Below are 144,179 nucleotides of genomic sequence, written 5' to 3'. Positions count from 1 at the left end.
GGTCACTGCCAAACCCAGCATCATCCCCATTGTCACAGGGGACAACCATCGATATTTGGAATCATGACATGATTGTGACATGCATTTGGCCAAACATACAGACAATTGATTCCAATGTTATCTGAATTGGACTACATAGAAACCCCAGAATGAGATTCCAGTCTCATTTGTTCATCTGGAGCGCCATCCTCACAATACTATGGTAAAAAGAATGATTTGCAAATGTGGCTTTTGTCCTCAAAAGCTATGGGAATATCAGTGTGATCGAACTTGTCTCAACAAAGGATTTGATGATAAGATGTGCTTCCATTGTATATGCCTGATTCTCCACACCCATTTGTCCACACACAAAATATTGAAGTAAATTATGCAATTGTAACCAATGAATTATATTTTATCTCTTAAGTAACATGGAGACAATAACCTCTCGCTCAATGTCAGCAAGACGAAGGAGCTAGTTATTGACTTCAGGAAGCATGGTGGAGAACATGCCCCAATCAGCAACGGTGCTAAAGTGGATCAACCACTTTAATGCGACAGCCGAGATAGCACACCAAGGCCGTTTCTTCTTGAGGAAATTCAGTATGTTTCCAACGTCTTTTACAAATTTCAGCAAATGCACCATAGAACGCAAACCGCTGGGTTGCATCACTGCATGGTTTCAAAACAGCTGTCCCCAAGTTCACAAGAAATTGCAGAAAGTTGGAGATGTAGCCCAGCACATCAGACAGACCGGACGGACTCCCCACCACTGACTCAATTTACAACCCGATGTCTTGGAAAAGCAGCCAATATAATCAAAGTTTTGTCCCATCCTAATCATTCCTCCTTGCCCCTGCTCCCATCCCCAGTGGAAGGTAAAGAAGCTTGACAGCGCGCACCACCAGACCCAGGAACAGCTTCTTTTCTCTGTTTAGTTTAGTTTAGAGATGCAGCGCGGAAACAGGCCCTTTGATCCACCATGTCCACGCTGACCTGCGATCCCAGCACATTTACACTATCCTACACACACTAGGGACAATTTACAATGATACCAAGCCAATTAGTCTACAAAACTGAACGTCTTGGGAGTGTGGAAAAAAACCGGAGATCCTGAAGAAAACCCACACAGGTCACAAGGAGCACGTGCAGTCTCCGTACTGAGAGCACCCATAGGCAGCAACTCTATCGCTGTGCCACCATGCCTCCCTGACATGTTACCCTTTGCTCTATCTGTTCCACTTGAGATTAACTGCCTTATGTTTATGTATAATATTATCTGATCTGTTTGGAGAGCATGCAAAACAAAGCTTTTGATTTTACCTTGGTACACGCGACAACAATAAACCTAAAGCTTGCTGTTACTTAAAAGGTATAAAAGCTCGATGTAACGAGTTCAGGAAGATTACATCTGGCGGGTCCAAATGGGTGACAATGCCCATGTCCACTAAGGATGCAAAAATATACCTTACATCGCCCTCATCCTGATGGCCATCTTTATGTTCGGGTGCAGCAGGCTGCCTGTGGAGCCAAAACGCACGAACGCTGAGTGTCATTACCTGTTAAGTTTCTACCTGTCCCCGGTATTGCAATGGATGGGCCTGGCACTGATGCCACCTAACGTGTAGTCAGCTGGACATTGCCACACCTGTTCTCTTCCAAACCAACACCTTGGACTTGTGGGCAATAGGGCAGTGGTCAGAATGGAACATCCTGCAGGCACTGCAGGACAATAACTATGGATCTGTGGGGTAGTTCCCTCTCTATGGATCCTGTGGGGTAGTTCCTTGAGCAGACAGCCCAGTATATCTAGCGAAATGCCTCACTGCCAGAACTCACCAACAAGCACCAAAACCTTGCATGTCTGGCAGCAAGAAGAGTGCTCCCAGTCAGATCCTTCATGTACTATCAGAGTCTTACTACTGATGCATGCTGCCCTCGGTATGGCTGTCTTGGAGAAGAGACGGTTGCCCTCTTTGCAGGGTGTGGGTTTGCGAATAAAGTTTAAAAAAAGGATGCAAGGCTTTTTGCCATGGTTCTTCCCAAACAGCTCCATAACTGAGGACTCTCTAATTTATGGGCTAGTCCCAGGGACACATTTGGAAATAGACAACAAATGCTGCTGGAAGACCATCAACTCAGTGAAAGACGCTCTTTGGTCTGCTGGAAACATGTTGGTCATCCAGCACAGCGAGATGTCCGCCTGGGAATGCTACCAACAGGCTCACTGCAAACTTCAGGAGTACGTATAGCGGCAACTTGGTCCCTCCCAATAAAGTCCTTAAGCTTACTGTATGATGAAGGAGTGGAGTGATATTTCTTGATGCAAAACAACGAGAGATCTTCATGACGTTTTGCGCTCGGTCCGCATTGACCAAGCTGATCTCCCGGTGGCCGAGCACTTCAACTCCCCCTCCCATTCCCAGTCTGACCTTTCTGTCATGGGCCTCCTCCAGTGCCATAGTGAGGCCCACCGGAAATTGGAGGAACAGCACCTCATATTTCGCCTGGGCAGCTTGCAGCCCAGTGGTATGAACATCGACTTCTCCAACTTTAGGTAGTTCCTCTGTCCCTATCTTCCCCTCCTCCTTCCCAGATCTCCCTCTATCTTCCTGTCTCCACCTATGTCCTTCCTTTGTCCCGCCCCCTGACATCAGTCTGAAGAAGGGTCTCGACCCGAAACGTCACCCATTCCTTCTCTCCCGAGATGCTGCCTGACCTGCTGAGTTACTCCAGCATTTTGTGAATAAATACCTTCGATTTGTACCAGCATCTGTAGTTATTTTCTTATACTTCATGACGTTTCCGTTTCAGTCGTTTATTGAAGTAGTAATACAAACAGATTAGTATATCTCCCGTCGTATAACTTTTGGTAAGAACTTATATCTTACCGTCGTTCCTTCATGTCTGATGCTTACGTCAGTGAATTCTCAATTATACTCATAATTCTGGCTCCTCCCAGTCCATATACGTAAGCCTAGTATTCATCTCACGACAACCCGCAAGTGTCCAAAAATAATACAACAGGATACAAAATAATATATGTTAAAATAACTAAGAAACACAAATGGCTCCTACTGTGCATGTTGAGGATACACTGAAGCTTGGTGCAGCCAATGTGAAGGCTCTGTTGGGGAGGACCTTGGTCAAGGGTCCTTTCACTGCAGGATAATAAGGGGAAGAATCCGATGGGTAGAGCCCTCAAAACAAGGGAAGGGATAATCACCCCAGCAGGGCCACGAGTGGTTAGGTCATTTTGTTTAGTTTATACTTTAGAGATACAGTATTGAAACAGTGTGGCCCACCGAGTCCTTGCCGACCAGAGATCATCCCATGCACTTAGTACTATCATACACACTTGGGACAATTTATACTTTGCAGAAGCCAATTAACCTACAAACCTGTACATCTTTGGAATATGGGAAGAAACCGGAGCAATCGGAAAAACCCCACACGGTCACAGGGAGAACTTACAAACTCCGTACAGACAACACCAGCAGAGAGGATTGAACCCAGGTCTCTGGCGCTGTAAGGCAGCAACTCTACCACTGCACCATTGTGCTGCCCTTAGGTGCGAACATTATCGAGTATGACACTATTGAATGTATAAACACTAAAAATGTATGAAGAGCTTTTGCGGTTTGTGTTTAGTATATATTTTATACAAAGAAAAAAAAATCCCCCACCTGTATCCCCTCTGCATGTCTGTTTGTGCTGAATGCAGACCTGTTACATATCCATCTCTGGTTACCATGTGGCCCAATCATGGTCATAACAGACAATGCTGGATCAGTAGTGTATTTTAAACCACTGAAAAAAAATTGTGTTTCGAACAGGAAAAAGGCCTGTTAAAGTATTCTTTGTAGAATATGTAATCAGTGAACAAAGAGATCATAATTTTTAAAAAAATGGACAGCCTAATTTCTAATCTGATTAGCATTTCAAGTGGCATGAAAAAGACACAAAGAATGGTAAGGACTGAGTGAAAGCAATCAAAAGGGATATAAAACTGCAAATCTGAAATAAAAGTAGACTGAGGGCGGCACGGTGGCGCAGTAGTAGTTACTGCCTTACAGCGCTTGCAGACCAGGGTTCAATCACGACTACGGGTGCTGTCTGTATGGTGTTTGTACGTTCTCCCTGTGACCTGCGTGGGTTTTATCCAAGATCTTCGCTTTCCAAAGACGTAGAGGTATGTAGGTAAATTGGCTTGGTAACTGTAAAAATTGTTCCTAGTGTGTGTAGGATAGTGTTAATATGCGGGGATCGCTGGTCGGTGTGGACCCGATGGGCCGAAGGGCCTGTTTCCGCGCTGTATCTCTACACTAAACTATACTAGAAATGCTCAGCAGGTCAAGCAATATCTAATAACAGAGTTAATGTTTCAGGTCAACCACCTTTTCTCAATGTAAAACTTCAACTCCTTTCTCCACAGAAGTTGCCTACAAGCTGACAGTTTCCATCATTTTCTGCCTCCATTTTAAAAATAAAATAAATTTTGAAACAAAACAGACATTGAATGTACAGCATATACAGTTTACTGCATTAAAAAAAAACTTTGAATGGTGGAAAATTTTAGCCATCGACTGGATAACTAACAGTTTTAAAACATGGCATTACAAGATCTGCATTCAAGGGGAAACATTAAACAAGGCAAGTGAGTTGTTCAGTTTCAATGAAAGAAAATTTGCAACCAGAAAAGATTTACAATACAAATGAGATCACACTTTATTGAAAATTATCAACAAATGCTTTAAACATTTAAGACCAGGTAGCATGTTCTTGGTCACAAGTAAAAAGAGCCTGATATTCACATTCTGTCTGTGTAATTGGCTCACACACGTTCAAACACTGTTTAGAAAACCTAAAAGAAAAGCTTTCATTTACAAGAGAGGAAACCATGCATGCACCATTGGATTATTTCTGTCAGAACCATGCAAGAATGGTCCACAGCACTTTGTAAAAGCCCGGTGTGACAAAAAAGTGTATTCTTCATGTCCGGGAGCATCTGCAATCAAAGGGCTTATCAGAAAAGCTCGACCTGCTCTTTGTCATCAGACTGAAAGACTTTTCACATCAGAAAATAGTAATGATATTTTTGTCAATTTTTTAAACACCAAATGTTACTTCCGAAACCTAACCTGTGCACCAAGGAGGTGTAACTGCTTGCATTAAAAAATATTAATCTGGACTTGCTTGTGTTAAAAAGGAATTACCTATCTGGACTATAACAAACCTGTATTGGTGAGGGAATGGAATTCAAATGGCTTTTGAAGAAGCAGTCCATCCTCAATGCAACTTACCCAGTCAAGAGTGTTTAATTATATTATGTACTGGGAACAGGACAATGAAATTCTTACTTGCTGTAGGTTATAGGCCCATCGATGTAATCTCACAAATAAATATATAATAATCAGCAATATAAAATCAGACCTAGTGCAAAACCAAAGTATTTATTGCAACCAAACCAAAGTCCATTATAGTTTATCGCTGCTGAGGTTGGATTATGGCTAGTGTTGTGCAGTGTTCTAAAGTCTGATGATTGCAGGAAGAAGCTGTTCTTGAACTTGGAGGTCATGGTTTAAGCCCCTGTACCTTCTTCCCAATGGCAGTTACAAGATGAGAGCGTGGCCAGGGTTTTGTGTCCTTGATGATATTAGCTGCATTTTTGAGGCAGCACCTTATGTACATCCCTTTGATGAATATAGAGCACAATGAAACCAATCTTTCAGATCACATCACAGAGCAAAAATTGTCAAGTGGTATGCAGTCATAGCAATTCAGGAAGGGAAGAAATTTCAGCATCAGGCCTTGCAGATAATGTGCAGCAACTTAAATAAAAAGTCAAATTGAAAAATAATTAGTGTGAAAATTGATTGCCACAAACCAAAATATAAGCTATATTCTGACAGTAATATTGTAGAGTATAACAGTCAGGTAATTTAGAGCAAGAGAAGAAAAATACCTAATTCTTAGCATATGGCTTCTTACAGTGCAATCTTCAACTTTGTTGATTCTTGTTCTTATGAACAGAGATGGCACAATGGAATGGAGATTGGTTTGTGTGATGGTCTGGGCTGTATCCACAATTCTCTGCAATTTCTTGTGGCCTTGGATGGAGTTGTTCCCAAACCATGCTGTGACGCATCCCAATAAAATGCTTTCTTTGGCGCATCTGTTGAAGGGAGGGAGGATAAGGGTGGTTGAGGGGAATGGAGTGGGGGGAGGGGTGGAGGTGGGAGTGGGGGAGGGAAGGGGAGGAGGGGGGAGGGGACGGGAGAGGGGGGATGAGGGGGGAGAAGAGGGTGCTGCACCAATGCAGGAGAGGTTTGGGCCCAACGGGTCCAGTTGGTCTAGTCTTCTTTAAACTTTGCTCCTCTCACCTTAAAGCTATGCCCTCTAGTTTTCCATTCTGGGAACAAAAATCTGAACATGCTCCTGAATTTTATATACTTCTATACCTTATTCGTTTAAAAACAACTGAATATTCTTGAATGATTACATTGAAAAATATTCAAAACATTGAAAGACTATTAAATAGATTTAAAAATAAATAAAAGCATCAAAGTCTTAAAAACTTAAACCCCACAAAATCTAAATGAACAAGTCTTTAAAGATATATTTTTTAAACAAGTCTTGTAAGGGTTTTAAATATTTTGTTCAATCAATAAGCCAAGCGTGTTTTTTTAAGTTAATTATATTTTTCAGCTGTTCTCTTCATTAAAATCAATGGAAAAATAATTTCTTCTCCCTCTTCAGACCTGGTGCAAGATTTTTTTGGAAAGTAAACAGTGGGAATTATTCCAAGTTTTCACATTATTGTTGAACTCCGTGTTGAATTTAGCATCAGAACACAACCTAACACAACCTCATGATAAATTACAAACAGTATCTTTTGAATTTCCATGTCAAAAGGAATCTTGCAGTGGCTGTCAGTTTCATGGAATAATGAGGTAAATGCCAGTGGTTTTGACAACACCATTCTCAAACTAATCAGCATGCTCTTCTCTAACAATGAACTAATTTAATGTGTTGGCACTACTATAATGTAGGGAAACTGAGCATTCAATTTCCACATAGAAATTTCACAAGTAATTATGAGACAATATGTTTCACCCTCCCCCCTCCCATATTCCTCCATTAATATTTAGTTATTAACCTGTTCCGCAGTTCGCAACAATGCATCTCTCTTGGGATCCCACTATCCCAAGCCAACAGGGAACCACCCTGGCCTATCAGGGAACCACCCTGTTTGAGGTTATCTGTTGTTGGCTCCAATTAGTCCTGGTCTTGTCTTGCTTCTAGTCTCCCACCCTATCCTTCCCTCCCCTAAAGAAGGGTCCCAACCCAAAACATCACCGATCCATTTTCTCCAGAAATCCTGCCTGAAATGAGTACCCCGAGTACTCCAGCATTTTGTGTCTGTCAGTATTTCTTTTTGATATTGATTGAGAATTTGGACAAAGCACCCATTTTCAGCTCCATGGATACATTTATATTACCATTTTTCGCTCCCACTGCAATGTAAATTTAATATCAAATTAGATTAATAATTACTGAAATTATGTAGTGTGAGATAAAGTTCAAGAAATTGTCTAATTATGTTAAACGTCTCTTCCCACACACAGCATTTTTTCAACTAAATCATTTCTATATTTAAATTAAAGATATAATTGAGAGATCAGTATTCAGACAAAGGTGATAGTCTCTGTGTATTAAATATTTACAAATGTGTTCTGGTTTAATTTCACACAGAGACTAATCAAATTGAACTAAAGTTTGTCATCATATGTTTATAGTGTTCTTTTTGATATTTGCTATTAAAATCTAAGAAGTAAAGCAACAAGAGAAACATTGCAAAAGAATAACTAATTAGTTTAATTTTGCTATGTCAATTAGTTTAATAGAAAGGCAATATTCCATTTTGGACTTTGTCGCTAAGATAGAAACTATCTTAGTGAAACAAGCAACAACAATAAAACTAGTAAAGATATTCATTGTACAATAGGCGTCATTGCTCAGAAGAGCTATCGTGCGACACTCCTAGATGGTTAGAGAAGAAAGGGACATAATGCCCCAACAGGATGTGCATGGACTTACTTTCCTCTGTCGTGGTCATATATAACATGGATAATAATGGAGTAGCTTTTCTACATGTCATCAGCTGCTTATTGGTCTTGTAGTTTGTTAATGCATATAAGATCAACCAATGAAACCCTAGACATAAGGAATATCGTCACACAGTTAAAAAATCTTGGAGCTCTTTAAATCTGAACACTGGCATCTATTGCCAACATTATGTACTAGTTTGCTCAGGCATTGGCATTGGCAAATTGTTCAATTCATTTGTGCAAAGAGAACTGAGAGATGTGTTACGTCTCTTACAAAACTCTAAAAGTGACCTTGGCAATCAATGATAAAGCATAATGTCTAGTCTAATAGGCATCTCCAGTAATTCAGCAAAGGACTATATACTTTTATGCAGCTTTCTCCTGCATGGCTTTTCAGAAATCTTCAATAATATATAAATCTACAGAATAATAGGGCTAGTTGGGACTTCCTATGAGCAGCGCTTCAACAGGTCTATCTGCAAGTTTAGTTTAGTTTAGAGCTATAGCGTGGAAACAGCCCCTTCGGCTCACCAAATCTGCACTGACCATCGATCACCCATACACTAGTTCTATCCTATACACTAGGTGCAATTTACAGAAGACAATTAACCTACAAACCTGCACGTCTTTAGAGTGTGGGAATAAACCAGAGCACCCGGAGAAAACACACGCAGTCCCAGTGAAAACATACAAACTCCATACAGACAGCACCCATAGTCAGGATCGAACCCGGTCTCTGGCACTGTGAGGCAGCGGCTCTACTGCTGCGCCACTGTGTTGCCCAAATTGGTAGCCTAAAATCAATTTGCTATGGGTTTTAGGCTACTCCTACTTCTCTTCCTTCAACTGCTCATTGGATAAACAGAATCAATGATATGAAACAAGCTGTTGGAAGAATTCAGCGGGTCAGACAGTGACTGTGGAGGGAAATAGACAGTCTACATTTCAGGATAAAACCCTTCCTCAGTGTGTAAGAAAAAGTGAAAGGGGGATAGCCAGTATAAAAAGGTGACGGTGGTGGGGCAATAGCTGGCATGCAATATGTGGATCCATGTGATGGGTGGATGATAAAGCTGCATAATGATGACACATGAGAAGATCATACAACAGCAAAAAGTTCAGAAATGCAGTGCATTCATATTGATATATAGAATGCAATGACTCAATTGCCTACTTATCTTCTCATTTCAGCTTTCAATCATATTGGTCAGATTGTAAAACCAATCTTATCAGCTTTTGATTAGCAATTTGATTCTGTGTAGAGTCAAATAAAATAATATTATTTTTCAAATGATGTCATTAGACCTCTCCTTGAACTTTCTATTGGAATATAACCTGAGATGATCTAATTTAAATATGCTTAGTTCTGAAGGGACTAGATAATGTTGAAGCTTGTTTTCCCTCGTAAGGGAGTCTAAAGGGCACGATTTCACGATAATGTGTTAGGATGTCTCCAATGAGATGAGTAAGTACTATATCTTTCAAAGAACTGTAAATCTTCAGAATTCTCTTCCTGAGAGTGGCAATTGCAGAATCATTAGGTGTATTTAAAGCGGAGATTTTTACAGTAATCAAAGATTAGGGGAACTAGACAGGAAAGTGAAATTGACATCAAAAATCATGTCCGTCAGAGTCATAGAGTGATACAGTGTGGAAACAGACCCTTCGGCCCAACTTGCCCACACCGACTAAGATGTCCCAACTACACTAGTCCCACCTGCCTGCGCTTGGTCCATATCCTTCCAAACCTGTCCTATCCATGTACCTGTCTAACTGTTTCTTAAACATTGGGATAGTTCCAGCCTCAATTACCTCCATAGACTTGTTCCATACACCCACCACCCTTTGTGTGAAAAAGTTACCTCTCATATCATCATCATCATATCATATATATACAGCCGGAAACAGGCCTTTTCGGCCCACCAAGTCCGTGCCGCCCAGTGATCCCCGTACATTAACACTATCCTACACCCACTAGGGACAATTTTGACATTTACCCAGCCAATTAACCTACATACCTGTACGTCTTTGGAGTGTGGGAGGAAACCGAAGATCTCGGAGAAAACCCACGCAGGTCACGGGGAGAACGTACAAACTCCTTACAGTGCAGCACCCATAGTCAGGATCGAACCTGAGTCTCCGGCGCTGCATTCGCTGTAAAGCAGCAACTCTACCGCTGCGCTACCGTGCCACCCTCAGATTCCTATTAAATCTTTTCCCCTTCACCTTGAACCTATGTCCTCTGGTCCTCGAATGCCCTCTGGGCAAGAGACTCTGTGCATCTACTCGATCTATTCCTCTCATGATTTTATACACCTATATATGATCACCCCCTCATCCTCCTGTGCTCCAAGGAATAGAGACCCAGCCTACACAACCTCTCCCTATAGCTCAGACCCTCTAGGCCTGGCAACAACCTCGTAAATCTTCTCTGAACCCTTTCAAGCTTGACAATATCTTTCCTCTTACATGGTGCCAAGAACTGAACACAATATTCTAAATGCCAACGTCTTATACAACTGCAAAATGACATCCCAACTTCTATACTCAATACTCTGACTGATGAAGTCCAATGTGCCAAAAGCCTTTTTGACCAGCTTATTTACCTGCAACTCGACCTTCAAGGAACCATGCACCTGCACTCCGAGATCCCTTTGCTCTACAACACTCCCCAGAGGCCTACCATTCACTGTGTAAGTCCTGCCCTTTTTAGAGGCCTCAAAATGCAACACGTCACATTTCTCTGTATTAAATTCCATCAACCATTCCTCAGCTTACCTGGCCAATCGATCAAGATCCTGCTGCAATCTTTCACAACCATCTTAACTATCTGAAAAACCACCCACTTTTGTATCATCAGCAAACTTGCTAATCTTGCCCTGTATGTTCTGATCCAAATCATTGATGTAGGTGACAAACAGTAACAGGCCCAGCACCAAACCCTGAGGCACACCACTAGTCACAGGCCTCCAGTCCGAGAAGCAACCTTCCACCAACACCCTCTGCTTCCTTCCATAAGGCCAATTTGCTATCCATTTAGCTATCTCTCCTTGGACCCCATGCGATCTAACCTTCCAGAGCAGCCTACCATGCGGGACCTTGTCGAACGCCTTACTGGAATCCATGTATACAACATCTGCCCTCATCAACCTTTTTGGTAATTTCTTCAAAAAACTCAATCAGATTTGTGAGACATGACCTCCCACGTACAAAACCATGCTGACTATCCCTAATCAGCCCTTGCTCATCCAAATGCCTGTATAACCTATCCCTCAGAATACTCTCTGGTAACTTCCCAACTGCAGATGTTAAGTCATAATCTTATTTTGCAATAAAGCAGGCTCAAAGAGTCATATGGTCCACTTTTACTCCTGTTTCATGCATCAGTTTCTGTTGGGTTAATTTAAAGTCTAAGTCAGAGCAATTGATGGATTCGTAGTTGATAAACTTCTGATTGGTTGAATATGTGTACTTTTAACCTTTTTTAATCCATTATTACATGAATGTGGTCTGGAAGTCTGTGGGTAATATCATCCAGGACAACACAGCCGATCCCCCTATTATAGAGGGGGGGGGGAGAGGAAGGTGGAAGTTGAATAGCTAGAAATCAGTGCGTATCAAGACTTTTCTTAACACAAAATGATGTCATCTCTGCATGTATCAAGAAATGAGTGTCGGGGGGGAAATTTTATATTTATTCGCCTTTTATCCCCCCACATAAATTCCTTGAGAAGAAATTTCAATTTTTTGATTTGTGATTTGTGAATTCCATCAGGGTGAATTTCCATTATCTGAACGATCATAACGTAAGAGTTGACATTCTACAGATTAAAAGGAAATAAGATTTCCCAGATCATTTTGTGCAGTCAACAGTTTTGGATCTACCATGGATCAGTATGTTTTTCTAGCTATCAGTTTTCAAACTGCCAACAAAATCCCCTTAATTTACTTGACAGATTCTATAGATGTTCAATCCATGTAGATCTGCAATCCCAAATATAACAAGAGCAAAGGATAGTACTGCTATTCAGGGATGAATGTGGAGACAATGTGGATAAATATATAGCCTTCATGAATCAACCATGTGTAACCATTAGATAAGTCTGTTCTCTCTCCTGATTAACGGGGCATGTTCAAGTAAGGCATGTGTAAAAAATGGAAGAGGGCACCCATTATTTGAAAAAAGAAGCAATAAATATGATTAACAGAAAGATTGCAAATTAGCCACCATATTCAGACACTATAATCAGCTAGCATACTAGCACTTGAAGATTTCATTCTCAAGTTATAGGTCTTAAAATGAAGGAGAGCATTTATGGTCCATACCAAGTTACACTGAGAAGTTTACAGTGATCCTTCTTCAATCCTGGCAAAGTGTCTTCTTGGAACTCAATGGCTTCTTAAGCAACTTCAGTGAGCAGTTAAGAATCAGCCACAACAGTGTGGAATAAATAAATAAACAAACAAAATAAATTATAGACAGTGAAGAAAACAAGTTTGCTTCTTTCACTGAATTAGTCTTTTATAAATATTGAAAACCCACACACGTTATGGTTAATTTGACTGTAGGCACCCATTTTATTTATAATTGCATTTTCACACATTTTAATTCTCCAACTGTCCTGTTCTCTTGTCTGGATTCCACAACCAAACAACAGAAATGAAGAGGATGTCCAACCTGTCTTGGACTATCACCAGGTCGTACATGTACTGCCTTGGCAGCCACATACATAATGTGCAAATGCAAATATAGCCTATGATTCAATCAATGTTTTGGTCATTCATAACACTCAGCTTGAAAATCTTGTGCTCAAATGCAATCAGTCCAATAGTCTTTAAAATTATCCAAAAAATTGGGTTTTAAATATTGATTTGAACAATATAGAATGAAATATATGGCTCACAACAGCCAAATAGTAGATAATCATGCTACAACTAATATTTATTTAAAATAATTTCAATACATAACACTGATTTTTGATTTAAATAACTGGATGTATATGGAATCAAATAGTATATTTTGATAATATTTGATGACAGTCATCAAATTTCAAACATAACTCTTTCCAATTTAAACTGCTGTTATCCATCTTTCCAAATGGCTTTCCTTTCACTCTTAACACTACCTATGTTAACCTCTTAATAGGATAAAACATTACTGAATCAGTTCCTTTTTCAAATATACTCAGGTATCTCAAAACAAGACAATTGCAAGCTGGAAATCTTTTTTTTAATCATTCAACATGCAAACACTAATTTCAATTTTGAATACGTTTTGGATGTCTGCCTATATATCATATTCAGATTTCAAGAATTTAGTTACCACAATAATAAAGAACACAATATCTCAGGAAAAACAGCAAAAATACACAGGTGATATGGTCCAGATGCATATTACTTTTCCAGAATATTATCACGATACATGTTACCACGAAACAACTTACAAAGATTGGTATACCATTGAAACTCAATATTTACTAGTTTCTCGTCAAAATTTGAAAACTTTAGTCTTTGTTTAATTTAACATTTTCAACAATACAACAGTTATGTATTGTTGTTTTTAAATAATGAATTTAGAGTCATGCATTATCCAATGTGTATCTTACACAATCTATAAGCCATTTTCTTGTGGACATTAATCTAGTAAATATTGGATTAGTATATATTGATAAAATATCAAATATGGGTAGTTCTGCTATAATGCGAGTTTCTTTAAATCAAATTAGATATAACGCTATTGATGAATCAGGGAACACTATTTGTATGATGTGAGCCAAATTGGTTCTAATGTGATTTTGATAAGGGACCACAGAACAACTTCAAAGTTACTTTGGAAATTGACAAGCAGAGAGAAAGCTGTCTTGGACAAATAAAATGTCTGGAGTAAAGAATTGTTTCACAAAACTCCCTGCAGTAAGGTTTCTTAAGAACACAGCGTGTCAGTTTCACTGCAGGCGGACATTGAAATTGCCGGCAATCATTGTTGACACTTATGCAGTGATACTCTATTAAACAATATAACATTAAGCCATTAGCATATTAAACTTGCAGTAACAAAAATAAACTTATTTCTATATCAAAACAAAACTATTTTTGAAAGTCCTTCAGGAGAAAACAAAACTTTGTTATTTCAAGTCTGAAACTCCCTAGCCCCAACCCAATTTTACCCATTGGCACAGCTATTTCTATAACACAAAGTTTCTTATGAACACAACTATTGAGTTATAGCAGAAATACCCGAACTACAAGAAACAACTGCAGTACATAGTGTTACAAACTACATTTCATAATCCTAACAAACCTGCAATGATGCTTACTAGTTTGATTATTTACCATTCACCAAGACAATAGTAAAAGTGAAATCAACAGGTATGGAAGGGAAAGTCTCTGCTGGCTGTAGTGAAACTGCAAGCGAAGGACCATTGATGTGGTTGTTAGATATTCATCATATCGAGCCAAGTTCTGTGCTGCAGGAATTCCTCAGACCCAACCATATTCATTTGCTTCATCAGCAACATTCTTTGTGGAGATGTTTGTCGATGATTGCACAATGTTTCATTCCATTCACAACTCCTCAAAAAACAAAATAACCTATGCAATATTCAGGCTGAGATTAAAAAAATATCATTTGAAACACACAAGTAGCAGACACTGACATTCTCCCATGAAATACTAATTCAATAGCATTATCATTGATGAGGCTTTACATCCACATTCTAGAAGTTAAAAACAAACTTCTCGAAGAACTCAGTGGGTTGGGCAGCATCTGTGGAGGGAAACAGAGTGTTGATGTTTTGGGTCAGGATCCATCTTCAGATTGTCCATTTTCCTCCACTGGTGCTACATGGCCCATTGAGTTTGTCCAGCAGTTTGTTTTTTTTGCTTTAGATTCCAACGTCTACAATCTCTTACCTATCATGAAAGTGAACACTGACCAGGAACTGCAGCTAAAAGAACAGGTCAGAAGATGGTATCTTACAAGAATAACTCACCTCCAGACTCCCAAAGACTTTCCACCATCTGCAAATCTCAAGTCAGAAGCACGTTGGAATGCTCTCCATTTGCCTGAATAAGTGCTGCTCTAACAATGCTCAAGAAGCCAAACGGGCAACCTCATTATCGAGAGACATCATTACTCGGAAGTTCTCCAAATCACACCATCCTGCCTCAGAAATATATATAATCACTGTTCCCTCGTTGGTGCAGTGCCCGAATCCTCAAACTCTACACTCAACTCCAATGTGGAAGTATCTTCACTACAAATAGATTTAGAAGGCAGCTCCTGGTGAGTTAAAGGGTAACGAATGCCAGAGTTATTACACATGTTTTATTTATTTTTTAATCTTTAAACCATTGCATTGGTAACGAAGGTGCGATCTACCTGACAAACTAAGATATTGACGGATTAAATGAACCATGAGAAGCAGAAAGACGATGGTTAAACTCATGGGGGGAGGAAACCCTTTTTTTTTAAAGAGAAGTGGGAAGATGTTTCCACAGTTGCAGGAGAGCACATTGCAAATCTTAGCCTTACTCTGAGAAGCCGGGTGCTCCTACCTGGGGCAATGCAGAGTTGAGCTGGCGCTGCAGAGAGTCCCTATCGTAGATGACATCCTGGAGTTTGCCCTGTGCCAGCGCTAGGCTCTCCTGGGTCTCCCGGAGGGTGTCGAGCAGCCGGTCGCGTTCGTCCAACATGTTGACCATCAGCTGCTCGAAATTGGAGTCCTCCGAGCTGCTCTGGGAGCCCCTCTGGCTGAGGGTGTCCTCGCTGATGGTGGGCATCACCTCGCACATCATCTTCCATCCAGCAGTGTCTCAGCTCAGGCCAGCGGCGGAGCAGGAGACAGGGAGGGGGTGGGGGGGGGGAGATGGAAAAAAAATCCACCTTCTAGCGGAAAATAAACCGAATGGTGCAAAGAAAAAGTCGGGGGGGAAAAAACCCCGTTTGACAGTTCAGGGGGAAACGCCGGCCATTGCTGCTGCTGCTGCTGCTGCTGCTGCTGCTGCTGCTGACATTTACCGCCCTGACACCTCCTCTCACTGATATTTTTACATGTATATAACAGTCAGAGAACGAGCGCTGACAGCCCCCCCTGGTATTCTTCCGTTCACATCCTCAAGTAACGAAACGGGCTGAGATTGTGAAGGAGAGGGGAATGAAAACCGGAGTGAGCCTTCATCGTCGCCGCCGTCGTCGTCGTCGTCGTCGCCATCGCCGCCGGTTTGATGTGGATGGAGCCGGCGCCTTCCCTTCCCTTCCCGCCCGTCACCGCCGCTCCGGAGACAGACCACGACTGAGAGCGAGGTTGGGAAGTGTTAACATTCACAAACGGCAGTAATTGTTTTAAATAAGGGAGGGGATGAGGAGGAGGATGAGGAGGAGGCGGAGGCGGGGGGTAGAGACATTTGTGCGAACGGCGAGCGGCAAACGGCGAGCCGGGCTCGAGCGCGGGGGGGGGGAGGGGGAGGAGGGGGGAGGGCGCGCGAGCCCGGCCCGGGGCACCTGGCGGCGCCGCGCAGCCTCTGCATCCACTCCCCACCCACCCCACCGCTCCCACTCTGTGTGAGTGTGCACTGGACTGGACAGGACACACGCTGCCCGGCTCCGAGCAACGGTGGAGCTCATTGCATGCTGTTTTACTCATTCACTCGGCTGGCAGCATCGCGATCTGTTGCATTTGCCGAGCATCTTATATATATAATGCAACGAGCTACATGCAATACATGTGTGTATCTATATACACACACATATATATATATATATATATTGCATATAGCTCACTACATTCTATTTTACTCACCCATTCAACTGGTAGCATCGCAATCGGTTGCATTTGCCGAGCATCATATATATATATATATATATATATATATATGTGTGTGTGTGTGTATATGCACATATATCTATATATATGTACACACACAACACACATAAGATTATCGGCATTTGCAACGAATTGTAATGCTACCAGTCGAGTGAGTGAGTAAAACAGAATGCAATGGGCAACCTGCAATAGATATGTGTGTGTATTAGAAATACACTGCTGGCTCGCCCGGTTCCTGATAACGATGGAGTTTATTGCATTCTGTTTTACTCACTCACTCGGCTGGTAGCATCGCAATCCGTTGCATATGCCGAGCATCTTATATGTGTGTATATATATATATTATATGTGTGTGTGTGCATGTGTGTGTACACACACACACACACATACACAAGTAAGATTCTCGGCATATGCAACGGACTGTAATGCTACCAGCCGAGTGAGTGAGTATAACAGAATGCCATGAGCCATATGCAATGTGTGTAAAGCAGGTGATGGTGAATTTCATGCACAGTATATATCCTGATCGATATGGGCGTATCCGGAGTTTATTTGGCATTACCTCATACCTTAGTTCGGAGCTGTTAAATGCAGCACCTATGGTATGGAACCCAGCTGTTCAGCAGAGAAGGAGGGTTTGCTGTGTGTGCAATTGGCGTGCAGATGCTTTTCGGAGGCATGATTTACAATATTTTCTATGATTTTTTTCTTGCATTAAAAAGATCGCTGGGGTCGACGCGCTGTTGTAGAGCATGCTGTGTAGTGTCTAGTGTAGGTAGTAGCAAAAGGCAGATGTAGGTTGCGTGCCGCTCCCAGGATCAGTGCTGGAGAGATAGCTGTAACATTTGCAAATGTCACCGCTTTGTGCGCCCTCTAAAGCAGCTGCATACTTTCTCAGCAATGATGTCATTGTAAAGATGTCATTGTTTTGGACCCAACACATCGACACCATGCACATGGATTGATTTGACATGCATGACCTCTTGCGTTTCCTTTTCTCTCATTTTCAATCGGCCGAGGCACACTTTTAAAAATCGTTAGCGCGCATTTATGGTTGTAATAACGTGCCCGTCAAAACACTGTCGCGATCCAAATGAAATACAAACATACAAAACGTAAAACCACTGTTTGCTGTTCTGAAGAGATTTTCGGTGAGGTGAGAAGTCAGAACGACCAACCTTCTCGCTAATTTAACATGCGTGAAATAAATCATTGGTCCGCATAAATTATTGTATTCGTTCAATTACACAAATCTGTGCCGAACAAACTTCACCATCAAAAGTAAGGAATTTAAAGCGAAATATTTCAAATGCTAAAAAAAGATGGTTTCATAAAATATATACGTATTAGTTCTGTTAAAGTTAATTGAGTAAAGGATTTATTTTTTCAATCGCCTACAAAACTCACTATTCCATTCTATAGGTTGCCCACCTTTGGTTAACAATGACGCAATGTTAAATATGGATGAAAAAAGCGAACTAATATGGAAATACAGAGGAATACAGAGCTTTATTTGTCATTCGGTACCGAGGTACCGAACGAAATTACATTGCAGTCACACACAAAAAAAAAAGAACACAAGACACATGACCCCAACACAAACATCCAGGATCTGAACTTGGGTAATCAATGTATTGCATCCGCTGCTCTACATGTCAACTTATTTATATCGGCGAAACCAAGCGCAGGCTCGGCGATCGCTTCGCTGAACACCTGCGCTCGGTCCGCATTAACGCAACTGATCTCCCGGTGGCCCAGCACTTTAACTCCCCCTCCCATTCCCAGTCTGACCTCTCTGTCATGGGCCTCCTCCAGTGCCATAGTGAGGCCCGCCGGAAATTGGAGGAGCAGCACCTCATATTTCGCCTGGGCAGTTTGCGGCCCGGTGGTATGAACGTCGACTTCTCCAACTTCAGATAGCTCCTCTGTCCCTCCCTTCCCCTCCTCCTTCCCAGATCTCCCTCTATCTTCCTGTCTCCACCTATATCCTTCCTTTGTCCCACCCCCGACATCAGTCTGAAGAAGGGTCTCGACCCGAAACGTCACCCATTCCTTCTCTCCCGAGATGCTGCCTGACCTGCTGAGTTACTCCAGCATTTTGTGAATTAATCAATGTTCATGCAGGTTTACAATATTTATGATCTCAGATTCCTCAGCTTTGAAATGGGCAATAACCAATACAAATAAATTATAAGAAAGTATAATATTTTTAATCACAATGTTTTGTGGAAATGGAATTCTTAAGTCAATTATGGTGCACCTGGAATATTGATCTTTTTCTAGTTGTGAACAACTCGACCTTTTAGATCTTCTACCTTTGGTGAAACTGTGTTCGGTTCATTATACAACATGTAAATTCTGTGGATATTAGAATTCCGAAACTAAAGTAGATATGCTAAACACGCCCAGAATTCAGCATATATAAAGAGACCCCTTGCATCAAAACTGGTAAAATGAAAGTATTTTGCGATGCAGGGAAAGACTGAAGGGATGGCAAGATCAAACTTAGGTTGATTGCAGGGGAAGTAAAATGACAAAAGGTATGAGTGAACTTGAAAGTAGAGTGATGCTGACTAAAGTAATCATTCTACCCAATAATCTAAAGTAACCAGGAGAAGCAGAATGATTATATTAACTTGAAAAGGTATAATGTGATATAAACTGTTATGCAGATGGGAGCTTTCTAAAACTACCTTGGAATAATGTGTCGTTCAACAAGCAAAAATTGCTTGCTGCAGCTCCACAAATTAGCTGAAATGTGAAAAGAAACTAGAAGTAACGAAAAATGGTGACGTTAAAAATTTGGACTCAATATAAGAATAGCTAAAAATAAAGAAGAGCATTACGCTGATAACGAATGGTGAAAATCAGCAAGATAAAATGAGTATGGCCAAATTGACTAAGGAGAACACATAAAACAGTTTGAATGGGGAATTTTAAATATGAGGTCATAGGATAACAAATATATTCCATGGTCGATCAAATTTGTTATTGACACCTGTCCCAAGTTTGCAAAATCATTTTTAAAATGTGCTGATTATTTTCTGATGACTCCATATTCAGTGGTCCATATTCCAGCCTTAAATACCATCTGGTCAGCTGTTCAATGTGTTATTACACCTTTCAAAAAATAGTAAAATTAGTTTTAAAACATGGTTTTTCTTCCACTAAAATGCACTTCAGCGACAATTTGCATTCTCCACTCACAACAAAAGCAGATGAATCTTGCTCGGTAGTAGACAATAGACAATAGACAATAGACAATAGGTGCAGGAGTAGGCCATTCAGCCCTTCGAGCCAGCACCGCCATTCAATGCGATCATGGCTGATCACTCTCAATCACTACCCCGTTCCTGCCTTCTCCCCATACCCCCTCACTCCGCTATCCTTAAGAGCTCTATCCAGCTCTCTCTTGAAAGCATCAAACGAACTGGCCTCCACTGCCTTCTGAGGCAGAGAATTCCACACCTTCACCACTCTCTGACTGAAAAAGTTCTTCCTCATCTCCGTTCTAAATGGCCTACCCCTTATTCTTAAACTGTGGCCCCTTGTTCTGGACTCCCCCAACATTGGGAACATGTTTCCTGCCTCTAATGTGTCCAATCCCCTAATTATCTTATATGTTTCAATAAGATCCCCCCTCATCCTTCTAAATTCCAGTGTATACAAGCCTAATTGCTCCAGCCTTTCAACATACGACAGTCCCGCCATTCCGGGAATTAACCTAGTGAACCTACGCTGCACGCCCTCAATAGCAAGAATATCCTTCCTCAAATTTGGAGACCAAAACTGTACACAGTACTCCAGGTGCGGTCTTACCAGGGCCCGGTACAACTGTAGAAGGACCTCTTTGCTCCTATACTCAACTCCTCTTGTTATGAAGGCCAACATTCCATTGGCTTTCTTCACTGCCTGCTGTACCTGCATGCTTCCTTTCAGTGACTGATGCACTAGGACACCCAGATCTCGTTGAACATCCCCTCTTCCTAACTTGACACCATTCAGATAATAATCTGCCTTTCTATTTTTACTTCCAAAGTGAATAACCTCACACTTATCTACATTAAACTGCATCTGCCATGTATCCGCCCACTCACACATGTCCAAGTCACCCTGCAGCCTTATTGCATCTTCCACACAATTCACATTTGCATCTACCCCCCAGCTTAGTACCATCTGCAAATTTGCTAATGGTACTTTTAATCCCTTCATCTAAGTCATTAATGTATATCGCATATAGCTGGGGTCCCAGCACCGAACCTTGCGGTACCCCACTGGTCACTGCCTGCCATTCCGAAAGGGACCCATTTATCCCCACTCTTTGCTTTCTGTCTGTCAACCAATTTTCTATCCATGTCAGTACCCTACCCCCAATACCATGTGCTCTAATTTTGCCCACTAATCTCCTATGTGGGACCTTGTCGAAGGCTTTCTGAAAGTCGAGGTATACCACATCCACTGACTCTCCCCTGTCAATTTTCCTAGTTACATCCTCAAAAAATTCCAGTAGATTTGTCAAGCATGATTTCCCCTTCGTAAATCCATGCTGACTCGGAATGATCCTGTTACTGCTATCCAAATGCTCAGCAATTTCGTCTTTTATAATTGACTCCAGCATCTTCCCCACCACTGATGTCAGACTAACTGGTCTATAATTACCCGTTTTCTCTCTCCCTCCTTTCTTAAAAAGTGGGATAACATTTGCTATCCTCCAATCCACAGGAACTGATCCTGAATCTATGGAACATTGAAAAATGATCTCCAATGCTTCCACTATTTCTAGAGCCACCTCCTTAAGTACCCTGGGATGCAGACCATCAGGCCCTGGGGATTTATCAGCCTTCAGTCCCATCAGTCTACCCAAAACCATTTCCTGCCTAATGTGGATTTCCTTCAGTTCCTCCATCACCCTAGGTTCTCCGGCCCCTAGAACATTTGGGAGATTGTGTGTATCTTCCTCAGTAATGACAGATCCAAAGTAACGGTTTAACTCGTCTGCCATTTCTTTGTTCCCCATAATAAATTCCCCTGCTTCTGTCTTCAAGGGACCCACATTTGCCTTGACTATTTTTTTCCTCTTCACGTACCTAAAAAAACTTTTGCTATCCTCCTTTATATTATTGGCTAGTTTACCCTCGTACCTCATCTTTTCTCCCCGTATTGCCTGTTTAGTTAACTTTTGTTGCTCTTTAAAAGAGTCCCAATCCTCTGTCTTCCCACTTCTCTTTGCTATGTTATACTTCCTCTCCTTAATTTTTATGCTGTCCTTGACTTCCCTTGTCAGCCACAGGTGTCTCTTACTCCCCTTAGAGTCTTTCCCCCTCTTTGGGATAAATTGATCCAGCAACCTCTGCATTATTCCCAGGAATACCTGCCATTGCTGTTCTACCGTCTTCCCTGCTAGGGCCTCCTTCCAGTCAATTTTGGCCAGCTCCTGCCTCATGCCTCTGTAATCCCCTTTGCTATACTGTAATACTGACACTTCCGATTTTCCCTTCTGCCTTTCCATTTGCAGAGTAAAACTTATCATGTTGTGATCACTGCCTCCTAATGGCTCTTTTACCTCTAGTCCCCTTATCAGATCAGGATCATTACACAATGCAGAAGTGTATAACAAATACAGTGCAAATATTTAAACTGAATTTATCTTATACCACATGGATTCCCCATATGTCCTCATTAAGAGAGCAACTGAAATGCTCTCACAGATGTTCTTCAGTCTGGCAACTCGGTGATCATCAGACAAATTTCTCTATTAAAAGACCAAAGAAGGAAATGAACTTTGGTCAAATTGTGCCTTTATTCACACAGATACACTTTACGCATAAAGGATAAATAATTCAAATTATCAACCTAAAATGTTTTTGAAGTTTGGAGGAAGACATAGAAAATTGAATATCATTAAAGAATACCATTGGAAGCAAAGCCTTTAACATAGGAGGTACAAATAGTTTAACGCAATTTTAATTGATTTAATGTTACCTGTGTGGCAACAAACATAAAATGCCTTGTAAGAACTGGAATTCTGGTCTCACCCATTGTGCTCTTGCTGACTCGACAAAAGTGCCAGCATAAGCCCATTCTGTTCTTTAGCTTTCTCACCACCATTTCCACCCACCGGGACTTTGACACAATCTTTTGGCGTCAGAGTTCGGCGAAACTTTGAGGACAGAAAATGGCGAGTCCATAGCTAGTAATTCGTTCCAAATTACCAGGCTTTGAAATTACTCCAGTCTCTTTTATCCCTGAATGTATAGATAACTAACATGCCACTAATTGACTCTACATAAGTAAAAACCAGAGGGGAAATTTTGAATTGAATAGCTGACTATTTCCGACAAGAATTGTAAAAGATGAAAACCAAGGGAGCAGCTTAAAGACCATAGTATGGGTACTGCAAGAATTTTCCCTGGAGCTGTTGGCAAAATAATATTTATTAATGATATAGAGAAAGGGATGCTATTAATGTTTACAACACAACCAACACTCAGAATTGCTTGAGGTCATAAGCACTAGGATAAGTCCAGACTAGTTGTAATATTATACAAATTGGGCGAGTGAGATAAATGTATTGCATTGTTTTTAATATAAAGAAGTCTGAATGTATGTAAATGCAAAGAGGCTGCAAAGAAAGATATATAAATGGAGATATTCTACAGCAAGCAATAATTAGTGAGAGCTCCAGAAGCTTAAGTGGAAGTACCAGTCACCTCCAATTATAGTCAATCGTGAAAAAAACAAAATATTCCATACTAACATTTCCAAGGACAATGAATTCAAACTCACCTGAGAAAAGGCGAGTGTATAATTAATATATATCTTTTGCATGCCGAGGTTGAAATGTGTGGTACCACCTACGCAGAGGTGTTGTGAATGCAAGGTATGCTATACATTTAAAGAGGATGACTGGTTAATTTTTAATGGACAGGATGTAAAAATGGATGAAATAGTGTTTATTGATCCTACTTGGTTCTCAGAGCAAAACAATAGACAATAGACAATAGACAATAGGTGCAGGAGTAGGCCATTCAGCCCTTCGAGCCAGCACCGCCATTCAATGCGATCATGGCTGATCACTATCAATCAGTACCCCGTTCCTGCCTTCTCCCCATACCCCCTCACTCCGCTATCCTTAAGAGCTCTATCCAGCTCTCTCTTGAAAGCATCCAACGAACTGGCCTCCACTGCCTTCTGAGGCAGAGAATTCCACACCTTCACCACCCTCTGACTGAAAAAGTTCTTCCTCATCTCCGTTCTAAATGGCCTACCCCTTATTCTCAAACTGTGGCCCCTTGTTCTGGACTCCCCCAACATTGGGAACATGTTATCTGCCTCTAATGTGTCCAATCCCCTAATTATCTTATATGTTTCAATAAGATCCCCCCTCATCCTTCTAAATTCCAGTGTATACAAGCCCAATCGCTCCAGCCTTTCAACATACGACAGTCCCGCCATTCCGGGAATTAATCTAGTGAACCTACGCTGCACGCCCTCCATAGCAAGAATATCCTTCCTCAAATTTGGAAACCTTACGATTTTTTGCATCCTGGTTGAAGTGGTTAGAAATCAACTGCACCAAACATCTCCCATGAATAAGGTCAATAGACAATAGACAATAGATGCAGGAGGAGGCCATTCGGCCCTTCGAGCCAGCACCGCCCTTCAATGTGATCATGGCTGATCATTCTCAATCAGTACCCCGTTCCTGCCTTCTCCCCATACCCCCTGACTCCGCTATCCTTAAGAGCTCTATCTAGCTCTCTCTTGAATGCATTCAGAGAATTGGCCTCCACTGCCTTCTGAGGCAGAGAATTCCACAGATTCACAACTCTCTGACTGAAAAAGTTTTTCCTCATCTCAGTTCTAAATGGCCTACCCCTTATTCTTAAACTGTGGCCCCTTGTTCTGGACTCCCCCAACATTGGGAACATGTTTCCTGCCTCTAACGTGTCCAACCCCTTAATAATCTTATACGTTTCGATAAGATCTCCTCTTATCCTTCTAAATTCCAGTGTATACAAGCCTAGTCGCTCCAGTCTTTCAACATATGACAGTACCGCCATTCCGGGAATTAACCTAGTAAACCTACGCTGCACGCCCTCAATAGCAAGAATATCCTTCCTCAAATGTGGAGACCAAAACTGCACACAGTACTCCAGGTGCGGTCACACTAGGGCCCTGTACAATATATATATAGGTCATAAGGTCATAGGTGACAGGGGCAGAAATAGGCCATTCGGCCCATCAAGCCTACTCCGCCATTCAATCATGGCCAATCTATCTCTCCCTCCTTACCCCATTCTTCTGCCTTCTCCCCATAACCCCTGACACCCGTACTAATCATGAATCTATCTATCTCTGCCTTAAAAATATCCATTGACTTGGCCTTCACAACCTTATGTGGCAAAGAATTCCACACATTCACCACCCTCTGACAAAATAAATTCCTTCTCATCTCCGTCCTTAAGGAACATCCTTTAATTTTGAGGTCATGACCTCTATTCCTAGACTCTCCCACTGGTGGAAACATCCTCTCCACATCTGCTCTATCCAAGTCTTTCATTATTTCAATGAGGTCCCCCCTCATTCTTCTAAACTCCAGTGAGTACAGGCCCAACGCTGTGAAACGCTCACGGGCATGTGAGTGAAGTAAAAAAAGAGGAAAAGAGCTGAGCGCTTGCGTGAGGCGTACAACGGGGGTCAGAAAATTGGAACATTTTTGAAAATTTACACACAAAATTGCCAGTTTCAAGCCTCTTTTAGTGCGTTTCAAAGTAAAAACAGACATTACAAAATAATGTGAATATGTCACTGTACACTAATACATTTTGAAGTAAATTCGCACATTAATTGATAATCAGCCCAAAAAGGTGGTAATTGGCTTTTCTGCTGTGTTTTATATTTTAACCCCGTCTTAATTAATTTAGTTATATAATCATGCACTTAAATTTAATATTTACTCATTACAGTTCCACCACTGATTTTCTTGGTTCCAGAGTTTTGCTGGTTTATCCAGCAGGCCAAGGAAGTCGGTTATGGGGATAGATTTGCTGACTCCAGCTGGGCTGGAGTTCCAGAGCCCCGGCCGCAGGTTGCATATTCAACCCACCGATCGGCCGTGGAAGTCCCAATGAGGACGAGATTGGCTGCCTTGCCCAGCCTAGGTGCCACATTTTCGGGGAGACTTCCAGAGCGCGGGGGATTTCTCGCGGAACTCCTAGCGACCTCTAGCATAACCCTAGTGTTCATTACAAGTCTATACAACTTTTTTTTTGTCTTTCTTTTTTTAAATTTGATTTCTCCGTTTATTTGGCAAAGTGAAAAACGCGGAAACCATGCAAAAAGCATGGAAAATGGATTTTAAAAACGTGGAAATCCGTGGAAATGCGGAAAATTCACATGCCTGCGCTCATCATATGTTAACCCACTCATTCCTGGGATCATTCTTGTTGATGAGCTAATATTACTTGTTTTAACCATAAGGTGACAAGTTTCATGTTCTCAACACTTTATGCAAATACGTTCCTTTTATATTATGTGATCTGTCAATGTGTATCTTACAGTTATGTAGCCTTCATGTAGATTTTACTCAGAAATCTCTCCACATCTATTCTGTCAATGTCCTTCACAATTAGGGCAACTAGATGAACATATTTTGATAGTCATGAAGAGACAGTTTATCTTCAATTGATGTAGTGCATTTGGTGAATTAACAAGGGAGATAAATTAGTGTTGTGCCAGCAGTTAGTATAACCTGTAAAGTGGGGGTAGTTTATGGCTCTTCATTCATGGTAGCCAATGTATGGAAATGTATGATTTACACAACAAATTGGAATTGACTAAAATGTAAAAGATTAATAAAACACACATTTTTAAAAATGAAATTAAAATTAAGTTTTGCAAACATTCAGGAAGCGTTGAGAAAAATTATGTAATGCAAATAATTTTAGTGAGAAATTTGTTAAATTCAAAAGAATATGATTCTTTTCTTGTACTTGGATCTTCTCTTTTCTTCTTTCAAGTCTACTATATATTAATTACTCATTTCATAACAAAAATAACTATTAAATTTTGTGTTGATTCTCAGAAATTTGAGTAGAGTTTTCACCCTTGCGAGTGGGAATATGTGCATGTGGGCGGAGAGTTAATAGTGTTAAAACTGACTGAATTAGAAACAGTATCAACCCGTTGGCTTCTATATTTACCTCCAACGTGGCAGGATGTGTGTGGGAAATTCCTCAACAGAAATAGGTTGGTAATTGCAGCATGCAACATCATTATTTAAGCCAATATTAACTGAAATTTGGAATTTCAGTTCAGTATATGAATTTCTCGAACTTCTTGGAACTTGCCAGAGAGAACAAGGTGCGAACACAACATTGGACAAAGGTTGTGTGTCGGAAGGAACTGCAGATGCTAGTTTACACTGAAGACCATTGCAGCTGGAAGTACCTGAGGAGGTTTGGCCCAAACCACCCCCTCCCCAGGTACTTCCCCTGCAACCACAAGAGATGCAACACCTGTCCCTATACCTCCTCCCTCGACTCCGTCCAAGGACCCCAAAGGTCTGTTCAGGTGAGGCAGAAGTTCACTTGCATCTCCTCCAACCTTATCTACTGTATCTGCTGTTCCAGATGTGGACTCCTATACATCGGTGAGACCACGCACAGGCTCCTCCGCTCGAACACCTCCGCATTGCAGGCAGAGGAGATTAGTTTAACTTGGCATCATGTTTGGCATGGAAAATTGTGAGCCGGTAGGGCCTGTTCCTTGTGCTGTACTTTTCTATGTTCTTTGTTCTATAAATAGAAGGACTGCAGTGTTAGTGCTGCAGAAAAATTGATCTGTTTTATTGACTGAGTTGCTTTTCTCTATTCCATGCTATTCTTGCTTTTAGCGTAAAGTGAATTGGATTGCTCTCTAAAGTTGTTGAACCCAAAGAATCTCATAAGATGCAATGTGGATTTTTCGTCATGGAACAGAAATATGTCTTGTCCACACTGGAAAGTAATAAACAGAAGTGATAGCAGTAAATCGAGACAGGATAATGAAGATTTTGATTCAATGCAAGCAATAACTTTAAGCATGCATCTCACAAATCAATATGTAGATATCTTCAATGCAACAAGCAAAATTATTCATCCAGTCCGAGATGAGAAGCAGCAGCCATCGTGAGTCTGACCAAGGCATGTTCCACTGTCACTCACCAAAAAAACATAAGCAAGTTGGAGAAAATGACATGCAGAGAGAGTAGCCCCAAGAGACAATCTTGTCCTCTAGATACCCAATTTGGATGTGTTGAGAATTTCCCAAGACCCATGGAATCGTAATGGGGCTCTGAAGTAAGCTTCTCCCCAACAAAGATGATAGATATTTTTCCTTCAATATATTGGATGAAGAGAATGTGTTCTTGTATATGAACCTTCTTGAGAAAAGTTCACATTCAACCTGTTTCAATAACTCCTTTAGAAGATTCATGCGGAGAATACCAATTGGAGTCAACACGTCGGTAGATGATTTTCAACAAATTTTCATGTGGGCGTGAAGTACTAAAATGTAACCCGCTGGCCTTGGTGCTGCAGTAAACTCAGTGGGGAAGGCCCAAAATGTAACCCTCTGGCCTTGGTGCTGCAGTAAACTCAGTGGGGAAGGCAGCATCAGTAAACTCAGTGGGGAAGGGAGCATCCATGGAGGGAATGAACCGGCAACATTTTTGGACTGAATCATTTTTCAAACTGATTGTAGTTGGGGCAGGAAAGCTTGGTGATTGATGATTAGCAGATGGGTGGTGTATGTGAAAAAGGCTGGAGAGGAAAAGGAGGCAAAAGGGTGTCCGATAAAGAGAGCATTATAGGTTGAAGGAAAGGGGGGGGAAAGGGTTTGTAAAGAGGGCTGAGATAGTGGACTGAAGTAGGTGTGCCTCCACACCTTGGTTCACACCCATATCTCCCACTATCCTGCCCCTCTTAGCCTCCCCTTCCACCTGTATTCCTCTTTCTGGCTTAACATTTCACCCCTCGTCTCTCGTTCCCTCACACCCTTTAGTCTCCAATCCATCTCAACCTTTGCCACTTACTCCACCCTTCTGCCAATCAAAACTGCCTCATCTCTATCTACCTATCACTGGCCAGGCTTTGCCCCACCCTCGTCTCTCTTTTCCACCTTTCTCCCACTTACTACAATCAGTCTGATGAAGAATCCTGACCCAAAGCCTTAGCTATCCATTACCTCCCAGCCCTGCTGAGTTCCTCCAGAACTTGGTGTTTTGATCAAGATTCTAGCATCTGCATGCAGCTCCTTGTGTCTACATGCACAATCGTATTCAACTTAGTGCTCCAACATGCTGTATTCCCTGTACTTTCAGCAGGACCTGGTCAAGTATGTGCTCTGACAACTAAAATGCTCTTGGCTGGTATCCTTTGTGTATTAGACTCATCTAGCTGCATAGGTTTGTCCACAGGAGTACAATACAGTACGTGAAGTACCATTTGGGAGTAGTGGAGTGAAGGGCTGATCTGTGCTTTTTTATAAATAAATATAGATACCTACATATACACAAACAAACAATGATAGTGCAAAAAGACAAAACAAATGCCCCCAAGTCTTTGCAGTTCAGAGCTTATTTGGAGGTTTTAGTGTTTAACTAGACCAAGTGGACCCGTTGGGCCCAAACCTCTCCTGCATTGGTGCAGCACCCTCTCCTACCCCCCTCCGCCTCCCCCCTCCCTCCCCTTCCCTCCCTCCACCCCATTCCCCCTCCCCCTCCCCTCCCTCCCCCCTCCCTCCTCCCCTCCCTCCATCCCCTTCAACCCCCCTTATCCTCCCTCCTCCCCCTCCCTCCACCCCCTTCCCCCTCCCCTCCCCTCCCCCTCACGCCCCACTCCATCCCCCTCAACCTCCCTTATCCTCCCTCCTCCTCCATCCTCCCTCCTCCTCCCTCCCTCCCCCCTCCCTCCCAAGGAGATAGATTTAAACTTTAAAATGTGAATAACTTAAAAAATATAACACTGGTTTCAATGAAACTTCTTCCATTAGCACCAAAGGGACGACGGTGAGTAAGGTGGGCCTAAAATTGTCGTGTTATCGTGTACCATTTTGGCTGTAGTTGTGGAACAAACAAGCAAAGGAACAAGAGTTTTAGTATATAGATAACCTGATGGCTGTAAGGACAAAACTGTTCCTGAACCAGGGCGTTACGGTTTTCAGGCTACTCTATCTTCTTCCTGATGGCAGGAGTAAATTGGTTTTGTTTCATGAATTCCATCATATTTTATTACTCTGTGAGCAAAGCTTCAAACTTTGCATTAATATTTCCATAATTAACATTGACTGATTTTATTTGAAGACATGAAGAAGTCCTTTGTTTTTTAATTCTAATTGCTTCCATGATGATTTGGTCAGAATTTCAGCTGTTGTTTGGGAGCAAAGTTTCAATTGTTTTCAGAAGCAGGGAGGGAAAATGTTGATGTATAGTATATAAATACCCAGAATAACCAAAAGATACCTAAAAATGTCCAAGCTTTCTTATTTGCAATTCTGATTGAAATTCACTGATTCTCAATGAATAACACAGTTTTGAACTGACGTTTAGATCAGATAAATTTAAAAAACCATTCTGCATATGGATCAAGGACTGGAAAGAGATAAAATTAGTGACAATGAACAAATATTCAGATGAAGTTTAACACGATGAAAGATAAGAGTGTCAAGGTTCAAATGAACATTAAAATGTATTTGCACTATATTCCTCACTATCCAATTTTAGCACAAGTATCACTCCATCTAAGTTATTCAATAAAATTATTAATCCTCAATTTAAAGTAAGAATTTGAAAGAACTAATTAAGCATTTGTGTAGTTTCAGGGCTAATCATAATCTTTATCCTTCAGTTATTAAACTAATTCTGCAGATTTTGGAAATTAAGATGCAATTAAATTCTGAGGAAAAATTTATATTTGTTAGAAATATCTGCCAATATAGTAAAGATGATGTAATCTTCCATCAAGTTTATCCCCATCCAAGTTCACTGTATCTCTCTCAATACCTTCAAAAGAGAACTGGATCAATTCCTGCCTCGGGCAGAGACTGCTTCATATTTCCCTCCAGATAACATTTGATCCAAGTCTTCTTCTGTTGGAGAGTGGGGTTGTTATGTAGGTGGCTGAGTGGTGGTAGCAGCTGCACAAATAATATTTTGCATTGTTTATAAAGGCTGCTGGGGTAGCCTTAATAATCTAACTCCTAGTCTTCCTGTCTCCGACTACATCCTATCTTTGCCCACCCCCCCCCTGACATCAGTCTGAAGAAGGGTCTCGACCTGAAACGTCACCCATTCCTCTCTCCCGAGATGCTGCCTGACCCACTGAGTTACTCCAGCATTTTGTGTCTACCTTCGATTTAAACCAGTATCTGCAGTTTTTTTCCTACACATCTTGTAACTCGCAAGTTTGTCACTCGTCTCTGTTAGCACGTAATGTTAAAGCTTGAAATAAGTGCATTACAGCAGTTCGCTTGTCATCGGATTTAATATACCATCACATATACTGTTATAAGGTCATCAGTGATAGGAGGAGAATTGGCCATTCGGCCCATCAAGTCTACTCCGCCATTCAATCATGGCCGATCTATCTTTCCCTCTTAACCCCATTATCCTGCATTCTCCACATAACCCCTGACACCTGTACGAATTAAGAGTCTATCACTGCCTTAAAAATATCCATTGATTTGGCCTCCACAGTCTCTTATGGCAAAGAATTCCACAGATTCACCACCCGCTAACTAAAGAAATTCCTCATCTCCTTCCTCAAGGAGATTTAATTCTGAGGCTATGACCTAACTTCTCCCACTAGTGTAAACATCCTCACCACATCCACTCTATCCATCCTTTCACTATTCGGTATATTTTAATGAACCCCCTCCTCATTCATCTAAACACCAGTGAGTAGAGGCCCAGTGCCATCAAACGCTCATCCTGGGATCATTCTTGTAAACCTCCTCTGGACCTTCTCCAGGGCCAGCACATCCTTCCCAAAATTGCTCCCCATACTCCAAACATGGCCTGACCAGCACCTTATAGAGCCTCAGCATTACATCCCTGTTTTTGTATTCTAGCCCTCTTGAAATAAATGCTAGCATTGCGTTTGCCTTCTTTACTACTGTTTCGACTTGCAGATTAACATTTTGGGAATCCTGCACCAGCACTCCCAAATCCCTTTGCACCTCCAATTTCTGGATTCTCTCCCCATTTAGAAAATAGTCTACGCCATTATTCCTTCTACCAAAATCAATGGTTCAAATCTATGACTGTGAATGCTATTGGAGTGAAGTCCTAATTGCTCTTTGAGCAAACAATTTTCCTAATGGTCATAAAATAACTTCTGGAACATAAAGATGAGGTTGCTCACCTTCTTAATCATATATATCTTTCTAATCTCTTGATTTCTCAGAGAAATGTTGTGCCTTCTTAAGAAATGTTTAAAATAAATCAAAGTTTTTGAGATTAGTAATTATAGCTTGAAGTGAGGTAATTTTGAAGTCATAATATATAGGAAAGGAAAAGTGAATGTCATTTAAGTAATATTTTTGTATCTCTCTTGTCACAAAGACATTTGACGTTCATAGAATAACCTGTTAATGTGCAGTCTATGATATAGGGATAAATGTGGTCACTAGCTTTGTATGAAATACAAAATAGAAATTTTGGTTGTGATAAGTATGTTGGTCGATCTATTGTGAAAATTCTTATATTTTGAATAATGATGTGGAATCTATTACCTACCTGAAGAGTGAAATACTGTTTTACAACCTCCCTTACATTCTTGAGGAACTGACAATTAATGTGGATACAAAAAAAAACCTATGGTGCTCTGAGGCTAGATTTGCAGGACATCTTGAATAAGGTTCCATATGAAAGGCTGTTACTCAAACGTGAAGCATGAATATTCTATATAAAACTTGGATCAGAATAAGGGACAAGCTGAAAGATAGTACTGGTTCAGGAAGTGATATTGAAGCAAAAGCACTTCAACTCTGATGGTTGGTTTATTTCTGTATAGATATTTCTCAAATTTGATCTTGATGATCTATTATTTACCATTATTTAATGCACATAAAGGAAAAAAGGGCAACCATAGAGCGAGAGTGGAGCCCCTCAGGAATCAAAGTGGTCAACTCTCCATGGAGCCACAGGAAACGGGCAAGGTCCTCAATGAGATTTTCTCCTCTGTTTTTACCATGGAGAAAGACAAGAGGACTGTGGAACTTGGGGCAGTCAATGGAAGTGTCTTGAGAGCAGTCAGTATTACGGTCGAGGAAGTGCTGAAGGCCCTGACGCGTACAATGGTAGAAACATCTCCCAGGCCTGATCAGATATATCTGAGGACACTGTGGGAAGCTATAGAGGAGCATACAGGAGCCCTGGTTGAGATTTATGAGTCATCATTAAATAGAGATGAGGTGGCAGAAGATTGGATGGTGGCAAATGTTATTCCTCTATTCAAGAAGGGCTGCAGGGAAAAAGCATGGAGCTACAGGCCAGTGAGCTTAAAATCTGTGGTCAGATGTTACTAGAGAGTATTCTGAGAGATAGGATACATATGCACTTAGATGGACAAGGGTTGATCAGGGATGTCAGCATGGTTTTGAACGTGGGAGGTTGTGTCTCATGAATCTGATTGAGTTTTTTTGATGATGTGACCAAAAAGATTGTTGAGAACAGAGCTGTAGATGTTGTGCATATATATGGACCAGCAAAGCATTTGACAAGGTTCCACATGGTAGGCTGCTCTGGAAGGTTAGATCGCATGAGATCAAATTGATTTATGGAAGGCAGCAGGGGGTAAAGGTGGAAGGTTGCTTCTTGAACTGGAGGCCAGTAACTAGTGGTATGCTCTGAGGATTGCTGTAGAGCAGAGGGATCTAAGAGTGAAGGTACATAATTTGTTGAAAGTGGCACCACAGGAAGATAGGGTGGTCAAAATGCTTTTGGGACACTGGCCTTCATCAGTCAGGGTATTGAGTATAGAGGTTGGGAGGTCATGTTGCTGTTATATAAGATGTTGATGAGGCTGTATTTAGATTATTGTGTTCAGTTCTGGGCACCATGTTATTGGAAAGATATTGTTAAACTGGAAAGGTTGCAGAGAAGATTTACGAGGATATTGCCAGGACTGGAGGGCCTGAGCTATAGGGAGAGGACTCGATTCCTTGGAGCTTGTAGGATGAGGGGTGATCTTATAGAGATGTACAAAATCATATGAGGAATAGATCAGGTAGACACAAAGAATCTCTTGACCAGAGTAGGGGAATAGAGAACCAGAGGACACAGGTTTTAGATGAGGGGGGAAAGTTTTAATAGGAACCCGAGGGTTAACTTTTTCACACAAAGGAGAGTGGCTGTGTGGAACGAACTGCCAGAGGAGGTTGTTGAGGCAGGTTGTATCGCAACGTTTAAGAAACATTTGGGCAGGTATATGGATAGGACAGGTTTAGAGGGATATGGGACAAATGCAAGCAGTTGAGATTGGTGTAGAAGAAACATGTTGGTCGGTGTGGGCAACTTGGGCCAAAGGGCCTGTTTCCACACTGTATGACTCTATTGACAGTCGTGCCTCCAGTTACCATGGCGATAAATGCAGGAATTTCCTCACAAGATCCCTCTGCCTCTCTATATGCTCCTCGTGATATTATGCCTAAATATCGCCTTATGTTCGAGGTATCAACATACCTTGAAAACATTGCTACAAAGTATCTTGGGACTTAAATACATGAAAAGTTCCATTCAAATAGAATTTGGTGATGTTTAAATGCTTCCAAAGCTTATTTACATTAATAATCTAAATTCAGAAACAATAATACAACTTGAGTATGGATTGTTAGCCAGGAAAGAGGGGTGTAGAATTGAGGATGAAAACAAAAACTAACAAACTGAAACAAAACTAAAAACTAAAATACTGAATAAAAGAAGCACTTGGGAAAAACTTAACATAGCCAGAGTTACATTGATTATGGGACAGAATTCAATGTAGTACATCTCATCTGCTGTATCTTAATCTGTTCGGCCATTTGTAAACCAATTGGAAATACACATTGATAACCCAATGGCAAAGGAAATGACAAATTAATGACCTGAATGAATGGAGAGATTAACAATGCATTAACTCCATAACCAATGAGATTTAACAACCTTAAGAAAGTCCAGAGAAGAGCTGCCAGGTTTGTAACCGGTGACTATAGAAGGACCGGTAGTGTTTCACAAACTCAAATGGGACACCCTCCAAAGATGCCGTATAATAACCAGGCTTACTGCAGTCTACAAAGAAATCAACTCATAAAGGGCCTGTCCCACTTTAGGCGATTTTAAGGTGACTGCCGGCGACTGTCAGAGTGGTAGCAGATCGCCAAACTTTTCTTTTACCCGACGACAATGACCATGACAATGCCGAGTCAGGTCGAGATTACAGCGTCTTCGGAAACATCGCGAAATTCCCACGCTGTCAATGCTTCTCCGGCGTCCTAATTTTCGCTGAAATCACTGACAAGTCGGTAAGTACTTGAGAGTTTTGAACTATAACATCTTGTATGGGTTACTTAAAATCCAAGCATCACTGTAACAAGGCATAAACTAGATTTACTTCCAGTTTACTAATAGCTGTATTTAAAAAAATAATTTAAAAAGTAGTTAAGTGGATTTATGTGAAAGATGTGTGGGCATTCTTTGAAAATGTACGGGAGATGCATATCTGGTTTCTGGGTTGCATATCTGGGTTGGAAGCCCACTTTAAATGTAATGGCTGATGGCCATAAACATCGCAAAATTCCCACGCTTACCTGACCGTCAAACTGTCGCCTCCAATCTACCTGTCAAATGTCCTGACAGTAAATAAATTGGTTAAACACAAGCATTTTATATTATTTTGAAATTACTTTACTTATTTTAATATAATGTGCTTCTAAATGCATCTAAGAGAACCTAGCAAACCTGGGGACAGCAGGTGACAGCGCCCGCAATAAGCAACGATACCTGGCGACAAGCCAGCTGTCACCAAGAAATTTCACTCCGGATGATTTCTCAGTGACGCGCTGAGATCCACTACGATTCTTGGAAGACTCCTCACGATCATGCCCGCGACACCCCGGCGAACTGTCGGCAACAGCCTAGTCACCGGCAGTCGCCTTAAAATAACCTAAGTGGGACAGGCCCTTTAGCTCCATCCAACATTGCCCATCTTTCATACAATCGGAACAACAGACCAGGAACTCGACTAACCCAATCCTTGAATTATATAACCATCCAGACCAACAAAGACTGTTTCCGCTACTTACTGTACCCCAGGACCATCCCTGTTTGGAATCCTTTGCCACCGCATGTAAAATCTGCTGCTGATAGTAAATCTTTTAAACTATTGCTTGCAAACACTAAATTTTAAATCTGCAACTGCATGCATGAGGGACTGCACGTTTATAGCCCAACAGCGGCAGTTGGTGCAGTATTAACAAGATAAGACAAGACAAGAGATTTAAAGATTGTGAAACAAACAGAAATGGTGAAATGGAAAGTGAATTGGGGTGAGTGAACATTAAATCATGTGCAGAAAAAGAAAAAACAAAACAGGAAGGGAAAAAGTGAAGAAAATATGGAGATATAAGGAACTGGAGATGCTGGCTTCAAAAAAAGATCTCTGCAGTTCATGGTCGTTTTGGGTCAAGAATCTTCTTCAGACTGACTTTTCCTCTGTTCGCAAAAGGGTCCCTACCCAAAACGGTGCCTATCCATGTTCTCCAGATATATTGCTGAGAATATTGAATGGCGATGCTGGCTCGAAGGGCCAAATGGCCTTCTCCTGCACCTATTGTCTATTGTCTATTGCCTGACCCACTTCGCACTTTGTGTTTTTACAGAAAGAAATATAATATTTATACAACTATAATTTAACATTAAAAAAATTATCAATAATAATTTATATTCTGAAAGAATGAGAAGCGAGTTGTTCAGTGCCTCATGCTACTTGATTATCGAAGCATTGATAACAACATGGCATTAAACATTAAACATATATTGACAGGGAAATCTGGTTGTTAATTGTATATTACACTTTGAGAGAAACAAAATGAAAAGTGTTTGACTATTGAGGAAGAAGGATAGAGTAACCCGGGAGTTACATGTTTTCCTCTCATTTTCCTAGCAGAAACCAGTTTCAAAGTTACCTCAAGCTGCTTGTCGGGTTTTTACCCATTACATGGATTAAAATCAGTTAAGGTTTCTGTCACAATTAACTCTGATCTTGAAATAAAAACACCTTTCGACACCAATAACATAGTTTCCATTTGTAGTCCATTTAGATTCATTGTGAGCCTTTTACTTTCAAAGCAATTTCCAGAAGTGAAATCATTTTAAGATTCCCAAGCACCTTTTACAATAGAGATCTGTGTTAAGACTGTACAGACATGTTTTAGTTACCATACCAACAATCACAAGGCTGCATCTTTCAGTACACTGGTCTTCTATATTAGAGCTAGAGCGGTTGCCTCACAGCGCTAGGGATCCGGGTTCCATCCTGACTTCGGGTGCTGTCCATATTCTCCCCGTGACCATGTGGGTTTCCTCCCACATCCCAAAGACGTGCAGGCTAGTAGATTAATTCGCCTCTGTAAGTTGACCCTAGCGTGTAGGATGGAACCAGTGCACAGGTGATCATTGGTCAACGCGGACTCGGTGGGCCGAAGGGCTTGTTTCCATGCTGTATCTCTAAACTAAACTAAGAATTCATATTTAGAAATGAAGGTTGTCATTTAGTTGTGGCATCCATCCATCCAAGGGTAAAAGTTCCCCTCCACTTAATATATGTTCCAGTTTAATACAGGTATTGAAAACTAATTTATATTATTCAGAAGCACACTAAATTATATACTCTTCAACTTCTAAATTCATCGCCTAATTTTGTTAACTGCCTGTGTGTTTTTCAGATCAAAAATGTCTTCTCCTTTGTCTCAGATTGGGCTACACAGTGTACTCTAATGTACATCACTCCAATGAAAGCAGTTTAGGTTTCCATCAGGATTCAAAGTTGATGCCTTGGCATTATTGTCTTTTAGATCTGAGAGCTATTCCACATTTTATTCACCCTTCTGTTTAGAGTTAGGAAATGTAAGACAGCTCTTTATTTCTTTGCATTTTACTATTATTCTATATTTAGATTTTGATTGATGGCAGATGACAGTGTTTGAAGATCTTACAAGAACAATGAAGCTCAGAGGCAAAGGAAAAGATTGCAGCTGATGCTTCTCTGGCATTACAGGTTTCCCTTAGATTTCTAGAAAATGTGAATAAAGTAAGTTATTGATCAAGCCTTTCTGTTCTAGTTCGTTTGATAATCATTCTACAATCAGATGGGGCTAAAGTGAATAGACTCCAAAAACCTGTAGAAGAATCATTATACACAATTAACCCCCACCAGTTAGATTGAATACAGGCAGCACATCATCTTATACTGTCTGTTCATTTAAATGATTTCTACATGCAGCCAGCAGCACCGCCACAGTGCCCTGGCAGCATGCATCAGCAAAGGACCTAAAATCAATACTCCCGAGCACAACCTAAAGCATGCCTGCACGTTTCAAAAGGAAAGCGCATTGTGGCTGATAGAGATGATGACATCATTCAGAACTGTGCCATGCAATGTAAAACAAAGACCCAAGTCTTCCTGAGAAATGCCAGGGTCCAACAGCGAGTAAATAGTTGAACCTTTTCCAACACAGCTAAAAATACCCAACATAAAACATGTATTATGTCAACTGTTTATAATTGTTTAACGTGATGACAAAAATAAAACAAATCACATTCCACTACAATAAAACTCCAAGGAGAATTTTAATGCTAAGCCTTCCGATTTTGTTGTGGTTTTACTGTACAAAAGAGATAAGTAATAACATTATCTTAATCTCACTGAAATAATATATTTAAAGCATAAACAAAATACTTTTGAACAGAGTAAAATTGACAATAATGTGTGAGAGGAAAACAGCTCACCTTACTGATTGAATATCAATGAAACATTCTGCTCCATATCCATGAAAATGTGCTATTACCTGCTTGTACCACTAGCTGGTGGACAGCCATTTCTCACGATTTATACATTCATTGAGTAGCGATATTTTTGATTAGGTTTTGACCCAAAGGAAATGTTGTTTCATTTGGTAGATGAAGAGAGAAAGCTTGCTTCTTCAAAGAAAGCTTGCTTCTTCTGCTTTCAGTTTCCTGTTAATGTTTCGAACAAGACTGCAAGACCGCTCAAGTTCATACACTGGAAGACAAAGAGATACTATTGTTATATTGCTTGGTTTCAACTATCAGAAGCAAATTCTAAACCAGTGTGCTTTTATTATGAGCTTTGTGAACTGTTGTCAGATAAAATGAACAAGCATCTTGAGAGCAGGTGATTATGATATGAACAATGTTATGTTGGCATAATGTTGTAAGTAAATTGAAGCTTATTCTAGGTATAAAATGTACTCCTCAATCTCTCATTTGGCAGTGTTAGATAACATGCTGCTCAAGGACAAGCTCTGGAGTTTTGAAGAAATGCTTAGTAATCCAAATGGTACATTTCTGCATTACAACGAACAATTAAAAGACAATTTATATTGAGTTTGATCATATAGTTTAAAATAGACAAAGAACATACAAATAAATACACATGTGACAGGTTTACAGATAACTAAAACTATAAGTGTAAAATCTATCACTCAAATCTGCCCAAAAAAGTAGGTTGCTACATTTAATGTTGTTTTATATGGGATTAGAGTAATTCATAATGAAGAATTAAAAGTCTAGAAATTCAATCATGTATGAAAATATGAATTAAAATGAAACAATGCAACCTCACAGCGCCAGAGATCCGGGTTTACATCTGACTACTGGAGGTGTCTGTGTGGAGTTTGCACGTTCTTCCCGTGACTGCACGGGGCTTCTCTGGGAACTCCAGTCCCCTCCCACATCTCAGATACATGTGGGTTGGTTGTTTAATTGGCCTCTGTAAATTGCCTCGAGTCTGTCTTTAGTTTAGGTTCATTATTGTCACGTGTACTGAGGTACGCAAGACAGTAATAAACCAACAATGCTTTATTTTGCATGCTACCTAATTAGATCAGATAATACTATACTTGAATACAATCAGGTCTAACTCAAGTACAATAGGTAGAGCAAAGGGGAAGATACAGTGTGCACAATATAACTCTCAGCATTGTAGCGCAGCAGTCCCACAAATAAAGTCTAAAGTCCGCAAGGGTGGTGGTAGATCAGACAGTACCCAAGCTTATGGAAGGATTGTTCAGAAGCCTGATAACACTTATATCTTCTGCCCGACAGGGCGGGGTGAATGACCAGGGTGGGACAAGTCTTTGATTATGTTGACTGCTTTTCCGAGGCATCGTGAAGTATTGATGGAGTCAGTAATGTGAAGTCTGGTCTGTGTGGTGGGCTGAGATACATCCACAACTCTGAAATTTATCGTGGTTTTGGGCAGAGTTCCCAAAGCAAGCTGTGAAGCAACCTGACGGTATGCTTTCCATGGTGCATCTGTAGAGGTGTATACGAGTCATCGGAGAATTTCCTCAGTCTCCTCAGGAAGTAGAGACGTTGGTGTGCCTTCTTGGTTTTAGCTGCGATGTGGTTGGTTCACAAAAGATAATTCATAATATTAACACCAAGAAACTTGAAGCTCTTAACTATTTCCACTTTGTAATATCTAGCAATCATAACTTCTGCCTAAATTCATTTGCTCCTATACAGCTATTTCTAGACATGCAGATGCATCTCAGCTTTCACATGCTTACGATCACTCAAGTAAGCCAAATCACTTAAAGGCTTTGTAATACAATCATTACCATTCTTGCCTCTTTGCTGCAAAAGATGATGTGCAATCTCTTGAGATATCTTTGATATTTATTGGCATTACTACCAAATCCTTTACCATCAGCATCCTGGTACCCAAGATAGACTCAAAGCTCAACAGGAATAGCCATTTAAACGCAGTGCCTACAAAAGCAAGTCCATGGATGGGTATACTGTAGTGAGTGATTCATTTCCCCGCACCCTAAACTCTTTCCATTAACTGCAAGACATCTCAGTAATGTAATGGAATACTCTCCAATTGCCTGGTTAACTTCAACTCCACAAAAATACTCAAGAAGCCCAATATCATGCAAAACAAAGCAGTCTGCTTATTTAGCACCCTATCCACCATCTTGATATCCATCTCTTCCACCACCAGTATGCAGCACTACTTATAAAATTCACTGCAGTTACTCACCTTGGCTATGATCACTGCACCTCACTAACAATAGACAATAGACAATAGACAATAGGTGCAGGAGTAGGCCATTCAGCCCTTCGAGCCAGCACCGCCATTAAATGCGATCATGGCTGATCACTCTCAATCAGTACCCCGTTCCTGCCTTCTCCCCATACCCCCTCACTCCGCTATCCTTAAGAGCTCTATCCAGCTCTCTCTTGAAAGCATCCAACGAACTGGCCTCCACTGCCTTCTGAGGCAGAGAATTCCACACCTTCACCACCCTCTGACTGAAAAAGTTCTTCCTCATCTCCGTTCTAAATGGCCTACCCCTTAATCCTAATCTGTGGCCCCTTGTTCTGGACTCCCCCAACATTGGGAACATGTTATCTGCCTCTAATGTGTCCAATCCCCTAATTATCTTATATGTTTCAATAAGATCCCCCCTCATCCTTCTAAATTCCAGTGTATACAAGCCCAATCGCTCCAGCCTTTCAACATACGACAGCCCCGCCATTCCGGGAATTAACCTAGTGAACCTACGCTGCACGCCCTCCATAGCAAGAATATCCTTCCTCAAATTTGGAGACCAAAACTGCACACAGTACTCCAGGTGCGGTCTCACCAGGGCCCGGTACAACTGTAGAAGGACCTCTTTGCTCCTATACTCAACTCCTCTTGTTATGAAGGCCAACATTCCATTGGCTTTCTTCACTGCCTGCTGTACCTGCATGCTTCCTTTCATTGACTGATGCACTAGGACACCCAGATCTCGTTGAACTCCCCCTCCTCCTAACTTGACACCATTCAGATAATAATCTGCCTTTCTATTCTTACTTCCAAAGTGAATAACCTCACACTTATCTACATTAAACTGCATCTGCCATGTATCCGCCCACTCACACAACCTGTCCAAGTCACCCTGCAGCCTTATTGCATCTTCCTCACAATTCACACTACCCCCCAACTTAGTATCATCTGCAAATTTGCTAATGGTACTTTTAATCCCTTCGTCTAAGTCATTAATGTATATCGTAAATCGCTGGGGTCCCAGCACCGAACCTTGCGGTACCCCACTGGTCATTGCCTGCCATTCCGAAAGGGACCCATTTATCCCCACTCTTTGTTTTCTGTCTGTCAACCAATTTTCTATCCATGTCAGTACCCTACCCCCAATACCATGTGCCCTAATTTTGCCCACTAATCTCCTATGTGGGACCTTGTCGAAGGCTTTCTGAAAGTCGAGGTACACCACATCCACTGACTCTCCCTTGTCAATTTTCCTAGTTACATCCTCAAAAAATTCCAGTAGATTTGTCAAGCATGATTTCCCCTTCGTAAATCCATGCTGACTCGGAATGATCCCGTTACTGCTATCCAAATGCTCAGCAATTTTGTCTTTTATAATTGACTCCAGCATCTTCCCCACCACTGATGTCAGACTAACTGGTCTATAATTACCCGTTTTCTCTCTCCCTCCTTTCTTAAAAAGTGGGATAACATTTGCTATCCTCCAATCCACAGGAACTGATCCTGAATCTATAGAACATTGAAAAATGATCTCCAATGCTTCCACTATTTCTAGAGCCACCTCCTTAAGTACTCTGGGATGCAGACCATCAGGCCCTGGGGATTTATCAGCCTTCAGTCCTATCAGTCTACCCAAAACCATTTCCTGCCTAATGCGGATTTCCTTCAGTTCCTCCATCACCCTAGGTTCTCCGGCCCCTAGAACATTTGGGAGATTGTGTGTATCTTCCTCAGTGAAGACAGATCCAAAGTAACGGTTTAACTCGTCTGCCATTTCTTTGTTCCCCATAATAAATTCCCCTGCTTCTGTCTTCAAGGGACCCACATTTGCCTTGACTATTTTTTTCCTCTTCACGTACCTAAAAAAACTTTTGCTATCCTCCTTTATATTATTGGCTAGTTTCCCCTCGTACCTCATCTTTTCTCCCCGTATTGCCTTTTTAGTTAACTTTTGTTGCTCTTTAAAAGAGTCCCAATCCTCTGTCTTCCCACTCTTCTTTGCTATGTTATACTTCCTCTCCTTAATTTTTATGCTGTCCCTGACTTCCCTTGTCAGCCACAGGTGTCTCTTACTCCCCTTAGAGTCTTTCCACCTCTTTGGAATAAATTGATCCTGCAACCTCTGCATTATTCCCAGGAATACCTGCCATTGCTGTTCTACCGTCTTCCCTGCTAGGGCCTCCTTCCAATCAATTTTGGCCAGCTCCTGCCTCATGCCTCTGTAATCCCCTTTGCTATACTGTAATACCGACACTTCCGATTTTCCCTTCTGCCTTTCCATTTGCAGAGTAAAACTTATCATGTTGTGATCACTGCCTCCTAATGGCTCTTTTACCTCTAGTCCCCTTATCAGATCAGGATCATTACACAACACTAAATCCAGAATTGCCTTCTCCCTGGTAGGCTCCAGTACAAGCTGTTCTAAGAATCCATCTCGAAGGCACTCTACAAACTCTCTTTCCTGGGGTCCATTTCCAACCTGATTTTCCCAGTCTACCTGCATGCTGAAATCTCCCATAACCACCGTAGCATTACATTTTTGACACGCCAATTTTATCTCCTGATTCAACTTGCACCCTATGTCGAGGCTACTGTTTGGGGGCCTATAGATAACTCCCATTAGGGTCTTTTTACCCTTACAATTTCTCATTTCTATCCATACTGACGCATGACTTCTATTGTAAAACGGACAACAGCTTCCGATACTCGTGAGCACTTCCTCCTGCAGGTTTCTCCCCATTCCCAGGTAGTTGGCTGTAAAGACCTCAGCAAGGCCTGTGGTAAGATTTTGCATGATAGGCTGATCTAGAAAGTTAGATCACATGGCTTCCAGGGAGAACTAGTAACAGGATACAGAATTGGCTTAATAGGAGGAAACAGAGGGTGTTGGTGGAGGGTTGTTTTACGTACTGGACACATGTGACATGGTGTGCTTCAGGGATTATTGTTGGGCCAATTGTTGTGTGTCATCTCTGTCAACAATTTGAAATTCAAATAATGTGAGGTGTTATATTTTGGGAAATCAAACCAGGGCAGTATCTTCACAGTGAACATGGACCAGTGCAAGGGCCCTGGGGAGTGTTGTGGAGCAAAGGGACAAGGCCCTAGGGAGTGTTGTAGATCAGAGGGATCTCCGTGTACAAGTATACAGATCAGTAAAAGTGGCGTCACAAGTAGATAGGGTGGTATTTGGCACTGGCACACTGGCCTTCAGCAGTCAGGGAATTGAGTATAGAAATTGGGATGTTACATATGTACAAGATGTTGAAGAGGCCCCACTTGGAGTATTATGTTCAGTTGTCATTACCCTGCTGTCAGAAATATGCCGTTAAACTGGAAAGGGTACAGAGAGGATTTACAAGAAAGTTGCCAGGACTCGAAGGCCTGAGCTGTAGAGAGAGAATGGGCAAGCTAGGACTTTATTCTTTGGCTGAGAGGGAATCTTACAGAGGTATATGAAAGATAGGGTGAATGCACAGTCTTTTTCCTAGGATAGGGAAACCAAGAACCAAGAAGGCATATGTTTATGGTGAGGGGGGGGGGGGAGGTTTAATACGAATCTTAAGGGGGAACCTTTTCACTCAGATGATGGTTTCTATTTAATGAGCAGCCATAAGAAGTAGTTGATGCAGGTGCAATAACAACATTTAAAAGACATTTGGACAGGTGCATGGATAGGAAACGTTTAGAGGGATATGGGCCAAATGCAGGCAAATTGGACACGCTTGGATAGGGCATCTTGTGGTGAGCATGAACGAGTTGGTCTGTCATGCCTGTTTCCATGTTGTATGACTATGATTTTCTGGTCAATTGGGTCAGAATGTACATTTTGTGAATTCTCTGCTGGAGTGGGTGGCTTTGGCTCTTGAAAAATCCGATGGCATTCAGACAACGTGGTATCCTTAGATCTAGTTCCCTGAACTAAACTCCAGCTGGTCTCAAAGCCGGAGGGCATAATCCTAAATAACTTTGTTGGTACAATATTCTTACAGAACACAAAAAGATTGTATTAACTTCTTTTGCAAAGTTTTCAAGAGGATTTCTTTATCACCAGACACTCTTACAATATGTCAAAATGAAATACAAACTGCATTTAAAACTGAATTAGCATTTCCCAAAATAAAATGTAGGCGATGAAAATCTAGATTCGGATACACGGTAGTCATATTTTTGCACATATCCGCCAATGTCTTTCGATTGAATGGTTTAGTGGTGTTATTTTACTTGCTGAATTCTAGTATTAAGATGAATTTCCCATCTTATATGAATTCGTATTGAAGCTGATCTTTTGTGTTGACAAAAACCAACCTGAATTAATGAAATGTTTCCCTGTGTGAATCAGATTGTTTATAATGTGTTATTTTTGCCTTTGTCTGGAAGCGAAAAGAAAAGTGTGATAGGAGGAAGGTTCAACGTTTAGAAATAATGGCACAACAAGCAATTAATAAAAAATGGCTTGTATGAAAACGGAAGGCACCTTTATTGCTCCATTGGCACCGTGCCATAGCTTTGTTGAGCTGCAGTTTCTGAGCCCCGAGGAACCAATTTTGGAGCATTCCCTATTCGGTCAAGGAAAATATTAATGAAATTGAAAGTGTGTTGGTCAATGTACAACTGAAGAGATAAAGGGTGGAATATTTCTTGATATTAATTCTATAATGGAAATGAGTATTTGAAATAACATTGTTTCACATTATAGTTGGAGGCCGCAGAAAATTAAACCGCAGTGTTTCAATATGGGGAGAGTTGTTCTGCTAACCCAATGAATGAGAATCAGATCATTAAATTGAGGACTTTCATGAAAACCATCTCATTCATCATTTTTTTGTTTTACTCTTGCAAATGAATGGAATTATTGGATCGCAAAACTCTATCAGGCTTTACTGTGGTTCTCATCACAGATGCACTCTGATCTGCTGAGAATTTCCTACACTTTCTGATTTTAATAATCTGATAAAGTTTATTTCTACAGTCAATTATTTTTTTAATAAAATAAAGTCCATTCCAATAATTTTACAAAATTAGTTAATAGTAAAATCATATTGTAAATTACTTGAGCATCAACCCTTTGCTTCTTTTACAGTTTTCTAATTGTTAAGAGTATACTATCACCGGGTGGCATCGGCAGCGATGGCAGCCTCACCAACTGTCTGTCTGTCTTTTTTTTGTTATTGTTAGTGTGTTTTAAAAGTATGTGTTAATGATCTCTGGTTTGTTTCATGTGGGGGGTGGGGGAGGGGTTCGGGGGAAACTTTTTTCAATCTCTTACCTTGCCGGAGATGCGATTGTTTTCTGGATCGTATCTCCGGTCGCTCTGCGGCCTAACATCATGGAGCTGGCGGCCTTGCTCGAGACTGACTCTCTTGAGCCCCACCGCGGGGCCGTGGACTTGCCATCGGAGCCTGCAATCCCTTGCGCAGCCTGCGGATTTCAACATCGAGGAGCTCGCAGTCTCGGGTAGAGACTGATGTCGGGAAGCTCCAAAGTCGCAAAAGGTTCGGCTAGCCCCGACCCGAGGTCCGATCGCCCAGCACGGGGGAGCTGAGAACCCCCTGATGCGGGAGCTTGATCGCCCCGACGCGGAGGCCCCGATCGCTGGCTGTGGGAGCTAAGATCGCCCCGACAACGGAAGGTTCGAGTGCCCCGACCGCGGGTGAACAAAGAAGGGAAGAAGCTGGAACTTTTTTTTGCCTTCCATCACGGTGAGGAATGTGGGGGAGTCGCTGTGGTGGATGTTCATGTTCAAAATTTATTTGTGTGTCTTGTTGCTCTTTATTGGCAAATCAAATTCTTTGTACGTTGCAAAACATACTTGGCTAATAAAGTACTATTATGATTATGATTATTATGATTATGATACTGGATGCCACCCCAAGAGCTGTGCATTATATTTACTCAATTTTGCACGCTGAAGTCCAAGAATAAAAATATCCCTGAATTAGATTCAGCAAAGGCTCATGAGAAGAAAAAAATGGATGCTGCCGCAATCTATTTTAACATTAACTTCATAAAATAGAAAGTTAGTCTTTAAGTTTGATGCTAGGTGGTAGAGGTGAAAATAAAAGTGTTGTGATACACTGTACTGATTATATAAGAGTGGATAAGTTGAGAAGAAAGAAAAATAGAAAAATGGAGAACAAACCTAAGCAAAGGATCTATTTCCAGGATAGTGATTAATGTACTCTGCTTTATTTTTTCTCGAGAAATATGTTTTACAAATGAATAACTTTTCACGGCAGTGTAAAAAAAGTGAAATGATAATCTGTAGTAAATGAGACTTACTCTTGAATACAGAAATTATCTCCTCAGTAAATAGTCCAGTATCAATCCATTCATGATAATCTTGTATTAAATCAAATGCAGTAAAACCTTGATTGTTCTTTTCCTTTATATTTACCCCTGGAGAAAAATAAAACATCCATGTAAGCTGAAAGTAGTCAACATTCCTGTCATGACTCTTTAAAATCTACTCCATCTTGTTGATGCAAATGATGCCTCTGTGTGCAGATGCAACCATTATCTCAAACAATTCTAATAAGTTTATCATAATGAGGAGGAAAAAAACATTGACATTTGGCTCGGATATTCAAACATCTTCCAACTCTTTAAACGTAAGAGTAAAGTGAAGAAATGTTTCTCTCTGGGTGAAATAATAGATGCTTGGAATGTCTCTCAATTAACAGTAATTAATATTGTTAGTTTTTAATTTAAGATTTTGTGATTTTTGATAATAAAGAAATCTGGATATGGAGCAAAGGTTATATGTGGATTAAGTCACTAATTACCATCATCTCACTGTCAAAGAATAGACTTAACAAGCTAAATGGCCCACCCCTATCCCTGTCTTGTGGCAGCAATTTGCAAGGAATAAATCTTAATGACTTCCAAAGTCCCTTACCATCATTTTAGCAGCACAGCCTTAATCTTTTAGAAATACAGGCCCTTTGCCCACCGAGTCCACGCCGACCATTGATCACTCGTTCACACTAGTTCTATGTTATCCCACTTTCACTACACATTAAGGGCAATTTACAGAGGCCAATTAACCTACAAACCTGCACGTCTTTGGGATGTGGGAGGAAACTGGAGCTCCAGGAGGAAACCCACGCGGTCACAAGGAGAACGTGCAAACTCCACACAGGCAGCACCTGAGCTCAGGATCAAACCCATGTCTCTGGTGCTGTGAGGCAGCAGCTGTGCTGCTGTGCTGCCCAGTCCATGTATAGTATCTTAACTACAACAATGACTTGGGCAGTTTCTCCTTTCTCTTCCTTCCCAGCACCATGAAAACCCTTTGTCCTCACCCCACACCGCATATATTGAAGGAGCCATCCTCTGCTATTTCTGCTACCAATAGTACAATATCAGCAAGAGCACATCTTCCATTCCGTTCCTCAAGATTCAAAGAGGACCCCTTCCCCATGATAGTCCCCTGAATCATTGCCTGTTCCCACTCCAGCACCCACTTCCCAATACAAATGTGAAATGCATTTACCCTTGCAGTATCTTCTATACCATGGTTGATAGCTTCAAGCATTCTTTTCAAATGAAATATTAACTTGTTTGCTTTCTTCTAACGTATGCTTTACTTGCTCCCCCCCCCATCCAAATGGAATAGATTTGGTGAATACTTTGCCGAGCATCGCAGTTCAATGCACAAGCCGAAGTTTATGTCACTTTGCTACTTTAATTCATCACTCCCCACTTTGATTGCACTGTTTTTGCGCTCCCACACTGTGCTGAAGGCAAGCCTGAGGAACAGTGCCTCATCATTCTACTTGACATTTGGTAGCCTCCTGGTTTGTGAACGTTAGACCTTAACTATCGCAGAAAGGTAGGTTAGTTTTACCCACTGATGATGTGTTGTAAATAGTAATCCTGCTCAGTATGAGAGGAACCGCAGGTTCAGACATTTGGTGAAAATGCTTAGCTGAGGAACCAATGGTGTAAGGTTCCCACCCGTGGGATTATGACTGAACCCTTCTAAGTCAGAATCCCTCCTAAATGTAATGAACCCTCGTGTGGTAGGCCACTGGGTTGGCCTGTGATCGGCAACTGGCACTCCTGGTGGTGGCTGGTGTGAGGTGCTGCTCGCTACTTCCTGGAGTGTGGACAGACGGTCGCCATCTCTCACAAGTTTATATTTGGAGTTGACCTGATAATTGGCTGTCTCTTTCAGGAAACCTGACATGGACAATAGTAGGAGCCAACCAAGAGATACGGGGAAGAAAGTTAGATAAAAAAGACGACAAAAAAAAGTGCGAAAAACAGAGGTAGAGAACTGAATACAAAGAGCAAAATGAAAGAGTTTGATTAGATTTATACATAGCCAGAGAAGATTAACTCCGTTTCCAAAAAAGAAAAAAAATGCCTTCAGTACCGTGTTGTATCAGAAGACTTGCACCATAGTAGTTTGAGGCTTGAACGGCGTAAAATAGAGGCGTGGAGTGGTCACGATTGAGTATATTGACCTTAGCTTTGTTCGATAGCAGTAACATCAGCAGATCATTGCAATTACCTTTAAAGGCAACAAGGTGCAAGGCACTGTGTGGAGGAAGAGAACCACTTAATTTATAACCCAGTGGTAGAAGGCATTAAGTCATAGAATATTCAAACAAACCTTAATAAAATTAGGCTCTAAGTTAATTTACTTTATGCAGTCAATGTGAAGATAACCTTGTTGAAAAAAAAAAGCATGATTTTACGATAAGGGGCTTTTGAAATAGCACAAGGTCAAATCATCCAAAAAAAGTCAAAATCTACTCCTGGAAATTCAGAGAATGTTTGTGGTTGTGGATGATATTGGACTCCCAAAAATAGTCTGAGAAAACCTTGACTCCAAGGATTCATAAAGATAGATCTTTTGGAAGAAAATAAACAATATTTGCCCCAGATTTGTTTTAATTGATAATGTAGCGGCCAGTAGACCTCACATTTCGTCTCTAGTGGAGGCAAGTTCTCTGAACTTTCCGAAGGAGTGGATTCAAGCTGATCGCTTCAGCTAAGAAGGAATTTTACGCGATGTAGCGGCCAGTTTCTCGTCTATCTCAATTAGCTCCCAAGCTGCCACTTGCATAGACCGGGTCAGCGATAAGCGTAATAACTCGAACAACTAATAACAGAGATCCTCCCAGACGTTCAATAGTTAGTCTTCTTTATTTGAAGGTGCAATAAACATATTGGCATATCTCTTGTCATCGACTGGTTATTAATTGCTAGGTAAAATTCCATATCTTACCACAGTCTATGCGATCGTTACGAATTGTCAGATATAACTTCGACACAGTTTGTATTAATCTTCTAGTTAATAAAACTTACAGGCGATTACATCATGGCTGATAAATCTTTTGGCGGAGCTTCTAGCTGACCCTCTGTCAGCACCTCCCAGCTCACCCACTATGCCAGCACGTACCCAACTGCCCGTACTCTGGCTCCGCCCAGCCCCTACGTAAGCATTGCATTAACTCTATAGTGCCCAAACTACAGCAGAATACAAGGTAGTAATATTAATAAGCAAAAATGACTAATAACTGCAAAATGGCTCCTACAGATAATGAGGTGATCAAAGCTGGGGTTGAAGTTGGAACATCAGCTGCTTTAGCGTACGGCGTCACCTTGGTAAATAGGTTGAAACCCGCTCTTTGAATATTAGTCCAGAGCGTAACCATGGGTGGTTTACAATTAAGGTGCCTACTGGCGCATATTAAAGAGGCCACATTGCATTTTCATGAATAAAGTTTCATTTAATCACCCTGTCAAGTAGCAATCAGTTGAACAGAAATAAATAAGTCAACTTAGAATTACAATCAGCGTTCAGTTTGCATTTGAGGTCGTAATCAATGAAAGGGCCCTTTGAGACAGATTGTGGAATATTCTGGGACACTTGCAGGTTTTTAGGAACTGAACATGCAGCTTTGACTTATTCATTTCAACTGAAACTGGTCTGTGAGGGCTGGGAGATAAACTATTGATAATCAAGAGATGGTGTGGCTGGCTTCCCTGGTGAAGGCAGAGAGGAGTTGCAGTTGTCAGTTTCAGGTTTTGCAGGCATGATCAATTCATGATACCCATCAACTAGTCTGAAAATTACGTGCTAAATCCAGCCTTTCAAGAGTTGTATTAACACTTGCGTCATTCCTTGGCTTCACTGCCATAGAAAACAGAGAAGCTCAGCACAGGAACATGCCCTTAGGCCCACCATATCTGTGCAGACCAAGCTGCTAGTCTATCTATTCACATCTGCCTGCACATGATCCATATCCCTCGATTCCCTGCGCATTCATGTGTCTGTCTAAATGTCTTTAAACATTCCTATTGTATCTGTTCCACTACCTCTCCTGGCAGTGCTTAACAGACACCTGCCACTCTCTGTGAAACAAAACTTGCTTTGCTTATCTTTAAACTTTCGGCCCTCGCTTTAAGCCTCTGCTCTCCGGTTTTTGACATTTCTACACTCGGAAAAAGACTGACTATTGACCCAATCTATGCCTCTCATTATTTTGTATACTTCTATCATGTTGCCCCTCAGTCTCTGAAGCTCTGGGAAAAAATGATCCAAGTTTGTCCAACCTCTTCAAAAGCTAATACACTCTACTCTGGGTAAACTTCTTCTGCACCCTATTCAAAACCTCCAAATCCTCACTATGGTGTGGCAATTCGAACTGCACACAATACTCGAAATGTGACCACAGCAAAGTTTTATACAGCTGAAACATGACTTGCCAACATTATATTCAATGCCGCAACTGGTGAAAGCAAACCTGCCGTATGCCTTCTTCACCAAAATAGGACATAAATGTCTTTGAAAATACACTAAATGTACAAAAACTTTTGCCCCTGTTATTTAAATTTTAATGGTGTTATTTCTTACGATATTATGCAAACCAATTTTTCTTCACTTTATAAATGTCCATTTAAAGCCTTAGCATTTTAAATATTAGGCATATTCATATGAGTTCCACACATCTTAGAGTTAATAAAATTATAACCAAATTAATCCTGAACCAAAGTCATGATTAAAAGATGTTCCTTACCTATCACCTTGTTTGTTGACTGCATCAATATCAATTCCATTCCTTAAGAGAAATTCAAAACACTGGGCTTTTCCTTGCCTGTACCAAAACAAGTTTTATTCTGTAAATACCTAATGAAATTCTGCACTATATCAATCATCTTAAGTGCAAGCCAAAGTGATACTTCAATTTATGGTGATGACCTACACTCTCATTTCATCCTGCAGTAATCCAAACACCAGTTCTTTCTGCTCTTCATGTTTAAAAAGGAATCCCTTTGATTTGAGCCTGAAAATTAAATCAAAGCAACTTTAAACAATTAACAGTAAATGGAAAAAATAAATGTGTCAATTTTCAATATCATACCATCTGTGCCTCTACTATTCTTATCCTCCAGCATCTGGTGCATAATTAGGAAGTTAATCGATGTAAAGCCACCCATTATAGTACTTTTTAAATATATGCTTAAGTGAGACTAAGATTTCCCTAGGTAAAAGAAACAAGCATTTTAATGCAATTACAACTGAAATGTCAATCTCAGGGTGGGATTCCAAAGCAAGGTTAGAATTTATCACCTTCACTTCCATCTTAGCGAAAATAGCAGTGGATCTGGAACTATTACAGTTTATTATCACAAGGTTACCATTGCAATGTCTGTATTAAGTTTCAGGAATTTGGCCTAGTTACGGTTAAAGACAATAATATATGGCCAAACTTAGGAAGGAATTCTGATATTGTGGTGTTCTCATGCACCTGCAGCCATTGTGCCTCCAAGTTCAGGAACCTATTTTGAAAACTTACTGCAAATTATCCTGTGGACTGTACGCCTTCTGTCGAAGGCATGTTAGTGATGAATGTTTAGGATAGTTAATCAAGTGCTGATTAAACAGGCTTATGATGAAAACAAACCATTTGTAAAGTATTGCTGTTAAGTCTTATTTGATCAAATTTAAGTGTAACATGCACCTTGGTTGATACTGGATGCCAATCAAACAAAGTCAATGGATTAATGGCACTGTTTAGATTGAGCAAGAAATGAAAAGCTTTCATATTCTGGGCTAATGCAAACCACTAATAATGCTGTAAAAAAATCTAAACCAATCACTTTGTACATGCTTCAATGGAGGGACAGCTAAATTCCTGCTTGAAAAGAAAGTCTTTGTATCAAATTTTTCTCTAATTTTCCAACTTTGACGGGATATCATAGAAACATAGAAACATAGAAAATAGGTGCAGGAGTAGGCCATTCGGCCCTTCGAGCCTGCATCGCCATTCAATATGATCATGGCTGATCATCCAGCTCAGTATCCTGTACCTGCCTTCTCTCCATACCCCCTGATCCCTTTAGCCACAAGGGCCACATCTAACTCCCTCTTAAATATAGCCAATGAACTGGCCTCAACTACCTTCTGTGGCAGAGAATTCCACAGACTCACCACTCTCTGTGTGAAGAAATGTTTTCTCATCTCGGTCCTAAAAGACTTCCCCCTTATCCTTAAGATGTGACCCCTAGTTCTGGACTTCCCCAACATCGGGAACAATCTTCCCGCATCTAGCCTCTCCAACCCCTTAAGAATTGTATATGTTTCTATAAGATCCCCCCTCAGTCTTCTAAATTCCAGCGAGTATCCTACCGATAGCAGTGATGGCTTAAAAAGAATAATGGTGGTTGGGTGTATTTTTACAGGCATGAAATTATGCAGTGAAAGAGACAATGGAAACATTTTCTGAAGAGCAATTATTTTCTCACACTTTCTTAAATTGATCCTCATTAAGAGTGGGTGAATCAGAGAGCCTTTTGCTTAAAGTATGATTTCGTCCATTGACATGTTTTCACTGTAATTTCCAAACTTGCTAGATGGGCTGCGAGAATAAAATAAATAATTATCTTGTCAATGGTATAAGTGGCATAGTGTTAATATTACTCAAGGGATTGGACAAATGTACAACTCGCACCACGAAATATGGAGGCTGTGACCCGAGATCAGCATTTCCAATAGGACCAAAATAACTGGGAATTACCAATTTAATAAAGAAGCATCCAGATTTCAAAAAATTCATTGCAATCATAAGGAAATATTGTACAATCTTACCACTCAGCACATCCAATGTGATCGCTGGCCACAGACAGATAGAGGACACTTGGCGCTTTTGCTGTCATTAACTTTGCTCTCATTTGTTCTTCTGCATCAAACTGCAGAAGAAGCTCAATAACATCTATTCTACCTTGTATCGCAGCACAATGGATTGGCAGCAGGTCCTTTTTGTTCAATATTTCTATTGTTGCCTTATGAGTCAGCTAAGTACATGGAATAATTCATTGGAATTAGTTAGTAATAGTTACAACTAAAGAATTTTAACTCAAGCTATTTTAGTATAATACAATAACTGGTGCAATAGCAAAAAGCTGGAATTTGATCAGTATTAGGCAGATGCAATTACAAAATATATTTGATTTAACTATTCTGCAGTTGGCTTCTCTTGCTAACATCTTAATTGTGTTAACATATGATGTATCAGCTTTAAAATATGTATCTGTAAACATGAATGTGGAATTTTAGAGAAAGATAACATGATTTTCAACATCCATCACTGCAATACTTCTAACCACATATTCCCAACTATTGTAGTTATAATAAAATCATACATTATGGGCTGTACCAAATGCAAATCCCATTTTAACTTATTTTACTTGCAGAGTGAAGGTGTTCACGTAAAAATAAAACCAATGCAATATGAAAAGCTTACATCATAAAGATAACTTATTCATATAAAATTGACTGATGGTGACATTTGTACAATATTTTTAATTAGAATATTTTTATTGTGATCAGGTACTAAATGTTACCTTGGCAACAGCTCTTTAGCCCTTTGAGCCTCTTTCACTCTTTAATGAGCTCCCGATTTCCATGGTCTAACCACATATACTCAAGTTTATCTAATACTCCTATCCATTTTTGATTAAAAATGGATTTTTAATTGATGAGTTTCTGCATTCTGCGTGAATTTCAGCTTTAGATTTTCAATTAACGCAATATCAGTTACATTTGCAAGATTCCAATAACCCAGCTGATATGGGTAGATCTTAAAAAAAGAAGGAAAGGTGCAAGGACTCAAATGAGAATATACTGTCGGCCACCCCACAGCAAGCCGGGGGCAAGAGGAACAGATATGTGGACAGATTACAGAGTTGGCTTAGTGGGTGACTTTAACTTCTGCAACATTGACTGGGTGTTTGTGTCAAAAATTTAGACTGGGCGGAGTTTATTAGGTGTATTCACGAGGGTTTCTTGAAATGGTATGTGGATAGTCCAACCCGAGAAAGGAACATACAGGACCTTGTGTTAGATAATAATGAGCCTGGCCAGGTGACTGGTGTGCAATGGAAGAGCTATTTTGGAGAGTTATTAGAAGTCCATAGGTTTTAAGATTGTTTTGGAAAGGGAGAAGGCTGGACCTTGCAGGAACTTACTAAATTGGAGGAAGGCAAATTACAACATTATTAGTCAAGAGCTCAGGAAGGTACACTGGGAACAGCTGTTATTGGGTCAGTCCACATCTGACATGTGGGAGTTATTTAAAGGCTAGTTGGTCAAATTTCGGGACCGGCATGTTCCAGTGAGGAGGAGGAGGAGGGATAAGGATGGATAAGTAAGTGAACCTTGGATGGTCAAAGAGGTTGTGAATTTGCTCAAAAAGAAAAAGAAGAATGAAGCTCGTGTAGGTTTAAGAGGATGAAATCAGAGCGGCCCCGTGAGAAATATAAGGAAAGGAGGAATGAACTCATGCAGGTGATTAGAAGGGCCAAAAGGGGACCTGAAAAGGGTATGGCAAGTTGGATTTAAGAAAATCCTCAGGCTTTTTGTAAGTACATTAAAAACAAAAGGGTAACCAAGGATAAGGTAGGACCACTCAAGAGTAAAGGAAGGAATTTACACTTGGAATCAGTGGATGTAGATGACTAAATGAGTACTTTGTCTCTGTTTCCACCAAGAAGAACTAACATAGTGTTTGTCTCACCACCCAGTCCCCTATAATACGTTGAAAGCTTCTAAATTCCAGGGAATATACCCCGAGTTTATATAACCTCTCATCACAATTAACCTCTCATCACAATATAAGAAAGGTGCAAGGACTCTAATTAACCCTCAGGTATGGTAACTCTCTCGCGCGTTCACTTTAAGGCCAACATGCCCTTCCTAGTTTGTGGTACAAGAGAACTGCTCACAGCGGGTGTGGTCTAATCAGGGCTTTATATTGTTATAGCTTCTATACCTTTGTTCTCCACTCTGCAATATATAAATATAGAATTCCATGAGACTTTCATATTAACTTATGTACATGTCCATGTGCAGGGACTTCACTGTCCCCTTCAATCTACATAGAATTCCAATTTTCTCCAATTCAGAATGTATTCTGTTTTAAGCTTTTCAGCAGATGACCTGACATCATATTGTCACTGATTTTTTTTTGCAGTTTTTAAGTTACATGTTTTTTTCTGTCTATTAGTTTCTCTTTGTAATTTAGTGTTTCCATCTTCCCCGCTTAATTGCACTGCCTAGTCTGAAAATACAGCTTTCTGTCTGTTTATCTCATGAACTAATGAATACAATCCATAGTCTCAGCAGTGACACTTTGCAGCTGACCCCCCCCCCCCCCCACGCCAATCAATGTAAATACCAGTTCATTATCCTCCGTCTTTGTCTCCTACTGCACAGGCATCTATCCTAGACATGTCAATAAATTGCTTTTAATTCCATGAGTTCCAACTCTAGACTTTTAATGACCTTTAATGGGAGACTGCATCAAACTGCCTCTGGAAGTATACATAACAACTAATATAAACAAGGCAGCTCCTCAAATTCATGCTTTGCTGGGACAACCCTCTTGTTTAGTTTAGTTTAGTTTAGAGATACCTCATGGAAACAGGCCCTTCGGCCCACTAAATCCGCTCCGCCCGGCGATCTCTGTGCACTACTTCTATTCTACAGACTGGGGACGATTTGCATTACAATGAACCAACAAACCTGCACGTCTTTGGAATGTGGGAGGAATTCGGTGCACCCTGAGAAAACCAATGTGGGCACACAGAGAACATACAAACTCTGTACAGACAAGCACCAGTCATCAGGATTGACCTGGGTCTCTGGTGCTTAAGGCAGCAGCTCTATTTCTTTTCAGCAGGGTGCCTATTCCAGTCTAAATAAAAGTTAACTTCGTCCCATCCCAATTCCCCATTCATATTTTCTTGACTTTATTTGCCTAATTTTGCATTTATGCATTTTGTCACTTCACACAGTTACGTCCAGGGTGAGGGTAAGTTTGCTAATGATTTTGGCTTTGAAACACACAATATTCTTACCATAAGTTTCAAACAGTCCAATCTCGCTGGCTTCCCCATTTCTCCATAGCATATCATATGCAATGGTGTATTACCATCTCCGTCTGACCAGTTAACATCAGCACCATGGTCTATCAGCACCTGAAATTTCAAGAGTATTGGGAAAATATAGTCCGCTTCTAATCATGTTAAACCAATAACTGAAAAGAGCGCATTAATATAAAAGTTCCCTTGCCGACTGAGCAGGGTCATGTTGAACCTAGCTCAATGCCAGGGCTCACCGTCTCTGGTCCGAGCTCCCCTGCATTATTCTGAGATGGATATGGATGACCAATTTTGCTGTCTACGTGGCTGTGTGGGTTGGTGAAGGGTGGGAGGGTGGCTTAGTCAGGCAGCGAGATATCATGAGGCTTCAGCGCCAAGTAGACATGAGGTGGCAAAGTCCAGAGGTCTCCTGTCACCAGATCATGAAACCAGTAGCAGAAAGCAAATCTAGAGCTGGACCATTGGGTTGTGTAAAATCCTGCCAGGCTTTATGCTACCAATGTCTGTGATATTCTGAGGTACTTAAGAAGTTCTAAAAGAGATGTAAATAAACTAAATAAGTTAAAATATAAAAAGTTAATTAAAAGCACACTAATGTGGATAAATGTGAGGTTATCCACTTTGGTGGCAAGGACAGGAAGGCAGATTATTATCTGAATGGTGTCAGATTAGGAAAAGGGGAGATGCAATGAGACCTGGGTGCCCTTGTCCATCAGTCACTGAAAGTAAGCATGCAGGTAACAGCAGGCAGTGAAGAAAGCAAATGGCATGTTGGCCTTCATAGCGAGAGGATTTGTGTGGAGGAGCAAGGAGGTCCAACTGCAATTGTACAGAGCCCTGGTGAGACCACAGCTGGAGTATTGTGTGCAGTTTTGGTCTGCTAGTTTAAGGAAGGTCATTCTTGCTATTGAGGGAGTGCAACGTAGGTGAACCAGGTTAAAATCCGGGATGGCGGGACTGTCATACGATGAAAGAATGGATCGACTGGGCTTGTATTCACTAGAATTTAGAAGGATGAGAGGGAATCTTATAGAAATATATAACATTCTTCAGGGATGAACAGGCTGGATGCAGGAAAAATGTTCCCGATGTTGGGGGGAGTCCAGAGCAGGGGTCACAGTTTAGGAATATGGGGTAAGCCATTTAGGACTGAGATGAGGAAAATCATTTTCACCCAGAGAGGTGTGATCTGTGGAATTCTCTGCGACAGAAGGCAGGGGAGGCCAATTCACTGGATGTATTCAGGAGAGAGTTAGATTCAGCTCTTAGGGCTAATGGAATCAAGGGATATGGGGAGAAAGCAGGAACGGGGTACTGATTCTGGATGATCAGCCATGATCATATTGTATAGCGGTGCTGGCCTGAAGGGCCAAATGGCCTACTCCTGCACCTATTTTCTTTGTTTTTATATTTCTAAATGAATATGGACACTGAAGTTAAATAATTTCACTCCTCTCCATGCCACGATTTCTTGTTAATCATAGCTGAGCGGCCTGGAAGCAGTCATGGGCAGGAGTATTGGCTTCATAAATATACCCTTACACTATTGAACTATTTCGAAAAATGGTGACCTTTCTTTTTTTTCTTCTGATTTACTATGTAAACTGCTTTTGACCTATCAACTCTATCACTTTTTCCAACGTAGCTATATCATGAGGATGGGAAATGAATTAGCCTTCAATACAACATTAAGTCCAACTGTAGGCTGAAGAAAAGTACCAACCCGAAACGTCACCTATCCTTTTTCTCCAGAGAAGCTGCCTGACTCGCTGAGTTACTCCAGTACTTTGTGCCTATCTTTGGTCTAGGTAGATTGCTTGATATAATGCTGGGACCTAACCTGGCTGGGTTCTGCAGTTGGATCTTACCTGGAGTGCTGTAATGGAGTGAAGTAACAGATGGGTCAGCCATTGGACATTGCACAATTTGCCCCATTGCTTTGCCAATATCAAAAATACCCCTAAAGCCCAGAAGCTAAAACAGAATAACAAAGTGCATAAAAGAAATTGAAGAAGAAAAATAACACAGACTTATGATACAGTTTAACTTAGGTGAGATTATCTGCCAAGAAGAAACGTCAACTTTCAATGCTTTCCATGTTGAACAAACTAACCTGGATGGTCTCTGTATCTCGAGATCTATGTAATGCAGTTGCTCCCTTGTAATCCTGCAGGTTAACATTAAGCTTCAAATACAGAAGTGTCTATAAGAAAAATAGCCAAAGAACATACATATATAAATGGACGGAGATTTAAAGATTCAATTAGTAATGATGGTTCTGTGTTCAAAATGAAACAATTTATCCAGCGTACTGCAATTCAGTTCCTACAATTTACTTGAACCCGAAACCATGCCTACTTAGATGATTCTCAAAATCTAAATTGTGAATTGATATAAAATAAATATGGCCAAAAACTATTGAAATATTTCCCAAAATTGTGGCTTTTCACATTGTTTTTTATGATTTTATTCTGTAACTGAACCTTCACCTCACAACTCTGTTACAGTGAAGAAGAATTTTAGCAGAAGGTGGAAAGTGGAAGTGGTGGTCTAAAATCCATGATTAAATGTTTCGGAGCTCAAGTAGCCATCTCGACACAACTTTCAGCAGCTCTGCAATTGTTTTCTCCTTCGCCTGTAGACCAGTTTGCGAAACACATATGTGCAGTCTGCAAGTGTAACTCTGAGCTTTCATCCACCTAGCACTTTGATCTGTAATTCTGCTCCCACTCACTCCTTCCTTCTTTCTTTGGGTTCTTTCACTGTTCCAACAAAGCCTGAGGAACAGCATCTCATTTTCCACCCAGGCATCTTTGTAGCCCATGACTCAGTATCGCATTGAACAATTTCAGAAAATCTACCTATTCTGTTTGTGGCAACAATGGCCAGTCCTGATATAAAATAGTCCTCCTGAACCATTAACTCAGTATTTCCACTCTCCACAGGTTCCAACTGATGCTGACCAATTCCAATATGCTGTTTCTTTCTTGACACTCCCCACTTCTTCTACTTCCAAACTGCTCAGCTATGATTCGCAGATATTCATCTCCCATCTTAGATGCCACCAACTCAATTGTATTAAGTGACACAGATGGCGTCCTGGTGCCATCACAACAACCTGGAGCTCAATGCTCTTAAGACAGTGTAACTAATTGTAGATTTTCAAAGAGCTCCCCCTCCCCTCCCCCTCCCCTCCCCCCCCCCCCCCCCCCCCTCACCATCAACAACAGCACTCTCACATCTGTGGAGTCATTTAAGTTCCTTGGAACCATCATCTCCAGGGACCTTAAATGGGGGGCCACCATCGACTTCACAGTCAAAAAGGCCCAACAGAGGATGTACTTCCTGCGGCAACTGAGGAAACACAATCTGCCACAGGCAATGATGGTCCAATTCTATTCCACTACCATTGAGTCCATCCTCACCTTCTCCATCATGGTCTGGTTTGGCTCAGCCACCAAGCACGATATTCAGAGGCTCCAATGGATCGTTCGATCAGCTGAGAAGGTTGTTGGCTGCAACCTTCCCCCCATTGACGAACTGTACACTGCAAGGGCCAGGAAGTGAGCGGGCAAGATCATCTCTGACCCCTCTCACCCTGGCCACAAACTCTTTGAAGCACTTCCCTCTGGAAGGCTACTCCAGACTGTCAAAGCAGCCACGGCCAGACATAAAAACAGCTTTTTTTCCACGAGTAGTAGTTCTACTCAATAACCAAAGTCTGCAGTCTCTTTTTTGCTCTGGTTTATTTTCATCCGCATGTTTAGACCGTAATGTTGTATCCTTATTGTTTCGATGTGTTTATGCTTTATTCTTAATTGTAAACTGTATGTTTGTGTTATCATTTGTGAGCGGAGCACCAAGGCACATTCCTTGTATATGCACATACTTGGTCAATAAACTTATTCATTCATTCATTATCTGAAAGCTTTTCACTGTGTCTTGGTATACGTGACAATAAACTAAACTAAACTAAACAACATTGGTCTCCTCCCGAACACACCTACTTCCTTTATCCGCCCATCCAAAGTATAATCAGCTCGTTTTCCACATTTCCTATTTAGATGGTCATTGACTGAAATATTATCTCTGTTTCTCTCTCCATGGAGCCAAAGTAAGTATATTCAACATTTTCTGTTTTATATTTCAAATTTCCACCATTTATTTGCAGCTTTAACTTTTCAATCGCAGGATTACTATATGGCATTCCACAGAAGCCTTTTCTGCCAATGTATTGCAAATTCAAATGGAATGAAACAAATTTGTATTTAGGTTTGAGGAATTAATCAGTATCAGTGGAACAGCACTTTTGTGGTGCAGCAATCACAATTCAGTAAGACATAGAACGGTTTTGAAAAAGGATTCACAACTCCAGCAACCTTGATTCAATTGTGACCTCCAGTGCTATCTGTGATGAGAATGCATGTCGTCTATTTTTATTGCCCCCCAGGTGCTTTGATTTCTTCCCACATCACAAAGATTTGTTGGTTTCTAGGTTAATTTGCTTCTGTAAATTGCTCATTGTGAATGTGGCTGGTAGGAAAATCAAGAGATGTTTAGTTAAGTTCAGTTTAGAAATACAGAGCGGAAACAGGCTCTTCGGCCCACCAGGTCCACGACAACCAGCAATCCACATACACTAGCCCTATCCTACACACTATGGACAATTTACAATTTTACTGAAGCCAATTAAACTAAAAATCTGTACGTCTTTGGAGTGTGGGTGGAAACCGGAGCATCCAGAGAAAACCCACATGGTCACGGGAAGAACACATAAACTCCATACGGGCAGCACCCATGCTCAACATCAAACCCTGCTGTTAATGGATATGCACGAGAGAATAAATTACAGGAAAATATGTGGGGGAATTAAATTGATGGAATAGCTCCGAGAACTGACAAAAAATGCCCATCTTCTGTGCTGCAGGGAGACAAGAAAATTCACTTGGCCATGCCGACCCTGCAAAACCGCTAGGACAATGAGCCTTTTTTGGCCAAGTTATGAACTCTCCATTTAATAACAACTTGGACTTGAATCATGAAATATGCGGTGAACACATGGCAACTCTTGTATACTGTCATAGAGTACTATTCCTATACACTTGTGCTTATGTATATTAATCCTTTTACTTTTACTGAACAGTATATAAAAGAGAAAATTCACTGTACCTCGGTACATGTGATCATAAAGTGAACATTGAAATGATTACAAATAGGTTCTAAACTGGGTCAGGCCTGACTGAGATGTGAATTAGCAAAGACAACTTAAAACATCAAAATTAATGTAAATTAGTGTCACGACAATGATAATCATTCAAGGAAAGATTCAAGGGTTTTAGGATTCTACTGTGCATAATTCAACAAAGCAAAAAGCAGACAGCTGCCAAATCAAGACACCCTGGTTGACAAGGCCATCCAGACAAGTACATTCAGGAAAGCTTATTTGGACACATACTGCAGAAAGCCAAGAAGAGCATAAAAATGTGGTAGCAAAGAGAAAGCATTGAGAATATTCATAAGTAAAATCAATGATAAGCCAAACATGTGTTTTAAGTACATAAAGAGCAAGAAGATAACAAAGGGAAGAAAAGTCTATGAGGAACAAAAAGGATAACATCTCTAAAGAGGCTGAGATGTAGGCAAGGTTCTTAACAAACACTTAGCAGCTAGGTTCACAAAAAACAGAATAATTTCAACTCAGTAATTAAGGACGAAGACAGCAAAATATTGGATGGGATAGCCATGATAAGAGTGGCGTTTAGCATTTCTGAAAGCCATGGGCACCTGCATGGGCCCCAACAAAATTAAAAGATTTGAAACATTTCTCATTAAAAACTTGGAAAATACATAATCTGTTGGGGTATGGATATGGTAGAGGAAAATGGGATTAGTCTTTTTCACTTCACACAGATACAATGGATGAAATGGCCTTCCATTTCTTTCCATTGAATCCATGAGTTCAGCCAATCATACATTGAGTAAAGAGGAAGCAGGAACAGGCCTTGTGAAGTACCCTGTTTGCCAGACAGTGGCTTGAAATCTACTGAAACTTTTAGACATCAGCTTCCCTCAGATTGGGACTTGTTGATTTCAACTGACTGCAGTAAAGTGCTACAAACAAATTGAATTTTGGAATTCTTTGTGTTCATAACTCCTTCATGTCTCTTACAGGTACAACTCAATGGTTGGTGCCTCCACCCTGGATTATTCATGGGTTGTTTCAAGTTTTGCTGGGATTTGTCCATGGTTGTCAGCTGGTTTGGTTAACAGTTCACTTCTGTTAACGTTCCTGTTTATGATCCTGCAGTTTCACTGTTCTGAATAACACATTGAGATTTCCATTACAGTATTTGCAAAAATTCACTTTTGAAGAAAGATTTTCTTGATGTTTAGAACAATTTTCCATCACGCCAAGGAGGTAGACAAGATCCCAATTTCACATTCAGAGGATGGCACCTTTGACATTGCATCAATCTTGAAAATCTGTGCTGATGGGTCAACCAAGATTTTGTGTTGAATCTTTGCAATGGGAGATTGCCACAATCTGGACCCAGAGACGAGAAGATCTCCACAAAGCAGAGACAGCTCTGGCAATGATTACTGCAGAGAGTAACATAGAGTCAAAGAGTCATAGAGTGATACAGTGTGGAAACAGGCCCTTCGGCCCAACTTGCCCACACCGGCCTAGCTACACTAGTCCCACCTGCCTGCGCTTGGTCCATATCCCTCCAAACCTGTCCTATCCATGTACCTGTCTAACTGTTTCTTAAACGATGGGATAATCCCAGCCTCAACTGCCTCATCTGTCAGTTTGTTCCATACACTCACCACCCCTTTGTGTACAAACAGTACAAACTAAAATGCTAACATCTTGCATCATCTTGTCTCTCAGGGAATGAAGGTTTCCATCTCATCATAAACACTGCACAGCTTTGTCCACCACAACACATGCACCTCTGCTCTTTCACAGTACATCTCGAGCCCAAGCCTCCACCACTCTCCATCCTTTCAGGTTGTGTGATAATTTATGCTACGGGCACACTGGCAGAAAGCAAAGGAACTGACCGCATGGGAAGATTCCCTTGTTGTATCAGAAATGTGGTGTATTAAAACAAAGAGATATGCATTACTGTCTATCTCTAATGCACAGTATTAGAGCATAATACTCTAATACTTTCTAATCCTGGGCCACACAGTAATCCTTAAAGAAAACGGAGATGCATTTTTGCTCTTTCACAGTAAATACTTTTAGTATTAAACTATTATTAATTATTAGTATTTGAGTAATAGTAATGTTAATTACTAATATTAAGTTATTAGTAATTTACTTAAATTACTGTGGAAATATTATTTTATACCAGTAGTTCAAATAGTTAATAGGGGATACAGTTATCCCCAGCAAAAAAAGTGCCGGGGAGGGCATGGACCAATGCCGTTTCAGGTTGGGACTCTTCTTCAGACTGAAGTTCTCTGAGTTCCTCTAGCACTTTAGTTTGCTCAAGATTCCAGTTCCTTGGAAGATCTGCAGTTCCTTGTGTGTCCAGTTTTTCCCAGTTTTTAGTGTTTTAGTTTCTTTCCTTTCCCTTCTCTTGTTCTTCTTCTGGTTCTCATTTTGCAGCAGTAATATAACACGTAGTGGTGAGGGCAATACTTGCCATGGACCTCTAGTGGTGCAATAGATGCAGCCCCTTACTTGTTGTTGCTCCTGAGTATTACTCAGTTTCCTGAAATACTCTTCTTCCAATAACCCACCCACAAATCTTAATTTTCTCTCAATCCTGTCCTCTAACTTAGTGTCCTGTAGTGTCTTTGCTAACCTTCCTTTGTAGGGATTTTTACTTTATTTTTGTTTATAAGCATCAATTATTTACCAATTATATGCCCCAATTATACGCCCCAAGGGCGGCACGGTGGCGCAGCGGTAGAGTTGCTGCCTTACAGCGAATGCAGTGCCAGAGACTCAGGTTCGATCCTGACTAGGGGCGCTGTCTGTACGGAGTTTGTACGTCCTCCCCGTGACCTGCGTGGGTTTTCTCCGAGATCTTCGGTTTCCTCCCACACTCCAAAGATGAACAGATATGTAGGTTAATTGACTGGGTAAATGTAAAAATTGTCCCTAGTGTGTGTAGGATAGTGTTAATGTGCGGGGATCGCTGGGCGGCGCGGACTCGGTGGGCCGAAGGGCCTGTTTCTGCGCTGTATCTCTAAATCTAAAAAAGAAATCTAAAAATTATCATCCAGCCCACTTCTTTGTGCACCCAGCTTTGTACCGCAGCTTGTAGTATCTATGAATGCTGAGGAAGCTGATCCTGTCTCAGTGATGTCAGTTGAGGTATGTACATTTTGACACATCACAGTAGACCACATGCTGAGGAGGGAATTATAATGCCAGTAGCTAACACCTAGTGAAATATTCAGATCAAGAAATCATAACATCAGTCAGTCTGGTGTGCTGAATAGATGTTGCCACTGCCAGCTAAAGCAATCTCTTAACCTTGCCTTTTGCAATGTGCGTTTAGTAGCTGGAATTCCATCCACCAGCACCTTTTACACAATCATCAATCGCTTTCAGGTTGGCTGCTGATTAACGTCCACTGGCTGGTACTATACTTGTACAAGTGTTGATTGGTGTCTAACAACTTTCAGACTCCAGAAGAAGTTATGTTGCATAGGTTGAAGAGTATTGGCTGACTCCAAAGCTTCTGTGAAGCCAGTTGATCACATAAGAAGTGCATTAGAAGTCATTCACTTTGGAAGACAGGATGTGTGGGAATGGGAAGAATGCAAAGTGGTAGGAGGAGGAGAAGGGAAAGGCTATATATGGCCAGTTTGTGCAGGGGAATATTCTATCAGAACCTTAACAAGCAATGGTGTGCAAGATAGTTGCAAATCTGTAAGGGTGTCCACACTTAAATCTACCACCTACGAAGATCAAGACTGCAGAGTTGGGATGGTGACAACATTACCAGTGGCTAGCCTATTGTTGCCATCTCATTATCAACATTGCATAAATAACATCCCCACTGAGGCGCTGAATTTGCCAATTAATCACCCATTGAATAAACCACAGTAGGTCCAATAATTAATGGTAAAAATAACTATTTTAATTATGTGCTAATTGTGATCATCTGGCAATCAGTCTCTCACTCAATGCAAAAAAAAAATTAAATGTGGGGAGTCTCCACATTTAATAGTCCCTCCCTCCACCCAATTTTGGAAAGATGCCTCTTTCTATAAATACATGCACACACCATAACAGCAGGTTTTCTTTGCCATTAAGGTTGGCAGGCCTCCCATTTCACAACATGTCTGCTCATTATCCCAAGAAATTGCTCAAATGAAATCAATAGATTAAGTCATTAGAGGACGATAAATAATGAATGCCAAAAAAATTACCCTGGGTTTAATAAGGTTCTTTCAGAAAGTAATTGCATTGAACATAGTTTTCACACAATTCCTGAATATCCTTGTAAACCACTGCATTGTTGAAAAAACAATCCCCACATTACGTTTTCAAAATTTAGCCTTGCCTATGCTGGGTGAATAACAAATAAAGTAATAATTGTAATGATAATTGACTCCTAGAAAGGTTCTAACAATGGAGAGAGAAGGAATTTGCTATCCTAGGACATCATATTAGGACATCATATAAAGTCATATACAGCACAGAAGCAGGCCCTTTGACCCAACCTATCCATGCCGACAAAAAATGCCTGTTTTATCGTGTTCCATTTAACCACATTCGATCCATATATTTTGAAACCTTTCCTATCCATGTGCCTGTCCAAATGTCTTTTAAATGTTGTTATTGTGCTTGCCTCAACTACTTCGTCTGGCAGCTTACATGCACCTCCCTCTGTGTGTGAAGAAGTTGCCCCTCAGGTCCCTTTTAAATCTTTCCCCTTAAATTTATGCCCTCTAATTCTTGATTCCTCAAACCTGGGATAAAGACTGACAGCTATCACTCAATCTATGCCCCTCAAGATTTTATAGACATCTATAAGGTCATCCACCAGTTTCCTGCACTCCAATTATTACTAAAACCCTAGCCTGCCCATCCTCTCTAGGGCCCATCCTTTCTAGTTCTGGCAATGTTCTGATAAATCTTCTCTGCATTCTCTCTGCACTCAATGCCCTGACTTATGAAGACCAGTATGCCAATACCTTCATTACCACCGTGTTTACCTGTGATGCTATTTTCAGGGAACTATGTGCTTGTCCTCTTATTCCACAACTCTTCTCAGGACCGTGCAATTCACTGTGAAAGTCCTACCTTGGTTTAACTTCCCACATTAAAAACTTGCATTATATATCATTCACAATGTCTAAATGATGGCAACTTATAATATGGGCTAGCTTAATTTGGATACGTCATTGTCTATTCTGATTTTTTTTAAATCTACATTACTTCAATTAAGTCTATTTACATCCATTTTCATTGTTGTTACATAATCTCTCATCTTTCACTCTTTCATAGATCTTCACATTTTTCTTTCCTCACTTACAACTAACTACCTTACCCATATCTATAGCTGTTTAAAAACTTCCATATTACAAATCAGATATATGTCAATATGAAAATATGTCAATTTCTCTCTCCAAAGATGCTGCCCGGTGTGATCATTTTCAACATTGCTTCAATTTTCATCTGGTTGTTTAATGCCTCTTCTGACATCAGTCAAGGGGAATAGCGGAGTATCTGATCCCAGTAATAGGAATCATCAACTTGTAGATATTCACCCTTGAGGTGTGCTAATGAACTATGTCACTTGTCTGTTGAATATCTCAAGCAAGTTGACTCAGAAGGACCGAATGGATGATCCATTTTAGCTTCCTCCTGAGATCTCAACAATCACAAAATCCAATCTCTAGCCATTTCAGTTCACTTCAAGTAATATCAAGAAATGGCTGTGAGAACTTCACTCAGCAAAGGTGGTAGGATCAGACAATATTCCAGCTACTATGCAGAAGACCTGAAGTCCAGAATATGGGCACTGCAAATGTATCTTTTTTTGAACAGATAGGCTTGTGAAACCACTTTCCGGCGAAATTAACAGTTGGCCAGATAGCTGGGAACTGGGATCACGTGTAGGCTGGAACAAGAAGAATGGTAAATTTCTTTCCCTAAAAAGCATCTCGGAAAAACATGGATTTTTACCAAAAAATTGTATTTTGCTGGCCATCCTTACTAATAATTTTTATTTATAGATTCGTTTTTTGAACTAAATTTAAATTCCATTCTTGTTGTAGTGAGATTTAAAATCAGAACCTTGACTAGAATGGCTAGATTACAGTTATGTTGCTATGCTATCTGGTGAAAATCAGGGACAACTGAACTGGCATTTATCTTCAAGCAATTTCACCACGGACAGATTAAATAGCAATTCTCATTGTTGCCAGTGGAAGCTTGAAATGTAGAAATTGGTTGTAACCAATTGGTTGTAACTTATCTACAAATGAGAAACTAAACTTTAAGAGGAAATCATTGAGAGAAAAGTGCTTTAGGAACACAAATAAACATGTTATTTTCCTCTTTCAAAATAAAAACCATTCAGTACAATTTCTGCAAACTTATACAGTCAATTTCCATCTCAATGATATATCATATAATTCACGTTAGCAAATTGCAAATAAACCAGAGATTCAACTTCTAAAGGAAGGATTCTACGGAGCTGCACAGGAGATGTTTCTGTATTTTCTTGTGTTTTTAAATGAATTCTCAACCCACTTTGTAAAGGCACTTATCTGAAAAGCATTTCTTCAGGCACTAAATCTTTGTACATTCCTAGAAGTGAATAATGGAACTATTTGCTCACATTTTCAGGGTTTCTGCTTTGCAGTAATGGCAAGTAAGAAATATATAGAATAATGCAAAAATAGTTCAGGTCTGTGGATTTGTCAGTGCAATGTGCCTGAAATATGAGAACTAGGATTAAAGATTGTCCATGACTGTTTTTATCCACTACAAATAGTTCTCTCAATGAATTATTTGTTACAATGCCACATCTTATTTATTAACAAACTATAAGATTAAAAGGTACAACGTCTATGTTATCTCAACAGGAATGTTTTAATTGATCTCAGTGCTGCCAGGTGCGGAAGGGGGTTGCAATTAACCAGATTATCTGATCCTAACTGCTTTCCAGTGATATATGTTGGAAATTCTGTGTTTTTGAATGCTGCATGGGTATCAGATCAGGGTTGATTGTGATGTGCTAGAGGTTTCAATTGCCTGCTGTTGATCATTAAAAAATATATACCTGAACTGTGGAAAGCTAGCAGAATTAATTAAACCCACCCCACGAAACACCCCCTCATTCAGCAAAGAAATGTGGAAATAAAAACGAAGATTCCAATTAAAAGACATAGGAAACAATATTTTTAAAACTCTCCCATGACATGCCGCATGTCCATACAAAAATTTACATCTTATGTGTATTCTACTCCAACCAGTGCAAGATGCTGGAGATTCTGATCCGTCTTTATACAGGGAAACAAGCCTGTTAATACTGCCTGGTTCTAACATGCGTCACATTTTCCAATCTACAAAGGTCCTAAACCAAATAATTGGATTCTGAGTGAGTTAGAAGGTTATTTATATAACAGTAGCTTGATATTGCAACCCATATCAACATGGTATTCCAATCCGTGACATGGCTCACAGTTTTATTTACAGCAATACAGATGCTCTATTAGCACCATAGAAAGAAATAGAAAAGCCCTGTCCTTGTGGTTGAAACAAACAGCCTAATCTTCAACATGCCAATGTGCAATGAGCCACCATTCCATAGAAAGTAGCTGGATAGAGCTCTTAAGGATAGCGGAGTCAGGGGGTATGGGGAGAAGGCAGGAACGGGGTACTGATTGAGAATGATCAGCCATGATCACATTGAATGGCGGTGCTGGCTCGAGGGGCCGAATGGCTTCCTCCTGCACCTATTGTCTATTGTAGCTGTTGTGTCATCTTTTAAAATGTATTATCCTTTAATTGGTCATAAAGGTCCCTGGTGCAATCATATGAAGCACAAAATCTGCATTCAAGTTAGAAAAATTACAAACATTCTCTTACTTCATATATTGGAAATAATAAATAATAACTCTTACTTTCACAATGTTTATTTTCCCAAAATAAGCGGCTGTATGTAACAAAGTGCTTCCATTAATGCACCTACGCAAAATGGAGAATTTACAATTAGTTTCTAACTACAATTTTTACTAAATTATTTAATACTAAAATTGGAGCCATCAAGGTCACTTACAGCAACTTAAACCAACAGGTAAAGTGCACACAAACTAAATTCTGACATCTATAGATAACAGCCCAAACAGAGAAAAATTTAAAAGCCTCAATCAGCAATTTACTGAAAACATGCTGCAAATACTCAGTGGGTCAGGTAGCCTCAGTAGAGAAAGAAACAGAATAAATATTTTAGGTGGATGTTTGGATTCTGCCGCAAAATGTCACAAAATGCACAAATGAACAAACGTGGAATAAACTCTACCTGCTTGTTGGACTGCTCAGGAAGTTCATGTTGTGTACGAGATTGTGTACCACATTGTGAAGGGCATCTGTGTCCCCTTGCATAATGAGAGGGATTGCTGATAACCAGTATGCATGGTAACCTGAGTAATGATAAAAGCAAGCTCAGAAGAATTTTAAAAGATAGAGGCCAAAATATTCATTTCCAGAGCATGCAATTTTTTGTCAATGCAGAAGCTAAATTGGTTCCAAAATGTTCACACAATTGTACCAGAGTAGGGACGTGAACACTTACAAAGCTAATACCACCTACCAGATGCATACAAAGTTGGCAGGTGGTCAAATTAAACAATGACCATGTTGGTTTGATGCCAGCATTATTACATTCCAACTATTGTTTTTTTCCTTTCCTTTCCTTTCCTACTAGGCTGCAGTAAGGAGGACCCATGGGCAACATTCATTGAAAAGATCTGTAACTACTTTCAGGTTGGTTCACGTGAAGCTCAGGTGTTCACAAGAAGTACGTTTTTATTCCACAATTAAGGCCTCGCTCTGCAGACATATCACTTATGACTCTGCTGCTTATTTGCAAAACCCGTTCACTCATCACCTTATGCTCATGGCCTACATTGGCTTGTGCTTAAGCAATGGCACAATTTATAACTTGTTGTCCAAGCTTTCAATTCTCTCCAACGCTTTGCTCATTCCTATCTCTATAATCATTTCAAGGGACAAACCTTTGAGATATCTGATCTCTTCCAACTTCAGCTTCGAGAGAATCCCAAAGTGCAATTTTTTTACCATTAGAGGCCATGTCTTTAGTTTTAGCAGCTAACAAACTCTCAATCAACTGAAAACACATTTAGTGGCAGTACTGATCTACTTGGGCCATTTTAAAGATCATCAACCACTGTCACGCTAATTGCTGATTTATATCTTCCGGCTGTTTCCAGAAATATTTGGTACTTTATTTTATTCTTTCAAGGTACTGAAGTCCATGGGGTCCAGTGTGCCAGATGCTGAAGTATTTTGGCTTCATTTCAAATCTTCTGCACAAATCACACATCCTGCTGTGGTGTAGCAGTTGGAATTCATTTTGGTTACATGAGAATGTGCCGAGCAGAGCAGAGCAGGACAAACTGCTGGAAAGGGGAAGAGGATGTGGGCAGAAAGGTTCTTGGCAGTTGCCAGATTTGCCCAGGGAATTCAGGAAACAACTCTCCGACATGAAACTTCGGAAAGAGCAGTATTTGAGATTTTTGCTAAATTCTATCACCAGCTGTAACCCCAACTATAACCAAATTTATAACTGTTTTATAAATTTTATTTTTACTTACTATCGTGCCCATTAATTTGTGCAAACTACTAAAATCAAGGACCAAATATTAAATACACACTAACTCAAGCTTGCATGATCAATAATGAGTATTACCTGTGAAGTGGAGTTTTATTTTCTAATAACGTTTCAGGGCGATCAACATATGTTTCATCTTCCATATTTCTACTGAAAGTCAGCCATATTGCAATAAATGTAGCTATATCTCACACTACATGAGACCAGTAGTCAAATAGATAATAATCAATGGGACATATTTTTAAATACTCTTAGAACTCCTGTGAAACTATTAATGGTACACGTGTTTTCTGTTTTTGAAGTTTTGAACCAAGTGAAAGAAGCCAACACAAGCACCAGCGACAAGATTGTTGATGACTGTTTCCATAACTTCTCTGAGGATTGGCAGGTTGGGGTGAGAGAACGGTAATTGACTGGAGTTAGTTTTGTCCCACTTTTGTACCATGGTCTTTCATTGAGCTGCTAAACAATAAAGCTAACAAACATTGACATTGTCTACTTTGGATACATTTTTCAGATGAAAAGAAAGACAGTTCAAAGGTTGCTCTGAATTTACAAGTAATTCATCATCGATAGCTTTTGACTATGTTGGCTATTTTGACTATGCATTTCCTCCCTTTCCATAACATATTTTCTAGACTTACATATCAAGATTAGGCTTACTACGTGCAAGAAAAAGCACCAATATTTTAAGACTATATAGTATGTCATCTTACTCAGCAAGAAGTGTTTGAATTCTTCACTTCGAATGTCATCAAAAGCAGTGCGATTTTTCACGTTCTTTACATGTACATCACAACCCCATTCAATTAAAAGCTGTAATGTGAAGTCACAAAATAATCACATTTGTTCCTGAAATTTAATGGCATGCAATATATTAAATACAACTGGAAAATAAATTGCCTATGCAAGTCACATTTATGCATTTTGTAATGGCTTCATTATATGCATGAGTAACAAATAAGGCTTTGTGATATCTTAGCTGCAATAACATAATAAGCATACTCAGGCATCAGTTAAATTGGTGAATCTGTACCCGAAGCCTTTTAATATACCAAGCAATGCAATCTAAATTAATATTGTTATACAATCTTATTATGGTTCTGCGAATAGCCTTTAGAGCATTTATAAAAGACAATGGCCTAGATTTGTGGACAGGAGTGAGGAGCCTAAGCTTACTGCTGTCCTAAGGCCTGAATCCATGTTCACCTCACAGGTCTGAATGAAGTTGACTGATGTTGGCACCATTCAGCGTTGGGGTACTACATTATTAACAAGTTCATTTAAAAAATCGGAAATGTATGGAAAATTTAAGAAAAAAGAAAACACTTTCAAAGGTTCAAATGAGATTAAATGACTAAAACAGCAGTAGTACCATTATTAATTTAATCCCTGAGGTTTCTGTCCATGTAGTGGAGACTCTATCAGCTGGTTTCACCCAGTGCAGGTTGTTGGAGTGAATTCTCCAAGAGTGAATTCTCCAAGATAAGTGCTCAGAAACCTTGCACTCTGCTGCTGAATTTCAGGAGTCTAATGGCTGAGTGAAGTCTTGAAAAAAGTTGTCAGAAAATTAAGAGCTGCCACAATCACGCATGTATGCAAGCAAATCCATAACTTGTTGTCAATAATGGAGTGAAATGCACAAAGTTGTGCAAAGAAACTATTGGAATTTCCACATAAAATCCGTTCCTAAAATTGATTATTAGTCAAAATCTTCACATTTAAAAGCTCATTACATAGGTCTGCAGTATTGCATTTCTGTCAGTGGATATAGTCAATGACTATGACAAATAAATGGGAGAATTGTGTTATAAACCCAAAACGGCAGTGAAGGAATGTAAATTAATCAAATAAAATGTGTTGCAAGCAGGCCTCTCACCAAGCTGTTACAGGCCACACACTATCCTACAATCTATCTGGGAAGGTAAAGGAAAAAACTGTATTGTAGTGTGGAATTATTCTGCAAACCTCCAAATAACAGCAAAAAAGATAAAATAAGCATGTGATAGGAGCAGAATTGGGCCATTCGGCCCACCAAGTCTACTCCGCCATTCTATCATGGCTGATCTATCTCTCCCTCCTAACCCTGGTCATTACAGCCAAGATAAATGGTTCACTGAGCCGAACAGCTGAGGCCTACATGAAAAAAATAACACCAAATAAACACAGAACACAGGGTTGGTCAGTAAGGAGAACATGGGTTTGGTGGTCAATCAGGAATTGATTACATGGCTATTCACCCACATCAGTGGAGAAAGCGGACAACGAGCAAAAGATGTGAACAATGGAACTGCAAGTGTAGGAGAAGCCAATCTTATAGTCAAATGTAAGAAATTATAGAGAGGTTAAAGGAACAGCAGATGCTCGAATCTTGAGCAAAATAAAAAGTGCTGGAGAAACTCAATGGGTCAGGCAGCATCCGTGGAGGGAACTGACAGGTGACGTTTTGGGTCGGGACACTTTTTCAGAGATTATCATATCATATCATATCATATATATACAGCCGGAAACAGGCCTTTTCGGCCCTCCAAGTCCGTGCCGTCCAGCGATCCCCGTACATTAACACTATCCTACACCCACTAGGGACAATTTTTTTTAAACATTTACCCAGCCAATTAACCTACATACCTGTACGTCTTTGGAGTGTGGGAGGAAACCGAAGATCTCGGAGAAAACCCACGCAGGTCATGGGGAGAACGTACAAACTCCTTACAGTGCAGCACCCGTAGTCAGGATCGAACCTGAAGTCTCCGGCGCTGCATTCACTGTAAAGCAGCAACTCTACCGCTGCGCTACCGTGCCGCCCTGATGGGTTTATGATGGGTTTAGATAAAGGAATATTCTTCCACAGCAACTCTCACGCAAGTGGGGGATCTGTGAGTGGAATATTTTATATGATTTAAAAGTAGAAAGTAGTCAGGGCACCGTTATAGGAAATATGTTGTCAAGCTGGAAAGGTTGAGTAGGCTAGGACATAGGTTTAAGGTGAACTGGAAAAGATTTAATAGGAATCTGAGGGGTAACATTTTCACACAAAGGTTGTGGGTGTATGGAACAAGCTGCCAGAGGGGGTGGTTGAGGCAGGGACTATCCCAACATTTAAGGAACAGTTAGACTGGTACAAGAATAGGATAATTTTGGAGGGATATGGACCAAATGTTGGCAGGTGGGACTAGTGTAGCTGGGACATGTTGTACGGGCATGTTGGGCTGAAGGCCTGTTTACACACTGTATCGCTCTATGACACTATAACTCTAGAATAGTGACTTGTAAGAGGATGAATGGTACTTGTAGAATTAATTCATTCTGAATTAATTCGTTGGTTAAAGGGTCCGAGTCATTTGTTGTAAATCACAAAGTTTAAATTCTTTAAGAGTCAGAAGGGGAGGGGAGGGGGTGGGGGGGATGTTGCTGGAGTATCCACAGAAAGCAAGGCAAATCAAATAGTTATCACAATGAAAACAATTACATCAACAATTCTTTGAAGCAACACTTATTTACCAATACTCTGATGTGTGGTGTAGAGTTTGTGTTCCACCAGCTATAGATTTTATTACAGTCTTGATCCAAAGACAGAGAAATTGACTCTATTCCAGAGTTGAGACGAGACTACTCTTGACATCAGTGTCACAACTGATGAAGTGTGGAAGTAAGGAATTGCACAGTGTAATTGAAGTAAATTGAAATCAGTTTGTAAATGTAATTTAACTGGACCCATACCTATTAGAAAGGAAATTTGCTATGATTGTTGGATGTCAGCATCTCATCCCCAAATCTCTCCTGCCAGAGGAGGTAGTTGAGGCAGGGATGAGTTCCACGTTTAAAAAACAATTAGATAGAATAAGAATAAGACACAATAAGAAACAATCACAATCACAATAATACTTTATCACAATAATACTTTATTAGTCAAGTATGTTTTGCAACATACGAGGAACTTCATTTGCCATCCAGTCATAACAATAAAAAGCAACAGGACACACAAAATACATTTTAACATGAACATCCACCACAGTGACTCCTCCACATTTCTCACTGTGATGGAAGACGAAAAAAAGTTCAATCTCTCCCTTCTTTGTCCTCCAGCGGTCGGGGGCCTCTAACCTTCCGTTGACGAGATGATCTTGATTCCCGTAGCCGGCGGCGTTTGGGCCTTCCTCGTCGGGGTGATCAAGCTCCTGCATCGGGGGGGGTCTCAGCTTCCCCACGCCGGCAATCTAATAACTTCCCAAAAACAACAAAAAAAGTTCGAAAACGACAGACTGCCTCAGGCGAGGCAGCCATCGTGTGACGCTCCCTGGTGGAAACATCGATAGGACAGGTTTTGAGGGATATGGGCTAAACGCAGGCAGGTGGAACTGGTGTAGCTGGGACATTGTTGGCCGGTGTGGGCAAGTTGGGCTGAAGGGCCTGTTTCCACGCTGTATCACTCTATGATGAAGAGTCTGCGATGAGGTGTCCTGGGCCCAACATTTCTCATCAATTACTTCAGATGATTCAGAAAGTGAAAAACACAGATTTTAAGAATGATTCAACAGTGTTCAGTTCCATTCACAGCTCTACAGAATATTAAGTTGTCCATATCAGAGGCGGCATGGTAGTGCAGCGGTAGAGTTGCTGTCTTACAGCGCTTACAGTGCCAGAGACCCGGGTTCGATCCAGACTACGGCTGCTGTCTGTATGGAGTTTGTATGTTCTCCCCATGACCGCGTGGGTTTTCTTCGAGATCTTCGGTTTCCTCCCAGTCCAGTCTCCCAGCGAACAGGTTTGTAGGTTAATTGGCCTGGTAAAAATGTAAATTGTCCTAGTGTGTGTAGGACAGTGTTCATGTGTGGGGATCACTGGTCGGTGATGACTCGGTGGGCCGAAGAGCCTGTTTCCGTGCTGTATCTCTAAACTAAACTAAATATCCACATTCTGTAAGACTTGTGCAGATTTTATCTGTACCACAGAAATAGCTGCCCTCTATCACCCCTAGAAAAAGAGTCCAAACACATGCCCTTGCCATTCAATGGTCTTACAATAACCCAGTCTCACACAGTCAATATCCCAGGCGGGGTCGGCATTGCCTGTAAACTGAACTGACCTCATTGTGTAAAGTCTGTGAATCAGAGAAAAAGTCCAGAGGATGAGTATTGTGAGGAGCATGATTCACTCTCTGATTCTGCAAAAGGCTTTAACCATCTCCATGGTGCAAGTCAGGTGTGGTACATTTCAGCGTAGTTCCAGCAACACTCATGAAGATCAGAGAACACAAAGCAGACTGCATCTTATTGCAGGTCAAAATTGTGGAAGTCCTTCATTAAGAGCACAGTGGGATAGCTTTACCAGATGGACTGCAGCAGTTCAAAAACAGCAGCTTCTCAAGGTTAATGAGGAATAGGTATAAAAAGCTACATCCCATGGAAAAATAAATAAATATGTTCATTCAGATGATGTGTTAGGGATTTGTATACTTTTATCTCATTATGTAATTTCAAGGCATTTGAATAGAAGAGTCATTTTACTCGCGTTAAATCAGACACCCTCAATATTGGCAAAACATGGAGTAAGTGATGAGAATCCTTCTGTCATCAACGTATGATTTTTGTCAATTATATTTAAAAATTACATGATCTCAATAGCTCTCCCTGGGTGTATTTTCAGTCTGCATTTGATAAATGAATAATTAAAGGGTTCTTTGGATTATGTAAACCAAAACCCCATTTTAAGCAAACCACTGTAAGTCTATCTCATTCCGTGCAGATCAATGTCATTTGAGCACGATCCTTGCCTTAGAAATATTTCAAAATCTGCCAGGCCATACTCTTGGGCATTAAGTTCATCTATTTCTCAGAACAATCCAGCAGCAATTCCCATTTTTCCCCCAAAAATAAACCTTATGCACAGGGCAACAAGGGAGATATTTTCAGAGATCATACTTTATGAAGTTTAGAACGGTAAATTTCAATTGATATGACAATACTTTTCTTCAGAGACCTATAAATCTGACACTTGTGACCAAGGGCTGGTCAAATCGATCACTTCCTTAGCATATCGAAATCAATAAAAACAGTTACTACAATTTATAACAGCTCAGAGTGGGAATTATCTTTTTCTCTTTACAAGCAATACTATTTTGTTATAAAAAGAATCCACCTTGCATATTTCACGATGCTGGCCCGCTGCTGCGAAGAAGAATGGGGTTGAGCCCATGGTGTTTTTTGCATCAGGTGACACTCCATTGTCCAATAACTCCTGAACTATGTCCTGTCAACCATCAATGACACAAGAATTAATCTATTGAAGAGACCTTTCAAAGACTGACAATCATTATCCCTCAAAACATCTGAATACAAATTAAATGCTTTTTTTAATAACTGGTTGATGGGTAAACATTTACGTAATGTCAATGCAACTAGATCTTTTAGCAGTTAGTTTGTTCAGGACAATTGCAACAAGGGTGACAAGTAGAACATAAAAAGTCAGAAAATCACAAAAAAAAGAAAATACCAATGTATCCCGCCATATTCCAAGAAACAAGGGCATGATACCACAAATGGCTTGCAACATACAGTAAACCTTCGCAATAACCGACCTCTATATAGGGCATCACAGATAGACATAAAATGCTGGAGTAACTCAGCGGGACTGGCAGCATCTCTGGAGAGAAGGAATGGGTGATGTTTTGGGTAGAGACCCTTCTTCAGACTTCTATATGGGGTATTTCAGTTAGAGCGGACTGAGGCTTTCATTGCACCCACACCCACCCCCCCCCCCCCCCTCACTTTTGCCAATTACCCAATGAGCTGGCACAATGTGGTGTGCTTCTGGTCGCGGGAGCGGAGAGAGCGAGCAGCGTGAGGTCAACATGAGTAACGGACGTGCCCCTGGTGCACCGAGTGTGGGGCCAGGAATCTATTGCTCCCTGCCCCGTGAATTCCCACTTGCTTAACCGTTCGGTACCAAGGTACCGAACGAAACTACATAGCAGTCACACAAAAAAGAAAAAGAACACAAGACACATGACCCCAACACAAACATCCATCACAGACTCCAAACACCCCCTCACTGTGATGGAGGCAACAAAACTTCCACTCTCTTCCCCACGCCCACGGACAGACAGCTCGTCCCCGACCGACCCGCACAGTCCCCGCAAGGGGATGGCCCGCGGCCGAGCCGCACCGGGCGTTGAAACATCTCGCGGCCGAGCAGGGCGATGGAAGGCCCCGCGGCCAAGCCGTGCGCAGCTAAGTCCCGCGGCCGAGCCGCGCCGGGCGATGGAAGGCCCCGCGGCCGAGCCACACCGGGCGATGTTAAGTCCCGCGGCCGAGCCGCACCGGGCACTCCTGGCCTTGGGTTGACCTTTACCCCCCTCACTTGGTTATAGCGGACAATCGGTAATAACAAACCCATACCCTCCCTATGGTCCATTATTGCAAGGGTTTACTGTAATGGCAAAGACAATGTGCCATTGAGTAAAAGTCTTTATGCTGGATAGACACTTACAGCACACACGCAAACATATATTTATGTTTACATACATTTAATGAATAATAGTATTGTTATAGGTGACTAAAAATGAAATCATTAAGTACGAATAGGGCTAAAGTCATCAAATAGAGCCTAAGAAATCTTTTGCTAAAAATATCCGGGTCATTTATTCATTGATCCTGTAAAATAGGGTTTTTCTGCATGACTCGAAGAACTGCCATGAGTCTTTCTTTGCTGACAGACTCATAATTTCTGTTGATGTCTCTGTGGGTGAGCAGAAGAAGGGAAAGGAATGTCAAATCATATTTCAGTGACAGTGAAGTTTGCAGAGCTAACATCAGTGGAGATTGGTTTTGCTAGCATCGTGCATCACAGTTAAATTGCATTAGTTCTGGCATCTCTGCTACAAACAATGGCTACAGTATTAGTTGTGGACGTTGTTAATCAGCGTCTGATGCATCTTCAGTTTTCTAGTAATTAAGTTATACTTTATTCATTCTTCCACTATATGACAGATTGAATTTTGATATAGCACATAGAACATAGAAAGTACAGTACAGGAACAGTCTTTTTAGCTCTTAAAGTCCTTGTCGAATATGAAGTTGTTAATCTCCTCTGCCTGCACGTGATCTATACCCCTCCATTTCCTGCATATCCACGTGCCTATCTAAAAGCCTCTAAACTGCCATTATCGTCTCTGCTTCCACCATCACCACTGACAACGCATTGCAAGCACCCACCACTCTCTGTGCAAAAAAATGCCCCACACATCTCCTTTAAACTACCCCCCCCCCCCACCACCACCAGTCTTTTGCATTTCCATCCTGCGAAAATGTTTCCGACTGTCGACTGTATCTATGCCTCTCGTATGTTTATATACATCTATCAGTCTCACCTCAACCTCCAACGATCCAAAGGAAACAATGCAAGTTTGTCCAAACTCCCCTTGAATCTAGTACCCTGTTATGCACGCAGAATTCTGGGAAACTTAATCTGCACCCTTCCCAAAGCCTCCACATTCTTTCGGTAATGGTGCAACCAGAACTGCACACAATACTGCAAAAGTTTGATAAAGCTGCAACATAACTTTCTGAATCTTATACTCAATACCTCAACTGATGGAGCTAGGCATACCATAAATCTATGCTGCTCTATCTATCATGTTGCCACTTTTAGGGAGCTATGTTAGAGCAAGTAGTGTGTCAGTTTATTTCTTCTTGTGTTGGCCGATTGAACTAAAAGACAAGAGGAATTTGCAGCCAGATTCCTAATAGACTGTATATGTAGGACATTATTTAAAATATTGAAAGATACTTTGAAAGATATTCCTTTGATAATATAAAATGCAGAAGATTTAAAACATGTTATCAATACTTACATACTGACCCCTTCGACATGCCAAGTGCAGACATCCATTGCCAGAGATTGATTCTTTTGAATGGAGAATGTCAAAACATGAATCCTTGAAAAACGGAACCATCTTTCTCACAATCTCGATGTCACCATTTTTCACAGTTTGGAATAAGGTCCTCTGCCAATGAGCAGGATTAGCAGGAAAAACCTCATACAGAAAGCTGTTCATGTAATGATGTATTTTTAGTACTTTTTGTAAGGCCATAACGTTTTTAAAAATTAAGATATTAAATGAGCTCAAATCTCTCACAGTGTGACAACGTGTACAGAAATGATGTATTTCACAGTTCATACATTAACAAGTAACATTTTCATCCATATCTACAGTTTTAGTACTAAATGTTTGTATATTTTTCAGGTGATCTGTTAAAAAAAAATCTAGCTCGGGATTTGCAATATCTTATTGAATAAATATGCTCATTGTATGGCCTATTAGGATCCCAATGCAATATATGGATCTTCAGATATCTTTCGATAAAGACAAGAACCTGATAGATGATCTGCCTGTCCCCAAGGATTTCCAGTAACCCTTGATGATGTTAATTTTTTAATGCAACCTGGATAAAAGCAGAATTCGGTTACACTATCATGTTCCTGCATCAATTTAACTTTTTTTCTCCAGATTAGAATACTTCCTGTTAAATTGACTCCAGTGTGCGGTGCAATCCCTGAGGTCAATCAATGATTTCAGCTCCAAATGGTTAATTTTGATCAATATATTTCCACCTCCTCCTCACCACTCTCCCCCTCAAACCTCCACTCATTCACGTGGCACTGAATGTAAAATGCCACTGAGCAGCGTTCAAAGTAAGTATTATTTTACCTTAACATTGTGATAGGCATTCATGTAAAAAATAAGCTTTGTTAGATACAGTATTAATCCACCACCTGTGAGCAACTCCATTTTACCCAGACTGAAAACGAGTTGTCAAAATAATCTGTGAGTATTTGTTTGTTGAACTAAACACTGTGGTCAGGAAATTAAAAGAACATTTTCTCAGAACTTCTGAAAACATATCTATTAGAGTGTTTATAATAGCCAGTGTAATGTTTGGAGCTTCCTTGAAAGTATGAATGCAAGTGCAATTAACAGACGCTCCCAATAGTACATAAGAAACTTTGGGGACAAGGACAATTTCATTGATAGGACCTGCTCACAGCACACTGATTTTAAGACTAGATTGCAGAAACCTGCTACGCACTGAATGCAACACATATATCATATCATATATATATACAGCCGGAAACACGCCTTTTCGGCCCTCCAAGTCCGTGCCGCCCAGCGATCCCCGCACATTAACACTATCCTACACCCACTAGGGACAATTTTTACATTTACCCAGCCAATTAACCTACATACCTACATATATATGTAAATGCCATGATTATTAAGAACTTGGTGCATGTTGGGATAAAAGTGCCCAAAAATAACAGCTCAGTGGTGTGGAAACATAAGCCCACTCGCTTCAGAAGTGGAGGATATGAGAAGTAGCCCAAAGGGAGTGAAACAAAAACAAAATCAATTAATAATCATTGAACATAGAAAAGATCTGAAATTCCAGTTGACGAAGAAAAGCTGAAAAAACATTAATAAAGTTTCTAGAAAGGTGAGTTATTACAGATAAATTGCGGAGAGTAAAGAAGATTACCAGTAAATAAAATATTATGTAACAAAATAAGAATGTAAGACTAAGATATCCAGACCACCCCAAAATTACCTCGGCTGTTTCTTAGAATTATCCTGTAGCTTGAATGAGAAACAAACAGAGAGATCAACCAGAAGCATTTACACATCTCCATGTATTGAACAAAGCCTCCACCATTTGACCATGGAATGCTGGTGTCCACAAATTTTAGGACTGAATACATAGGCCTCAAAGAACATGGAAATTATTTTAAAGGATAACATAGCACTGGAATTTCCCAGGAAACAATTTGTCTCCAAGAATGGAAGGCATGATGAATTTTATCATGGATGAACAAAATGGACTGAATAACCTTCTGATTGTCTTTCCCTGGTAACCTTGGTGTGGTCTCTCGACGGTGAAGTGAACCTTTAACGACTGAGCGCACCACATAGTATGAATTATAATACATTGTTGTATCAAGCACTATGCTCATTTACAGTTTATTGTCTTCAAGGAAGGATGATAGGTTAACAGCTTTACTCCTGCGGTTTATTTTTGCAAGCAGCAACACCACAGAACCTTTAGACATCAGCATGTCACAGCAGGCATGTGCGTGTCATGTCAAGCCAATAAAATATAAACAGAGTGTGATAAGACAGATTGAAAATTGTCATGGAAGAGTTGAAAGGCCTTGGAGATGATCCCAAAGGGAAAGCCAGAGGAGGTAACGTTGTGAAATCAACAGCTCCAGGAATCTCAGCAGAGGAACACCAGGGACTACCTCTTGCACCACTATGGACATTGTCCTTTGTTTGACAAAATATTGCTAAAATACTTACCGCATGTTCATCTTCAGTTTCTTATTTCTTGTTTTACTCTCAAAAAATAACTATCAACAAAACAATATTAAGTTAAAATCATGATAGTACAACAAAACTATCGCACAACAATAAATTGTGGAGTCCAGCTCAATACCATACTCACGTTATAGTCTGGATAAGCATTTGGGTCAATCTCTATCACTCCACTTAATGGAAGTTTCAAAATCTTCCGCACAGATGCTGAGACCAAAAACATATTGAAAATTAGCCACTGTATTTTTTAATAATTACAGAATTTATGCACAAGTTCAAAAGTTTAAAAATACTTTCTAAATTATTAAAAGATAATAATAAATAGTGTAAAAATAAAAGACGTCATGACAACTTTACCCTATGCCCATGCCTTTTTGCGCTAACTTTTGGACCTCCTCTGTTGTTAAGAATGTAAACTGACAATAAGAGTACAGTACCTGGGTGAATGATAGGAGTACCAAGTGCTTCTCCTCAGCTCAAAGATTTCAAGGATAAGAGATGGGGAAAAGACTGAGAAATGGATGGATCAGACTGTGAATTTAAATGTCAGGAGCAGACGGAAAGCTAAAGAGCAGGAAAGTTTGCATTAGGATTGGCTTGGAAAGGCTGGATGTGGAGATGATGTTTCCACTAGAGGGAGAGTCCGGGACTAAAGGTCATACCCACAGAATTAAGGGAAGTTCCTTTAGGAAGGAGAAGTGAATGCATTTCTGTGGTGAATCTGTGGTGAATCTTGGTGAATCTGTGGAATTATTTGCCACTGAAGGCTACGGAAGCCAAATCAATGGATATTTTTAAAGCAGAGATAGATTGATTCTTGATTCGTATGGGCGTCAGCGGTTATGGGGAGAAGGCAGGAGAATAGGGTTTGGGGGAGAGATAGATTAGTCATGATTGAATGGTGGAGTAGACTTGATGGGCCGAATAGCCTAATTCTGCTCTGATCACTTATGACCTTATAATTTCATGGAAAGAGAGAATCAAAAGGGGCAGATTTTTAAAATATAAATCTCTAACAATTGACTGTCCAAAGGTATGAAATTTCACACTTCTAATTATTTTAATTGATAGGCAGTCATTTACTGTTATGAGGCAAAAGAATCCATGCCAATTAATCACTGTGCAAAAGACAAAAAAATTAATAGACAATAGACAATAGTAGGCCATTCGGCCCTTTGAACCAGCACCACCATTCAATGTGATCATGGCTGATCATTCACAATCAGTACCCCGTTCCTGCCTTCGCCCCATACCCTGACTCCGCTATCATTAAGAGCTCTATCTAGCTCTCTCTTGAAGGCATCCAGAGAATTGGCCTCCACTGCCTTCTGAGGCAGAGAATTCCACAGATTTACAACTCTCTGACTGAAAACGTTTTTCCTCATCTCCGTTCTAAATGTCCTACTCCTTATTCATAAACTGTGGCCCCTGGTTCTGGACTCCCCCAACATTGGGAACATGTTTCCTGCCTCTAGCGTGTCCAATCCCTTAATAATCAAATATGTTTCAATAAGATCCCCTCTCATCCTTCGAAATTCCAGTGTTTACAAGCCCACGGGAATTAACCTAGTGAACCTACGCTGCACGCCCTCAATAGCAAAAATATCCTTCCTCAAATTTGAAGACCAAAACTACAAACAGTACTCCAGGTGTGGTCTCACTAGGGTCCTGGACAACTGCACAAGGACCTCTTTGCTCCCATACTCAACTCCTCTTGTCATAAAGGCCAACATGCCATTAACTTTCTTCACTGTCTGCTGTACCTGCATGCTAACTTTATGTGACTGATGAACAAGGACACCCAGATCTCTTTGTATTTCCCCATTTCCTAACTTGACACGATTCAGATAATAATCTGCCTTCCTGTTCTTACCACCAAAGTGGATAACCTCACATTTCTCCACATTAAACTGCATTTGCCATGCATTTGCCCACTCACACAACCTATCCAAGTCACCCTGCATCCTCATAGCATCTTCCTCACAGTTCACACTGCCACCCAGCTTTGTGTCATCCGCAAATTTGCTAATGTTACTTTTAATCCCTTCATCTAAGTCATTAATGTATGTTGTAAATAGCTGCAGTCCCAGCACCAAGCCTTGCGGTATCCCACTAGTCACTGCCTGCCATTCTGAAATGGACAATTAAATGGTAAATGCATCAACAATGAAAAGCAAGGAGAAATTGAAGACAAAGCACTATTTATGTGAAGCTAACAGTGCAGTTTTTAAAGCTATCCTAGAAAATGCGGCAATTTCCAATCACAGTTTATTTCCTCCTCACCAATGGTTCTTCAATTTGCATTATTTATAATAGTGTCCTTTTCAGAGGTTATTATTTTCCCAATAACCTCAATCAATGACAAAATAGATCTGATACCAGCTAAACCCTTAGCACTCATTTCCCTTCAACCTCTACCAATCGAAGTTAAATATTTTATCGCATCTCCTTCTAGAGTTTTTTGCACACTTTCCTCCTGGAAATGCTCTCGCAATTATATCCTCATAGCCGTGGCAAAGCACAGCACAGAAACACTTCCTTCGACCCATAATGTTCATGTTGACCTTCCTGCCCATCGAAAACTACTGCCATTTGCACACATTAAAACCACATCCTCCAATGCATTGTCTATTTAAATGACCCGTCTAAATGTCTCTTAAATGTAGAACATAGAATTATTTCTGATTTCACCAACAGATCAGGGAGCAAGTTCCAGATATCAACAACTCTCTGCATAAAGAAATATCTTCTCAAATCCCCTTTCAAACCCTTTTTCTCTGCTAAACCGATGCCCTATTGTAGTTGATACCCTTACCATGGGAAAGAAAATTGACTACCCTATTATCATCACTTATCTTACACATCGATCAGCCAAAACATTATGACCTGATGAGCCAAAACATTATGACCACCTGCCTAATATGCTTTTGGTCCTCCGTGTGCAGCCCCTGATGCTGCAGGTTTGGATACATTGTGTATTGTGACACATTCCTCCCGTGACCACTATTAAACTTTTCTGTGACTTGTACCACAGTCGACCTTCTGTCAGTTCGGACTAGACCGGATAGCCTTTGTTGCCCTCGCGCATCGATGAGCCTTAGGCGGACAATATCCTGTCGCCGGTTTGTGGTTTGTCTCTCCTCGGACCACTGTCGGTAGGTACTCACCACTGCTGACCGGGAGCACCCCACAAGCCTTGCCGTTTCAGAGATGCTCTGACCCAGTCGTCTGGCCATAACAATTTGGCTCTTGTCAAAGTCGCTCAGGTCTTTACTCCAGTCCATTTCTCCTGCATCCAACACGTCAACTTCAAGAACTGACTTTTCACTTGCGGTCTAATATGTTCCACCCCTTGACAGGTGCCATTGTAACAAGATAATCATTGTTATTCACTTGGCCTGTCAGTGGTCATGATGTTTTGGCTGAACAGTGTGTATCTTTATCAGTCTCATTGGCTCCAAGAAAAATATTTACTGCCTACCCAATCTCACCTCATTGTTAAAATCGCCCGATCTATGAAGGAAGGAATGCCAAATGCCTTCTGCACTTTCAGACAATATAGACGAACGTAGAGTCTCTCTGTTAATCAACATTCCTTCATGCACTACCATTTACTGTATATTTCCTAGCTGTATCTCATTACCCAAAATGTATCACCTTACACTTGTCAGAATTAAATTCCATCTGCCAATTTTTTAATGAAGTTTCCATCTGATGTATATCCTGCTGTAGCCTAGACACCCCTCCTCCACACCACCACTAATTTTTGTGTCATCTCTAAACTTACGGATCGCATCTCTTACATTCACATCAAAATTGCTATTACATATCATGAACAGCAAAGGTCCTTGGCCCAATATACTGCATGCTGTACATTACTAGTCATAGGTTTCCCATCAGAAAAACATCCTTGAACCACTCTCCTCTGCCTTCTATCACCAAGTGAATTTTGGATCCAGTTGGTTAGCACGCCTTTAGATCCCATGTGCCTTAACTTTCTGGACTAGCCTTCCAGTTAGGATCTTCTCAAATGCCTTGCTGAAGTACGTATAGCCAGCATCTATTGCCCTGCCTTCATTAATCTCCTGTGTTACCTCAAAAAACTCCATCAAATTAGTGAGGCGGGATTTCTCCATCACAAAGTCTTACTGCCTATTCGTAATCAATTCCTTACATTAGGAATTGTACATAAGTCCAGTACCTCCGAACTTTCTCCAATAATTTCCCAACCAATTATATAAAAATCACCAGCCTATAATTACCTTGCTATCCCTGCTGCCCTTCTTGTATAAAGGTGTAGCATTAACTATCCTCTAATCATCCGGAATCTCACCCGTGTCTAACAAAGGTGCAAAAACCGTGATCAGAGCCTCAGCAATCTTCTGCTTTCCCTCCCACAGCATCTTGGGATAGCATCTGGCCCCACACAAGTTGGATTTGAACTCTGTGCAGGATCGGATGGCCAAACATGCACTCACGCCATGCAAAGTGGTGTGAATGGTGAGGCAAAGCCCTGTGTGACTGGTAAAAGTATCAATGGAGAGCTTCTTGACCTTGGAATGCTTCCTAGCTTAGTGTAGGGAATATGAATATTATGTGATTCTGTTGGTGGGATCATGGTCAGCCATATGGGAAAGAAAGAAAGGGTGCAATACTCAATGGAAAAGACATAAGGATAACATTTCTTATTCTGCATTCCTGCTTTGGGACTTTGCTCTAGATTCACTCATTGATACCACATCTGAAGAGAGTGAGCAGATATAAATATTTAATTTTCAAAGTTTAAGATGAAGAAGACTACAACTGAAACTGCCAGAAGATATTTTCCTCAAAGGTATCGTACAATGTGACTGTTTAGGAGTGACTTATGGAGGGCAATAGCTTTGTGGTTACGTTACTAGATGGATAGCTAGAGTTCTGGACCATCGATTCAGAATCATGTTTGAATCCCACAACAAAATATCGAGTTATTTAAATTCAAGTTTGTAAATAACTCTGGAAGTTTAAAAAAATAGTCCCAGTAATAGTAGCCATGAAACCAATGGATGACCATTAATAAAAAGTGTCTGCCTCAAAAATGTCCTGCTGTGACCAGCAAAGGAGATGAGGGCATGTTGGTGTGCTGCAGATGCACCTTCAGAAGGCCTTTCTTAAGTGCCCTACAAAGGTTTATTGCAGGTAACTCGAGCGCACTTTCTTGTGGATGAAATATTGGCATAGAATAAAGATTGTTAAAGGGTAGAGAATAGTGAGCACAAAAATAACAGTAAGCAATTAGGAAAAACAAATGGGATGTTAGCTTTAGTTGCAGGAGGATTTGCGTAGTAGAGTAGCGATGCCTTGCTCCAATAATTGAGTGTTCTGGTATAATCTCATCCTAAGATAGGATTTAGTATCCCTGTGTAAGGAAGAGTATCTTTGCAATTGGGGAAGTGTCACAAATGTCCACCAGATTGATTCCTACATTGGTGCATTTGTCTCTCTCTCTCCCTTCCTGTTTACCATCTACACCTTGGACCAGTTATAACTCCTTCTCCTGCCACCTGCAGAAGTTTTCAGATGACTCTGCAATTGTGGGCTGCATCAGTGCGGGGAGGGAAGCTGAATACAGAGGTGTAGTCAACAACTTTATTGAGTGGTGTGGGCTGAATCACCTGCAGCTCAACACCGACAAGACTAAGGAGTTGGTGGTGGACTTTAGGAGGAAAGGAATACCCCTGTCCCCTGTCTCCATCAATGGTGTGGATGTGCAGTTTACCAGGGAGTACAAATACCTGGGAGTGTACCTGGGCGGTAACAGAACTGGTCTAGGAATGCTGGTGCCCTGCAGAAGAAGTGACAGAGTCGGCTGTACTTTTTCGAAGGCTCTACTCCTTCAACGTCTGCAGTAAGATGCTGCAGATGTTCCACGAATCGGTGGTAACCAGTGCCAAGTTCTTCGCTGTCCTTGTGCTGAGGCAGCAGGGCGATGGTCACAGACGCCAATAGGATTAACAAACTCATCAGGAAGGCTGGCTCTGTCCTGGGGGTGGAGTTGGATTCATGGGAGGTGGGCTTGGAGGAGAGGATGCTCCACAAACTGCAGAGCATCCTGGACAATACAGCTCACCCCCTCCATGACACACTGGTCAACCTGAGGAGTACCTTCAGCAACAGACTGGCTCCACCAAGATGCAGGACAGAACGCAACAGAAGATCCTTCTTCCCTGTGGCTATCAAACTTTAGAACTCCTCCCCTTCTGTCGTGGAGTAGACTGAGTCTGAGAATGACCACCCCCCCTCCCCTCAATCTTTGCGCATCCCTAAAGCATTACCACTCGTCACTTTATGTTCATGTTTCATATGTTTGTTTGTTTTTATGACTGTTGGCAAATTAATTTCCCTCCAGGGATAAATAAAGTTCTATCATATCGTATCGTATCATATTGTATCGTGTCATGTGAGAAGAGATTAAGCAGACTGGGGCTCTAAAGTTTAGAAGAATGAAAGCTGATCTCATTGAAATATAAAGATTCTTATGGAGCTTGACAGGTGGACACAGGTCTGATGCTTCCCCTGCCTGGAGTGTATACAATCAGGTTCAAAACAAGAGGTGACCTGTATTTGCCAAATAGGGATAAACATTATTCAACTGGAAGTTATTGAATCTTAGGAACTCTCTACTCACAAGGACTGCCAAGTATATGAGTAACTGATCAATAGATTTTAGGATATTAAGGGCATCAAGACGCATGGGTTAGTGCAGCAAAGTGATGCTGAGGAAGCAATGATCTTATAGAATGACAGAGCAGGCACGAGTAGCCAAATGAGAGGCCACTGTTCCACTGTTCAGTCTGAAGAAGGGTCTCGGTCCGAAACGTCATCAGTCTGAAGAAGGGTCTCGACCCGAAACGTCACCCATCCCTTCTCTCCAAGATGCTGCCTGACCTGCTGAGTTACTCCAGCATTTTGTGATACCACTGTTCCACCTGTCTAATCAGAAATGATGGAAAGAAGAGGTGAAGTGCATTTCAGGTTGCAACTGAATTATGTACCATCTAGACACTGGTAAAGTGCTTTTGTCTGAATAAGAGTCAGGAAGATAATTACATTTGTATTCCATGTTATCCTGCAGCTCCTTCAGTGTACAAGTTCCATTTGTCTGCAAACAGTCAGATGTTGAGTTATGAGCATTTCTCACCCTTAGGTTGACAGCCTGAAAAATCTTCGGTAAATTTCTTTGTATTTTTATTCTGAAGAACGAGCTTTCTATTTTCAGGGAAGGTCTCCTTCTCAACTGCGAGGTAGAAGCCATTGGTCTCGGTGAAAGTAATTGCTGACGTCAAGCATAGATCGTTCATAGACATATTTCTGGAAGGTAAAGAAAACAAATATTTAAAAAGTCAGAGCCACTTTCTCTTCTCCCCTCAACTTCTATCTGCAATATTTCCAGCCTTCTCCACAAAATATGGCTATCTGTGTGATTGAGTAAAAAAAATAATGCATGTCATTCAAGCATCTAGAGAACGTTTCCAGCATAACAATTACAGGCATGGTTTATGAACAGATGTCTCTGAGGTTCTTTCTCTCCTGAGGTGAGAATTTCTAGTCTCTACTAGACCAAGTGGACCCGATGAGCCCAAACCTCTCCTGCATTGGCGTACCGCCCTCTCCTCCCCCCTCCCCCCCCACTAACCCCCTCGCCATCCCTCCTCCCCCCCACCATCCCCCTCAACCTCCCTTATCCTCCTTCCACCCCCCCCTCCTTCCAACCCTCTCCCTCCCTCCTTCCCTCCCCCCTTCCCTCGGAGATAAATTTAAACTTTAAAAGGTGAATAACTTTAAAAATATAACACCGATTTCAATGAAACTTCTTCCTTTAGCACCAAAGGGACGACGGTGAGTGAGATGGGCCTAAAATTGTCATGCTATCGTGCACGGTTTTGGCTGTAGTTTAGGGACAAACAAACAAACAAACGAGAGGTTTAGATTATGCTCCTTCCTCCAATGATGTGACTGACCACCAAAACCAAAGCCTTCAGAAATTAGCCTCTTTATCAGGTTACCATCAGCCGACATAATTTATACTCTGGAATTAAGCAAGTACAATGAAGAATTCAGAGTTGTCTGATTTTATATGTTCAACAACATTTGTATTTGTATATTTCCTTTACTACAATAAAGATTTTCCATCGTATGTCATGCTATAGAAAGAGAACACAATGTTGAGGCTTTCAGAGGTGAACAAAGGCATGATCCATATTCTGTAGTTGGTTTTGAAAATGCTTTCCTGGGATGGGATGGACAACCAAGGTGAAGAGCTTTGGGAGTTCTTGTTGAAGGCAGGGCTAAGATGTTTGCCACAGAGTGGGAAGTGCACAGTAGCTCAGATTCATGGCACTATGGAGATCATGAGGCCATAAGGAATAGTAGAATTAGGCTTTTCGGCCCATCAAGTCTACTCCACCATTCAATCATGGCTGATCTATCTCTCCCTCCTAATCCCATTCTCCTGCCTTCTCCCCATAACCTCTGACACCTGTACTAATCAAGAATTAGAGAATAAGAGATGGTGACATGGGTCTGTTTTGAGGGTAATGCTATGAAAAGCTTTGTAACTGAGAACAATGATTCAAAACTTGGCCCGGCAAAAAAGAAGGAACTAGTCTGGATGAGTGAGGGTGAGGAGGATGGTTGAATGAGGAATGACTCAAGACCAAGATCTAGTGTGGGTAAAATGCACACTGAAATCTTTGAAATAATTTAGAATTCATGTGGAGAGGAGTGCTGGAGGAATACATTCAAGAGCTCCAGGCATGGAGTAACAAAAGAACAGCAGCAGAGGGATAATATGGAGTGAAGAATGGAGTGAAGAATGCTCCACAAATAAAAATATATTATCTTGGTGGTACTTAAAAAGCTTGGTTCAGAGTCAAATGGAATATAAAGGTTGCATATGACCAGTACACATGAAGAATAGAGTCGGAATAAACACTGGATAAGTGACATGGAAAGCTAACGGCAGAAGTATTGGCTTTAACATCAATTAACTGGTTTAAGTTTTGGCTCATGCAAGATGGTATAAAGACAATGAGCTTAGGAAGAATAGATTGAAGATGTGCATGCATGCTCTTCAACATTGTGGTAACAGACTAGCATTGTCTTGAAAGATTCTGTGTCCAACAATTTGGCCAGGGTTATGGTTAATTCATGATACTTCTTAGCGTGTGAATGAAATGACATTTATATCACATGGTAAAAGTGAAACGTTAACACCTTTGAAGAAATGGGATGTGGTGGAAATGAGAGGATTGGATTGTGTAGAGAAAGACACTAGATCATCTAAATTGGTGAATCTAGGTATCTCCATTCTGTATAACATGATAAGATGCATCATTATTACACTAATAAGGTTACTCTCCACTGCATGGTCAAGAGTCAAGAGAGAGTCAAGAGTGTTTTATTGTTGTATGTCCCAGATAGAACAATTAAATTCTTACTTGCTGCAGCACAACTGAATAAGTAAACATAGTACACTGTAAACAATATAATAAACGAGAGGAAAAAAAGAAAAAAAAGGTTCAGTGTGTATTTCTACAGATACTCACAAGTACACACACATACATATATATCTATAAATATATATATATATATATACATATACACATACACACACACATACGTACACAAAAAAACAATAATAGTGCAATAATAATAATAATAATAATAATAATAAAAGTCTATTGTAGTTCAGAGCTTATTTGAGGTTGTGGTGTTTAATAGCCTGATGACTGTAGGGAAGAAGCTGTTCCTGAACCTGGACGTTAAGAGTTTTCAGGCTCCTGTACCTTCTTCCCAATGGCAGGGGTGAAATGAGTGCGTGGCCAGGATGGTGTGGGTGTCTGATGATGCTGGCTGCCTTTTTGAGGCAGCGACTCCGATAAATCCCTTCGATGGTGGGGAGGGTCAGAGCTGGTGAAGGACTGGGCAGTGGTCACTACTTTTTGCAGTCTTTTTCGCTCCTGGGCGTTCAAGATGCCGAACCAGGCCATGGTGCAACCAGTCAATATGCTCTCTACTGTAGGTGTAGAAGTTCAAGAGAATCCTCTGACATAACGAATCTCCGTAATCGTCTCAGGAAGTAGAGGGGTTAATGTGCTTTATTTATAATTGCATCAGTGTGCTGGGTCCAGGAAAGATCTTCAGAAATATGCACGCCCAGGAATTTGTGGTTTTTGACTCTCATGGTATGATAGATCCCGGTCTAAAAGTGATATCCATGAAACTTTTTGCTTACTCATATCCAACCAACACAACATGATGATATACCAACAAAATTGGTGGCTTTATGGCCATGAGTGAACAATCTTTGTTCAATGAGATGATTATGTGCATATCGGAATGCTGAATTGTCTTGATAGCCCAGCAGTTTCCTGGAGTAGGAACTTAATTTCACAGGCACTGCTGTTGGCACCCTAAGGACATTCTCTGCAGTTGTAATTCATTTCAGCAATTCAGCAAACCAACTTTATCAGAGCTTCTGAGCCCCATCACCTTTAATATCAAGAACACGAGAAGCAATGTCATGAGAATTTGACATCTCCAGGACTCAGTGTCCGTGGTGGACACAACCTAGTCCGTCATGAGCACAGACCTCTTCACCATCGAACACACCAACACCAAGTGCTGCCCCAAGAAAGCGGCATCCATCAACAAAATATCCCAGCATCTGGATCATTCCTTCCTCTTCTTGTTACTGTCAGGCAGGAGGTACAGAAGCCTGACGTTCCACACCACCAGGTTCTGGAACAGCTACTTTCCTACAACGATCAATCACTTGAACAAACTTGCACAAACCTCATCCTACCTTGGCAACAGAACACCATGGACCACTACCATGGACTTGTTTTCTCATTACATTTTGCATTAATGGATTGTTTCTTTTTTGCAGTCTTTTTCTTACTACTGTCATGCAGTATTTATGTGTAATTTATGTATTTGTGTTGCCTATGTGCCCACAATGCTGCTTAATCCTCGTACCTGTGCCTCATCGTACATTGCGTAGGACAATAAACTTGACGTGACCTCTTGCAAGATATATGTTATGTTGCCTTGCACGCCACACACATGTTGCCATAATCTTGAAATTGTCCCACTACTAATACTGATTATCAATGCAGGGAATGCAGCAATCCAAAGTAAAGGTCCAACACCATTTTGTAGGGCATTTTAGGACAGGCATAAATGTAACCTTGGTAACATCACCAGAAATCACCATGGAAAAGAAGTGTCTGCATTTCAATGTGAGATTTATTTTTTGACAATGCATTACAGATGTTTTGGTAACATTTTTTTTCTAAGTTTGATCGTAGATTAACCAAACTTTCTGAGATTTACTTCTCTCGGCCAACGGTATCTTTGATCAGAAAAAAAGCATTATATAAAATAGACATTTGAGGTTATGTTTGACCAGAGAAAAAGCAGTTCTTCTTATATTAATGAGCGAGGTGGGAGATTGCAAACAGATATAGGAGTAGCAGAGTGAGGCTGGATGCAAAGGAATGAGCATAATGAAGTTACACAAAGCATGATAATTACATCGCCTTCCAGTTCACTGCTTGAAAATAGCTCACTCCCAGACTAAATATAGATCAAAATGTTAATTTACAATGTACAGTAATACCAACGCTGCATTTGAACCAAGGATATGTGGATACAATAAACATCTTGTCAGGCAAAAGAGACTTTTTCATAATTGAACTGTGTTCCTAGAGGCAGGCAATATTTTCAGGGAAAACAAACTGTGAATCCCCACATGGACAAAATTATTGAAAGGGTTATTTTGCTTTTATTGTATAAATCCAGATACCCCATGCATGAAAATACATTTCTCCAGACTTAACAAATCTATTTAAATGCCTTCAAGCATCTCCTGTAACAAACAGCATTTGCCTGCAATCAAAGTACACCCTTTTAGCAACATAAGACCCTTTCTGATTTTACAGAAAGCTTTAATTACTGTGAGACTATTATAGTCAGCAAAGTATTTTGTACTAAAAGATGTACTATAGAATCTTTTTTTTAAATTCCAGGCATAAGATTATTTTGACAGCAACTCCTGCTGCTGGGAATGCCCCTAGCATGTCTCTGTGACAACTGTGTGCTGCATGCAATTGACTCAAAATAGGATATGCCTAATGTTAGCATTTAATGTCTTTTGTTTTCTCCAATTTCTTTTCTGATTTTTTTTTTTTTCCCTGTGGAGAATGACTCTCATTCTATTCCCACATTCAAAATATCTCCCTGAGGAAAATGCCAGATGTTGGAACGCCTGACACTACCAATATTCAAGGAGCAGCTTGAAGGGGCGGGAGAGGTCACTTGACTCACTTTTTCTCTCTCTATTCTTTCCGCTATGTGGGAAGCTTTCATTCTTTATTTGTTGCAACCTCCAGTCAGCACGACAGAAAGCACAAAAAAAAATTGCCCTGGAGATGGAAAGCAGCTTATTTAAAAATTGCTTTTGTGCTACGAAAATGCTGCAGCCTCCTAATGCATGGTCTTTACACAACAGCACCAACGCTAACACGTTTTGCTGAAGGGCCCAAGTCCACAAATTTAACTCAACTACTCTCTGTACAAATACTGTTTCATCTGCTCTTTCCAATATTTGGCCCTCCACCGTCCACCTGTTAAGAGGGCGGAGAGGGTTACAATTGAGTGGCCCATATGCAAATTTCAAACCAGATTAATTTGTCCATTTGGGTGCCCCACACTCATTCTTGTATATATTAGGAGTGAATACACAAGATAGACACAAAAAGTAACTCAGCAGGTCAGACAGCATCTCTGGAGAAAAGGAATAGGTGACATTTCGGTTGAGACCCTTCTTCAGACTTGAATGTTTATTGTATTCAGACTCCAGAAGGGTCTCGACTTGAAACATTACCTATTCCATCTCTCTGGAGATGCTGTCTGACCCGCTGAGTTACTCCAGCTTTTTGTGTCTATCTTCGGTTTATACCAGCATCTGCAGTTCCTTCATACACAGAAGTGAATACACAATTGGAGAAGATCATTAGACAATAGACAATAGACAATAGGTGCAGGAGGAGGCCATTCGGCCCTTCGAGCCAGCTTTACAGGCCAAATTCAGGTGGTCACAGTTTTTCAATTCAAAATGTTTGCATTCTTTCTATATGTGATTTGGGCTATGACTATCTTTGATTGCCCAGATTTTCACAAAACTAATGTAATGCATTTACTTATAGCAGAATTTTAAAATACCTTTGAAATTAAATTTCAGAGGCAGAATACATCCACTGGACAATTTGAATTTGCATTATCAACTGGGAATTACATTTCTGCATCCTTATTCTTTGACAACTAATGTTTTCACCATTGCTCAGCTCATCATGTCCAGCCTTTGAAGATATGCTTTCTTCCTCTGCACATCTATTGCTTTTTAAAGCTGACACGTGTTGGCATGAGAATACAGCAGCAGATGAGGGTCTTCAAATTAGTGACATCATATCATTTACACTACTCCCTGTTATCTGGTGCCACCACATGTCCTGAGCAATGCTATTTATTAAATATTGTAAAATAACTACAAGAGTTGTAAAAGAGATGGGGTACCACAAAATGCTGGAGCAACTCAGCAGGTCAGGCAGCATCTTTGGAGAGAAGGAATTGGGTGACGTTTCGGGTTGAGACCCTTCTTCAGACTGATGTCGGGGGGGGAGGGACAAAGAAAGGATGTAGTTGGAGATAGGAAGACAGTGGGAGAACTGGGAAGGGGGAGGGGAAGAGGGGGAAGGGGAGCTATCTAAAGTTAGAGAAGTCAATGACCCAGAAAATTCCCTTTCCTTCTCTTCCCCTCCCCTTCCCAGTTCTCCCACTGTCTTCCTGTCTCCAACTACATCCTTTCTTTGTCCCTCCCCCCCGACATCAGTCTGAAGATGGGTCTCGACCCGAAACGTCACCCATTCCTTCTCTCCAGAGATGCTGCCTGACCCGCTGAGTTACCCAGCATTTTGTGATACCTTCGATTTGTGCCAGCATCTGCAGTTATCTTCCTACATAAAAAAGATGGGGGATCATAAACTGAAGTGTTAAATGGCGCCCTCTTGTGGGGTAAGAAGTGATAACCCACTGCACCAATATTACAAGATTTCAAAGCTTTTAACAGGGACCAGTTCATTTTATTTAGTTTAGTTTAGAGATACAGCTCAGCGATCCTTGCCGACCAGTGATCCCGGTACACTAGCACTAGCCTACATACTAGGGACAATTTATAATCATTACCGAAGTCAATTAATGTACAAACCTGTACGTCTTCTGTAGTGTGGGAGGAAACCAAAGCATTGGGGAAAAACCATGCCGTCACAGGGAGATTGTAGAAACAGCACCCAAAGTCAGGATTGAATCTAAGTCTCTAGCGCTGTTAGGCAGCAACTCTACCACTGCACCACCTCTTATTATTTTATTAATTTTTGTTGAATGATTGTACTTTCCTTCCATCAGCTTTTAAAAAAAAACTAATTGCCCTTTTATATTTCCAATTTAATTTCTATCATCTTGGGTTTTTTTTACCGTGTGCCCCACACTAAACACACACCATATGCTAGTTGGGTGAGTGGGAAGAGGGGAAGTACAATTTCCAGGTCCCTGCCAATGGTGTTGAATAAGCAGCAGCTGAGAAACACAGAACAGTAATTAAGGTTTACTCACCCTTCAATTTCGCTCCGTCATGAAGTCTCGCAATGGCATTTTAAAAGAAGTGTTGCAAAGAAATGTTCAGTACACAAAATTACCATCCCACTCTATTCAATTATAAATATGATGAATGTTATATTTTTCAGACCCTTAAAACAAATGGTTGTGAACTGGAGGACTAATTTTCCAAAGTTGATGCCACATTCAGTATTGTGCTGGGAGCTTTGCACTTTCACATGCTGAGTATGATTCAGTGTTCAGGGCCAGCCTTAATTGCACATTTATGGCATCCTGCTGATGAATCACACGTGTAGGACACCATCTCTAGGTTTTCTGCAGTCAGGGAAGGACTGCCATCGCTTAATTGTTCATTGGCCATGTGGGAATAGTTTCAAGTGGCTTAAAATCCATGTGTTGACAAAATGATGATGAAGACCAAAAAAAAATCTGGAAAAACTTTGGAGATGTTTAAAAAGAAAGATTTTTTAAAAAAAGTGTAGGCAATAAACATAAACAGTAGGAAAAATGTGGATGCTAAAGATAGAAGAATCACCTGAGTATAGACGCTGTGGTCGGTAGATCTGCTAATTATCTTGCTCCATGTGACGATTCATAAACCATCAATTTTGATAGCTGTGTTATCAACGACAAAGTTCATCCATATTTGGAAGAGAATGGAGTAATTAGGAACTGCTAGCAAGGTTTTGTCTGCTCTAGGTTATGACTTACAAGCTTGACTGAGTTTTATGAGGGGGTTATGATAGTGGATGTTGTGAACATGGATTTTAGTAAGGCATTTGATAAAGTCATTCATGGTAAGTTGATCCAGAAGATTAAGATGCGTGGGATTCCCAGTGACTTGGTGGCTTGAATTCAGAACTGGCTTATCCAGTACATGTGAACAGTGCATTTCTGCAGGGATCAATGGTGAGACCTCTGATGTTCATGATACGTATAAATGACTTGAATGAAAATGTAGATGGGTTGGTTCATAAGTTTGCATAAAATCAATATAAAATCTGGTAGATCTGCAACAGTGAAGACTGTCGAAGGAGACAACACGATGTAGATCAAATACAGATATGGTTCCCCTCTCCCATCATAGATGAGGCCCTCACTCGTGTCTCCTCCGTACCCCGCAGCTCTGCCCTTGCTCCCCCCCCCCAGTCGCAACAGAGACAGAGTCCCCCTAGTCCTTACCTTCCACCCCATCAGCCGTCGCATACAACACATAATGCTCTGAAATTTCCGCCACCTCCAATGGGATTCCACCACTAGCCGCATTTTCCCATCTCCAACCCTTTCCGCCTTCCACAGAGACCGTTCCCTCCACAACTCCCTGGTTAACTCATCGCTTCCCACCCAAACCACCCCCTCCCCAGGTACCTTCCCCTGCAACCGCAGAAGATGCAACGCCTGTTGCTATACCTCCTCCCTCGACTCTGTCCAGGGACCCCTTTCAGGTTAGGCAGTCCTTTCAGGTTTGGCAGAGGTTCACTTGCACCTCCTCCAACCTCATCTACAGTATCCGTTGTTCAAGATGTGGACTCTTAAACATCGGCGAGACTGAACGCAGACTGGGCGAACGTTTCACGGAACACCTTCGCTCAGCCTGCATGATCCAACCTGATCTCCCGGCTGCTGGACACTTTAATTCTCCTTCCCATTCCTACACAGACCTTTCTGTCCTCGGTCTCCTCCATTGTCAGAGTGAGGTTAAATGCAAATTGGAGGAACAGCATCTCATATTTCGCTTAGGCAGCTTACAGCCCAGTGGTATGAATATTGATTTCTTTCACTTCAGGTAGTCCCGGCATTCCCTAGCTCTCTATCCCTCCCCCACCCAAGTTGCACTAGCTTCTCATTTTCACCCTACAAACAGCCTTTTCCTTCATCATCGTTACTTTTTTGCATATCTTTCATTCATTGTTCTTTATCTCTCCACATCATTGTTTATATCTCTTGTTTCCCTTATCCCTAACCAGTCTGAAGAAGGGTCTTGACCCGAAACGTCACCCATTTCTTCTCTCCAGAGATGCTGCCTGTCCCGCTGAGTTACTCCGGCTTTTTGTGTCTATCTATAGTTAGAAAAATGGCAGGTGAAGTTTTATCCTGGCAAGTGTGAGTGTTGCACTTTGGGAGTAGAGTGTAAGAGGAAAGTATACAATTAATTTAGTTTAGTTTAGTGTGGTTTAGAGATACAGCGTGGAAACAGGGCCTTAGGCCCACTGAGTCCGTGCCGACCAGCGATCCCCGCTATCCTAAACACTAAGGACAATTTACAATTTTACCAAGCCAATTAACCTACAAACTTGTAGGTCTTTGGAGTGTGGGAGGAAACTGGAGCACCTGGAGAAAACCTACCCAGGTCACTGGGAGAACGTATATTATCAAGCGTGGACTAGGCAACCGTTTTGCCAAGCACTCATGCTTAGTCTGCACAATTTTCCAGTTGCTAACCATTTGAACTCTGCTTTCCATTCCCATACTGATCTTTCTGTCCTGTGCCTCCTCTATTGCTAGAACGAAACCACATGCAAACTGGAATAACAGCACCTGATATTCCCCTCGTGTAGCTTACAACCTAATGGTATGAACACTGAATTCTCCAATTTCAGTAACTAACAACACACCCTCCCCCCACTTCCTTCCCTGTGCCCCACTAGATTTGGACCCATTTCTCCCGTTCCCCTCTGCTGTGCCCTTCCACCTCTATTCCTTCCTCAGGCTTCACAATTCACAACATTTCTATCCTTACACTTTCTTTCTCTCTATCTCTGGCCTTTGTCCAACTATTTACCTATCGAAACCCCCCTCACCTGTATCCACCTATTACTTGCCAGGCTTTGTCCTGCCCCCATTTCTCCCCCCATCCAACACCATAATCTGTCTGAAGAAAGCTCCTGACCCAAAACAAAACATCACCTATTGAATTACTCCAGGATTTTGTAATTTCCAGCTCTTTTTTTGTAAACCAACATCTGTAATTTCTTGTGTCTCCATTCTGACCGATATGTCGGTGGTTTACTGCACACTTACAATAAGACTCAGTGCAAGCTTGGAGAGCAACAGGTCAACTTCTCTCTGGGTATATTCTTGTCTTCAACACTCAGTATTGAATTCTCTGATTTTTGATAACTTGCTCTTTCCTTCTGTATCAGAACTGGATATGTCTGCCAGTCATTCATTTGTGACACTGGCTGTTTTTGGCTCTCCATTAGTATAGCTTGGCCTGCTTGGCATGTTCCATTGCCCTGCTATCAGTAACACACAGCAGAGACAAAGAAGTATAATGTGCTTCTAAATGCCACTTTAACTCACTTGGTTTCACTCTGTCAAAAAGATTCCTTTTGTTCTACCCATCTCACTCCCACCTTCTCTACAAGCGAAAATTAACTTGTTTCTTTTCTCTTTCCCAATTATGCTGAAGTAGCTCAACACCTGAAACCTTCACTACATTTTTCTTTCCACTGGTACTGCCTGGCCTCTTACTTTCCCAAGTTTTCCTTTTTATTTCAGTTTTACAGCGTTTTTATTATTACGTGTGTTTCCCCAAGGTGCTCTGGTTTCTTTCCACATCCCAAAGTCATGCTTACTAACGGCCGTAAACTATCCCTGAGAATACGTTAACACCAAAATGAATCAAGGGAGAGTTAATGAGCAGGTTTAAGAGATAGTAAGAGTACAGGAAAGTAAGGAGAGTGAATATGGGATAAATAGAATCGCCCCCTCCTCCCTTCCCACAAGTAGCAAGGATCTAGCAGTCAACACGACCAATCTCTGTGTCGTTTTAAGACAGTCAAGGGTCAGGCATGGTCGCCAGCTCTTCTGCTAATTCTGAAATACCAGCCTTTATTTGTCACATCTCAATCATTAATACTTGTGATTGGAGACTTATAAATAAATCCCTGTCATAGAGTCATAGACTCATAGATTCATCCAGCGTGGAAACAGGCCTCTCAGCCCAAGATGCCCACACCAGCCAACATGTCCCAGCTAGTCCCACCTGCCTGTGTTTGGCCCATATCCATCCAAACCTGTCCTATCCATGTCCCAGTCTACCTGTTCCAAACGTGTCTACTGTGGATAGGGTGAGCAGTTTTAAATACTTGGGAGTCCACATCAAAGAGGATCTGACATGGGCAACGCACATTGCCGCACTGGTGGGTAAGGCAAAGCAGCGCCTTTACCACCTTAGACAGCTGAGGAAATTCAGAGTGTCTCTGAGGATCCTTCATTGCTTCTACTCTGGGGCTGTAGAGAGCATCCTGTCCGGCAACATTACAGTCTGGTTTGGGAATAGCTCTGCCCAGGACAGGAAGGCCCTGCAGGGAGTAGTGCATTCGGCAGAACGCACCATGGGAACTACACTCGCCCCCTGTAGGACCTATACATCAGGAGGTGCAGATCCAGAGCCAGCAACATTATGGGGGACCCCTGCCACTCCAGTAACGGACTGTTCCAGCTGCTACGGTCAGGCAAACGCCTCCGCTGTCACGCTGTGAAAACGGAGAGGATGAGACGGAGTTTCTTCCCACAGGCCATCAGGACTGTTAACTTTAATAACTCCAGGGACTAAATTTTGTCTTCTCTGTATTAACTTTTATTTATATGCTGTAACTGTAATTCTTTTTTGTGCACAATCCACAGGCATTGCCACTTTCATTTCACTGCACATCGTGTATGTGCATGTGACAAATAAACTTGACTTGACGTTGCAATAGTACCTATGTCCTCTGGCACTCGTTCCATATACCTATCAACCTTTGTGTGAAAAAGTTACCCCTCAGATTCCTATTAAATCTATTCCCCTTCACCATAAACTGATGTCATCTGGTTCTCGATTCCCCTATTCTGGGTAAGGGACTCTGTGCGTCTACCCGATCTATTCCTCTCATGATTTCGTACACCTCTATAAGTTCACCCCTGATCCTCCTGCGCCCCAAGGAATAGAGTCCCAGTCTACTCAACCTTTCCCTATAGGTTAGACCCACATGCCCTGGCAATATCCTAGTAAATCTTCTCTGTACCCTTTCTAGGTGCCATTAATTCTGAAGAAGGGTCTTGGCCCGAAACGTCACCCGTTCCTTCTCTCCAGAGATGCTGCCTGTCCCGCTGAGTTACTCCAGCATTTTGTGTCCATCTTCCCTTAATTTTAAAGTTAGTTGCCAACACCGATGACTCCCAATGACTTGCAGTTTGATGTTTTGGTGAGGATTTTGACTTTGCTTCCTGGGTTAAGATGCAAGTCTAAATTACACAGTCAGGTCTTCAGAAACCTTTTTTGATATCCTTGGCTGACTTTTCTTAATTGCTTCCTTTATTAGCTGACATCAATTATTCTGCAGTAAAATTTATATTTTCTGCAGATTCTGGAAAACTACACAAAAAAGCTTCTTGCGTGTTTACAGTTCCTCCTGATCCAAATCAAAATTGGATTTTATCAATACTGTGTTTTTACCTGGGCAACAGGTGGAGAATCAATTTCAAAATGTCCCCCCCTTCATCCACTCTGTATGTGTTGAGCGTGAGAAATCACACTTTAAATTCCACTTATACAGAGCTCACATCATTAAGGTTTCAAGCTCTCATCCACTGTTATCAAACGAGCAATTGCATAATTCCCACCAGTGAAAATGATTTTGTCAGAGAGAAAATATGCCCCATATATATGTCAAAGCTGCATTTGCAAGAGGTAAACAGGAACTTTCTTCAGTTAAATGTTCAAAAACACCAACTGCCTGAAATGTTTACAGTAATCAACATGTTAATAAGTTATTACTTTGATTTGGACAAAACTTTTACAACTTTGCTTATTTTTGGCCCCGATCCACACGTTTCCTTGCTAGGGAATTTACAGACAATTTCAGAACTACTCTTTTATTTCATATCATATCATATCATATATATACAGCGCGGAAACAGGCCTTTTCGGCCCACCAAGTCCGCGCTGCCCAGCGATCCCCGCACATTAACACTATCCTACACCCACTAGGGACAATTTTTTACATTTACCCAGTCAATTAACCTACAAACACTTTGGAGTGTGGGAGGAAACCGAAGATCTCGGAGAAAACCCATGCAGGTCACGGGGAGAACGTACAAACTCCTTACAGTGCAGCACCCGTAGTCAGGATCGAACCTGAGTCTCCGGCGCTGCATTCGCTGTAAAGCAGCAACTCTACCGCTGCGCTACCGTGCCGCCCATTTCAGAGAATGTTAGCTCATTAGTAAACAAAGTATTTAGACAAATGGTGCAAGAAAACAACTTGGCGAATTTAATAAAGAGCTCATTCCTTACACCTGCAAGATCAGAAAATATTGTCCCTTGTTGAACGCCAAGAGCTGCCCCCTCAGAAAAGGAAGCACAGAAACATAGAGCAGAATTCTTCATTGAGTGAGTGAATTTGTGACTGGTACTTTACAATGCTTGTTGGAGATCCTGGGAAAGGAATTAAAAAACAGACAATGGACTGACACGGTCCCATTGAAACCCAGACAAATTAATGCAGGGAGGATGTTTTGCACCTAAGCAATTGAAAATTCTCATTTCAGCGAGTTACTCAACCAAACCAGGTTCCTTACATGAGTGAGAGGATCGCAGAATTTCCATTCAGTGAATGGTAAACACCACAATGTAATAAGAAAATTGCAGGATGTAAATGAAGGAATGCACCTGTAACTAAGCAAGGATCGAAGATGGACACAAAAAGCTGGAGTAACTCAGCGGGACTGCAGCGTCTCTGGAGAGAAGGAATGGGTGACGTTTCCCGAAATGTCACCCATTCCTTCTCTCCAGAGATGCTGCCTGTACCACTGAGTTACTCCAGCTTTTTGTGTCTATCTTCGGTTTAAACCAGCATCTGCAGACCCTTCCTACACCAATCAAGGATCACGTTATTTGTAGGAAGAAAAGCAAGAAAATGGGGCTCCACAGGTTGTAATTCATTACCTTGGCACAACCACCATCTCAAATCGCTCAGTCATTTTCTTAGAAATGGTGTCCTTGGTCTGCCTTTGGACATTGGTCGCAAGCTCACTCCAGTTCCGACAAAACGGCACATCGTAAGTGGCATGAAGCCAGCTTAGCTCTGCAACACAAAATATTCAGAAAGATACTTGTTTCCTCTGCCAATGCCCTTGGACAGTTAGCACTTGCATCACTGTGCCATTTAAAGAGCAAAATATTGGGTTAGAATTTCTCTCAAAAAAGTCTCAAATAATTGCGATAAAATGCCAAAAAAAAATCATTTTGTTTCCTGCCACGTCTGGAAGTCTGGTTGCAATTTTAAGAACTTTGTTGTGAGTTCAGCGGTTAGAATTTCAATGAATAGATTCAGTAACTCGGGGGCAAGCTATTATTTTGTCTAAATTTTTGATGAAAATTGCAAATCAATGTTCTTGATCTTTATTTTATGATAACTTAGACATATCCAGAGTGTTCTGTCTTTTTTAATAAAGTTAAGAGACACTGAAAGACAGTAATGGAGACGTTCTGGGTTACAAATAGATAGCAGATGGCTAACATTAATGGAGAAGGGAACGGCGTGGTGTGAATTGGTCATCTGGCTGGGTGACACCGCCATTGCTACATGGCAAGGGTTTGGTGGAGTAATGGAGAAAGTGAGATTTCTCAGATCATCAAGTCCACAAAAGGGCCTTGTTGAAACCACACTTGGTGTTCCAGTCTCTTATCTAAGAAAATAATTATTTTCAATAGAGGGAGTGCAATAAAGCTTCACCAGGCTGACTCCTGTGATAGAAACACTGCCAAATGAGAGGAGCTTAGTTTGACTGGGTCTGTAGTCACTGGACTTTAGAAAATTGATCTAAATTTTCAATTTAGAATCAATTCTAAATTGAAAAATCAGTGGTTCCACTGAAATGTGTCAAATTCTGACGGGGGAATGAGGATGTTTCCCTTGGCTGAGGTGCCTGGAACCAGGGGTCACAGTCTCCAGGCATGTGGTAAACGTTTAGGACAGAAATAAGAAGACATTTCTTCAACTTTTCTTCAGAAGATGGTGACCTCCGGAGTTCTATGTCACAGAAACCTGTGCAGGCCAAATCACTTATTACATTCAAATATCGTGAGAGATCGATTCCTAATTTGCTGACTTTACCTTGCTCTAAACTTTACTCCCTTATCATGAATCTATACACTGTCAATGGCTCAATTGTAATCAGGTTTTGTCTTTCTGCTAGACACAAAAAGCTGGAGTAACTCAGTGGGACAGGCAACATCTCTGGAGAGAAAGAATGGGTGACGTTTCGGGTCCAGACCCTTCTTCAGAGTCTGGACCCGAAACGTCACACATTCCTTCTCTCCAGAGATGCTGCCTGTCCCGCTGAGTTACTCCAGCTTTTTGTGGCCATCTCCAGTTTAAACCAGTATCTGCAGATCCTTCTTACACAATTTGTCTTTCTGCTGACTGGTTAGCACGCAAACAAAAGCTTTTCACTGTACCTCGGAACATGTGACAATAACCTAAACTGAACTGAACTCGATATTACATCATGTGTATAAGAAAATAACTGCAGATGCTGGTACAAATCGATTTATTCACAAAATGCTGGAGTAACTCAGCAGGTCAGGCAGCATCTCGGGAGAGAAGGAATGGGTGACGTTTCGGGTCGAGACCCTTCTTCAGACTGATGTCGGGGGTGGGACAAAGGAAGGATATAGGTGGAGACAGGAAGATAGAGGGAGATCTGGGAAGGAGGAGGGGAAGGGAGGGACAGAGGAGCTATCTGAAGTTGGAGAAGTCGACGTTCATACCACCGGGCCGCAAACTGCCCAGGCGAAATATGAGGTGCTGCTCCTCCAATTTCCGGCGGGCCTCACTATGGCACTGGAGGAGGCCCATGACAGAGAGGTCAGACTGGGAATGGGAGGGGGAGTTGAAGTGCTGGGCCACCGGGAGATCAGTGGCGTTAATGCGTAATGGGATCTATGGCAAAATAAGGAATATGCTGCTGAGACAGAGGATTAGTCGTGATCATATAAAACAGTGGAGCAGGCACGGAAGACTGACCTTGCTGCTTTTATTTCTCTCGGTTTCACGATAATATAAAGGATGTGCCTGAGTCTGAGGAATGCAGACTGTATCGGGCTGAGGTGGGAGTTAAGTGTTGGAACAAAGTGCTGGCTTGTGGTTGCAATTGGAGGTTGGTGCTAAATTACAGAAGGATAGCAATTAGAAAACTGAAGTGTGATGGAGTCACTTCTGGAGGTGAAATTGTGGAGAAGCACCTTGAAAGGTTGTGCTGTGTTAAAGTTATATAACAGGCAGTTGCTATTTTTATCATTAATAATGGCTCTCAATGCATGATGAGAGGTGGGGGGGGGGGATGGAATTGTGAGCATGAGAAGCATTTTGCTTTGGGTCTGAGAAAATGGCAAAGTTTGGGATCAGCATTCCTGGGCTATTTACCGGTTATTAGTGAAGAGGGTGAGTGCGTTCAATCTATTTTTAAGTGGGTTAGATGGCTGTAGGAAGAAAAAAAAAATCCTGGCTCTGGAATCATTGGTGAGGATTCAGAAAATGGTATTTGGGATTGATCAAAAGTCCTGGGAGACAGCAGGCAATGATTCAAATTTGAAAGTAGGACAGTTACACCAAGATCTGTCCAGGGGGAATAAATGTGGGCAGTTTGGAGTGAAGTAAAACGTGAACAGACATCATTTTCCCAGGGTAAAGGGGATTATGTTGTGCAGTACAGCATTGGCAAACGTATAAACGCAATGTAGGTGCTCTGAAGCCACAGACCCGAGGCCAACCATCTGGAGACACTAAGCCTAAGCTCATGGAAAGCAGGGTTGAATCCCCATGGTTATTTTCCCATCAGCCACGATAGCTTTGACTACAGACTTGCAGAATGATTGAAGAAGCAGCCAGTAGCTGTTTCTAGTCTTTGATGTGTCTACAGATCAAACATCAAAGTTATCCTGGGTGATAAGAAGATTTCTGGTGAAAACCTATCACTCACACAATTAGCTATGATGAAAGGCACTGCAGATAAACTGTATGAAAAAGTGGCTGAGAAAGTGTTTGTGAAAATATGCATCATATAAAAGACAAGTTTTGATCCATTTCACAGATCATAAATTCCATCCTGTGGACTGGTGTGGTTTGGTACAAAACTCTTTAAATAATCCAGCATGATATTTAAGAGCTGTATCCTTCAAATAATGAACAGGAATACATGTCAAGTATCCCTTGGCACTATTTTGTAGAAGAGCCGTTAAGTTATTCCAAGCCAGTGTTTATTGCTGTCTCAACAGCATTAAAACAGATGAGCTCGCCATAATGCTGTCACAGGAGCTAACTATGCACAAATTGACTGCCATGTATTTTTATCATAACAATGGCTATAATTCAAAAGTACTTCACTAGCAGTAAAGCACTTGGGACGGATGAGAGAGATGTAAAAGGGTCTGTGGAAATAGCAGAAAGCACTTAACACGTGTCAATACGCAATACAAACAGCACACAGTTTGTCTTGTAACACAAATGATGAATTCAATTACCATTCTTGAACACCTCCAGCTCCTTTTCCAAGTCACTCTTTCGGGCAGATTGATGTGGCTCCAGTTCTTCCATGGGGAAGGTTTGCAGTTGTACATCTAACCTGCTCGTTAAAAGTTGCAATTCTTTCTAACAACAATGAAAAAAGATAAAACATGGTTAAATGAAAGCAGTGCACTCAATTTTCACCAGAAAAAGAAAGCTGCAAAGTGCTGGTGCAACTCAACGGGTCTGGCAACATCTTCGGAGAACATGGATAGGTCATGTTTCAGGTCGCGACACTTCTTCAGGCTGATTTTCAATGTGGTGAGGGAGAGGGAGGGTGGGGGGGGGGGAAAGAAAGCTAGAAGACAGGAGGGGCAGGACAATGCCTGACAGGTAGGGGAGGGGGGGCGTTAATAGGCTGATGGTTGGACAAAGGTCAGAGATGAAAAGACAGAAGGTTAAAGAGTTACGAATGATGAAGCTAGAGGAAGAAATGTAGGTGGAAGGGAAAGGGAGGGAAGAAATAGATGAGAGCCCAAGTGGGGTACTGGAGAGAGATGTGAGGAGGGGTGGATTGAGGGAAGAAGGTGGGAATTTGTGCTTACCTAAATTTGGAGAATTCAATGATTATACTGTTGGGCTGTAAGCTACCCAAGCAAAATATGAGGTGCTGTTCCACCAGTTTGTGTGTGGCCTCACTCTGGCAATGGAGAAGGCTCAGGACAGAAAGGTCAGTGTGGGAATGGGAATGGTATTTAAAATAGAAATCCAGCAGGCCTTGGGAGGACTGAGCGGACCTGTTCAGCCAAGTGGTCGCCAAGTCTACGCTTGGACTTGCCATTGTTCAGGAAGCCACATCGGCAAGACCAGATACAGTAGATGAGGTTAGCTACGGCATCCTTCCCCTCCTCTCTTCGAGCTTTCTGTCCCCCTCCCACACAATCAGTCTGAGGAAGGTCCTTACCCGAAATGTCACCTATCCAAGTTTTCCAAAGATACTGCCTGAACCACCGAGTTACTCCAGCACTTTGTATCTTTCTTTGTAAACCAGCATCTACCAGAAACATTTTGTTTCTACATTTTATTCCACCACCTGGTGTTCTCACCCAAGTTTATCATTATCCTCTTGACTTAATTAAAAGTACATTTACCTCTGTTAAAAGGAAGTTAAAAGTTCCCATCTAGCAACTGAATGCATAATCTAAGCATAAGCCTCTGTGCACTGGGAAACTGATGATTTTTGCTGATTCTATCATATGGATAAAATTAAACCCATTTGTCAGTCCTCACAGACCAGCCTAATGCTAAAAATTATTCATTGTACTTGTCAAAAATGAACAAGAATTTCTCCCTCTCCTTTAAAGGTACGTCCTAAACTCTCCCACTAGTGAAAACATCCTCCCCACATCCACTCTATCCAGGCATTTCAATATTCGGTAAGTTTCAATGAGGTCCCCCCTCATCCTTCTAAACTCCAGCGAGTACAGGCCCAGTGCCGTCAAACACTCAAATGCCTCAAAATGCTGGAGTAACTCAGCGGGACAGACAGCATCACCGGAGAGAAGAAATGGGTGACATTTCGGGTCGAGACCCTTCTTCAGACCAAGAGTCAGGGGAGAGGGAGACTAGAGATATGGAAGGGTAAGGTGTGAAAACAACGAATCAAAGCAGACGGTGCACAAGGAAATGTAGAATGGTTCATTGTCAGCTGAGGGGAAGGTGACAACTGTTGTGATATTGCAGGGACTACTTTGTTGTATCACAAGGACTACTTTGTTTGTTTGTGTAGTAACGTGTATATAAGACAATTATGTGATTTGGTGGTGACTCTGGTTCCAGGTGGCCATGGAATAAACAGCCTGGATTTAAGCTCCAGCTTTCTAACCTTTTAAACACGTGTACTTGTGGTCCGTCCAGAGTCATAACAAAGGTATAACAGATACCGGACCACGAAGTACAACATGGTGGCAGCGGTTTGGTGACTAGCCTAGAAAGGTAAAGAAAAAACCCAAGCATAAAGGTTAACTAGTAAAAAAAAATCGAGCCCTAAAGGAAAAAAAAAGATGAATGCTTTCCAGCTCGGTGAGGGATGCTAGGATTGCATGTCGACAGGGCCATTATATGTAGGTATAATTACCTGATCAGAAGTCAGCGCCGAGCTGCCGACGTGATGCTGCAAGCTGCTGGGGGAGGTGTGTGAAGGCCCACATCGTGCCCCAGCTCCTGTGCAGGCCCACGCTCGGAAACCAGTGACTGCTTCTCGGTGAGACCCGACACCCACGGAGGCGCGGCGACCGGAGAGACCGGCCACCCACGGAGTCGCGACGACCGGTAAGGCCGAGAGGCTGTACACTCGCCCAGGCGCGGCGACCGGCGAGTCGGGACGGCCCTGGGCCCGAGGCAGCGACAGCGGCTACCGACAATGAGCGGTAGCGGCCGGGAGCACCAGTGGGCGGGGCCAGCGCGCACCGCAGGCGACACCCGATTGCACCGCGGTTTCAGCAGCTGGGAGCTGTATAGTGCGAGCCCAGCATTGCGAGCCCAACGTTGCGAGCCCAGCGTTGCGAGCCCAGCGTTGCGAGCCCAGCGTTGCGAGCCCAGCGTTGCAAGCCCAGCGTTGCGAGCCCAGCGTTGCAAGCCCAGCGTTGCGAGCCCAGCAGTGCGAAGCAAATCATCGCGGTGGAGCAACAACCTTCACTCATCTAGAGTCTACACTACGCTGATCTACACAGCAAGACTGCTTCTTGAAGGGAAGATATGGATTGGTTGAGCGAATGGTACGAACGGTGAAATCCATCATCAAGAAGTCCTTGACAACGGAACAGAGTGTAGCAGCGGCTTTACTCAACTTGCGTACTACGCCGATTGATTCCAAGTTACCATCACCAGCAGAGATGATGTTTGGAAGACAGATTCGGACACCTCCACCCACGAACCTCGACATGGACAAGGCATACGAAGGGCAGAGGAACTTTGAGCGACTTGAAGAGCACAAGCAGAGTATGAAGGTGCATTTTGACAATTCGGTCAAGAGACAAGACTTGACACCATTACACATTGGACAGAAGGTCCAGGTTCAGGATCAAGCAAATCATGTCGGGATTCCAGCAGAAGTGAGATTGATCTGTGACGAACCCCAGTCAAGATCTTACATCATTGAGACGCCGAATGGAAATAGATTAAGGTGGAATCGAGTGCAGTTGAGAGATATTCCTCCACTGGAGAAGCCAGGCTTTGGTCCCCACTGAGTCCCTCCAGACAGCAACAGGGCTGAGACCAAATGTGAAGAGGAGGAACGACCGGCACATAATGCTGATGGAGGTTATGTGACACGTTCAGGACGTGTTAGTAAGAAACCTGCACGTTACCGTTGATATTCGTTACTATTTTATGGTGTTTATAAAAAACATTTGTGTTTAGAGTTTGTTGTTAAATGTATTTTATTTTATAAGACAAGGGGGATGTTGTGATATTGCAAGGACTACTTTGTTGTATCACAAGGACTACTTTGTTTGTCTGTGTATATAAGAGAATGAGGTGATTTGGTGGTGACTCTGGTTCCAGGTGGCCATGGAATAAACAGCCTGGATTTAAGCTCCAGCATTCTAACCTTTTAAACATGTGTACTTGTGGTCCGTCCAGAGTCATAACAAAGGTACAACAGATACCGGACCACAAAGTACAACATCAACGAGGCTTACAATCAGTAAAATTAATCAAGAAGCAATGACTGGAGATCCAGGTAGGTTTCCCCAAATAGTCATTATTGGAGAAGCTCATATAATCCATTTTGTTTTTAAAATAAATGAGCAACCAAAATTTAGAAACAAATTATGAGGGTGGCTTAAAATGAGAAAACTTATTTAATGTATGTGCCTGTAAGTGAAGGAACCACAATCAGCACTGCTTTATAATGTTAACTAGGATCCGTCAGCAGTACCCTGTCCTATGAGTACCACTGGCTTATATCATATTCCTGTGCAACCAAACTTAAAATGCTTAAAGTGGCCTCTGGAAAATGGCCACATCTTAATTGCTCCTGCTGCATCCTTAAAAGTTACAAGAATCAGTGCAGGTTTTGAAGAACTCAACTCCCCTGTTCTTGCCTCTCCATACTTCCCTAGTCTCCCAGGATATCTTAACAGGTTACTCCATGTGAAATAGCGTAGCTCATTTCTTCAAATCACTTGAGCTTTGTACTAAGCAGCAAATTAATTTGGGACGTGGGTGCAGTGATATTTCGACCAGGAGTACATACTGAAATAATCATAAAAATCTTAATAGGATCCTATAAATGCATTGAATATAAATTAAGCAAACTGCAACTATCATATTGCAGACAAGTAATTGTACCTTAATATTCTAAGAATATTAGACCCGTGCAAGGGGTACAGTGAAAATCTATTTAAATACTATAATTGTGAGTTTACTGTTATGAGGAAAAGCTCAAAATGAAACAAAGCTAAGAATGACTCAATAAAACTCAAACTTTTTAAAAAGTATTTTGGTTGGACAGATTGGTAAAGAAGGCTTCCAATGTTTCCAAAGGTCAGGATGAACATTATAAATGGGGGATTTAGAGAAATTTAGAAGGGATAGTCTACATACAATAGGTCTTCAGGGCTTGGAATGTTTTTGTATTGAGTGGACAATGAGGCTGAGAATAAGGAGACTGGGAATAAAATATTTAGAAAGAGAATGAAAGAAAAATGCAAAAATTCTAAATACCTCTTCAATGAGACCCACAGTGCAATAATTTGAATAGTTCCACTCACAATGTAGTTTACAACTGCTATGGATTGCCTGAACTTGTAACCACACATAAAGATAACACACAAATAGGCACAGAGAGCCTTCGGATCTGCCTTTAAAAAGAAAGATGATGAAATGTTAATTAGAAAATGCATCAATTATGATAAAACCAAAAGAAAATTTAACTTCTTTCCCTTTTACAATTTTATATTATTACCTCAAGAAGATCTTGTGAAGTAAAAGAAGTCGATATGCAAATAATTGCCTCCATTGTTTTTAAAGCTAGATTCGTAGTCCACCTACAAAATTAATTAAATCTGTGGCATAAAAATATGGGCACAGAGAAGTAATAACCAAGCTGTAAATTATGTTTAAAAAAAAGTCATACCTATCGTATGGAAGTATTTCCACGATGAATGTGCCAGGCATGAAGGAGTTCACCAAATAGCACCAGATATGACTATCTGTCAAGTCACCTGTATCTTTTACACACAGTTTACGGCCTTTGGCTGCAATCTACATTATGGATAGAAGAGTGGATATCAATATTCTTTGTGCAGATATTGTTCAAGTAGCTGTTACAAGTCACCGAATTAATTGCAGAAAGCAAATGCAACCAGAGTCTTGGGGTGTCAATGAACCTATTGCCCGAGTCTATCATCACAGGTGACGAGCTGAGGACAACAAATTGGGACGGTCAGAAGGGTCCACATTGGTTCCAGAAAAATACATATCAATGTTGCTTTCCGCTGTTTTACAATGGAGATTAAATTGATGAGCAATAGCTCTATGCCATTAGGTGCCTTTGTTCAAAGGTCTAAAGGTGTGTTTATTGTCATGGGTGCCAATTAAGGTACAGTGAAACTTGATTACCATACAGCCATACTAAAAAAAAGCACCAAGGCACACAACTACATAAAAGTTAACTTGTGGATCAAAGTTTAAAAGTTTGCGGATCAACTAGTACTACCAAGAACTATTGAAAGAGAAATCCGAAGACTGGTTAACATCCAGTTGGGTTCAACTTCCTTTTTAATCAAATTGGACAGCATGTTCAAACAGTCTTGCTCATTTAGCATTGTAATAATTATTATTATTATTATCTTATCAATGCAGCATTATATCTTACATTGCATTCATCACCATATGAAAATACATCACTGTGTTGAATAAAGAAGTACCTGCAAATGGGTATTAATGAGATCCAGAATGCATTCAACAGCAGAAGGATAGTTATTCCAGCCCTCTTTAGGAATTTTCTTGTTAAAGGCTTTAGCTAGCTCACGACCTTAGACACATGAATTGTTAATTTAATTAAATAATTAACGTAAACTGATATAAAACAATAATTCATACTTTTTTAAGAGAAAATAATTTCATAGGCATTTTTGTTAGATGTTATTCCTGGCCGAAATCACTGCTTCAAAAGGATCATGCAAAATAAAAATAGAAAATGGTAGAAATGCACAGCTGGTTGTGCACTATCAATCAAGAAAGAAACATGATTAATATTTCAGGTCAGGATCAGAAACAAGTGCCAGAGGAGGTAGTTGAGGTAAGCATTTCAATAGTGTTCAAAAGATATTCGGATAGGTATATGCATAAGAAATGTTTAGAGGGATCTGGGCCAAACATTGGCAAATGGGACTAGTATAATGGGGAATCTTGGCCAGCATGGATGAGTTGGGCTGAAGGGCCTGTTTCCGTGCAGTATGGCTCAAAGTTAAACAGATCTGAGAAAAGCAGAAGTTGGGTAGAGGAGGTGGGAGTAAAAAGAAAGATCTGAGATAAGGTGAAAAGCAGGAGAGATTAAATGAGTAGTGCAATGGGACATGTTAAAGAAAATCAAAAGATTGGTCTGGAGAAAGAGTAAATGGGAGAAGTAACATCATTATCTGAAACTACAAAAGGAAAGTAGTGTTAAATGAAAACTGATGGAAAAGTTCATTATGTGAAATTGTTAAAAGCATTGGAAGTTTATAAGGGACTTGGTCAAAAGATAAAATAGTGTTTTTGAGCTTAGTTGAACTTCACTGCAACAGTGAGGACAGATAGATCAGAGTAGAAGTGTGTAGGAAAGACCTGCAGATGCTGGTTTACACCGAAGATAGACACAAAATGCTGGAGTAACTCAGCGGGACAGGCAGCATCTCTGGATAGACGGACGTAGGTGACATTTCGGGTCGAGATCCTTCTTCAGGCTGAGAGTCAGGGGAGAAGACACAGAGATACGGAAGGGTAAGGTGATCAAAGGGGACAAAGATCAAGGAAAATGTAGAATAAATCATTGTTAGCTCAGGGAGGGTGACAGCAAGGCATCTATCTATCTATCTATCTATCTAATCTATCTATCTATCTATCTATCTATCTATCTATCTATCTATCTATCTATCTATCTATCTATCTATCTATCTATCTATCTATCTATCTATCTATCTATCTATCTATCTATCTATCTATCTATCTATCTATCTATCTATCTATCTATCTATCTATCTATCTATCTATCTCTCTACTAAAACTCAGATCTTGTATATGAATGTATGAATAAATGTATGAATATGTATGTTTCTTTGTTTATATCAGTGATTTCGGCAAAACGGTGAACCGTAGCACAACGGTTTTTGCACCGCCTTAATAGCCAATCTCCCGGACAACCGGCCGTGATATTTTCATTTAATTTGGTCGTATATTTTTTAAGTTACAGAGGTTTTAAAGTTTAAACTTTTTTTTCCTAAGCGCTTTATTGAAGGTCTTCAGCGTGTGACGTCACAATGCCCCTGTGAGATGAGCTCGCGCTGCCCCCCCTCCTACTGATTTATTGAAGGCTTTCAGCGTGGCGTTGCTGTGCGTCTGTGCGTATGACGTCAGCACGCACGCGCGGTCTCTCCTCACTCGCACCAACGACATGGACGATGTTAGCGGAGCCGCCCGCCCGCGATCACCGGCTCTCCCCTTGCTTCTCTCCTCTCTCTCACACCCGGGAGACCCTCACCCCGCTATCGCCCGGACCCAGCGCGCCGCCGCACTATCTGTCGCGTCCCCCCTCCCGCACGGGCACAGCACCGTTACTGCACACAGGCCGCAGCGCAGCGGGCAGCTCCCCCCCCCCGCGCTGCCCGCCCCCTAACTAATGCCCCCCCCCGGACCTTTACTTTAATGCGCTCCCCCCGTGTTCCGCCGCCCGTCCCCGCATCTGACATTACTCAGGTCGGGCAGAGCTGACCGCCGGGAGATGTAGTCTCAGTCGCCTCTCCCGCTCGGGGGCTGGGGGGGGGATGCGGTACCCGCCCGACTGACTACATTGCCTGTCAATGCGGGGTGACGAGGGCTCTACTGCTCTCCCCCCCCCCCCTCCCCCCCTCCCCTCACCTCCCCCCCTCACCTCCCCCCCTCACCTCCCCCCCTCACCTCCCCCCCTCACCTCCCCCCCTCACCTCCCCCCCTCACCTCCCCCCCTCACCTCCCCCCCTCACCTCCCCCCCTCACCTCCCCCCCTCACCTCCCCCCCTCACCTCCCCCCCTCACCTCCCCCCCTCACCTCCCCCCCTCACCTCCCCCCCTCACCTCCCCCCCTCACCTCCCCCCCTCACCTCCCCCTCACCTCCCCCCCTCACCTCCCCCCCTCACCTCCCCCCCCCACCTCCCCCCCTCACCTCCCCCCCTCACCTCCCCCCCCTCACCTCCCCCCCTCACCTCCCCCCCTCACCTCACCCCCTCCCTCACCCCCTCCCTCACCCCACCCCCCTCCCTCACCCCACCCCCCTCACTCACCCCACCCCCTCCCTCCCTCACCCCCCTCCCTCACCCCCCCTTCCTCCTCCCGCTCCCTCCCCCCCTCCCTCACACCCCTCCCACCTCCGCCGCACGCCTCGAGTAGTCCAACCTCCGCTGCCCGACTCGAGCAGTCCGGAGCACCCTCCTCCTCCCTGCACGCTCGGTAAGTGCCTTTCGCCGCCAACGTCTCCATGGAGGGGAGTGGACGTGGGGGCGAGTGGGTGGAGGGAAGGGTGGGGGTGGGAGGGGGGTGAGATTGGCGGAGAAGGGGTGGTGGTGGTGGGCGGAAGAGAGCGGGAGGGGGCAGTATGGGTCTGGGAAGAGTGGGGAGGGGGGGACAGTGAGTGAAAGGGGGAGGAGAGAGGGGTGTGGGGCAAGGGGGGGTGGTGGTGGGGGGAAGGGTGACAGTGGGGGTGGGGAAGAGGGGAGAGTGGGGGTGGGGAAGAGGGGAGAGTGGGGTTGGGAGGGGAGGGGGACAGTGAGAATGGGGGTGGGGCGAGTGGAGGGGGTGAGCCCCCCCTTCCTCTCCGCCCCCCCCATCTCCTCTCCCCCACCTCCCCCCACTGAGATTGATTTTTTTTTTTTTAACAGACGATTTATTTTAAAGAAAAAAGCAATTTCCTCAGGTCGCAATGGAAACCATACGAGGACGGGCCCAACGGGCCCACTTGGCCTAGTACAGAGATAAAATTTGATCAGGAGGACAGTCAAACTAGTCGGACTGGAATGTGTCTTTGAGAACTAAACTGATACATGTACATAAGTTGACACATTCTCTATAGCCCCATCAACAGCCACACTGTAATAATTAACCTCATAAAGTTTAATTCTCTTCGGCAGTATGAATAAAAACAAATTAAAATTGTTGTCTCAGGGAATGTAATCTGCAGTCCCTGCACAGACTGACTCATATATACCTCCCAATCAAACAGTATGATTGATTCTCAACTGTCTTCTCATTCTAGGGTCATTTGGGGATGGAACATAAATGCTGGGATTGCCAGTAACAAACACATCTCATTAATGAATAACAAAAAATCCATTCAAAATAAACATTATTACACTTTACAACACCACACTCATATTTATTTTCCTCTGTGGTACATTAGAGGAAATCAGTAGCACCAAGAATGATTAGTCTCTTGTTAGCAAGTGCTCACATTTGTTATGTTGAAGTATCCATAAAATACTGCAGATAAAGAGATACTTATTTGTGGAAGCTGCAAGGCTGAACTTTTATTCATTAATAAAATATAAGGGGACCCAGATTAACCTAATCAAAACAGTCTCAACAAGTATATGCAAATCTGTGTAATTTCAAGCATTAAAATAAAACACATTTGGATTGAAAAGAAACAGCACTATTGTCAATATAAAGATATTTTTTATCTGCATGCGCTTTATTGACCGATAACCTTTTTAAAATATTTTCTCAAGCTAATGTGCAGGGCAATGTTCTTGTTGGCAGCTTGTTACTATTTGAATGATGGCATGGATGACATTTAAAAGTGTTTATCACTAAATTTCACATACAATGGACAATAAGTTCACAAGGAGAACACTGAAACATGTATGTTAATTGCCAATGTTCCAAAAACTGTTCAGAGCATTGATGTTTCAACATACTATGCAACTAATGCAATGCAGATAATATCTGTTAAATTAACATTTCTACCTCTATTAGGGATCTTTTAGCGTGAAACAAATGGAAATGGGAACAAAAGGGTTACATAAGTAAAATATTGTGGAAATGGAAAATCAGAATTAAAAAGAGGAAATGGTGGAAACACTCAGCAAGTCAGATGACATTTGGAGAGAGAAAAACAGAGTTAATGTTTCAGATTCAACATGTTTTCTCTATCTAATTTAATCCTTTCATCTGGACTATTCAGACGAGGGAGGATGTTCCCAACAGCTAGAGAGTTTAGAACCAGAGGTCACACTCATGAATGAGATGTTTTCATTCCCAAGGCAAGCCTGGCCTCATTGTAACAGAGATACTCCTTTAGTTCCTCACCCGCTATGCACCTTAAAACCAAATTGCTTCCTCTTTCTCCTAATTCTCATAAAGAATTGACCCTACTTGGGATGGTCTTTTATCTTTGTCTTTCATACCATGTATAAATTCCTAAGCGATGACATATTTTAATTAATCCTTTTCATAAAAGGACTGAAATAGGTTAATTTTCAGTTGGGAATAGTAATGGAATCCTCAAAAGATTTGGATAAACTATGCCAGCCAATGATCATTAAAATACAAGTAAAGTTTCCTTCTGTCAATAAAAGCATTATTCATTCTAATATTTTAATTCACGATTATTTCTAATTTATCAATGAAAGATGAAAAACTAAGAAATGCTTAATATGGAGTATTGTTATTACCTGGAAATGGTTCAGAATTTTGCAAATAATACGATTCCATCGGAGCAGAGAGGGAAGATCCTTTTGTTTCATCTAATGGGAACGCAAGATCAGCAAAAAATGATGGAGGAGCTTGCGGTTGCTTTTGTGCTGATGATTTAACCTTTGGTGTCCACTGAATCCAAAAATAACAAAGGTTCCTTATATTATTCTACATTCACCATAGAAGTCAATGGTATATCTTCAGCAACTTGTTTCAAATTATTTGTATATTTATTTTCTTGTACGAAATATATAAACATTACATTTTTAATATATTGTTTCCACAAATGATTTGGTACAATTTGTACATCTGATATTTTAATATTGATGGGTACTTCATTCGAGCAGAGAAATTTAAAAGCAAAGGCAATGTTTCCATCAGGAAGAAAATGATAAGACCTAAATACTCCAACATTATATCCAAAAAGAAGTTACAAATCTAAAGCATCTGTCAAAATTCTAAGTCTCATTTCACCCAATTTTAAAATTCAACAGAAATCAATATAATGATTTGAGATTTGAAATGTAAGGGGATTATTTCCTTTTCATGTGGTAATAACATAAGGAATAAACAGCTGTAAGCACTTGTAGTGCTTCGATATTCTCCCTCCTACCTTGAAACAAATGGCGCAGACCAGTTTCTCATCATTGACCAGCAGTTGACTTGACCGTTCCCAGGTGAAGCGAATGTCATACACTATTAACGTCCATAGTAGTTCACTTATCTGGTGAACAAATCAAAATGCACCCCTCACAGCTTAAGTCATTGTGCAATGTAAGGATTCATTGTTAATAATCAGTAAGCAATACTATTTTCAGGGGATTAACATAGAAAATGGAAACATAGAAAATAGGTGCAGGAGGAGGCCATTGGGCCCTTCGAGCCAGCACCGCTGGCTGGAGAAAAACGATAAACTGTTAAATACAATTTATTATTTTATTAATTTGCTATCAATAAATTATTAATACTAAAATATGACTTAGCAAAAAATATCGCTAGTTCATTACATTTCCAAAGTTGAAGGCTATAAAAGCATGAATCTCTGAAATCTAAGTCATTTATTTAATCACACACAAATAATTCAAACCTGATTGCAATTATGACCTCAAGGACACATGTATAGACTGTCGTAAATCCTTTGTTTTCAAATTGCACCAAAGTTTCTGAAGAGTTGTTTTATTCTCTGGACCATCTATGATTAAAGTAAGTCATTGAAAGGAACAATGCATATGTCAGTGAGATGCAGAAGCTGGGGAATCATGAGCAAAACACAAAGTTTTGGAGTAACTCAATAAGTCAGGCAGCATCTGTGGGATAAATGAATAGGCGACCATTTGGGTCAGGACCTTTCTTCAGAATGATTTCAGAAAGGGTGAAAAAGCTGGAAAAGAGAGGTGGGGGCTTGTTTGCAGATATCATTTTGGTTATTCAATCAGAAAATTTCTTGTGGACGAATAAAAACAAGGTGTTATTGTTATGCTGAACCTTTCATAGACATATATTTTTTAACTTTACAGAAGATTTTAAAAATACATGAGTCATTAATTTTTTTTTTAAATAGGGAGTTAATGCAAATTAACTGTTTCATTTTCCCTTTTTGTTTGAAGGGACAATTCAGAAAATGATTAATACAAATACTGCATATATAATTTCAGATGATATAATGAACATACCCTGTTTCAGAAAGCTTTCAAGAAGTAATTGACTGTGTTAAATACTGTGCCCTCCATAATGTTTGGGAAAAAGACCCATCATTTATTTATTTGTCTCTTTGCTCCACAATTTGAGCTTTGTAATAGGAAAAAATCACACGTGGTTATAATGTGCACATTGTCAGATTTTATTAAAGGATATTTTTATGCATTTTGGTTTCACCATGTAGAAATTATAGCTGTGTTCATACATAGACCCCCATTTCAGGGCACCATAATGTTTGGGACACATGGCTTCACAAATGTTTGTAATTGCTCAGGTGTTGTTTAATTGCCTCCTTCATGCACCTAGTCCTTCCTCTAGTCTTTCCATCACCTTTGGAAACTTTTATTGCTGTTTATCAACATGAGGACCAAAGTTGTGCCAATGAAAGTCAAAGAAGCCATTATGAGACTGAGAAACAAGAATAAAACTGTTAGAGACATCAGCCAAACCTTAGGCTTACCAAAATCAACTGTTTGGAACATTATTAAGAAGAAAGAGAGCACTGGTGAGCTTACTAATCGCAAAGGGACTGGCAGGCCAAGGAAGACCTCCACAGTTGATGACAGAATTCTCTCTATAATAAAGAAAAATTCCCAAACACCTGTACGACAGATCAAAAACATTCTTCAGGAGTCAGGTGTGGATTTGTCAATGACGCAGGAGACTTTAGAAACAGAAATGCAGAGGCTACACTGCAAGATGTAAACCACTGGTTAGGCGCAAAAATAGGATGGCCAGGTTACAGTTTGCCAAGAAGTACTTAAAAGAGCAACCACAGTTCTGGAAAAAGGACTTATGGACAGATGAGATGAAGATTATCTTATATCAGAGTGATGGCAAGAACAAAGTATGGAGGAGAGAAGGAACTGCCCAAGATCCAAAGCATACCACCTCATCTGTGAAACACGGTGGTGGGTGGGGGGGGGGGGGTAATGGCCTGGGCAAGTATGGCTGCTGAAGGTACTGGCTCACTTATCTTCATTGATGATACAACTGTTGATGGTAGTAGCATAATGAATTTATAGACACATCCTATCTGCTCAAGTTCAAACAAATGCCTCACAACTCATTGGTCGGTGGTTCATTCTACAGCAAGACAATGATCCCAAACATACTGCTAAAGCAACAAAGGAGTTTTTCAAAGCTAAAAAATGGTCAATTCTTGAGTAGCCAAGTCAATCACCCGATCTGAACCCAATTGAGCACGCCTTTTATATGCTGAAGAGAAAACTGAAGGGAACTAGCCCCCAAAACAAGCATAAGCTAAAGATGGCTGCAATACAGGCCTGGCAGACCATCACCAGAGAAGACACCCAGCAACTGGTGATATCCATGAATTGCAGACTTCAAGCAGTCATTGCATGCAAAGGATATGCAATAAAATACTAAACATGACTACTTTCATTTACATGACATTGCTGTGACCCAAACATCATGGTGCCCTGAAATGGGGGGACTATGTATAAACATTGCTGTAATTTCTACATGGTGAAACCAAAATGTATAAAAATTGTCTTTATTAAAATCTGACAATGTGCACTTTAAATACATGTGATTTTTTCTATTACAAATCTCAAATTGTGGAGTGCAGAGGCAAATAAATAAATGATGGGTCTTTGTCCGAAACACTATGAAGGGCACTGCACATAAAAAATGCTATAATAATATGAAATCAGAAATAATGAAAATAGACAATATTTATAGGCAGCTAGAGGATAGTTCTCACAATTGTTACAAATGAAATGCTGTTTGATGTGAGGATGTCAGACGTGATGTGCAGTAGTTAAGTGGGGCCTTCTGTAGTTTCAAATTACTTGAGGGAATTCATTGATTTTTGACAAACAGGACAACAAAATAGAAAACATCCTCAGGGATTCTTTTTGAGAAATCATATTCCCCCTCAGTTGGAGTGTTGCTATAAACACAAACACTGCAGACACTTACAATAAATAGCCATAGTTTGTTCAAAATAAATCTACTCGAACCACATCGGCACTTACTTCCCTCTGCCTTTCTCGGAACCTTTTCTTCACCTTTGTAACGACCTAACAATTATAGTACTAGATAGTTTTAAATACTATTGTGGCGGCTCCCAAGGGTCAGGCCATACCACTACCGACCCCTCGGCACGGGAATGGACCGGTCCAGGGGGGGGCGCTTAGCTACGGGTATAAAGGACAGGGTTTTAGGCGCGATCGCTCTATGGCAGACTCGACTGGTCTAGAGAACGTAATAAACACATCGCTCCCGAAATACCCGGCTCCTCGCCTTTATTTAGGGCTTTCTCGACGCGCCACACTATCAACATTTTTGTCTTTCCCATCTCTCACCAAGATTTATGTTTATAGATGATCAAAAACTTAGTCTTCTTTTTAAAGAAATATGAGCAATTGGTTTGCAAAAGTAACACTAACATCATCTCCAGAAAAACCTCAGAATCTCTGAAAAACCAAACAAACCAACATCACTGTCTCTCCCAGATCAACTTCCCTAGCACTGATGCACTGGTTACCCTCAATTGGCTCCTGGACTCTAATGACAATCAATTTATTCTAAGGCCCATCTCCAGAACAGATTACAAGGTGGATAGAGAGAAAGCTTCAAGGAAGTGCTCAAGGCTTCCTTGAAAAAACCCCCAATATCCTCACTGATTCTTGAGAACCTCCGGCTCAGGACTGGGCAACGCCAAGAAGGAGCAGTTGGGATGTTATTGTGAACCCCATGATCAAACTTCAGGGGCGCAGTGAAGCTCTGTGTAAACAGCTGAAGCAAATCACTTTGCTTCTTCAGGTTACACGGAGCCTTACTGTGTAAATAGCAGAAGCTCACCATCCTCATAGACTACCCCATCTGTGGAAGAGATTGTACTTCCAATATTGGCTTCATCAACCATCACCTAAGAATCCACAAAACAAGAGTGCGAGTAAGTCATCGATTCCTGGCGGATGGTCTAAGAAAAGACACCAAGTGCTGGGCTAATTCAGCGGGTCAAACCGCATCTCTGCAGAACATGTATAGGTGACATTTCATGACGGGACCCTTCTTCAGACTCGGGTCTGAAGAAAGGTTCTGACCCAAATCGTCACATGTCCATGTTCTCCAATGGTGCTGCCTGACCCGCTGAGTTGTTCCAGCATTTTGTGTGTTTTTTTGTAAACCAGCATCTACAATTCCTCGTTTTTACATTAGACTGTATAAGAAGATGTGTGGAATGGAAAATGCATTTGGTTGGCAGCCAAATTTTGCTGTCTCAAAGGAAGATTTTGTATGTGTGCTGAGATGCAAGATTAGAGCTCTGTTCTTGAGCAGAGAATTTTCAAAAAGGTGGATGAGACCAAGAGAAGGGGTGTTTGGTGGGGAACTATTTACCTTCTCTTAGCATTAAGTTTATAAACTGCAATAGCCCATTGGGATTCTTTTAAAGTGTGATTTTGCATTTAGGAGAAATTAAAGTGTAACTTAGACAAGAGTGAAAATTTTGTTTTAAAATGGCAGTTTTGACAGAGTAAAACATATCAAAACTGCCTCATAGCACCAAAGGCCCAGGTTCAATCCCGAGCTTAGGTGCTGTTTGTGCTGAGTTTGCACATTCTCCCTGTGTCTCCCTGAGGGTCTCTTCTGGTTGCTATGGTTTCCACCCACATCCCAAAGACGTGCAGGTTTATAGATAATTGGCTTCCGTACATTGCCCCCAGTATGAAATTAGTGAATGAATTAACATAGACTCTGCACAGGTGATCAATGTTGGCATGGAATCAATGGGCCAAAGGGCCTGTTTCCCTGCTGTATCTCTAAACTATACTAAACTAAAACAACTTGCCACATGAGCAAAAAATAGAGAAATTTTGAACAGGGTGTAGGATTTAAGAAATATCCAAGTGGAAGAGGCAGAATTGATTTGGGAAATCATTCCCAAAGTTGAGGCCCAGTTATCTTAAGGCTCTTTTGGAACAAAGGATTTCAAGGTTGCAAAAGAGGAATGCAGACTTATCAGGTAACTGTTGGAATTAATCATGGAAATAGAAAAGGTGAAATCATGAAAATGTTTGAACATATGCTTTAGATTTACTATTATCATGTGTACCGAGATTCAGTGAAACATTTGTTTTGCATGCTGGCCAGTCAGATCAGATAATACTGTAACCAGACCAAACTCAGGTACAATAGGTCAAGCAAAGGATGCAGAATATAAGTCTTAGCCTTGTCCAACAATAGTTCCAGAGTCAAAGTCCAATGTCCGCTATAAGAGGAGAACAGTACCCTAGCTTATGGAAGGATCGTTCAGAAGCCTGATAACAGAAAGGACGAAGCTGTTCCTGTGTCTGGTGGTACGCACTTTCAAGCTTCTGTATCTTCTGTCCAACTGGAGCAATGAGAAGATGCCCGGGGTGGGCAAAATCTTTGATTATGTTGGCTGCTTTCCCAAGGCAGCGTAAAATGCAGATGTAGTGAATGTGGGGAGTCTGGTCTGTGTGATGGGCTGGGCAACATCCACAATTTCATGTGGTCTTGGGAAGAGATATTCCCCAACCAAGTCACGATGCAACCCAACAGCGTGACTGTAGATGTTGAATGAGAATACTGACGTTTTAACATTGAGAATGTGTGTTTTTCTTGGGGAACTCTACACCCCCTGATGTCAGTGCACTCAGAAGTCAGCAATACATTGTTTTGAATGTCTCATGTTCTCAGATCAGCTTCACATGCAAGCTACTTTTATTCCGTTTCCAAACAGGGAAAGGAAAATTGAATGAATTTGAATTTAAGCATGCAGATAACATCATTTAATCCATATGCCATTATAATAATTCATATTGATAGAAGAGTAGCCATGGGGCACAAGATGGGGAAGCTTTACTGTAAGATATTAAAATTAAATTTTAGAGAAGGAGACATAAGAGACAGTATAGATCCTGGGGTTTTGAGTAAAAAACAAACTGCTGCCCAGGAACTCAATGGTTTAGGCAGCATCTGTGGAGGAAAATAGGCAGACGACATTTTGGGTCGGGCTCCAAATTAAATTTTACAATGCAGTGTTTATAACTACAGTACATATGGTGATATGACAATATCAATCTGAGGAAGGGTCTCGACCCGAAACATCACCCATTCCTTCTCTCCTGAGATGCTGCCTGACCTGCTGAGTTACTCCAGCATTTCGTGAATAAATACTGACAATATGATATGATATGGACAAGGATATATTTCAGATAAAAAAGACAGAAAGTGTGGGAGTAACTCAGCATGTCAGGTAGGATCTCTGGAAAACATGGAGAGGCGATGCTTTGAGTTGGGAACTTTCTTCAGTGATTGTTGTCAGGAGAGAAAGGTGGAAGAGAGGTGGAGGTGGCAAAAGCCAAGCAATAGGTGAATACAGGTAGGGGGGTTGATTGGAAGACGTTTGGACAAAGGCCAGAGATGAGAAAACATAATGTCTGAGGTAAGGAGAGCAGAAGAGGTGTGAAATGTAAAGCCAGAGGAAGGAATACAGGGGAAGGGGAGAGGGTGGAGGAGAAAGGGAGGAATGGGCAGTTCTATCCAGGTGGGGCACAGGGAAGAGAGGGAGATAAAAGGGGAGAAAAGAGTGGGAGAGTTGTTCACATAAAACTGGAGAATTCAACTTTCCACTGGGTTGTGAGCTACAAAACAGAATGGGAGGTGCTGCTCCACCAGTTTGTGTGTGGCCTCACTGTGGCAATGGAGGATGCCCGGAACAGAAAGGTCGGTATGGGAATGGGAAGGGGAGTTAAAATGGTTAGCAACCGAGAGTTCTGTAGGCCTTGGCAGACCGAGTGCAAGTGTTTGGGGAAATGGTCACCTAGTCTACTCTCTGTCTCACCAATATAAAGGAGGCCACATCGGGAGCACCGAATGCAGTTGATGAGGTGCTCCTGATGTTGGCCTACTTCCTTGATCCATAGTCCCTGTGAATTCAGCTCCTCACTGGGGACATGTGATGCACATGAATATTCTCACCTTACTCTTACCGATTAATCACAATTTTAATAAAATGCACGGCACTGAAAAGTAAACGTGTCTGCTCATTACATTAGTCAAAAATAAGCTATTAAGATAACCCATCTGAAGTGTTATCCAAGTAGAAGAGTTAACAATGAAAGAGATCCTTTTACATACAGATTTAGTATTTTTCTTGGCAATCAGGCCACAGTCGAGTTTACTGTCCTTGGGTATGATGCCAGCTTTTTGCAGTTCTTCTAAAAACAACTCCAATCGTAGAATACGTTTCTGTTTAGATTGATATTGAGCCATGCCGCTCATATTCCTGGGTGCCTTTCCAGTAAAACCTAGCCAAAAAAGCACATCGAGAAAAAACAGTAATTCTCAAACAGAGAGCAAAAAAACCCATTTAAAGTAGGCTTTCATTGTAAATAAAATAAATAGATCTCCGTTCAACTTGCTTAATTGTAAAGTCAGCATTATACAACAAATAAACAGTGCAATTTACATTCCCAATTTATTAGCTATTATACAATTATACCATATAAACCATATAACCATATAACAATTACAGCATGGAAACAGGCCCGTTCGGCCCTACCAGTCCACGCCGACCACTTTCTCTGACCTAGTCTCATCTACCTGCTCTCAGACCATAACCCTCCAATCCCCTCCCATCCATATACCTATCCAATTTACTCTTAAATAATAAAATCGAGCCTGCCTCCACCACTTCCACCGGAAGCTCATTCCATACAGTCACCACCCTCTGAGTAAAGAAGTTACCCCTCATGTTACCCCTAAACTTTTGTCCCTTAATTCTGAAGTTATGTCCCCTTGTTGGAATCTTCCCCACTCTCAAAGGGAAAAGCCTACCCACGTCAACTCTGTCCGTCCCGCTTAAAATTTTAAAAACCTCTATCAAGTCTCCCCTCAACCTTCTACGCTCCAAAGAATAAAGACCCAACCTGTTCAACCTCTCTCTCTGTAGCTTAAATGCTGAAACCCAGGCAACATTCTAGTAAATCTCCTCTGTACCCTCTCTATTTTGTCAACATCCTTCCTATAATTTGGCGACCAGAACTGCACACTATACATAAAGGTAATGTTTAATACACTACAGTTATAATATTTTTCTGCATAAAAGTGCACACAGCAATATTGTAAAACACTATATACTTAATAGTTAGCTATCTGCCAGAGTTAATAAGATATTCTGCCTGTTTAAAGGTTACTCTAGTAACATAGAAACCTGCCATTACAATCGATTGTTTATAAATGGCTGCTATTTACCAGTTGCTGGCGAAGGCCAAATTAAAATTTGATTTGATAATGTTGTTTCATTTAACATATTCCACAGACATATTTGAGTAGTGAAAGGGTTAAGTCCACTCAATTATAGAAAAAGGAATGATGCATATATGCACTACAATCAAATATTATTTTTTAGAATTCAAACTTACTCTCTAACAATTTTTTCAAATGATTGTCTGTGAACAGCTCTATAAATACATTGTTGAGCTGACGACTCAGTGAAGAACATCGTGCATTTGCCCAGGCTGTGTAACATGTTATTCTTGATCGCAGAGGCATTTAATCAAATTTTAATCAAATTATTTGCGAGCGACATCTGCAAGTAAAGCAACAAGAAAAACATCCTCATAAAGAAACATGATAAAAAGCGATCATCTCACTTCGCAAGTAACCAGACCGTTTCACATACAAAAGAAAGATAATGTACACGCTGCAAACACAAAATTAAATCAGAAAATGGTGGGAATGCTCAGCACCTCGAGCAGCAATTGTGATGAAAAAGGGTTAACTAGACCAAGTGGACCCGTTGGGTCCAAACCTCTCCTGCCTTGGTGCAGCACCCTCTCCTCCCCCGTCCCCTCTCCCCCCCCCCCCCCACTCCCGCCCTCCCCTCTCCCCTCCCCTCCCCTCCCCCCCCCACTCCACCCCCCATATCCATAGGCTAAAAGTCAACATCTACCTTAAACTTTGCTCCTTAATAGGCAAATGGCACATTTATGCAAAAAAGTGCTGTAATGTGATGTGACTTTAGAGATACAGCGCAGAAACAGACCGAGTCTGCGTCGACCAGCAATCACCCTGTATACTATCCTACACGTGCTGGGGACAATTTTTACAACTTACCGAAGCCAATGAGCCTACAAACCTCTACATCTTTGGATTCTACATTGGTGCAAAATCTACTTAATAAGACCTATATATTTTTTTGCACACAGATTTACTTACAGTGTGTGTGATTTATTGGTAGCTTTAGTTACCATACTTTTACCACAATTGTAAGCAGTTTTGGGCACAATATCTGAGGAAGGATGTGCTGGCTCTGGAGAGGGTCCAGAGGAGGTTTACAAGAATGATCCCATAAATGAGTAGGTTAACCTATGATGAGCGTTTCTCACAATATTTTAGAAGAGTGAGGGGGAACCTCATTGAAACATACAGAATAGTGAAAGGCTTGGACAGAGTGGATGTGGAGAGGATGTTTCCACTTGTGGGAGAGTCTAGGACTAGAGGTCATAACCTCAGAACCTCAGGATTAAAGGACGTTCTTTTAGGAAGATGAGGAGCAATTTCTTTAGTCAGAGGGTGGTGAATCTGTGGAATTCTTTGCCACAGAAAGCTGTGGAGGCCGTCAGTGGATATTCTTAAGGCAGAGATAGATAGATTCTTGATTAGTATATGTGTCAGAGGTTATGGGGAGAAGGCAGTGGAATGGGATTAGGAGGGAGAGATAGATCAGCCATGATTGAATGGCGGAGAAGACTTGATGAGCCGAATGGCCTAATTCTACTCCTATTCCTTATGACCTATTGACCTTATGACCCTCTAATTATATTATTCATGGAATGATTACATATTTAAGTTCACTTTTATTTCATTTACAAGGATCATTGTAATACCTGATTGCATGGAAATACATGCAACATCATAATTGCCAGTATAATCCCTGAGCAATGCAGGGTATAACAGCTGCTATTACAATTAATAACAAGGCAAACTATTGAATAATTATTTAATGCCAGTCTTTATTTTAATGGGAAGAAGATAAGACATCGGACATTCTAGGGAAATTAAAGATAAATCTATGATTGAAACTTCATGAAAACAGCATAAAAATAATAATGGCACCAAAGACTTATGAATCCTCAGGGTCTGAAGATTTTCATCCAACAATTTTTAAAGGAAGTAGGTAAAGAAATTATAGATCATACAGCCACAATTTTTTTACAAGATCTGCTCCTTTAGATTGTAAAACTGCAAATGTAACTCCATTACTGAAGAAAATTGAAGGAAGGAAACCAGGGAACTGTAGGCTTGTTGTCTAACTTCCTTCATAAGTAAGCTGTTGAATTTTATGACTGAGAAAATTTGAACCGATTAAGAAGAACCTTGGAAAGTGCAAGAACTACAAATCTGATGTAAAAACAGAAATCAATAGAGATACTCATCATTGAAGGAGTTAACATTTCAGGCTGATGAAAAGTTGATCAGAATTTGGAAAAGTTAGAAATCAAACATGTTGTAAGTTGTGGAGAAGGTGGGTGGTATTGGAGATAAGTAAGGCAACATCTGTGAAAGGGATTAAATGACACAAATGGTGCAGTGCCGGCTGAGAGAAGGTGGTGAAATCTTCTTAATTGCAGCCAATTTCTGGAGGAGATCTGAGTAAAGGAAATGAATGTGAACAGAGTTAGTAAAGTAAATCGCTGGAATGATTGCAAGAATATACAAACGATAAATCGGCTTCAGCACAAGTAAACAAATGTAAGAAAGCCATTAAAAAGATGGAGAAGGGAATTTTGTGTATGTCTTCATGAAGAATGGAAAAAAGATTTTCATAATTAAATTCTACATTAGAGATTGTTAGCTACAATTGAAGCTCATAGAATTTAAGGCAGAATATTGGCCTGGTTGAGAACCAAATTCTTCTTAGGTAGTCTCTCACGATCGAGGATAAATTGCTTCCACCCTGGTTTGGTGGTTTCTGAGATGGCTAATGACATTTTAGTTCTGGACATTGTAGGCCTGGAGGCTAGGGGTGCCAACTATCTCACTCCCAAATAAGGGACAAGGTGACGTTATCACCCCACGCCCCACGTGACCTCACCCAGCCAGCAGCCACGTGCTCCCGTTCCACCAATGGCAGCTGCCCGGCCCGGGTGGCGGGTTGCCACGCAACCTCCGATAGGCGGCGTCTGGGCTGAAAGCACTGCCCAGGCCAACAGCGACGCCCAGGCCTAATACGGGACAAACCAATTTAGCCCGAAATACGGGATGTCCCAGCTAATATGGGACAGTTGGCAACCCAAGCAATGTGAGAACTGCGATTCTCCTACAGGGGCAGGGGTGACTATGGGGGCAGGCAGACAGGTGAGTAGTTTGTGAGAAGGTATATTCCTCTGGCATCTTATGTGTTTTCACCATGCGTCAGGTTTTGCAAAACCATCCCACATGCTCCTTCTCTACTTTCGGTCATATTTCAGGGTTTCCAGAAGTAGCTGGAGATGTACTTCTCCAAGGAAACTTTGAGCAGATCTTGGAATCATTTGCTCTGTCCAACTGTAGTTTCCTCCCAAGAAATTCCTCGGAAGAAAAAGTGTCAGTTTCACGAGTCTTGTGTCAGTCATGTGAACATTGTGGTCTGCCCACTATAGCAAACTGAAATGCAACTGGGGCCTTAGTGCTGGGTTGATGGTCTGTGAAAGAGACTTATCTTTCCAGTGAATTCAGTAATTTTTTTCAGAGATAGTGTTAACGATATGTCTCCAGTACCTTAAAGTGCCTTCTATAAATAATCCAGGTCTACGAAGCTCATGAGACGACAAAGATCATACTGACCAGTAGATCAGGAGTTTTTTGTCAAGTCTTGATCTTCAAATATTATTTTTCTCAACTAACTAAGTGCTGTCCTCGCACACTGAAGCGCTGATCTATTTGCAACCCCAGTTCAGTAGTTAAAAATAAATGATAAGTACCATGGGGGTCACCAATATTCCGTGTACCCATCCCTCCGTCATCTTCTCTGTTACTGTAAGTTAACTTGTTTGTTTTCTTCCCTAGTCCTGATGAAAATGGAGTCTGGAAGGCTGCAACATGTCCAGGTGGAAGATGAAGCATTGTTTCTCAAGCATGTGTCGGGCCTCGTAACAGTGTTGAGGCCACAAGCAGATAGATCATTGTGGCGTGGATGGGGAATAAAGGTAGCAGGCAGCTCAGAATCATTCCTGTGGACTAATCACAGATGCTCCACAAAGCAATAAACCAAACTGTGTTTGGTTTCTCCCGTGTAGAAAACGTCAGTACTACCAAATGCAGTATAGATTGAAGAAAGTAAATCACTGCTTCTCTTGGAAAAACTGATATATTTAAAACAACAATGTTTAATTCCTATCCGAATTAGAAAATAGTTGAAGCCCAAAGCCTGGGGAAGTATTTGTAAGGCATTTGTCATTGAACCATTTGCTCTGTTTCTGTTTCCGCAAATGCTGCTTGATCTGCTGAGTGCTTCCAGCATTTTCTGTCTTTGTTCAGATTTATGACATCTCTGGTTTGTTTTTATTTTCACATTAATGCTCTACTCGAGGTTAAGCTGACTTTCAGATGCTCCACAGTGTATTTTCTTGATTTTTATGAAAACAATGCTTGACCCCACGATCCAATTTCACTCCAGGTTATGCTAACTGTCACATGCTCAGCAGTGTACTTTTTTTTATTCTTCCGAAAAAAATGAAGTCTTGGTTCTACTAGCCAATTTCACTCAGATTTCCTTGATCTAAAGTATACCTCTGCTTTTCAAATTGTTTGTTGAATCAGCATGTTTGCTTTCTACAGTCCAAGTGAGACACCCAATATCACTAACATTCCCCAGCTTTGCACTTATCTGCTTTTCTATTTTCCAACCAAAAAACTTCACATTGCTCAGCATTACATTCCATCATTCAGCTTCATTTTGCCCTTTTTCAGCCTCTTTGTCTTGGTCTCCTAGCTTATTTTTTTCTCCTGGTTTTACTTCATTGGCAATAATTAATTGCATTCATTCTCCTAGTCTAACTTATTAATATATATTGCAAGCAGTTAATGTCCAATCACTAATCTTTGCTGTGTCACCCAAACTTGATCCCATTTTGCTGCTGTATTTCCTGTCAACTAATCAATCTTCCATACCTTTCAATAAATGTATATATGGCAAGTGTCTCATGTTCTAACATCCTAAGGCCTTACCATCACCTACAAAGCAGAAGTTAGGAGCTTGATGAATTACTCTTCACTTGAACATATGAGAAAAAGCAGATATTATGTTTAAAATAAAAACAGAAAATGCTGCTGCACACTCAGCTGGTCAGGGGGCATCTGTGAAAACTGTAAAGCAAACTTCTGTTTCAAGCCAGTTACAGAATTGAGAAAGAGAGAAAATAAGTTAGATTGAAGTTGCAGATGGTGAAAGAGGGATAGATGGGGAAACTGGGAACACCTGGGTCTGAAGAAGGGTCTCGACCCAAAATATCACCCATTCCTTCTCTCCAGAGATGCTGCCTGTCCCGATGAGTTACTCCAGCTTTTTGTGTCTACCTTTGGTTTAAACCAGCATCTGCAGTTCCTTCTTACACTTACCTGGGTAACATTGGACTAGGCTAATAACCATATGTTGGATCAGATAGGAAGATAAAAGATCGTTATCCCACTGTGTAAATGAAATAAAATGGACTGAAGGATTATTCTCGCTTGGGAAGAATATCAATTGTTAGCACTGATGTTATTTTTGTTTGCATGGTCTTTTTCCTTTTCACTGTGTTGTGTAATTTAAGTATAATTTATGTTTTGTATATTGTCGGAGTCTATGTGACTGCGATGTTGCTACAAGCAGGATTTTTATTGTCCCTGTACTTACTGTACTTGTACATACAACAGTAAACTCGGCTTGACTTGATGTGCAAATAATTGACAATTTGAGAGCAGGTGTAATTTATTGCTGACCCACGGGGAGGCGGTAGAAGACTGGTATCAAGTTGAGAATGTCCCCTCCCAACTGCTTTCCATTCTACCGCTCACGCAGAAAAAGCTCTCACGAAAGTAATTCGCATTAAACACAACACTCACCTCAATAACCATCTGTTACCGTTCCTGTCGCACTCATACGTTCTCAAGAACGAACCCTCGACTTGGAGCTCTGCGAAGATCGGGAATTCGTCGGAGCTTTCCGAAAAAAAACACTGTTGGTCTCCTGGCAACAGTGAAGGTAGAGTTCTGTCCCTCAGGTTAGCCCAGGTTTCTATGATTTAGCGTCAGTGATGTGGCTCCAGGCTTGTTTGCAGTTTCCATGGCAAGTGTCCGCTCTGGTATTCTCTCCCACCTTGCTTCTTCTCTAATCGTTTGTTCCATGCACCGTTTAGAGCTGCTGAGCGTCCATGTCTTGTTGGCATCTTCTCGACTAAATGTTTTTTTTTTTAAATCAAAATACTTAAATATATTTCAAAATAATTAAACACATGCAGCATTCTAACTGCATTTGGGGAAAACAAAAAGGCAATGACATGCACACAACATGGCAGAATACTGGAAAGATTTTCTTCCCTGCTGTTATCAGGCAACTGCACTATCCTATCAACAACCAGAGTGGTCCTGAGCTACAATACCTCATTGGAAACCTTCAGACTCTAATCGGACTTTAGCTTGAACTAAAAATTATTCCCTTTATCATGTATCTGTACACGGTGGATGGCTCGGTTGTAATCATGTGTAGTCTTTCCGCTGACTGGTTAGCACATAACAAAAGCTTTTCACTGTCTGAAGAAGGGTCTCGACCCGAATCGTTGCCCATTCCTTCTCTCCTGAGATGCTGCCTGACCTGCTGAGTTACTCCAGCATTTTGTGAATAAATACCTTCGATTTGTACCAGCATCTGCAGTTATTTTCTTATATTCACTGTACCTTGGTGCATGTGACAATAAACTAAACTATGGACAGAGAGAGGGATCTTGTAGTGGGCCTGAAAATGCTGGAACAAACTAATGGTAGATAAGGTGGATAAGATAACTGGTCAGGGAAGTTTTGCTACAAAATGTAGGAAAAAATCTATTTAGATTCTGGTCATGCATCGGAAGCAGAATGGAGGTGGAAGAGGCGGATTGAAAAAAACAAGTTGAAATTTAGTTGTTGGAAAAAACTGGCTGGACCGGAATTTTTTGTCATTGGAGCATAAGAAGCTGAGGGGTATTTGAATTGAAGTGGTTAAAAAGATGTCATGTCTAGAATGGGCGAACAAAAGGATTTATTTCCCTTGGCAGCGATCAGTATCCGGAAGGAACTATTTTCCTTAGCAGATATCATTAAAAGAGGGAATAGATTTAAGGAAATTAATAGATAGATTAGAGCAAATCAGAGGGGTAATTTTTACTGATGTGTGATTCCACATAGGTTTTATATCCTTCGGGTTCATTAAAGTTTTCTTGCTTATTTCCACAAAGGACTACAGGGTATTAACAGTTTAAACCTAGTGGTAGGGTTCTGGAACTCGCTGCCTGAAAGGGATAGAAAACATTACATTTAAGGAATATTTGGGAGAACATTGTCTAATGACCAACAAAACTCGAGCTAGGGTATGCAATTAGTATGTGAAAATAAAAACAAAAAATTGCAGATGCTGGATGGTTAAAATGAAACAGAAAATGTGATACTCCACAGGTCAGGCCACGTCTGTGGGAAGAGAACAATCTGCTTTGTTTCACTTCCTAAGATGTGACCAGACCTGTTGAGTTTGTCCAGCGTTTTCTGTTTTTATTACGTGTAATTACAGAGAAAGCCTTGCTTTTTTGGCCTGCATGGACACAATGACCTCCTTTTGTGAACAATAGTTCTACAACTCTTATGGAAGAGACAATTTGTGAAGAACAAAGACAATGGAATGTGATGGGATAACATTTTGACCTATCAAAGACTTATTTTACAATGATCACTTTACAACAAATTATTTATTGCCTTCAAATTGCAAACTTTTAAAGCATCGGTTTTAAGTGTTATCCAGTGTCATTGTTATTCAATGTTTATTCAACTTTACTAATAGGAACAGCTGCGACTCCACATGCAGCTTGCTGTTCTCTCGGGGCAGAGCAATTTTCCAATTGATTTCTAAATTGTACATCTATGTTATTTCAGTGTCGGCATATCATATATACAATCTACTATCTGTAGATTCCATGCATTGGAATTTCCGGTTTACTTAACCATGAAACTAGAGTTCAAAGGAGTGGTATTTACAAAAGTGCTTCGCATTTCTTCATGACATATGAAGATGCTTGAAAACAGCTGAATAATATTTGCTTCTAACTGTTTTAGTCAGTCATATCAGGCAGCTGTACAAACTACGATTGATAAAGTAGTAGACAAGTGGCCATTTATGGAAATAAATATTGGACACACTAAGACTTCTTTTTTCATCTTAAATTATGTCATGGGATCTTTCCGACCCACCTGAACGCATCTTATATGAGAGATGACACTATAGTGTTCTCCTTCAGCAATGCACTGAAATGCTGGCCCAGATCGACTTCCCAAGTGGGAACTGAGTACCCGAACTCTGTAGATTTAATTGCCACTAATAAATTGTCTTTGTTATTTCCTTAGTTAAACATCGAAAATAGCATAATTGCTCAGAAAAGAACTGATTTTTTTTCCAGAAAGATGCAATTCAAAACCTTTGTTTCCTCAAGTAAATTACATTAATGACCACTAGTGGAGAAAGGATGGCAATTGTAAAATTGGACAGAGCACTTCCAACCAACATCCATGCTACCATGTTCAATATTTCACCAGCATGAAATTTTGGAATAACAATGCTAATTGCTGTGCAACTCTTCTTTGAAGCTTTCCTGATATTAATTGGAGATCCTAGATCTAAAAAAACAACTGTTGTTCTAGTCACTGCAGAAATTGCAGATGCTGGATGTCTAAAATAAAACAGAAAATGTGATACTTGGCAGGTCAGGTCACATCTGTGGGAAGAGAAACGATCAGCTTTGTTTCACTTCCCACGATGTGACCAGATCTGTTTTGTTTCATTACGTCTAACTACGAAGAAACCCTCTTTTTTGGCCTGCATGGACACAATGACCCAATAAAATCCAACCCATTTTGTTCAATATCAGCATGCCATTTAAAAGATCCTTCCACTCACAAAGAGGAACATCACGTGACAGCCCCAAAACTAATGGCACGCTTTTCTCCAATTAGATGAAATACATCTTGATTCCAGCTTCCACATTTCTATTCACCCCCCCCCCCCCCCCCCCCCCCCCCGACCACAATCAGCCAGAAGGGTCCCAGCCCAAAACGTCACCTGTCCACGTTCCCCAGAGATGCTGCCTGACCTGCTGAGTTACTCTAGCACTTTGGGTGTTTTTTGATGAACTTACCCAAGAGCACACACCTGTCTGGATGGCATCAATCTTGCCAACTTCTTATTGGTGAATATGAAGCAAATCATTTTTTAATTATACATATGGTTTGATCCACGCGTGAGGGGTCATGGAGTGCAACTGTCTATTGGGGGGCTGGTGTGGGAGGGGAGTGTGGGTACATAAGGAAATACGGGACTAGTATAAAGAAGATAAGTTGTGTGTGTGAGTATATGCCAGGAGATATGTTAGTATGAAGGTCATCTTGATACATCAATGATGTTATGATTTTTTGCATGTATTCATCTCTTGGCACCTACTTGGTTCAACAGCTGGTCAATGTTTCTTTTGGAGATCCTCCTTGTGATCTCAATGCCGTCACCAGTCCTTTTCTCATCATGGCAGGCATAATGCATACTGCTGCTGTGTGTCAAGGAAATGTGCCTTTTAAGGTATAATCTTCACTGACTATTGCACAACAAAATGGAGCAGTTATCTGGACATGGGTACATTATAATTTAACATATCCATTTTTGCAACCAATTGACTTTTCTTTTCAATTTGGCACGAGCACTACAAGCATGACTGTTTAAATACACCAACAAAAATGAAATCCAGTTTTTGTGGAACAGTCTGTACATTCTTGATCAGCTGAGGTGAAAACAGGAGAATGCTTGCCTCCAAATTCAGGTGCGCATGAATTGAAGCTTGGCTCCAAAGACTTGAATTCATGACCTCGGCTGACATTTGTTTCGAGTACTAAATGTGAATTTCTCTCAGGCTTACTGCCTTTCTGCTGTGGTGCACGAGACATGGAAATCTATGGCGGATGTAAAATACTTCATGATACATTTTCAGGAATAGTTCTCCTCACCATCAGTCATCAATTAACCTATATCCCTCAATAGATTGGAGACACAAAACATCTGCCGCTGCTGGAATCCGGGTCGAAGGTCCTGATCCGACGTGGTGCTTGTCCAGTCTAAGGAAGAGTCCCGATTTGAGGCGTTGACTGTCCATGCCCTCCACAGATGGTCAATGGTGCTTAATTGTCACATGTACAAATACCCACTGAACTGCCTGATCCGCTGAGTTCCTACAGCACTTTGTGTTTCACTCAACAGATTATCTGGTTATTACTTTTGTTGCTATTTTGCGGTCTCACTTTGCATAAATTAGCTTTTGAGCATGCTTCCCCACCTAACACTTTCTGAAATCTTTTGGAACATGTTCAGGACATGAAAGGCACTGTGATAAAGACAAGTCTATTTCCTTCGATTTATAAACTGACATTTTTCCTTCCAAAATGCCAGGAATCACAATATTTATTGTCCAAACTGTCAAAAGGGCATACCAATAGATTTGGTAAATTATTATAATAACTACATTCTGCATTCTTTATCTTTCCCTTACCCTCTACCTATTGTAGTTGAGTTTGGCTTCATTGCATTTATGTATGGCATTATCTCACTTGAATGGACAGCATGCAAAACAATGTTTTTCATTGCACATCAGTACACGTGACAATAAACCCAGGCCTAACAAATAATTATTTCAACTATTAGATTAGAATAACATTTAATTCCAAAAATAAAATCATTTAATTTCAAAGAGCATAGGTAGATAAATAAGACTTTAGCCATAGCTGTTGAAAATAGCATGATAGGAATGGATAAAACATGGACACATAATGTAGTCTTATCTACATTTGGACCATGATGCTAATGAGTTTTGAAATTGTACTCTTGGTAGAACTCAAATTAGGCATTAGTGAATAGATCATTGTTAAGTTTTACTTGCTACTTGGTTAATTTGCCTATGACAAAGAGTTGGTTGGTGGGACTGTACCCGGGCAGACGTAACACAAATCCACTGCACTCAATTGTTTCTTGAGATTATGGGGAAATGAATCAAATTGGCTGAAGACTGCCTACAAATGTCTCTGCCTTTTGCACTGATCTAATGTTTGTTATCAGATGAGTTAGCTCCACCTATGATTTTTTACTTTCACTATTTAGCATGCATGTTGCAGATTAACTACTGTGACATCTAATTTTTAGATACATTTAGCACTGGTGTGCTCGTGAATATTTTCTCCAATACATTTAGAATCGGTTAAGTAAGAAATGTCACCAGATCACTTTTTTTGCTGACAAAATCCATAATGTTCACAATATGAAAAGATACTGACAAGCCATCATAGGTCTAGAAAAAATAATATTTAACCAGTGATACAAGTTTATAGCTTAAAGTTACGAACATAACCTCAACATTTTGCAAAGTTCATGGCGACTAAATTAATTTTGCATTTTTCAAAGTTCAAGATGATCATAAAAAGATCACTGTAATTTACCAGCAGAGTTTGTGTGTTCACCACTCCAGATTTGCATGCCTACAAATAAACAATTTTGTCACCAGTATCAAATATCAATCCGATGAAATATTACCAAATGCTCATGTTTGGGATTGAATGGCAAAATCTTTTAAACAGACAATGAGATCCAAAGGTGATCGAATGGTGGCAATGTTAAAATCAGAAATAGACGATTTTATTTCATGTCCTATTATCTTGGATTTTTTTAAGCAAGTAGTCCATCTGTAGATTCAGGTTTGGCTGTCCTGTTCTCGTTTTTTTACAGAGCATTTTATATCTTTCCAGTTTTTGTTCTTTGTATTTCCTCTGTGCCTCTTCTTTATCCTTTTGCCTTTTTTCTGCCGCCTTAAGGAAAATTAGGAAGAAATTAATAACCATACTTAAAATAAGCATTCAACAATATTAAAATAAATGGGCAATAATCATTTGCACTCCTACCCTTAGAAACAAGGCAAACATACTTTGTTGGCACACTGTATTGAACATGAGAAGACCTTAGATAAAGGAAATCAAAAGCAAAATCTTGTTGCTTGGTAGTTCTGGGTAGTAATGCAAGTTCATAAGTTCTAGGAGAAGAATTAGGCCATTTGGCCCATCAAATCTACTCCACCATTCAATCATGGCTGATCTATCTTTCCCTCTCAACCCCATTCTTCTGCCTTTGCCCCATAACCCCCGACGCCCTTACTAATCAAGAATCTGTCAATGTCCACCTTAAAATATCTGCCATGGCCACCTGTTGTAACAATGTTTTCTGTATTTTTTCTGGCTGTATTAGAGTAGCTTAATGATTATCCAACTTAAGATCAGTTGACATAGATGATCTGCTAGTATGACAGACAATCATAGACAATATGGCACAGAATAAGTTACATTTTGTCAAATTCTTTAGATGTCTTTCGCCATGGAGCTGAGATATAGGGTGAGGTGGGGTGCTGGAGGGGTGGCAATTCTGAAAATAAAAGCAAGGCAATATCTTTAGATTAGAGTGCAAATTAGTCCCACAAGGCTTCTTTCAACGTTCATCTCTCTCACTGCTCCCCCTCTGAGTTCTGCTGCTCTGCTGCTTTTCAACCATGCTTCTGGCTTCATTTCCAGGCCTGCCAGTCTGGGCTCAACCTCCATTCAATCCCCCACCTCATTCTCCGCTACATGCTGGTACCTGCAGCCCCTCGCTCTCTCTCTCCTGCAGCTCTGGGCCTCACTCATGCAGACCTGCAGGCTCCTGACCGAAAACATCTTGTATCCATGATCTCCAGAGATGCTGCTTGCCTGCTGCTGAATTTCTCCAGTGCTTTGTGTCTTTTTACAGTAAAGCAGCATTCGTATCTTCTCAGTATTTCACATGATGTCGGGTAAAGCACACAAGCCTGGATTTGCAGGTTACTGAAGAGTTTACAGCTATTTTATCCACAGTATTGTTTCAGTCAATCGACATGACAACAATAAATTGCAAGGCCTGGTTTTGCTCAGGCATCATTACTTTGAATTGGTGATCTTTAGCAACCAGTGAACAACTGCAGATATGAAAACTGTTGGCACTAAGCTCATTGTAAATTCATTTCTGCAAGTTCATTTGCTTAACCTAATTCGAAACAATCTAAAAACACCCCTGAGCCCAAAACCCACAACATACTTACTTCTTTTTTCTGCATATGTTCTGCTTGTCTTTTCTCATATTCTTCTTTAGTTTTTTGATACGATGACTGTTTCTTTTTCCTAGTCATAAAAAACATACAGTATGTGTAATGGAGTAGGTTACAGAAAGGAAACACACTAACAAAACATGGTGTAATTTGTGCTAAAGTAAACCAACTCAACGACTGTCATAGTCATTCATTTTGTTTGGTGTTGGTTTATGATTGTGTGTGTTATTGCTTATTTTTATTGCTTATTTTTATTGGTTTTATTGTTGGACTGTGGGTAATTTTTCATTTCACTGCGCAATTATGTGTATGTGACAAATAAATTGACTATTGATTGACTATTGAATCAGCAATTTCTATATTTCGTTACAGAGCAGGCTATTTGGCCCATTGAGTAAATGAAGGCTCACAGAGCAATCGTATTCCCCCATTAATTTACTATCAACCAACCTCACCGCTTTCCAATAAACTCTCCCCCTCCCAGATTCCACCATCCATCCACACAGAGGATAATTTACAGTAACCAAATCCATCAACTTGCATGCCTATGGGCTGTGTGAGGAAGCCAAGGTGTCTGCAGAAAACGTGTGGTTTCAGAGAGAATGGGAAAACACGACATGGACAGCAATGGAGGTCAGAATCAGGTTGCTGTAGCCGAGATTCAGTAGCTCCTCCCACGACATCATTGTGCCACCAGTTGATAAAGAAATGCTTCCAGGCTAAATAATTATTTGTGAAAGTAAATAGCAAGACAAAGGAGTGTCAGAGGATGTTGTTTACCTAGATTTTCAGAAGATTTTTGATAAAGTGCCGCACATGAGGCTGCTGAACAAGATGAGAGCCTATGGTATTAGAGGGAATATACTAGCATGGATAGAAGGTTGACAGAGGACAAGACCGCCAGCAGGCCCAGCTTGCTTGCTGCAGACCGAGGATGGAGAACCCGAGTTGGTCCAACTCGCCCACCACGGACCGAGGCCACGCAAGAAAGGACCATCAGGCCAAGGCCTGTCGACGGGAGCATCCTCTGCTCGGCCCGAGCCACTGGTGCCGACGGACATGGGGTCGCACGAGCGGTTGCCAAACCCAGACAGGAAGCTAGCCTCGGAAACCTGGAAGGGTTCGAGGCTCATCTCTCGCTCGCCCCCGAAGACCAGGAGCAGGAAGGAGAGAGTCGGTCCGGCAGAATCTGGACAAAGTGCCAGTTGGAGGGGTTCTGGGGAGAGCACAAAAGGCTGGGTCTGAGGAGAAAGCCGACACACAGGTGAGGGGTAGTGGCTGTCGGTCGAGGGCGAGCCGTGAACAGATTGCAGGCCAAGGAGAGGTGGTCCGGCCACCAAGAACAAAGAGGTAATGAATACTTTGTAACTTTGTCGGCACCAGATACATGGCAACTCTTTGCGTACTTGTGTGTTGTAAGCATAAGAAAGAGTTTCACTGTTCCTAGGTACATGTGACAATAAAGTATCATTGACCTCATTGAAACTTACACTCTAGCAAAAGGCCTAGACAGCATAGATGTGTAGAGGATGCTTCCGCTAGTGGGAGAATGTAGGACCAGAGGACACAACTCAGAATAAAAAGCACATATCTTTAGAAAGAAGACGAGGAGGAATTTCTTCAGTCAGAGGGTGGTGAATCTGTGGATTCCAATGCCATAGACGGTGGCGGAGGCCAAGTCATAAGGTATTTTTAAAAGCGAAGATTGATAGGTTCTTGATTAGCAAGGGTGTCAAATGTTATGCGGCAAAGGCAGGAGAAAGGGGTTGAGGGAAAGATCAGCCATGATTGAATGGCGGAGTAGACTCGATGGGCCAAGTGGCTTGTTTCTGCTCCAATGATCTATAAACTCTGACCAAATCAACAAAACAGACCACTTTACATAAGATGGAGAATGGGCAAATGGATGATGTCTTTTAAAGATAGAAGATGTAATGGAGACACCAGGATAGGATATCCTTATTTTTAGCTAGAAAATAATGGGCAGCGCAGTTGTGCAGCTGATAGAATGGCTGTCTCAAGCACCAGACTCGGGCTCGCTCCTTCCTAATCATAGGTGTTGCCTTGTGTAGTTTGTACATTCTCCCCGTGACCGTGTGAGTT

The 144,179-nt window shown here is 41.1% G+C and overlaps 2 protein-coding genes across 2 annotated transcripts in view; both read right to left on the bottom strand.

The window, feature by feature from the left end:
• Positions 1–45,714: 45,714 nt before the first annotated feature.
• On the bottom strand, positions 45,715–127,947 carry LOC144590442 (uncharacterized). The gene is made up of 28 exons (XM_078395056.1): positions 127,813–127,947; positions 124,523–124,573; positions 120,593–120,703; positions 119,958–120,111; positions 114,980–115,086; positions 114,187–114,314; positions 114,016–114,097; positions 113,822–113,911; positions 109,064–109,190; positions 105,485–105,623; positions 91,016–91,185; positions 83,966–84,042; positions 83,821–83,870; positions 82,177–82,267; positions 81,319–81,471; positions 78,606–78,716; positions 73,184–73,283; positions 71,136–71,256; positions 70,738–70,801; positions 59,747–59,836; positions 59,502–59,607; positions 57,610–57,767; positions 54,341–54,546; positions 52,455–52,535; positions 52,269–52,346; positions 49,616–49,779; positions 47,518–47,634; positions 45,715–45,794 (listed from the first exon to the last, which is right to left on the bottom strand). Exons 1-28 carry the CDS (start codon positions 127,945–127,947, stop codon positions 45,715–45,717), a joined length of 3,141 nt encoding a protein of 1,046 aa, XP_078251182.1.
• Positions 127,948–139,451: 11,504 nt separating this feature from the next.
• The window catches only part of LOC144590440 (thyroid transcription factor 1-associated protein 26-like), an 8,942-nt gene continuing 4,214 nt past the window's right edge, over positions 139,452–144,179 (bottom strand). The window contains exons 3-4 of the mRNA XM_078395054.1: positions 142,071–142,149; positions 139,452–140,775 (exon numbers count right to left, since the gene is read on the bottom strand). Coding sequence (XP_078251180.1) covers positions 140,611–140,775; positions 142,071–142,149 — 244 coding nt within the window. The 3' untranslated portion in view covers positions 139,452–140,610. The remainder of the gene's footprint in view (positions 140,776–142,070; positions 142,150–144,179) is intronic.

This window comes from Rhinoraja longicauda, unplaced genomic scaffold (genome assembly GCF_053455715.1).
Source record: "Rhinoraja longicauda isolate Sanriku21f unplaced genomic scaffold, sRhiLon1.1 Scf000193, whole genome shotgun sequence".
NCBI lineage: Eukaryota > Metazoa > Chordata > Chondrichthyes > Rajiformes > Arhynchobatidae > Rhinoraja > Rhinoraja longicauda.
This window is presented reverse-complemented; position numbering and strand designations above follow the sequence as displayed.

What these genes read in the sequence shown, in the direction of transcription:
- LOC144590442 (XM_078395056.1), bottom strand. Translation starts at nt 127,947, where the DNA reads ATGGCTCAATATCAATCTAAACAGAAACGTATTCTACGATTGGAGTTG. An exon ending in GGAAAATAAACATTGTGAAA is followed by an intron (nt 59,837 to 70,737) that starts GTAAGAGTTATT and finishes TTTTTCTTATAG; the next exon opens with ACACTTCTGTATTTGAAGCT. An exon ending in CTGCAGGATGAAATGAGAGT is followed by an intron (nt 52,347 to 52,454) that starts GTAGGTCATCAC and finishes GTTTTGGTACAG; the next exon opens with GCAAGGAAAAGCCCAGTGTT.